Below are 110000 nucleotides of genomic sequence, written 5' to 3'. Positions count from 1 at the left end.
AAGTTTTGGCCTTTTGCACATCCACCAAAAAGATTTAAAAATTCATTAACTTAAGCTACAGGAGAGATATGATTTTGTTTTGTTTCCCCAAGACTATTTGTCACGGTGCCAGATACTGTTCAGGACCAACTGGTCCACAATTGGTTCTTTTTCAGTGTTCTTGTTTTTCAGCATTTTAGTTTCTTGTGATTAAACTGGGCTCCCGACGTCAATAAAGACATTAGCTGTTGAAGTGGACACGCATGTTTCTCAGCAGGAGTGACATCGCTGCTTGAGAGGAGCATTTGAACTGGTTTGAACGTGAACGTTTTTCCCAGATGATGGAACAAAACTAAACTAACATAAACTTTATTACAATCGTCATTGACATTAAGTACGTACATATATGACATTTGACGAATGTATATGAAAAATGGAAACGGATTAGAAAAAAATAAGAAGTAAAAATGTAATTAGTGGTTTCCTGCTGAGCGTCCCGAATTGTCCATTTGTTGCTCAGCACGACACCACTTAGTACGGTTTAGGAGAAACATCACGGTTGGCTTAAAATAACGAGGTACAGTTAGGTTTGGGGAACAAAACCACCCAGTTTGGTTTGGGAAAACACCGACCCATCTACCTCCATCATTTTCTGTCTTTCTCAATATCTAATGTAATGTCCCTAGCTTCGACCATTGCATCGTCACACGGATGGGTTTAATTCCACGAAAAAGACTTTCCATTGCTACTAAAAAAAAGGACAATTTGTGTCCTTGTGCACAAAACTAATAGATTACCAAATGGTCACAAAATGCAGACTGCCGTGAGACCAGGCTGGAAATGAGGACCTTTAATTAAGGCCCACATTTGACAAACTGATGCAGGCAGCATCTGAACTACATCTCAGCTTTCAAGCTTATTCGAAACACCACCATAACATCACAGACAGTAAGTCGAACTTCTCATCTCCCATCCCTGATATCGATGGCCTTCTTCGCTGCAGCAAAACTTGCATGAACTCCACTTTCCAACCTGCCGACCGGCCGAGTGTTCTACATCCACATCATATCCCGACTCACCCGACAGCCGCCTCTCCCTCACGCTCCTCCAGAAGACATCCCAAGCCTTGTTGGTGGAATCTTTCACGTGCTCGCTGAAGGATCTCCTCAGTGGAGTTTTTTTCACCGCCGGGGTCTGAGCCATATTCCGCACGTTCAACAGTCACATAGTCCAGCTGAAAAACCCTGCGCTTCTGGAGAGTTTCTAACCCATGCGGGCAGCTTACTCCGTCATGGCTCACATGCCGAGGCAGTGTTTCAGTTCAGCAAAGTGAGGGAGGAGGAGGAGGAGGAGGCGAGGGGGAGGAAGGGAGGGGGGTGGGGGGGACGGGGGGTGACACTTGATGCAAAAAGTCTGCATGTAATTTGTGAAACACCCGTCCTCTACTTCCCCAAAAACTCCCTCCGCGGAAAGTTGTGTGTGTTTGAGGAAGGGGCGAGTGAGAGAAAACATGTGTGAAGGACTGTTTATGTGGACAAACAGACTATGACGGCGTGTGAGTGTACATCTGGGTGTTCTCAAGGGGAACCACGGCGGAGTGCGAGAAGTGTGGGAAGTTAAAGGATTTGGCCCGGCCAGAAGAGAGGAAATGACATCTAGCCTGGGTTAAAGACATCAGCGAGCGCACTACGGAAAGAGAGACACACTCGCATCACGAACAGCAACTTGAATTCTTTTCTCCTTGTCTCACAGACACACACACACACACACACACACACACACACACACACACACGCAGACGGACTGAAACCACCAAGGCTTGAGGCATGAGACATGAAAGCGAAAACTTTCGAGCAAAACTTTCTCCAGGAGTGTGTTGGGGGGGGGGGGGGGGGACTTACATTCGAGGAACTTGGTCTCAGTTACTGTGTAATGTTAATGGCAGGCATTCAGTGACATGACACAAGACATGTTGACGTTGACTTGCACTGTCTAGAATGACTTGGACTCAAACTCAAGAGAAACTTGAGATGTGCTGTGACAGATTTAAGACTCGACTTGGACTTCAATTCGTCTTAAAACAGGTCCAGAATTTACTTGGACTAGTCTCAAATGACTTAAGACCTGATTCGAGACGTGTCCCAAAAGACTTGCAAACAGCTTTGATAGTTACGATACGGTGATCACAGACTCAAAAGGCCTTTACGCACCGTGAACAGTTTCTTTGTGCGATTCATTTGCAATCAATAGATTTGTTCAAACTGTTGTTTTTGTCATGAGCATCAACCAAATCACGTTGCGCGGACCGGACATATTCAAAAACACGGAGGATCCGTAGTTGCCACCAAAACGACAAACTTTATTACTCCTTTCAACCTTAACAAAGACAGTGCAGACCATATCCACTCTTACTGTTCGTACTTTTCAAAATAAAATACATATTTGAAGGTAAGTATTTCGCATTTTAGTGTCATTTATTAGTTTGTCAAGGCCTTATGTCTTGTAAAGTCTTCGCCCTTTACGTGTGTGAGATGAAGCCGGTTAGCCTTAAGGAACCAAACAGGCATCGACACACACACACACACACACACACACACACACACACACACATCACCATCGACGCTAAAATCTGAACACATTTCCTCTCATGGGAAAAGAGGAAACATAAACAGTTCGGGTCAGGACTGCTGGGAAGTAGGCGGAGAGGGAGAGAGGGGGATAGGGACTCAATGAGTCCGTCAAAAGGGTGATGAGTAAATAAGGGGACCCTTCCCAAACCCTTCTCACTCCCAACTCGTCAAAGTTGCTTGGTCAGTGCCCACCGGCGTCCGATACAGACGCAGTATAAAGAGTGAGGAAGTCCCAGCCTGAGGTTGGACCGGTCAAACAAACACACGACTTTCACTGCTGTTCGTGTTACATGAGGAAGCAGTTTGACTGTGACTTGTACTACAGTAGTTTTGCGATGCAACTTCTGCACGTAACCAAAACCAGTTCTGTAACACACGTCTTTATTTAAACCCAAACCGCTGCCTTTTCCTAGCTCTCACCAAGTAGCCTAAACCTAACCAAGCTAGAGGAGTAACTGGAGCATCATAGTTTGTATATAGGGCCTCCTCCCAGGGTGACCAAAATACACAGCCAAAAAAAAACCAGATATGCTTTATGCAAGTGGGGAGTGCGAGTTGGAAAAGTTCTGTGTTCAGTTGCCGAAACGATCACGTCCTCCGTCACGGCTGAACACTTTTTCATGCAAAAATGTGTTCGTAAAGACGAGTCGGTTCAATTAAAATACATTAACATACACAGCAAAGCTCTCTCTCTCTCTCTCCACACACACACACACACACACACACACACACACACACGCGCGCGCGCCACAAGTCAAAACCAACAGCTGTCAGATCAACAGCGAAGTCAGCACAAACGGCTCATTTTAATTACTAATTTATTTTTCTAATCAATTCCCCTGTTTTGTTTTGATTAAAATGAAATTTATGGAATGCTGCAGCGAGAATATCTTTATTTATTGGTTCATTTGGTTCTTTGAGCGATGGGCGTCATTATGTCGACAGAAAACAGGATTCTTGGCAGCAATATAAACAATGTCATGTTGCTAACTGGCATTACAAAAACAAAGAAAAAACACTCCAGAGATATATGTTTTGTGGGGAAGCGTTGGACTTTACTTCATCAGGCTAACAATCCAGATATTGAGTATATTTGAGACAGATTTCAGGATTCAAAGCACTTTTTTTTTCCTGAAAGTCTCCAGTCCCCTGCCCCTCCTCCACCCACTGGCCTCTCCGCATCATTTAGCTCCTTCACTCAGCTTAATGATAATGAAGCAGCTCTTATCAGTGGAGTTCATCAACATGCACACACAGTAACTCCGCAGTAGAACTTTAAAAAAAAAAAAAAATGGCCCCCCTCCCCTGGTCACCTGAGAGCTCATTTTGGCCAATTTGAATTCTCATCAACAACAAGCATCCTGTTGACTTGACTACCTCTGACATCATGGGGATTCACGTCACGTTGTCGGCCTACAATCCAACAACGGCAGAGGAACTATTCACTTCAACAAGTACATTTAATGTCGGGGAAATGTGAAGGGTCCTCTGTATCGGGTTGATTTAGCAGGATGAGAAGGGTCACATCACTGGATAACGAACAATCATTCACAGTTTGACTAAACGTCATAGAAGAGGCGGTCGAGTGACCAATACTGCCATATACGAGGTTTTTAAAGGAACTGTCCCAAAACGGATTCAAAGATGAATCTAGAAACATAATCATCAATATCATAATCAGTGATAAAAAAATAAGCAAACTCTCCTCGCAACATCCAACAAGTGGTCAAATGCAGTGGTGTTACAATGGGTCGCAGTTCACACTATTATGACGGGTTTTATACGTTTTTTTGTGTGTTATTATGTAGAATACACATAATATGTTGTTATTGCTACTGACTACTACTGAAAAATATATTAATAATAACCATGACTGTTTGCTTTTTCAAGGGAATATATATATATAAAACATGCCAACCTCAAATTTATAGTTATTTTTAAAAGAACCTTGCGCTTGCCACCTTACACATTGATGAAGGGCCTCTCCACAACACCCAGACCAACTAGAGTATACTACAGCGCACGTAGTGCATACATGCGCTGTCTTTAGTGTCTTTATTAATGTCCCCGTTGCAAAGGAGAGCCAGAGGGAAAACACTGTTCAATATCTGAGGGAAAGCCAAAGTGATCTTTGTCTCTTTTTCTCTGTAGCTCAGAGTTGAACTTTGTTTTTTAACTCGCGGCAACAATCGCTGTCGACGCGAAACCTGTGTGCAAAATACTTTAAACCAGTTACAACCTGTTAGAATAGCTGCAAAATGCATCCAACGTGTCAACACAAACATGGTCGGCGTATCGAATAGACAAATGCTGCAAGCCAAGACGTCAGACAAAAGAACAGAAAACGGTCGATGTCACAATGATGGCGCAGAGACCAAATTCGTCACCAAGTCTCTGCGGCTTTGAAACGCTGAACTGCGCTTGAACTTTTGGATATTTTCTGAAGTTTTGTTGGCGCCTAATTTATCCGGAGTAAAACCGTTGGAGAATTTTCACATTCGAAACAATGAGGATTTCCTCGAGCTCCGAAGTCAGACATCAAAGTGCCCAACCTACTCGACACATCCGACTGCATGAACGTCAAAAAAAAAAAAAAAAAAAAAAAAAAAAAAAAAATCTCAGCTCGCTCCGACACCTGCAGGTCTGAAACACTCGAGTCAAAGCAAACTTCTTTTCCCTTTTATTCTCCTGCTTTTGTTTTCCAAAGCATTCAAGCGCTTCAGAACAAAAGCTCCCTATTTGAATATCAGCACAACCCAAAGCTTGATCAATTCACTGTGGTGTCATGCAGAGTTAAAACCATTCAATGTCACCATTACCGCACGCCTTCAATCCCCTCCAAGAGCCTCTCAGACGGCTGTTATTATAATAATACGTGTGGTAGAAAGCTCTTCCTCCCCCCCCCCCCCCGCTCCCCCTCCTCTTCCTCTGCTGGGAGGGGCGATGGGAGACATCTCCCGGCACATTTGTTTACCCTTCAAACAAGACCTAAATTAGTTGCATTCCCAGCGGTTTTTTCCAAAAGCAGGTAATTAAATAGCACTCGGCTTCACGCCGCGCCGCCGTGAACTCTCCTCACCGAGCGTCGGAGGGAAACGCCGAGCGAGCCGAGTGAAAAAGAGGCACAGGGTCTCACTTTGGATTTGCATGCGTCTACCTAACGCACATATCCAGGGTGACTCACCCTGCTCTGAGTAAGCAGGTGGGGAGTTCAGCTCCTTGCTCGGCGACACCTTGACGGGCTGGCGGCTTGCGGGATTCGACTGTTGCGCCCTTTGGTTTCCAAGATGATCTGTCAAACCAAAAAGGGGAAACGACACAAGTCACGTAAATGACGCGGGTTTTGAGGCGTTAAAGCTGACGTCTGTCTCATCTGAAAGAGCAGACATTTTCATTTAAAAAAAAAGGAACACACTGGCTACAAAATTGGCACTAAGCAAGTGATTTCCCTTATTTCAAAAGCAAAATAAGCAAAATGCGGCGCGCTAAGAACTGCTTCTCGAAAGAAAAATCCACTATTCCGAGCATGACCCTATCCTTAAAACCAATTTCCACCGGCACAGATCTTCACCTTGCCTCTGATAAAATCAGAGGTGACGATAACACATTTATGAAATGTAATATTAGCACCGAGAGAAGCAGAGCACAGACACAAACAGACTGTAACACAACAAAGGCCATGTAGAGTGCAACACCTCTGCTAACCAATTTCTTGGATGAAAACCCTTTCTCGCGTTTTTTGTTGTTGTTGTTGTTGTTTTTTTTTTTTTTCCACTCCCACAAACCAAGTACTTGTTGTGTTCCCTGCGGGAAGAAGACGCTGATCACCACAGTTTTACAGTGCATGAAGTATCTTGAGATTAGCACAGCTCAGTAACCTCCGATGTCTAGAGACTCTAGAGAAAAATGATGGACCAGAAACTCGAAGACTCCACCAGCAAGGATAAAAACTAGGCAGTTTGGTGAGATATATATATATATATATACGACTGTGCTGTGTGGATTTTCTTTCTGCTGCACATGTCGCAGCAATAGCACCTGTACATGACGTAACAAAAACCCACGCTGCCAGAAATACACACTCAAGTGTCCAAAGTATCTTGAACCCCCCCCCTCCTCCTGTTGAGCTGCTGCCCGCTGCTCACACACCCACAAATATCTTTGATTGTCAAGAGGACTAAAAGCTTTCTTTAACCCGTCTCCTCTCCTCACCTCTCCTCCAAGTTTTTTTTTTTCCGCCTGCGGACACAGACTGTATTGTTAGTCTGGTCCTCTTCTCCTCTGCTGCCGCTGTTGTTGCTGCCCAGAAGCTTGTCACTCAACTTGATGAGCTGTCTACCTTACAGCAGCATTCAGGCCCCCTTGTTGCAGCAAACGGCATCGGTAAACTCTCCTCGGGCGCTGAAAGAGTGGGCAAAACTCTTCCCGCACAGATCTTCAGCTTCATCTTTTGAACTTTTCTTGTCAGTAACATGCTCAGCTGTCTGCTTTTCCTCCCCTTTGTCCTGGCTGCCATTGTTCTTGACCTGTGACCTCACCGTGGCGGCTTGAAACCCTCGCTCAGTGCTGCCCTCTGTTGGCCAGGAGACACATGAAGGCTTTGCTGGAGACAACTGATGTTACATTACATTACATTATATTACATTACGGTCATTTAGCAGACGCTTTTATCCAAAGCGACTTACAATTCAGAATCTATCTACCGTAGACGCAGCTACGGGAGCAATTTTGGGGTTAAGTGTCTTGCTCAAGGACACATTGACATGAGACTAGTAGAGCAGGAGCCGGGGATCGAACCTCTGACCCTCTGATTGAAAGGTAGCCCTGCTCTCCACTTAGCCACGGTCACCACCACTGTTCGACCAGATTGTAGCATAGCACACTCTACAAGTTTACTTTTGTAAGTAGACCAACTATGCAAGACTTTACTCTAAAAGTTCACGCGTCTCTGATCAAAATGCAAATTGAAGTCTCGTAAACTCTTTCCCGCCTGATCAGTTTCTCTAACATCTCCTCACAGGATGCTCCGTTGACACTCGGCGAGCTCCACACGTACTTGTGTGCGGCTACATGTAAGCCGCACTGATTAAGCGTGACTGCAGCTAAGAATAAACACTCCAGCACTGAGTGGCGTTAAGGAGCCCGGTCACGAGGAGAGGAAGTTGTTCCCGGTCGGGCGTAGTTTGTTCCTGCAAATACGGGCCCGAATCCCCTCATGTCTGGATCACAATTAGAAGGATTTGAGTTTTGAAACTCCTTTCATCTCTCTTCGACCACTTGACTGTGAACTCATCTGTTTTAAGTGTCGACGAGTTCAGGTTGTGTAGTGTGATGGTGGGATTTACATGCTAGGAAAACAGCCGCGCTGCTCTTCAGATATATGAACACAAACCAATGCATTGTTTACTGAAGCTTGAGACAGAAGCTGTGTAACTACCCATGTTTCAGATAGATGGCAGAGGAGTGCATTGTGGGGCTTGGAGTTGTTTGAGATTTTTTTTTTAATAAAACATTTTTGTATACATACACCAGCTCTGAATTTAATTAGCATTTTTAGCTCCTTTAGTCAAAGCAAAATAAAAACTATTTGAATGTGTCAATGCACGTTCACATTTACGGTATTTTTTCGCACTAAGCATATACATTTCTTTTTCATTTTTTTGTTGTAGCAGGAGTGGTTTGAGACTTTTCTATGAATGTTTCGATGCTTTGTTTTGTTTCTATGAATCAGCATGCACACTCTACCAGGACGTGTCCAGTGTGTGCCTCCGGTGTCAAACGCAATGCCTCATACGATGTGACTGTAGCCAGCAGCTCTTCATGGAGGATGGAAGTGATGGTCACATGGCCTGACTTGCCAATCCCGTGAGGAGAAAATGTCTGAACACCTGTAGCGTCTGTAAATTCAGCTCTCTAGCCTCAAGATAACGGCTGGAGATGAAGATGACCCACGGGAGGACGCGCCTCGGTTCGTCTCGGCTCAGCGTTTGATCCCGGCAGCGCTGTCTTCAAATATGAATCTCTTTTCATCACGTGACCTGAAAAGCCAAAGATCAAAGGTACCTGCCGCTGAGCGTGACAGCCGATCGTCACGTCCGTTGATCAGATATCTGAGCGGCGTATAGTCCAGTCTTTCGTACGCATTTACAAAATGTTGACAAAGCTATGACGACCTCAAACGGCCTCGGGTGAATCGAAGACACCGTTGACGTCCGGGTGTGTGCTGCTCTGCTATACGGAGCATTTCACTCAAATTCAACATGTGAGAAATACACAACACTTGTCAGCTGCGATTGCTCGACTGTGAGGATCAAAGCCTGGAGATCTCATCAATCCTATCAGGATTTTTCTGCTGCTGTCAGTACAGTTACGTTTCAATCTGTTAGCGTAGGCTCTCACACAGTAACGCACTGTGTTATTCACAAGACAGGAATGAATGGAGTACAAGTTGTGGAAATAATGTAGGATATGGTAGAATATAAGATAAGAAAATGATCCTTTAAAAGGTCCAGAGTGAAGGATTCGGCGGCATCTTGCAGTGCGGTTGCAGTTTGCGACCAACTGAAACTTCTCCCGTGTGCCAAGAGTGTAGGAGAACTTCAGTGGCTGATGTGAAAACATGAAAACGCTAATCTAGAGCCAGTGTTTGGTTTGTCCGTTCTGGCCTACTGTAGAAACATGGCAGCCGGCACTGTGAAGAGGACCTGCTCCTTCTGTAGAAACCCCCCCCCCCAAAAAAACGCTCATTTCTTAGGTAAATAAAACATGATTCTTATTCTGATGTGATAACACACTAAAGAAAGCATACTTCATATTATAATTTCAAGCCACGCCAGCATAATGGGTCTTCGATTGATGATGATGTCGGACCGTCGGTATCTACTTGATGCCGTCAGCCTGCGGCCTGTGGAGACAGAAAGAAAGGAGAAAGAAACCGTTAGAGAAAGTGGATGCAATACAGGGAAATAACAATAAAGATAAATGCAGTAAATTGTTGGCGCTCATCAGACCCAATGTCCACCGCCACCACCTCCAATTTAGCAAACCGAATCAGCCAAACGACCGCTGATAAAGAGCCGACGACAGCCGACTGCGCGAAACAAATCAAGAAGACGACAGACAGCCGCCCTGTAAGTGTGCCACGGCCGTTAACCATCTGATGCAGACGTCCAAATGAGGCAGTTTTGTGCGAAAATGTAAGTGTACGTGCCTTTGTGTTGACATTGTGTTTGCCGGGGTGCGTCATTAATTAACTAATCCATGGGCTTCTCAGTGAAACACATCTCCCAAATGAGTTCAGAATTAACAGATGCTGGAATTAACTAGTTACATTAGCATACGGTCTGTGCATCTGTCCAATGGGGGAAAAGCATGTGACCCTTTCACCTTTCTGAGCTGCACCACAGACCTGCAGCGTAACATAATTGGGATTGCCCCCCCGCCCTCCTCCCCCCTCCCCCGGTGTCATTTCTCATTTCTCGGGTCCTCGCCCCAAACACTAGCGCACACCCGTGCACACACCCACACATGCACGGACACACACAGCCACTACAAAGAGTTCAGCAGCACGGACAGAGCAGCCGAAGCGCCAAATTTATCAACGCAGTGGCCAAATGGTCTTTTAGTGGGAAGTGAAATTCTGACCCAATTGTTAGAAATTGTGTGTTTCAATGTATAAAAAACATTTTATGTTCGTTTTTCTTGTTCTGTTTATGTCAAATAAAGGTAAAAGGTGTATCTCCAGTGCAGAAGTATTACCCCCATGCTATACATTTGAACACCAAAACTCCTTTTTTCCTTTATTTTATAGATACAGAGAAACCCAGTCCAATTCAGCGAAATGGTGTTTTTTCCCGCCAAATTTGCTATATTGGTTATATTCCTCCAGTGATCACAATCATTTCACAGCCAAGGTAAGAGACACATCCCTGGAAGACTGCCATGTGAAATGAATATTACCGTATTTTTCGGACTATAAGGCGCACTGTGAATTAACGTGTCTATGTTCACACATAAACCGCACCGGATTATAAGGCGCATTAAGCAAAGCAACACAGTCCGGTAAATCAAACTTTATTCAACTCAGTTGTAACAACAAATACCGGTACAGAAAAATACACTCACTTATCGATTCATTCCTCTTCCACAAATCCATCGAATTCTTCATCTTCAGTGTCTGAGTGAAACAGCTGTGTGATTTCGGCATCAAGAATGCTCGAATCCCTCTCGTCATTTTCCGAGTCAGTCTTGTTGCCGTTATCGGTACTTGGCTGTTCAGTGATGATTCCAGCTTTGGTGAAAGCTCGGACGACGATTGCGACCGATGGTTACTTGTTGTGCTTATTGATCGATTTTGACTTTTAGTTTAGACATTACATTCCTGTTACGGGGCCGATCAGGTAGTGACACAGCGTACCGTAATGCTCCGAATATCCATTGAGCGGAGCGGCTTCGTTGCTTACCAAAGTCGTACTTACACATTTCGACAGATTTTTGAGCGCATTGTACCACATAAAATCGATCAATAAGCACAACAAGTGACCGTACATAAGGCGCGCTGGATTATAAGGCGCACTGTCAATTTTTGAGAAAATTTAAGGATTTTAAGTGCGCCTTATAGTCCGAAAAATACGGTACTTCAAAACAAAAAGCACAAACTTAGTTCAAAGAAAACAAGCTTTTGAGAGCGGAAGCGGCGGCGGCGGCGGCGCACTGATGAGAACAAAAGCTGCAGGTAGATTCTCTCAGCGGCACGGCATCGCCAGCGTCTCGTACGGAGCCAAGGTAAAGCTGTCAGACAAAGCTCCCAACGAGACACTTCCTCACCTCACTCCTCCTCTGTAGAGATTGGCTGACGGGCTGACTGACAGCCTTGACACATCGGCACACTGGGGACGGACGGGAAGCGTTTTCTGGATCGATACGAAAAAAATACATCCTCTCGTCACACCGCAGATACGGAACAGGACAGAGGCGGCACTTAACCGCGAAAAGAAACAGAACCGGTAGCGGATGATCAATTTTTGTTTTTATTAGAAATGAATAGAAATCTCACCTTACAGTCTTACCAGATGCTACAAATTAAAATATTTCAAAGGATTATTCACAAACCGAATTGTTGACGAAGCTCTCAATCAGTCTTCAGTGTCCTTTATTGAACTCTTGCCTCCTCTTTCCTTGTAAAAAAAAAACGTATGAATACCAGAGTAACGGAGGTGTTTGAGAGGTCTCCGATGTCCTTAATCGGCACCAAAGCTGCGTTCGCTTCACGTGAAATGGAGCGCAGGAGCGATTCCCATGTTTCGTCTTCAGGTCATCTGAGAAAACTCAACACGGCTGCAGAAGAGTTGGTTGTGTGAGGATAATGTAGCTCAGGAAAATCTGTATTATTGAGCGTTTATTCTCGGACGTTGACATGAACAGCAATTAGACGTCTTAAACTTGTACTTCCCTCGTAACTCCCATATGACATAAAGTATGAATTATTGAGTGAGGGACACTGACTGGCTGACTTTGGGTCTGACTGTTCTCAGGTTCTCCACCTCAGGCAGTGTGTGTGTGTGTGTGTGTGTGTGTGTGTGTGTGTGTGTGTGTGAGGGGGGGGGGGACTAATGCTCTCTGGATCAATACTAAACACATTTTGTCCTCTGAAATCACATCAGGAAGACGTGAAGTGCTGAACAGCAAGGACGTGTAACTTTTGTTTTTTTTTGCCTTTGTCAACAGTCCAGTTCTTTCACACGGTCAAATTTTTTGAATCAGGAATTGAAAAGGTTTCAACTTACTCTACTACGGCAGAAACACTGGCCTGCTTCCACACGGATCCTGGTGATGTTCTGGTTTTTGATAAGGCTGGAGATTTGCGCTACATTTGCACGACTTCCGTCACACAACTATTCATCAATGTCAAATGCCTCGTAAAAAGCGTATGTTCAAATGACTGAAATGCATACTTTGTATGACATTGTACGACTTTGTATTGACTGTAAAGCAAGTGCAGCCGCGTCTACATTATATTACTTCCTCTTTTAAAAAGTGTGAACGGAGAAGGCAAAAGGTGATAAGTTTGCTGCTGCATCAGTGGCCATCCATGAATCAGGAAACCTTGTGAGCGTGACTCTATTGATTTTGTTTCCTCCTGTCGGCTCAACGTTACCAAGATTATCTTGCTATCATCTTGGGTCCAAACTGAACTTCAAAATCGAACTCCAAAGTAAACACATTTCTTGGCTAAAAGTTTTTAATGTATCCCTATGATCGAGTCAATCTTATTTGTATAGAACTAAATCAATTTGCCCCACAATGGGTGCATTACAAAGCAATCCTCTATCCTTGGTACAGTCGAGGGAAAGTAAATAAATAAAAGACAGTGAAACAAAAGAAAAATAAAGATTAGCATATTTAAAATCACTTTAAAATGATTTTCAACTGACACAATCGTGCCAAATCTTGGAATTTCACTTGCGTTTTAAAGAATATCTCTCATTTTAAAATCATTAAAATGTGTGTTTGTGGGTGTTTTTGTCACATCTATATGCAACAATTTCCTTTTTGTTGTTGTTGTTTTGCAGCCATTCCAAGCATTTGCTTGAGCACAAAAAGGCCCATTTTTCTCTCGTTTCATCTTTTCATCGGATTGTCTTCTTCCATCTTATTTTCCTTTTGTCTCTTTTATTATCGCTCAACTTCTCTTTTGTTTCTCCTCCAATTCTCTCAGCTCCTCGTCCTCTCTTCCATTATTTCGTACGCGGCTTCTCTCCCCCCCCCCCCCCCCCCCCCCCCCCTCCCCCCCTCCGCACACCTTTCAAGGATGATCCACAAGAAAAGACGTGTTTGCAGCGGCGGCGATTCCGACAGTTGCCTGGTTTTAACAGGAGACTCAACACAACTTTACTTTGAAATCCATCACGTCTCTTCCTGTGAGCTCAGCAGTGGGATGGGCATCGCGGGGTTGAAGGCTGTGGGGGTGGGCCGGAGGGGGCTTCTTGGTGCCTTGGTCTGGGAATAACGTCTTCATGTCTACCTTAATACCTCTGGCAACCGGGATCCACGTCAGACAGACTTCAACTCAACTAAGCCCTCCAACTCTTCCCTCTAACTGCTGAGATTATGTCTGACAATGGAGGCGGGGGGGTAGAATGGCATGTTCCTATGCTTCAACTCACACACACACACACACACACACACACACACACACACACACACACACACACACACACCTCCACCTCTTTCCTCAGTTTAGGAAAAAGCTGAGCCACGCAGCTTTGGGATCTACGGGATCACGATGGATTGATCACAGCCTGCCGACGCGTGACGGAAAAATCCAACATGCAACGTTCAGGGACGAAATCATGTGAGACAAGAAGCAACTCGTGCTTTTCTTCTTCTTCTTCTTCTTCTTCTCCTTCTCGTCTTTTACCCAACAAAGTCCTCATGTGTACGCCTGGTGTCAGAGGTAGAGAAGAGCACAAAGCCGCTTCCCTAAGCTTTTCTATAGAAAGCACCACTGTCTCCCAGGCAGTGGATAAAACAGGTGGTCCAACACCCATAACTATACAGCACGCCAGAAAGATATCTAGTATTGCCCAATACATATGTATGTGAAATACAGTACGACAAAAAATACCAGGATGTCCTACCACATCCGCTCGCATTTTGCAGTATAAAAGCCAGCATGCTGACTGGCTATTCTGACCCACAATCCTCTGCGCTGCTGATATATGAGCAAGCGGATGAAAGCTCAAGACGCCATGTTGTGACGAATGCAACAGTACGTACATTGTAAGGGCAGCTGCAGTATGTGCTAACCTAACTAGCAGCCCGTGGCGAGTCACGTGAATAACCTCTGACAAAATGTGAACGTTTACTTTTCTTTTTTTCGCACAGGACACCAACAAACGTCTCCTGTTTATTTCACCCATCCACCTCTACGTCAGGTGGTCCGAGCGTCTAAAACGGACACGGGAGGGTTTACAGTGGAGCTAATTGAAAGCGCGTCGGCATCAGTCGCTGAGAAGCACTGACAAAGCGTTTTTTTTTTCCGTTGGTTTTTTTTTTCATTTGACGAGTTGGGAGTGAGACCTTGTCGCTGAAACAGGTGGCATTTGAGAGGAAGGTCGGCTCAATACCTTTAGACCTCGTAGGTCGAGGAAAGCGGGAACAGTGAGTGACCACTGATGGCGACTGCAGAAGCTCAATGGTGTCATCGGTAACATCACAGAGGCGGCAGAAAAGACATCAAGACGGCCGCGGATCCAGAGGGCCGGCCCCTCGTGGACCTGTTGAAATCGGCCTGTATTCCCAACTACTCTTTCATAATGACTGATCCAGAATGTTGCTCCCTCCTTCTTGAGATTCTCACAGCATTGTCCAGAGTGAACCTTACCTCCCATGTGTTTGTGTCTCATTCCCTCTGGCACTCTCTTCTTCTTCTTCTTCAACAGTTCCTACCTGTCGCAGGCCTAGTGAGAAGAATGCGGCGATGGCTTTTTCACGCGGTGAGGTTATTCAGGCCAAGTTGTGTGGGCTGAAAAAAAAAACCCACTTTGTGGACACAAGGCCGCCTGTGGCGCAGCAGCAGGCTGCCCCTTTGCTGTGCCTGAAGGTACAGTAAGCTACAGGGAGGGAAGCAGCTCAAATCCACAGCGGGGGGGGGGGGCTGCTGCTGAATGCCATAAATGGACCCTTTGTGTGATTTGGCGTTTATGTGGGCAAAAAAAAAAAATATAAAAATGAGAAGCTGAATGTAGCCAATGGGTACAAAGTGTTTCAAAGCTTTTCGGCTTTGAGTGCTCAGAAATCTTTCTGGTCACATCTGATGTTTATAGAGACAGAGGGGGAAAATGAATCCAGCTCTCTCCTAAGAAAGTGGAATTTCAATCCATCGATTGTGACAAATGTGGCAAATCTACAGCGTCTCATTTTTTTTTTTTTTTTTTTTTTTTTTTTAGAGGATTTGCTGCCCTTGTTTGTAGTTTAGACTGACACCCAGGTGTCACTGTGAGCAAGTTTGACGTTGATATTGTTTCAGGCAAAAGAACGACGATTCTCCCACGAAGCTAATCAGAAATGGAAATTGTTGCGGTGACAAATTTGGTGCTAATGCTCCGCTATTTTCAGATTTTATTTTCTGCATGTCACTTCTTCATGAAAAGCTTATGTCGAAACTCAAAGACAACATAATACATGTTGGTGTTGATTACAGGTACGATAGTGATGATGCACAGTCAAGAAAACTAGAATCGTTTTTACACTAAATGGAACCAACATTTGCAAAAACCAGACACGAGCTTTTCTAATATCTCACATTGAAGCAAACACTATGGTGCGATATTTGCATGTTTATACACCAACAGCAACAACCTGTCTGTTTACTCCATGTTTAACACCTCAAAGTAGTCCTCAAGCCATTGTTGCTTAGCAGGAAGGTCTGTGCTCCCTCATCAATGCTAATCTGTTGGTTGAAAGAAAGTCCCAGTAAAATGAATATTATCAGCTGATGAACACTTTACTTCAAGGTTCTGACCCGGCAGCACACAACAAGAGACAAAAGGAAAATAAACATGAAAAGTTTCACCCATTATTGAAATGAACTTGCAACAGAAATTTCCCCTCTGGGCACTTTCTCTGCTCCCGCAACCATGCAAGTGTAGGTTGGTAATAATAGAGTTAATGTCTTGAACTTGAAAGTGAAACGCCTGCTTAGAGAGCAGCGCTTCTAATAATCTGCTTACAGCATCGCTCGAGCGTTTCCAGGACGACCTCAGGACAGGAGACGGAGCGCGTGCATTAGCGCGAGGAGAGCCGGAGACCGACTCCGGGCCTCAGAGTCTTCGGCGGTTGGATTTTCTAAGCTGAGGGTCAGGACCCCCAGAATGGGCTCTCAGCACAGACACCAGTGGGTCTTCTCATGAAAAATGCAATGAGCTCCGATCCCACGGTTTCAGGATTTCGAAAGTTTCGGGAGCTAATTACCGGCTCACAAAAAAAAAAAAGTTCAGGGATGGTCCGGTGGTCTGTGTGGGGTTTCCACAGGTGCTTAGCTAATGGTAGAGTGGTTTCATTTCACTGTTATTTCATCAGTTAAAACAAAGAGTGAAAGAAAGTGTTATGGTCCCAAGTGCTGACATTAGACGTATTTCTGAAATTAACCAAGACAGATGCTCTCCACCAGTTTAAGTGTCTTCTACGCATTTAAATGACTAGCTAGCAAACTGCAATTGCATTTACAGTGTATAATGTAGTATATCAAATTGTACCTCAGACAGGATTAAATTGTAAGCTCACGGTTGTTTTCAGTCTGCACACTATCGCGCGTTATGTAACCGGATCATGATTTCTTCAGGTAGGTATCCACTGACCCGTTTTATCTCTGCGTGACTCATGTCTTGGCACCAAAACGGTCGCTGAAGCGCTCCTGCTCCAATCCCTCTCATTTGCCACATTCCTCCGAGGTGACGCCTCCTGCTGTTGTGTAACATCCATCGCCCCGCGGAGAGGCCAGCGCACTGCTGGGTCCTGACAGGTGCCTCTCTGGACGGCCATTCGCCTCCGCTGGTAAACATTAATCCCACGTTCTGCTCGTAAAAAAAAAAAAAAAAAAATAGCTTCTCCGTATGGAAGCCATTACACATGGTGGGACCTGGAAAGAGAGAAGCAGTGTCTGGAAGGGGAGAAAGAGTGAAAAGCAATAAGCGAAGACAGGAAACAAGAGGGACACCGTGTGGACTTTAAACATGTTTAAAAGGTTCGGAGTTGGCTCCTTTGTGAAGCGCAGTTATGGTCAATTGGATTTACAGCACTAATGGCATCCGATAGTGACCCAATTTCACTTTGCATTATGCTCAGTGTGTTTCAAACACAAAGCAATTACCGTATTTTTCGGACTATAAGGCGCACTGTGAATTAACGTGTCTATGTTCACACATAAACCGCACCGGATTCTAAGGCGCATTAAGCAAAGCAACACAGTCCGGTAAATCAAACTTTATTCAACTCAGTTGTAACAACAAATACCGGTACAGAAAAATACACTCACTTATCGATTCATTCCTCTTCCACAAATCCATCGAATTCTTCATCTTCAGTGTCTGAGTGAAACAGCTGTGCGATTTCGGCATCAAGAATGCCCGAATCCCTCTCGTCATTTTCCGAGTCAGTCTTGTTGCCGTTATCGGTACTTGGCTGTTCAGTGATGATTCCAGCTTTGGTGAAAGCTCGGACGACGATTGCGACCGATGGTTACTTGTTGTGCTTATTGATCGATTTTGACTTTTAGTTTAGACATTACATTCCTGTTACGGGGCCGATCAGGTAGTGACACAGCGTACCGTAATGCTCCAAATATCCATTGAGCGGAGCGGCTTCGTTGCTTACCAAAGTCGTACTTACACATTTCGACAGATTTTTGAGCGCATTGTACCACATAAAATCGATCAATAAGCACAACAAGTAACCATACATAAGGCGTGCTGGATTATAAGGCGCACTGTCAATTTTTGAGAAAATTTAAGGATTTTAAGTGCGCCTTATAGTCCGAAAAATACGGTATTTAAACATCTACAACGAAGATGAGGATCTAAATACAAGGTGTCTCATGTGTGTAGAATGCTAGCTAGGTGACTGAACATGTCCTCACCTGATCAGATTATCCGTTAAAGTGGTTAAATTACTGCAAAATAGCGTTATTTTTTTTTTTTGAACTTTACACTTAATCAAAGATGCCCTTCCCAGTTTTTCACCACTAGTAGCTTTAAGGAGCTCTAGTCACCGTTCTCTCTCGCGCTAACACGTTTATCACGTTTCCAGCATGCATACTACTCACGTAGTTACCACACATGATATCAACAAACATAGCAGTGACTATAACAATGTATCTTAAACTTTAAGTTCATTCAGATCAATTCTATCAAAGAACTATGTCGGCAAAAATCCTGCCGGTGTGGAACTTTTATATATTCCAAGCTCAGGGCGCTTGGAGCACTCCTCCTAAAATGCGACCAGATGTATGAAACCATGAAGCAGCACACAGAGACATTACATTCATTTGAATCAAAACAAAAATAAAATCACTAATGGCAAATGATTGCTCCCTCTGATTGCCATCAATCCAAAACAGTGACAGGGATACAAACCCACCAAACTTCAAAGGAGGAAAAAAAAAAAAAAAAAAAGGAATAGACAATGCTTCATTGACTCACAGTCCACAGCGCTATTTTCAGAGAGCTCATCATTGCTGTGTGCAACTGTGCTCCTCTCGCCTTAAGGCATGCTGAGCATCTGAATGTTTTCTGAGCCACAAGGTCAGACAGGCAGTAGCGGCTCTAAGACAGCTCACACACACACACACACACACACACACACACACACACACACACACACACACACACACACAACGGGGATGAGAGAGTGTTAAATAATTCAAGAGTAGACAAAACCCAGGACCTGGTAACTTTTCAAAGTGCAAGAGAGAACGTTGCTCTGTCAGCAGAGTTCCCCCGGGGGTCCACACCGACCGACGCGAAACCTCTTCACATTCCGGCCATTCAGGCTGAGTTTCCTGAGGGAGAAGACAGACAACACACAGAGAGAAACGCCCGCTGAAAAGACAGAGACAGACGCACCGTGGGGGAAGAGAGGTTGTTTTTTTTTTTACTCCAACCGGTAGAGTTTAGCATCTACAGCTAATTGATCCGATATTTCCACGGTTCAAATTTAGACAGAATCTGATAACTGCAAAAAAATATTTTGGTCCCGCTCTTTGCAAAAATCAGTAATATCATATGGTGACGTTGAAGACTGACGCATCTGAATTTCACTTGTATTCATTTAACCACATCTAAGAAAACTTGCAGAAGAAAATATATTTCTTTTTTTCTTTATTTGCAGAAGAAAATATACTGCCACTCGTATATATGTACTCATGCATAGTCAGTCCATGTAGTTTTTTTTAGTAAATTAACTCTTCTGTTAGAAGTACATTCTGCCACTGTAGAGCAGGTTACACTGAGTCATTTTAGCCTTAAAAAGCCCAAAATAGACTCTGCGTCCCTCGACGCTATATATATATATATATATATATATATGCTGTACCAGTGGTTAGTCTGCATAAAAGAATGCATTTCTGGGTCAGACACCGAATTGCGAACTAGTTCTGGCAGGACACTCTGTCTGCAACACAATCACGCTCCATTATGAACGGTTCCCAGAGCCTCGCTTCCCGTCAGGTATTCCAGCGTATCTCGCGGCATGCGCATTTAAAATGCTGATGCTGTACATCGGCTCTTTAAATTGAAACTGCACTGCGCTTATTGCTCTGCAAAGGTTTAACAATAAGCTCGGTGCTGCCAGTTGTCCAGAAAGACTTTTTCTTTTCCGGAGAAGAGTAGCAGAGGTTCTCCCTTCTTCAGAGCTGAAGAGCAGACGGTGAATGTATCCCATATAATCCAGCTTTGAATACTCTCTACTTGACGACCACTTCAAGAGCACTTTTGTGAAGAACCGCTGTATAGTTTTGCCACTTTTCCTCAGCTTCTGTCCTCTACTTGCTTTCCATTATGTTCTCACTTGCGGTTGTGGGTGGAGAAAAGCACCAGTGAGAACATTGAGAAAGCAAAAGAACAAGGTTTGACGTGTTTAACTGTGCAGTTACTTTTTAAACATCCTCCATTTTTTGGACACTGCATCTCTTCCCCTTGAATAGCCATTACAATCACTCCGTGAGTGAATCCTCTGATTGCAGCGAATCCCTTGAATGCCGTCTTAAATATCGATGTGGCACTTGGGCCAAAGTTGTCCTCAGAAACAATATCACGCGAAGTTTTAGAAGTCATAAACCTGGCTAGTGTGTTTTGGAGCACAGCGGCAGAACCGTGGAGGTGTAAATTGTTGCCCTTCATGCTACAACACAGCTTTTTTTTTTTTTTTACTGCAGCATTTGATTGAAACCAGATTGATGCCAGAGGTCGACGCCGGGCACCTACGGCGCAGTAGGAGCCCAGCGACCCAATAAACATCGCTCCAGCATTGTCTGTTTTCTCAGCACCTCCACTTACAGGTTCTTCATTAGCTGTTGGCAGTCTGAGCCTCGCATGCACCGCTTCTTTTCTATTTACATGCCACTTTCAATGAATAGTAATGAGCATTGTTGCTGTTGCTCTGTTTGCTGATGACCTTCTCACTCTCTCCTGGCAGAGATATTATTCTGTCTTGCAGAAATGAGTTGCGTTGGTACACACAGGCCATCAGCAGTTTTAATGCATGCTTAATAGGCCGTCTTGTGTTTGACATCCACTGCTGACTTCCGTCACCCCCGTTACAACATGAATGCGATGGCGGCATATACATTATACATAAGGAGATAAGGGCAGTGTGCACAGATTGTACACGGAGGGAATCTCAATGTGACCTTGTTCATATGCTTGTCAATAACAGCATATGGCCTACATATCTGCACGCTGAGAGAGTAAACAACTCTCCATGTCCACCTGGGAGTTGGACCTTGCGGATTATTCGGGACACTTTTGCTCCATTTCGACCTACGAGGTTCGGGAACTAAAAGTGGCCCTCTGCGCATCCCTGGTTGAGCTTCCACCACATCTGAACGGTGGATATTAGGCAACTTAGTTTGAGAAAAGATTGTGAGAAAGTCCTTGTTTTGGTTTGTTTGAGATTTACGGTTAGTTTGCAGTTTTCTGTTCCGTGTGATATTGTAATGTTCAGAAATTTCTCAAACAGAGGGGAAGAAGGCCATAGAGGAGAAGAAGGCCACTGAGGAGAAGAAGCAGCAGCCCCCCCCCCCCCTTTGCTCTCTTTGTTCCATCAGCAAGCAGGGCAGGAGTCAGCAGGTCCAGGTCAAAATCAAAAGTATTTAATATTGTTAACAGAAGCCAAAACAATCACAAACCAAATTACACTATCGATAGTAAAATATTCACACCACAGGACAGATTGATGTATCTGCCCCGTGGTACGAAGGAAGTCTGATTCTCTCAGGGGACAAACAGCTCCTTTGTCCCCCCCAGAGTCACATTCCTCAGCCTATCGATCAGCTCCACGATTGGCTGAAGTCCAATGGGCTCCTCCTTGGATCCTGACCCATTGTCCTGGGCAGACACCTCAGTGAACTACCCTCTTCCCCCGCAGATTTACACCGTCTGACATTCCTCAAACCCCCTCTTACAGACACTCAATATACATTCAATGACCACACTCCTTGGTTTAACACTTCCTAAGTAAACACACTGTGACACATAATATCCAGCACTAGGAATGCTTTAAAACTTAAAATTCCTCACAGTATTCAAAGCAGTGTTCGAAAGGACGATGAAAACCAACTTAAACCTGGAGCAGGAGCTTCTGCCTTGCAGAACTTCTACAACAAAATGTAGGGATTTGAAAAAAAAAAAGTTAAGCAGGATTCGTAGCTTAGCTTCACGCTGCACACTGCACAGAAACAGCGGTGAGACCTACATACCCGACTGCAGGAGCGCCATTGGGAAGTTCGGGGAAGACTCCCAAACGGCTAATCCATTCCAGGCCGTCCATGCAGGACAATTTGTGACATCAGTAAGTACCGTGGCGGTCCAGCCTTGCACAGAGTGCAGTCAGTCCCAGTGCGTACTTGCTACACTGCGTTTCGGCCAGAAAGTACCCCCCCCCCGTGTCACACACTTTGTAGCCTAGAGGCCACACCTCATACAGTTGTTTGGCCCCCAAAACCCTGCACCCCAAGAAAAAGTCAAGTCACAGGAACAAAACCCGAAACGAATAAATTTTTGACTGGGAAAAAGTAGCCATCATTTAAGGTGCTGGTAAAGCTCAAATCACAATTTTTTTTTAGTCTACAAAGAAGTGTTTGCTGATGATAAGAAATACATGCATGGATTGGCGTCTGCAGGTGTGGACACATCTGTCTGTGCAGACGCCTGATGTAGACTCAATAAAACTGCATGATTTAGCGAGGGGCCTTATAAACAGAAATTTAACAGTTTTGTTAGTCTGTATTTACCACCAAGTAAAATTGTGGTTACGTCATTGCAGCAGGTTAAAATACAGACCCTCAAACACAACAGACAACATGCGACAGACACCACACACACACACACACACACACACACGAGTCAAATACGACGGCTGATCATCTGAAAGCTGATCACTTAGGACGGACCAATTATTTTTAGCCGTAAAACTGAAGAAAGGTACTGAAGCACAAAATGATGCCAACACTTCTGTGGGACAGGCCATCAAATTGATTAAAAGGAAAGTCACTTGCAATCCAGTTAATGTGACAAAAAGCACAGTTGCTGCCAGAGGTAAAAAAAAAAAAAAAGCTCCCGATAACAAGCACGGAACGACGTGTCGCTGTTGTTACCGTATTATATCTCACTGTAAGAGATCACTTAATGTCATCCCTACTTTGATAGAATTTTTACTTTCAGAAGTGACAGCAAACAACCGGGAGATTTCTTTTTTTTCTTCTTTTCTTTTCAACCCACAGCTCAAAAATGACTGCACCCCCTACCGTTGTGTGTGTGTGTGTGTGTGTGTGTGTGTTGGATACAATTTTGTTCTGCTGCTGCCGCGCAGCCACAATTATGACTTTAATCACGTGGTTTGGTTTTTAACGGGGCCTTCCTGCAGTCATGTCAAGGTTGTATAAAACCTCCAAAAAGTGTCCAAGGTGAACAGGGGGAAACTCTGTTAGCAAACTGAAAGCTACAAAAACCAATCATTTGTATCAGATACCTTCTTTATCACTTTGTGTTTTGTCTTTTTGTCTTCTCTGTTGAGAAGTTAACAGACTTTTGTGGGTTTTGAGGCACTGATGGTCTTTCAATGTCCTTCATAAATGCTTTGTAAGTCATGTATAGTCCTCACTTTATATGAGGTCACACAAAATACTTAATAAATGACTAGTAACTACCTGAATTAATCATGAATTGCACTATTAATACCCATTTATAAAGCGCATATTAACATAGTCCCTAACATTAGTGCATATCTAAATCATTATATATATATAATGCATGAATAATGTACATCTACATAAGTTCTTAATCATTTACTAACACTTTATAAAGGATGTTATTAATCATCTACAACTCCTTAATAATTGATTTGTAATATATATATAATACTTAATTTACAAATGGGGAATCCATCATTTATAAAGTATCAAAACACAATCATGAAACACATAATAGACGAGCTTATTAGTCAAGAATAAAACATTTATAACTGTTGTTATGAATTGTGTACTAATGAGCGTTAATGTAGGAACAATGCTTTATAAACGATGAATTAAGTGTTTACTCATGCTGAACTAATGCTTCATAGTGTGTAGTTGTTATAAAGTGTTACCGAAGCCTTTTCCAAACTGCGATGCTGAGTGACTGAGTGGTTTTTCCGCTTCTTTACCCAGAAAGAGCTTCAAGAGTTGTTTCAGCGGGACGTTCGTTGAATTCACCTTGAAACGTAGTACAGGTAACAAACGCTGTTAGAGGCACGAGTTGACGCAGGACATTTGTCCACATCGATTTCACTGTGATTGTGTGAACTGTCGAAGGCTTTAAAATGTACTGCTATGGTTACAACCTGGCCAAACGATGTGGGGAGCATTTCACCTCTACTACTGGGTCCATACAATCGAAATATACAGTCATCAGCTAAAATAAAATAAAAATAAAATAACAAAAAAATAAAATAAAAAAATAAATATATATATATATATATATATATATATATATATATATATATATATATCTTTGCAACACCAAACAGAGACGTCTAACATAAACAATTGAACCTCTTCACATTCTTTTGATCGAGTCATTTTTTTTTTTTGATCTTTTCAAAATAAAATGCTTTCCATATCTTACACATTGCACCTTTAAGGCCTCCTCTGATGTGACTTGACTGGTACTGCACACGGCCCAACGGTGGGCGGAGAGGCGCATACAGGTGGGAGTTTCATCCATATGAAGCGGTGAGTTTTTTTGGGGGGGGCGGAAATGGGGTCAGATTTTGAGCTACTGTCTTAGTAGCACATCTGTTTCTGGCACAAAGTCACTCTGTAGTCTTATTATTTATTTTACCAAAATGAGCGAACGTAACGCTTCGGCTAAAAGTGCAGAGAGGGGAAAAAAACGTTTATACAATTGTTTTAATGAAACGCCTACCAGGATGTGCTTTTTAATAAATCAATATCAAAAATGAGAGTTTAACGTGATTGTAGCAGCAGCTGTAAACCAGTTTGTATCGATCTAAAAGTCAATGAGTGACTCTTACAGCATCTGTTATCCACAGCTGTTGAGTACTGTATCAAAAAACCCTTCTCCTTAGCTTTATTACATGTGAAGGCAGCAGGACAGATCTCAGCTCAGCTTCCTTTAACACTGAAGTTTTATCTATAATTCTAACAGTAAAGCACTTTGTAAATATGTTTAGAAAGGAGCTGCATGAATACAGTCGTTATGGTTTTTTTTATGTGTGTGTTTGCATCACCGTGTTTATGTGCATGTCGGAGTCATTAATGACAGGGGTTTTTTTTTGTTTTTTTTTTAAGTGTTCCGCCGCATGTGGACACGATCTGGGCAGAGACATTTTAATGGCTGACATGCCTTGTTTAGCGTTCTATTTGGACACCCGCAGGGGCTGATCCGGCAGAGGCTGTCACTTGTTTGACAAAACGTCGCGCGCTAATTGCAACCTGACAAACACAAAAACAAAAGCCAGAGACAGACACGCACGAAAAGGTTCAAACCGCATATTTCATCAGCTGCTCGAAACACACACACACAAAAAAAAAACACGTCGGGGCGGTCGAGGAAGGAGCATCCCGAACAGATAGCTTGTGTGTTGTTTTTTTTTTTACAGCGGCGGTGGATGGCCACAAACCAAAACTGAATCAATGAACAATAACTAAGTACGCCACCAGTACGGTTCACTGTGTGCCCTAAAGTGCCGCAGGTTAAACATTATTAGGTTGAACAAATAGCTGCTGGATTGAACTAAAGCCTTTAGTTCTTTGGAAGTGCAGCGCATTAACGCGTGAACCGTAAACAGCCGGCGCTCATTTCCCTCCAGCAAAAACTGCTGTGAAAAAATATAAGAGCAACAACTTAAAAGCCATAACCAGACCCCGAGTTCACCTGAGTTGCAAGGAGTGCTCCTCTGGGCGAATGCAGAGCGAGCTCATCGCAGTCCACCGAAGTCTCGTAAAGTCTCAAATAAAAGCTGGAATTCAAATAAAAACAGGAAGACGGGGAGGAAAAAAAACCCCCCATCATTAAAACTATATTAATGCCATCACAACCTACAACATAATCATACCATTATGAAATGCTTGTTTTTCTATAAATGACTATTTTTTTTTTTTTTTACTCACTGTGTTCTTGGCCGAAGCCAAAACTCCCCGAAGAGATTTCACAATAAAAGCATGTTAATGTGAAACAGATGAAGGAAACTCTCTTTTCTCAGCATAACGCAGCAAACAGATAATTCATGTTGGTGCGAGGAAGAGAAGAAAAGATTAGAGATAGTGTGACAGCTTAGAGAGGCAGATGAACATCAAAATCGAGTTCAACTTTAAAGGATTAAAACTATACGCAAGCCACCGTGTTCCGAACAGACGCATTGCAAACACTCAGACTTACAAAAGTCAAATTTGCATTTGAGAACATAAAACAGCAAATGAAACCATCTTCTAGTTCCAGCACTAGGCATTAGGCATGATGGGAGATGTGGGCCATCCCTATCGCTACAATGCTTCATTGAAACAGACCATGCTACCGCTGGTTAGCAGAGGAGAGAGGCAACATTTGTACGTTTTCAGGTTTGCGGAGAAAACCACATTTTGTCCGAACAAATGAGCACGGATGAGCGGCGTTTTTCCTGACGGGTGTTTTGGAGGGTTTTCAAGTGCTTGAGCGTTTCCGTACTTTGGGTTTGCTGTGGAGAGCGGGGCGCCGTGTTGTTCCAGCTCAGCTGTGCCCAGATCACTGAGGCTTTGGAAAGTCTGGGGTGTCAGTCCTCTTCCAAACTAAACAGAGAGCCGTTTCTCACAAGCCAGGCAACTAACAACGGGAAATGGACACAAAACACGAGGGTTTATGAGATGCGTGTTTACATTCGATCACCAGCACTTTTGGAAAAGAGACGAGTCCATTAAAGATCAGGTTACCGCCAACGTCTAATAAACAAACTGCTTGTGAAAGGACTTTTGTTTACGTCACCCCGGCTCTCTGTTTGCTTGTGCTCGTGTGAATCCAAACAGAGCAAATCCGGCAAAATAGACTTTTTCCCAATCTCAGTTCTGAATTAAATAAACTGCGCTCGTATTTGTACTGTAGCTGTGAGCCGGAAAATCCTCAGAAGCATTTGTTGAGAAACATGCACGAGTCAATGTATCAAACTTCTTTTCTTCGCCGGGTGAAACTCAAACACGTTATCGCCGCGTGGAGGTCCTCGGAAAGATCATGCTTTGTGGATTTTTAGGGACCGAAAGCAAACATCTGAGATTCACTGTTGGCGATTGAAGTTCACCGATACATTTCTGCAATCAGGCTAAAACATCTGGATACGAGGTCACATCATCCACATGTTAGTTTACGTGCGTTGAAGCGTCGACCTTTAAAGTCACAAAGTCACCGCTGCTTCAAAGTGCCTCTTCCTCACACTTTATTCCTTCGAACGGTTTCAAAATCCCATGCATCCCGGACACTGGAGGAAAAAGATCAATGCAGCTTAATAACCGATGGAAACACTGCTGCAGGAAATAGGAAATTGCTCTTCCTCTCGTGTCCTTGGCCGCCGGCCGTTCTTCGCTTATTTAAGACAATGAGATTTCTCAATTAGGCCGTCCAGAGCTGATTATTAATCTTGCGGCATGATGTGAGTCAGCAGCGGCTTATTAGGACGAGTTTCACCTCTTCTCTTCCTACTTCACTTCAACTTTTGTTCCTTCCTCCCTCTTTTTTTTAACCTTTGTGTTAAAACACAAGAGCGTTGAGGTCAAGTATTAACTCCGGAATCGCCTTTACGACAGTCTGTTTAGTTGACTGCTTTAAAATATTCATGAGTGAATTGATAAAACTAAAAAATAAGTAAGACATGCTCATTATTACTTTTTTTTTTTTTTTTTTTGCATGGAGTCTTGTTGGAGGGAAAAAAAAAAACAACAAAAACTACAAACAAGATCCTTCAGAAACTAAATAAATAAATAGAAAAAAAAAGAAAAGAAACAGCAACAGCAACAAATCATGATGATAAAAACTGCACCGCGTTGGACAATGGGACATAAATATTTTGGGAAAAGCCATAAAGCAGCAAGAAGATACAGTAAAAAGTGACAAGAGAAATAAAAATGATTTTTTTTTCTCAGTGGTTGTTTGTGCTCGTTTTCCCTCAGCGCTGAACACTCTTGTTTATTAGATTTATTGTCGTTACGTGTGGGACGGGACGAGCTGTAAAAGGATTATTTCGCTGTAATGAAATCACATCACAGGTTTTGGTGACTTATCCGCCCACCTCTGATTGCAGAAAAAACCCCCGCAGAGGTTCAATGTGGAGGATCCATTTTTGAAAGGTGGTTGATATGCTCTGGAGCAGCGTTGAACATCCTGTACCTGCCTGTTGATCAGAAACATCTCGAGTTAAAACTGAATGTTTTAAGCTTTCATTTTAAATAAAAAGACCAAAGATTTCAGCCCACAGCCAGAGGATGCTTTACTGCTTCCAGGAAGAAAAAAAAAAAAGCCCAAAAACCTCAAACTCTTAAGTACAATGCCCCATGTGTTATATATGATACAGCATACAAATGTAAATATATACATTTTCCATACGCAATATAAATCGACACAGCTTTACTTCCACATTGCACATCGTCAGCCCTGCACCTCTTGTGACCTAATACTCAAAAACCAAAGAAAAACTGGAAAGTTTCCGATATTTAGAGGGTCAAACCCGGATATACCGCATTCAATCTCAACAGCAACAGACGATGACAAACTCTCTTTCCAAAAGCCTGACTAAAATCATAAATTCACAGTGAAAAAAAAAAAATTTGTTGAAAAAGCGGGCGACACCGAGAAGAGAAATGTATTTCTTGATCACCTAAATCTTCAGTATCAGACGTCCGGAGCCTCACGCCAGCACTTGAACGCACCAGCTCCTACCGCGCCGACGAGAAGGAGGAAAAAACTTTTATTACACTTGAATGACCCCCCCCCCCCCCCCCCCCCCCCCCCCCCCCCTCAGTTGTTAAAGTCATCGTTACTCTCCGCTCACTAAACAAGCAGCGAGGCCACTGCTCCCCCCCCCCCCTCTCCTTCACATTGATACCGAGACAGGACATAAAACATGTGGGTTTTTTTCGGGTCCCGGGAAGAATTCTCACGGCAGCAGCGGTATATGAGCTGATGTAGTCGAGTTTGCTGGTGTCGCTGATTAATAATTACATGCATGAGTTGCTTTTCCCTGGATTCTATCATTACCGAATACATGAAAGAGCATCCTGTTCTCAGTGTGTGTGTGTGTGTGTGTGTGTGTGTGTGTGTGCAGAAATCTAAATGTCTGTACATTACTTCTAGTGTTCTTCACAAAATCCCCTGTGCGCCGCGGTTCAATTCAGCGCGCGCGCGAGAGAGAGGGAGAAAAAGACGGAAGATCCGTGCTATCGGTCTTTGAGCGAGTGTTTTAATTACGGCTGCTAATTGAGCTGTTAAGCCAACCTCTGTCTTGATTACACATTGTCTAACTGCTCTCTGGGCTCCTGCAGCTCTGCTTTCGGCTGCAGCAGCTCTCACGCTGCATGTGTGTGTGTGTGTGTGTGTGTGTGTGTGTGTCAGCATGTGTTTTAAAAACTCATTAGATTCTGATTGGTCCGGTCTGCCCCAAAGTGACCGAAAACCATCTGCTTTTCAATTTTTTTTTTTTTTGGAGACAGCGGATTTTTCTGCAGCCTTTGTGCATCACTGTGAATGAAATGCTTGAAGCGCACCTACAGACGTGCTGGATACATTTAGACACGACTCGACTATCACGGTACATCCTTTTTTTTCCACGGTAAAACTCTTCCTACGATAGGAGACAGTGGATATTTGTGGCAGGGGTGCGTTCAGGGGTGCGTTCAGGGGTGCGTTCAAAATAGAATTCAGTCATTTGGTACCTTTTCCTTCTTCGGTGGGCAGATCCATGGTTTAATCGGCAACGTGCTACCGGGGCTTTGGTCACACAAAGGCTGTTAAACTACATTGAGTTCTGCGGCTGTTTTCACTGCGTGGGTCATGTTGTCATCGTCGAAATCCAAAAAGTTCCTCCACTAAAGCGAATCTGAGCCCCCAGTGGCATTACAAAGCTAACTGTGTAGGTATAGTTCCTCAGCCCAAGTAATGCATCTCATTCCTTTTATTAATGATTATGATGATTTATGCTGATATTAAGTTACAGAGGGCCCTTTTTTGGAGTCTCCATATTAACTTCTTGGGTGTTCGCCAAAATAAAACCTTGGAAAAGAAACAAACAGTGAAGAACGGTCAATGTTAGTGATGATGGATAACAGGATGCTTACAGCCTTGTGTCCATTGCTGCATAGTGTTTCTGAACTATATATTTATATATATATATATCAAAAAATGAAAATACCAGAACTTTTCAAACTTGTGCACAACAAAGGAGGCGCTCGTTATTGTCCACTAGCCGTGGATTTAAGATGCCACTTCAACAGTAAAGTAAAAACTGGAGCAAATGTGAAGTTCCTCTTCAGTTTTATTTTAACTTCACGGTAATAAAAGAAGCGTAGAGAAAAGTGAAGGACACCAATTCACTGCTTTCACCAAAAAGGAGCTGCTAGCAGACCGAAATTCAAATGTTAAATGAAAAATAAAACTGTAATCGTACGTGTCCCGTTCGAGAGTTTAATCTGCCGCCGTAAAGCGCATTGCCTGCTGGGAGAGAATGATATTGGTGTGTCTGTTTGTAATTATTGTAAACGGCAAGGACGAAAATAAATGCAGCCGGTCGAAAGTCCGTGGAGGCTGGAGTGGGATCGCCCAGAAAGGTGGAATACAATTATGTTTGGTTGTGTTTTTAAAAAAAAAAAAAAAAAAAAAAAAAAAAAAAGCTTGCAACTCACAGTGTCATTGTGATTTTTTTTTTTCATCGTGTGTTCTACTGGGACAAACAAAACAATTCACCTCCCAAAGCAAATCCATCGTCCTCCAAAACGCTCTCAGAGTCACAGAGACGGCGCTCTCTGACAGATTCTGATTAACGTACAGTTTCAATTCCACGTCATTTCTGACATAACAGATCACACAAATCTCTACAGGTTCTGTTCTATTAACAATTCATGCGCTCACTCATTCACTACTTCCTCTCCACACTCCCCCGATCCCTCACCCACCACTCCCTCCATCCCACCCTCCTGCCCCTGCCTCGCTCATTGTCCACTTGTCTGACTCATTTGACTGCCTTCATACCCTGCACCCACTCACTTCCCCTCCGCTGACCCCTTCCTCCTTTCCTCACCACCTCCCTCCCTCCCTCCCTCCCTCACTCATCCCCTAACTCACCCCATACTCCTCCACTCATTCCCTACCCTTCCTCTTTCTCCTCTCCGGTCCATCATCCAGCCATTAATTCAATCATCCATCCATCCATCCTTCATCCGTCTGATTTCAGTAGCAGATTGTCTCCTTATTCCCTTCCCCCCCCCCCCCTCCCTCAGTCTCCGTCCAAGGATTCTTCCCTCGGAGACAAACGTGGCCGTCTGTATCGGAGGCCCCTCCGGAGCTTCACGACGCCGGCTGATAAACACTCGAGCGGCTCGTCCTCGTCTGTCAGTCCGAGCGCTCGACTCGGGCAAAAACAACTTTTCTAAATTCGACGTAATCTCCCTCTAATATTCTGCTTCAATCTCCGCGGTGTCAGGAGGCGACACTGCGAAACAAATTATGGCGTGAAGTGTGTTTTCTTTTCTGTTATTTATTTTTTTTCCACCACCCCGGAGCAAACTAATGCGTTTGTGTGTGTGTGTGTGTGTGTGTGTGTGTGTGTGTGAACTCAATTAATGCTGGGTGGATAGTTCAGCTGTCAGTTTGAGGCGCTGACAACACACTCTGGTGTTCACACACACACACACACACACACACACACACACACACACAAACACACACTTTCAGACACACATATTATACAGGAAAGCTGGTCTCCGAGACTCAAAGGCCCAGCACACTCTCACAGCTGCATTCAGTTATCCTGGTTAATTAGACCTCTGGAGTTACACCGTGTGCTGTGACATGCTTAAGCTCCAACCGTTCATACTTACAACTCTGCCAATGCTCTTCCCTGTTCTGCCTGATAACGCCTCAGATAAAGCGGTCGGACTGAAGAAGCGCCTCTGAATCCGTCTGTTGCACAGAGCCGTACAGATCTTGACTTTTCCCGGGACCTAAACACTGAAACGTCTCTGCTAATCGTTCAGGTTGTGCCGTTGTTAATTCAATGTTTGAAGTGTGTCCACAGATATACCGGACTTCAGTTCGATAGCGTCGGCATGTATGCTAACTAGCATGTTGCCAAGACTTTCTTGGTGAAACTAAAAAAGTACCAAACGATGCGTCCTAACGGGTTTAATACATACGAGTACCGTACTGGCGCTATAGTCTCAGAACCCATTGGTTATCAGTCTGACAACGATTTAGCCTCTGGGGCCAACAGCCAATATTTCTGGGGGGGTTCTGGTGTCGGCCGGCAGATAATCCGGGTCGAGACTTCCTGTTCCGCGCATCGGTCATTGTTAAGAGTCCGATTATCAGCATGAGACGCGAGAAACGGAGCCGCGGTTGAGAGACAACCTCTACGAGAGGATTCATTGAGCCGCTCTCAGTGTGTTTGGCTGGAGAGGAAACGGGTCATGGCGATCACGTCCGTCCGGGTCAAATTGATCACGGGTGCTTTTATCTGTGCGCCTTAATTGAGGGGAAAATGACTTTGAATTTTTTTGATTTCATGATGATTTCATTGTGCATTCAGCACCAGCCTCAGGTAGCCAGCCTGGAAGCCTCGAGGCAAAGTATCAAGAGAGAACATTTTAAAATCAGCACATTTTAAAAGGCTTTTCCATCTGTTCTCATGTAAGCGAACTACTCGATTACTAGAAACGCATTCTTTAAACAGCATTTATATAGGGATGCCTCTGTTCCAAGCGTTTTGATTCATGCAAGCTTTCTGATCACTGATCATTCGAGGTTTCCACTGGAAGGGAAAAACAAATTTGTCGTCAGATGATAGCCGATGGGTTCTGAGATTACATTTAGGTCACTGTGTTTGGCCTCTTCCGCCCTCCACACCGGCTGTTTGCCCGCATGCAACCAAAGCCTGCTCACACGTGATTGGTCGATAGAACTCAGACTACAAGCAGAAACCAGAACGCTTGAGACACAACGTCCCGTTGCCCACAGATTTTGCATCACGCAGATATGTTTACAGAGATTAGGAGCTTCAAAACACAATCAAAAACCCGTTATGACACGCAAAATATCCACCTGTTCAAATATTGTCCAAAATGACCAAATTTCTATTCCTTGATTAAACTTCTTTCTGTGAACAATGCTGGTTTATGTGTTGATAATATGCCATTAAAGATGGTGACACTGTGTGCTCATACAACCAGTAATATGGTAATTTGGATTTTAATATTAGTTCCCTCCTGCTTTTGCAAAAGGCAGCAGGGAACTCGGTCTGCGCTGCTGAACTTAAGCACGACACACTGACCCCCGTCCAGCTCCGTATAGAAGAACCGGCGCTTTGAACCAACACACAGTACATCCCATACCAATAAAACAAGATGGAGACGTCATATCAATAGCTCGGTCGGCCCTTCTGGAGGAAAAGAAACGAAGTGGAATTCAGATGAGACGGGCGTTCATTACAGGGATGTCTAACAAACAACATTAAACCAGCTTCGTGTCTCCTGTTTGTGGAGTTTTTGTGTTTCTACCTTTGTCTTGATTTAAAAGAATCAGCTGACAGCTCCAGCGAGCAATCAACCTAAGTAAGAATGACTCTTCCGTGAATGGTTTTGTGAAAAAAAAAAAAGAAAAAGAAGGAATCCTGACATTTTGAGCGACACTTAGTTGTTTGTCTTCATCTTTTAGTTTATTCCCATATTTAGCGGAGCAACAAAACATCTGGAATGAATCGCGGCGTTTTTTTTCCGAAATTTCTCTCTTAAATCAAAGCTGTCGGCATTAATGAAGTCTCCATCAAGTGAATAAAAAGTAAAGCGATCCATTTGAATTGTTCCTGAGCCGACTGTTCACATAGTTTGAAAGCTTTTTGCTTCGACCTTGTAGCGAACTGATGATGAATGTCCCACTTTGCCGACGCTTCGCCGGCTGACAGTCTAACGGCGCGGTGGATGGGGTGTGTGTTTTTTTTTTTTTAAAAAGCACGTTAATTAAATGGTTTTTTTTTTCCATCCACAACTCTCAAAAACTGATACAGCTGAGTGTCGGCAAAGCTTAAGCACGCCGGTGGTGAATACGATCGACAAGCTTCGCTTTTTGTCTTTGTCCATCACAGGTAGTGGAAACATCCGGGTCGTCGTCCATCGGAAACGTTTATGCTCTCCTGCGCATCATGAACAAGGCTGCTCTGTCTCTGTTGGGTCGTGTGGTAAATGAGGCCTAAACTTGGAACTTCTGGCCCACGCCAGCCACATTAAATGTGCTCCTCCTACAGCCAGCGTTGGCTGCTACAAGCTCCATAAAATACTTAAACAATAGAGGTTATCATTTCGCTTGAGCAAAACTGCACCGCACTGATTTCTTATGAAGCTACATGAGTCACGGAAACCAATCAAGCGGACGGAATGTATCAATGCTAGTGCATCGAAAATGACTCTATATGAACAAATTACTCAGGCCGGTGTTATCCGGCATTCGCGGCTGTACCTAAGTAATGCGCTGTAATTTGTAAATATGCCACAATAGCCACGTAATCTTGAACGAGGAAGTGTAAAGACCGCAAAAAGCCACTCAGGTTGGGCAAGTTGGGTCCAAGAAACGGCGATCTTTCAGCCGGGAGGCCGCTGTTCGTTCTGCGTAAGAAACAAGAAGTCAATGTTGATTTAAACATTCAAACGACGATGGTTAGGTTTGGCAAAAAAAACAAGTAATTTTGTGTATAAAATCTAACTGAGTCGTTTCCCGTGAAGACGCAAGTTTATTTTGAAAAGCCCGTGTGAATGGAACAAGCGGAAATTGACAAGTGTTGCTGGCTTTCGTAAGAAAACGCACGAAAAATGAAAAAATTAAGTTTTTGTAAGATATCAAATGAACCGTTGTGCAAGGATACGTTAAATTACTATAACTGAGTTCGGGTCACGCCATCATGCCTGAATAAGCCTATAGAGGGCGCTCCAATACACACAAATCTTGATGGTTGATGGAAAATGATATATTACACTATAAACTGACAAACACATATAGAATATGCATAGTGATCTAGGGTTGGGCGATATTGAAATCCCCCTACTGAAGATATTACTTTAAGAAAAACAATATGCAAAATTATAATACAACAAAAAGCTGGAGAAAGAGACACGCGTAGATACAAGGGACTGGAGACGCTGAGGCGTGAGCACGCATTGTAGTGAGTGATTTTTAATTGTGTTCTGAGCCCTAGTTGACCAGTGACTCATTTATTTGGTTTATTTATTTAATACTGCATAACCACCCACAATCCTACACAACGTCTGGATTCAACCGGCAAGCACACACACACACACACACACACACACACGATGATGAATTGTTATATTTGTTCCTGTAGCAAAAGGTTCAATGTATTTTGTCTTTTCATTGATACATTTGTTATGAAGCAAAGAGACATTTTATGAGGGAGTGAATAATCTGATTTCACATTGTTTCCCGGAGACATATTTTAATGCCGGCACACAGTGTTGATATGAGTCGCATGTTAATGTCAGTTGATATTAAAAGGCTCCTTTGTCTCTCTCTCTCTCTCTCTCTCTCTCTCTCTCTGTTTACATCCCAACAAGGCAGGAAGCCTCAGTGGATATCATCAGTCTTACGACTCCCGGAGGTCTCACATTCTCACCCTCACACTCTCACCCACTCCTTTTCTCTCCCTTTATATCTTTTGTTTCTCTTTACAGCTCAACAGAGCAGCACGGCTTCCTGAATATCAGCCCATAATTAAAAAAGTTTACAGTCCTCATTCACTCTGGGTTCTCCCCCCCTGAAGAACGGTCATGGTTACATTTCTAAAGGGTGGTTTTATGGTGACAGAGTCGTATTTCTAAACATTTTAATATTGTTGTTTTCAAGGGAAAGTGAAAGCAGGTTGATGTGTATTTCAGGAGGGGAAAAAAAAAACCCAGCTAAATAAATCGTAAAACTTTTTTTTACATTCAGATATTACTCTGCTTTTGTATAAAACAATGCAACGATAGAAATCTGAGAGAACTGAAATACAAGAAAATGAATCTGTCATGGTCTCTTCTCAAGTCATTTGCTTCCAAAAATATTAAAGGATAAGGTGATAAATATTATAAATATTATAATAATAATATTATATATTGACTCAATCCCACACACCATCCTGCTGCCTCAAATACTCACCATAGGGCACCAAACGTGGATTAATCCGCCGCTGAAAATAGTCCCCAACAAAATGTGCTATTTTCGCCCGTTTGAGTAAAAGTTTGCAAAAAAACCCCCGACAGTGTAGAAAATTATGAAGTCACTTATATTTGTGAGCCGCTTTAAAGATTACGTCTTGGGAGCGAAATATAGAACGCAACCGTCCTTTAGTCCTTGTTTTATCATTTTGTAATGCTTTGAAGAAAGAAAACCGTTTCAGTGAATCAGGAAGGAGGAAAAGTTAGTTTTTCAAACAGTTAAAAACAAACACATTTCTGTTGCTAATTAGCCCTGCACAGTTCTACGGATCCTTTCTCCCAAAATATCGGTTTAAAGGGCGTAAGATGACCATTAAAATGCTTTTAACGGCTTGCGCAGCCCAATCCACTGTCTTGTTGCTTAACAACTGCAGGGCAAATTCCAAAAGTGCAGCTTTCTCTCTCTCTCCGGCGTACGGGAAGACTTGCTCCCGTACGCCTGGCTTTCAATCACCGAACAGCTAATTGGTCCACAGCTTGAGCTGCACACCTCCTGCTGTTTAGAGCCCCTTTTTTTTTTTATCAAAAGCTCTTCATCACGTCAACAAACAAAGTTTAGAGAGTCGGGGGCCCGAATGCGTCTCCGTCTGTGCCTCTAACGGAAGGTGTTAACATTTGACGTTTTATTTGACACGGGTGATTGAGCATATGGTACATTTTAAATACAAACACCAGTAGCTACATTACATTACATTACATTACAGTCATTTAGCAGACGCTTTTATCCAAAGCGACTTACAATAAGTGCATCAACATTGGTAATCAAAAGAATTACTAGTCACCAGAAGTCATTTCCTTTTCCAAACAAGCATCTAAGAGCATGAAGCAGAGCATAACTCAGAGCCAAAGTGCAGAAACAAGAAAAACAGTTAGTGCTATAAGTAATACGAATACAATAAGTGCAACAAGCTAGTATGAATACAATAAGTGCTAAGTGGAAGGCTCAGGGTAGCACTTCCTGAAGAGGTGGGTCTTCAGCCTGATGAAAGATGGGCAGTGACTCCGCTGTCCTGACGTCAGTGGGGAGTTCATTCCACCACTGTGGGGCCAGGACAGAAAACAGCCGTGACCGGGTCGATCGGCCGCCGGGACCTCTGAGCGATGGGGCGACCGATCGCCCCGAGGCAGCAGAGCCAAGTGGTCGGGCGGGGGTGTGAGGCTTGACCATGGCCTGGAGATAGGAAGGAGCTGTTCCTTTCACTGCCCTGTATTCTAGCACCAGAGTCTTAAACTGGATGCGAGCTCTTACAGGGAGCCAGTGTAGAGAACGGAGAAAGGAAGTTGTGTGGGAGAACTCGGGGCGATTGAACACCAGGCGAGCTGCGGCTTTCTGGACAAAGCTCCAGAGGTCTGATGGCCGACGCCGGGGCTCCGGCGAGTAGAGAGTTGCAGTAGTCCAGGCGGGAGATGACAAGAGCCTGGATGAGAACCTGCGCCGTCTCGTCAGTCAGGAAGGGACGAAGCTAAAAGAGTCGGAAATGGGGAGAATTCTAAGTAATTAAGTGTGTGGGTTTACTGAACTGTTCCAGGATCAGTAGACGTTGACCTTTCTGAACCAACGTATGCAAGCACTCTAATCAGAAATGCATGGAGATCCAGGACAAAGACGCCCTTCACAGTCCATAAAGGGGCTATGAATGAAACATTAGATTCAACAATGCCCTTTTAATAGACATTCACCCTCCTCACATTGTCTCGCTATTTAGTCACGCATGAACGGCACTCCTTGTTCCCTCGTGACAATACCACTACAGTGTATCCACTGTAGATGATTCATGCGATTCCTCCCACTGTATTCTGGGTGAGAAGAAAAAAAACAACCAAAAAAAACCAACAGGTTTTTGATCAGATCCAGCAGGTACACCTATAGCCTGAAGCAGAAGAAAGAAAATGTCGGCACCTCAGGGCGCGCAGAGGGAGGAGATACTGACATCACACAAAGCCGTGTGTCAGCACAAAGTGAAATCACTGACCGCAATGGTTTAAAAAAAGAAAAAAAGAAACCAAAAAAGGGGAGAAGACTGGCCAGTTGTGGTCTGTTCCGTGAGGCCTGCCGCCAGTTTCAGCATGGAAGAAGTGTGAGACGAGCAGTTTTCTTGCGGCAGAGTGGGAACGCCGCTGGGGCTGAGGTGGGAGCAGACTTCAATGACAATAAAAAAGGTTTGAGGAAGTATTTCATTCACAACTTTTAGAACCAGTCGGGATGGGTAAGGGCCTCATGTTAGCTAGCTGCTAGCTCCTGCTGTTCACTGCAACAGTGCTAACCGCGCTATTCGTTGCCTTGCTTACTTTTAGTCTCCTTAGCCAGAACCCTGTGTGGGTTTATCACGGGCGTGTGGCGCCTTCAGCTCGTGTTTTAGCCTTATGTGCCACCTTACACTCTGAAATACAGTTAAAAACTGTTTTTGTAGTTGGAGGAGAACGGCATATTTCAAAGGCCGCCGGTAGAAGAGAGAGAAACTTGGGGAAGCCGGTCTGTCATGGCTGCCACAACGAGAAACAACAGAGACAGCAGATAGGTGGGAGGGCCACAGCAGGGCTGGGCAATATGTATCGACGTCGTACCGATGCGTCGTAATATGAGTCTAGATATCGTCTTGGATTTTTAATAACGTAATTTGGCACAAGTGTCGTCTTTTCCTGGTTTTAAAGGCGGCATTACAGTAAAGTGATGTTGTTTATTAAAATAACGAAGCATTTGAAATGGAAGGGACTAACAGTTCACTGTCCAATTCATATTTACCCTTTCAGTTGAAAGAAACAAAAACACAAATTAGACTTCTTAATATAACCTTCACAATAATAAACAAAATGACCTCCCATTAAACTTAGTGAATCACTTAACATACTTATACCAATGTGCATCTTTAATTCTTTTATTTTGATTTATTGTACGCTTGAATCCAGCACACTCCTTCACTTTATCCACTCACAAAAGCAACGTTAGCAGAAGCTTCCAATATAGTAAACGTTAATTAGCAACAGTTGGACTATAGCGGAGCAGTTAGCATTTATACTCCCACTAGCTCAGGCTAATTAACCGAGAATAATTAGAAAGAAATGTGCGTTGGTGTCTTGACCTACTGCTAATACTATTCCTCCATCTACCTCTCTCTCTTTTTATCCTTCACTCGGAGAGTCTTCCTGCCGTTTCTTTCTCTCTCTCTCTCCCATGTTTTATTCCTTTCTTTATTCCCTCTTCCTGACCTACAATAACCAATCAATCAAAATAGCTGAAACTAAAGACACAGTTATGTATTTTTTGTTTTAATTAGTTTACCCCACTGTTGGCCTTCAGCATTGTTTATAACTGTTTATTTCCTGTATCTACATCCTTCCTTGCCTGAGCAAAACTTATCTTAATCTCTCAGTGAACCACTTTTTGCTTTTTTTTTTTTTATTAAACCAAATTACTTTCAGTTTAATTGCCTGACTGAATTATTTTCATCCAATTCATGTCCTGCGTTCTTTGCGGATTTTTGTGGATTGGAAAATGAAGGTGGCGGTTGTTGTAACTGAAGTCTCAGTGAGCTTCTCCGCCGAGGTGAAAATAAGGCTTTGCTTGTGTTAATCCCTATATCTTTATGATATGTGACTATGTGTTACTATAGTTATCTCTGAGATCCAGTGAACGTAAGATTATCCAGGTTTGCTGTGTGTGTTTGAGGGGTTTCAGTGAAACACGTTGTCACTGTGTCAGGTGGAAGTACTCGTTTTAAAATAAGTTTATTGATACAGTTTAGATTGCAACTCATAAATACAAACTGTATACAGAAAGTATAATAAATGTAAGAGCATTCACTGACATAATTCATTGCATTATCACAATGTGTTCTATATCCCTTTGTTTGCATAGAATGTGTGAGGATCCCCTTTGCGTTCATCACGGTACACACACACAAAAAAAAAAAAAAAGAAAGAAAGAAAAAAAACAATCCTGTAAATTACGAAAATGACAAATAAAATGCTCAATCTCATAAATCTCAGATTCACAGAATTGGAGCTTTTTTGGAACACTTTTTGAAGGGCCAAGAGTACAAAAAACACATGGCACGTTCTGAAGGCGCCCCCCCCCCCCCCGCCCCCAAAAAAAATAAAAACAAAAAAGGAGAAGTTACCACACCTCATCAAGCAACACTGCAAACTGGTTAGCATTTGTTTTAGCCGCCGTGGAGTACAGAATGTCCACGTTTGACCTTTTAATTTAACAAAAAAAAAAAAAGCCCGGCCACCTGGTACCTCTGGCAGGTGAAAACACTTCCATTCAAAAGTTCTTCATAAACACCATTGATCCAGTACCTACTAGGCACAGTTCAAGAAACAGCTCGAAACACAAAATCTACTTTAAAGGTTTTACACTCACTGCAGGTGAAACAGAAGTCAAACACACGGCACTCAACGTCTTGTGATACGTCTCGGTAACGAGCGCAGGCAAAAAGCAAATTGATGAACAAAACAAGCAAATGACAACCAGAGAAGAACGTTTCCATCCACCGGATGAAAAGCTGAAAACCACAACACTTCATTATTGTTATTTTGCTGACCTAATCAGACTTTTAGAGAAGAATCAGATCCCAGGAGAGCAGCAGCTTTCCTGTAACACCTGAAGCCAAAAATGCGCAAGCCAAATTCTTTGTAACATACAAAGACTACATGAAAATCAAGGGAAAGCTGTTCCTTTTTTTCCGGCGCTGGGAATGTTAAACAGCTGACTTGTAATGCTGTCAGACACTAGTGAAATATTAAAACCAGACTCAAAGACACGCAGGTGATTTGAATATTTAACCGGATGAAATCACTTCTCTGTGGGAACTTGCTCAACAAATAAACCGGCCTCACTGATCCAACAACGGGCCACACTCTTCAAACGTTTTCCATATTCATAGTTCAAGTAAAGCTGCGATGCATTCCACAGAATTCATTCCTCTTCATGCAGGCTTTTAGGCAACATTCTTAAAAAAAAAAAAGAAAAAAAAAGAAAAGCTCAGCTGAGGCATGAGACACAGAGAAGCACCGGTCAATCATTCACTCCCGTCTCTTATCGGCTTCTTACTCCAATAATCCAAGAGTAAAGTCATCTCTAAGAGAGCGGCTCTTTTGTATGAAGAATCAGAAGAAGCATCTTATTTTTTTTTTTTTTTTTTTTTACAAAATCACGTGAAATCTTTTGCCATTCTGTCAAAAAAGACGCTCGACTTTGAAACGTCCTCGGTTAGCCGTCAGCGTCGCTGAAACGACAAAGAAAGAGCTGCTGAGTGAAAAAAAAAAAAAAAAAAAAAACCAACCCGGGTCAAAACCCTGATAACAGAGTTAAGTTGGCATATCGAATGCGTGATTGATAGGGAAGCCGCTAATCCTGCTAACTTTCATCTTTTGATAGTTATTGTTAGATAAAGAAACGGCAGGCAGAGAGCATTTCAATGCGTCTTGTTGCCAGTCTTGCTCTGATGCAGATCAGCGGTTCTGAAATATCTGCAAATTGGGCAAGAACTTTAATGCCACGCTAAAATGAATACTTTCCTTTTTTTTGCAGTGAATCTGAAGCTTGAGGTTAGCTAATGAGCCAAAACCCGCTGAAAAGCCCACACTCCGGGCCTCCAGCTGCTCTGAAAACACACAGATCAAACGCTCCCTCTGGAGTCTGGCCTCGCCGTCGTAGGGTGAAGAGAGCGAGGAGCGCGGCTCAATCCGCGGCGGCACCGGATCACTCGGCGCCGACAGCACGGCCCACAAGAAGGGAGGCGCGACCCAGACTGAACTCCGCGAGGGCCGAGCGCGAGGGTCGGGTGAAAACTAGCAAATTAAAATACGCCCGAAAAGGAAGCTGGAGTTCACGCTGAGTTGCTCGACAGCAGCTTTAAACGGATGTTTTAAGGGATTGAATATTCGACTTTAAGTAACAGCGCGGTTTCTGAAGCGATTGTTGGCTTCTCGAGGACAATAGTGTCTTTGAATTAAGGCGTGGACTTAAGTAACCGTCTGCTTTTCTCCTTTAAAAAAAAAAACCCCACTAAGAGACAGTTCAGACTATTTTCTCTGCATGGAATAAAAAAAGCTTCATTAACACCTGACAAAAAAAAAGCTCCACTGCGTGTTTGGCTCTTATTCACACGTCAGCTGTTTTTTTTTTTTTTTTTTTTTTTTTTACGCTCAAGAGACAAAAGAAAGGCATCAGAACTCTCTGGAAACCAATTTCACACATATGATTACCCACGTGCCATCAGAACGATATAGCTCCGTGAAGATGATGAAGACATCAGCCAAATGTGGAAACTTGGTGATTCGGGAAACGGCAGGAGGATGAAACACACCGGAGGGCTGTTTCATGACATTTCGGGGAGATTGAATGCTGCATCACTCTTGTCCCGTGTCCCGGTTTCTGTATGGATCATCAATGATACGATCAGGGGACATCGTGAGACGCATGTATATGGAAAGAAGTAGCATATTTGAAAATTGTCGCACTACCGAAAATGATTTTTTTTTTTTTTTAATTGAAAAATTTCAAAATCAAACTTGTGTGGCTTTGTGAAGCTTGGTTGTCTTGACACGACATGACCATCATTAGTGCAATGTAGCTACGGCCTTACAAATAGAAGACGTACGCAACTAGATACGATGAAGTTGAACGTGTGTTACCTCGTAGTTCCGTGGTATCTCCGCTGTCCCCTATCCACCCAGTACACTGTTAAGTTGGAGCAGAAATGTTTGCACTGCGGATGAAAAAAGGAATTCAGTCCAGTCTCGCTCAGCCTGAGGAAGCAGGTGACTTCCTGTTTCGTAAAGGATTAGACGCCGTCAAGTCACATTTTTTTCTCAGGTGGCCTGAAACCAGCATCTAAAAAAAAAAGTCTGAAAACTTCAAAATTTGTTTTTACTTCAATGCCGGATGACATCTTGTTCTGTGTGTCAGCATTACAGTGTTCAGAGCAGCAGCTAAAGAAAAGACAACGAATACATAAAGGAAGCATAATATTCATGAGAATTAGCATGTCGGAAACATCAACACAACCTTACCGGTGCATCCAGTCAAGCTAACGTGTTAAGCTAATTAAACAGAAGCGATAAGCTATTTGTGACAATATGTGTTTTAACGTGTCAACGGCCCCCTTCGGCACAATTGTCAAAGCTTCAAGAAAGCTGCAGTTGTTGGATGCTTACAACGCGGCCATTGTATCGTCACGTTTGATTTAATTATATAGTTAGAAGAAAGAAAGAGAGAGAGAGAGAGAGAGAGAGAGAGAGAGAGAGAGAGAGAGAGAGAGAGAGAGGTCCCCAGCGATAAAAGGTTTCTTTGTTCAGTCGGTAGAATCTCGTCTTTCTTGTCAGGGAGGATCCAATGACTACTGCAGTCAATTTGAACAACGCCTTTTATTTTGGCATCTTTTAAAACTACTCCATGAACGGCAGTTTCAGACTGAAGTGAGTGAAGAAAAATTTAAATTTTGCAGGATGGATGTTAGGAAGCAAGTACAGAGCACCCAGCGTGAACACACAGGGCTGAATCACAGACTGTAATCTGGGCGATATTATTCATCGATAAGCATTATAATCCACGGGGTCATGTCTGATCGTGAGTCATCACTCCAAAATGTGTGCATTGTGCACTAAGAAACATGTTTAGTCTGATTGATGATCGTGTTTATGATCTGATGATTGTGTGTTTTTTAGTAAATTGATAGTTTCTGTATTAATCCCATTGTTGTGGTTAACCCTGTGCATCATTTCCTTCTCGGCTTCTCTTTACTTTTGGTTTCTTGTGTTTGCTTCTCTGAGAATCATTTAACACGTTCTGTGGAGCATAAGAACAAAACGAAAGCTCACTCGTAGTAGCACAAATTTTTACACACACACACACACACACACACACACACACACACACACACACACACACCTGGAGAGAATGCAAAGACCTTGGGCCAAACGGGACAACAACAACAACAACAACAAAAAGAGAGCAAGTTTGTGTTTGTGTGAAACATCTGAGCTCAGCAGGAGAGACAAGTACAGGAAGGAGAAGGCGTACAAACAAAAACCAGCTCGTTCTCCACAGGCGAACATTGTATACATTGCTGTACATGCTAACTCAATGAATCCGTTAACGTTATTTTTCTGCCATTTTACTATAAAACACATAGTGGTGTACATTATAAAAAAAAAAAAGGCTTTCCTTTTTGAAAAAAGAGCAGAATTTGTCCTTCGTCAGCGCTTATTTGTTTGACGCGCGCCGACTCGGTTATGTATACATTATTTACAAATACAACCGTACAAAAATGTGTATTTCTCTCGTGTACATGTATTAAAAAAAACCAACAAATACAACAGATAGGTTCCATTTTGTCGTGAAATATTTCTGAAAGTACTTTAATACGCAGCGACAGAGAAGCTGAGAGACAGCGAGAAGGTGGGTTCACCTGACTCTTAAAGAGGACGTGACACTTTAAACAACATAAGATATGAATGAATGCAGTGCGCTACTATGATCGTGTTCAGGAGTTATCGCAAGGCACTGGGTCAACAGGTCTAGTTTCTCGTGGGTGTTGTCACCAAAGATCTTTACGTCTTTACGCACCGAATAATTGTATTATAACGCAACCCAGTCGCCAGGAAACAATCTGGCATCGTACGTTTCTGCAAACCACCGAGACTGTTGAATGTCATCGTTTCTGAACAAAAAAAATATATTTCATAGTTACGACCGTTATCAGTCTCGTATCGTGCTTGCAGAAATGTTGACTTTTTGGTTTCCAATGGGACATGAACAAGGTTCTCCTGGGTGAAAGTCCTGTGTTTGTTGAGCAGGAGTTAAAACTGACCTTCCCATTCAAATCAACGTAGCAAGATGGTCAGAGCGGCAGCCATTGTATGTGTACAGTTGCTTTTACGGACATTGTAGCTCGCTAATCTCCATATAAACTAACAGATTTACGGCAAACGCCGTTTTCAATTAATACCTAAAACGAGCAGTGGCGGAGTAATGTCACGAAGCGTGGAGAGCCAGACTACCTAGCTAACTAGCCAGCCGTCCAGAGCCGCATCTGCAAGATTTCTTTAAGTACTAGTCAAATGACCAAAGAAAACAGTGAAGTGTTCTTACTCCTGTTCTATTTGTATTGTTTCATGTTTTACTGACATGTTCCATATAAACTGTACAACTGTGCAGAAATGTTCATTAGAAATCTTTCCACATTGGCAGTCGCTAATTCAACCCCACTGCCGGACAAGAACATTGATGTTGTCTGCAAAATATCCAATGACAGACATTTTTTTTTTTACCTCTACTTCCAATTGTTGCTTGATAGATCATCTGCCTATGACAACTACACTATAGTTGTACTGTTAATGATACTTATAATAGGGTTTGAATAGAGCTAGGAAGCAGCGCTGCAGTGCTTTGGGATTGCATATAAATACGAAACAAGATCGAAGTGGTCTTGCCAAAGTGGTCTCCACCTAAAACACAGGAGAAGAGTTCAAACAACAACATGCTTTCATCATCTGAACCTGTTCAGATGAAAAACAAGTGTGCAAAGACATAAAGATCTTCACACGTTGGAGAAAACAGATGTTTTCGGCCAAGTAGCCTGCATTAAGCGGTGGAAATCGGACCCATCAGTGCTGTTATCTGTCCACAGGATCATAAGTTTGCCACTGAAATCATTAACAGAAATACATACGCGTGTTCACACAGAATATATGATGATTAAAAAGCAAAGCAAGAAGAGCGTCGTCCCAAACCGGGGAAGCTAAAGGGGTAAATAGGAAAACGACTCATCCTTTTTTTTGCAGAGTCAGGTGCCGTTAGCAGGGGTCGCTGCAGTCAGATGTGGCTAAAGGTCTTTGCATTCACACAAAAGGGAGAGATCGGTGATTGGGATGAAACGATGAACTGAAATCAGAGATTATGTTACTCGTTGATGCCAAAGAAAGTCTGTGTGATGTGCTTCTTCTTGCCACAAGTGCATGGACATAAGGCACAGGCACAGTTCCCCTCTTTCAACAGAGTGGCTCACAATAGTTTGTTTGTCCTTTTTTTTTTTTTTTTTTGTAAAAACGTCGCAGTGCAAGAAACAAGTAGGGTGACCACCGACGAGGTTAAAGCAGCGTACGTTGAACATTTATGACATAGGTTTTGCGCATTAACAGAAGTCTGACAGTCATTGTGTGAAATCAAAAAAACAGCTTTCTATTCAGATTATTAAAATCCAAAGATTACATCAAATAAAAAAACAACAAAAAAAAACAAAACTGACCAGTGGTTTAGTAGTTTGTGTGGCAGAACTTGTGCCAATGTTCACATCATATCCCAAGAAGTGTAAGAGCTTGGCGACACCTCTCCGCCACAACATGTTCAAATGTCAAAATCCAAGTTAGCAAAATAGTTGTTGTTAACACTGACTAAACTAATAATTCCCGCAAAGAACTGCCGCTAGCACTGGAAAGCTTATTTGAGTGGCAGTTGGGTGAGACGTGATATGATGTGAACAGTCATAGTTTATCATAATACACTTTAAACAGATCGTAACAAAGACCAAATGGGCTGAATATTCTGTGGGCTAATTTACCGATAAACAACTTCACCGTAATGTTGATTTAGACCTCAACAAAGAAAGACTTCCTGTCTGCCTTCTGAACTGGAATCAACTTTGTTCTGCTTTCAAGCATCATTTTTTTCTTTTTTTTTTTCACAAAATCCAAAATGGGGGGGGGGTCCATGTATTGTCACATTGGCACACTCACAGAACTTAATGCTTATACACACACATATATACGGCACATACGCTTCTGGATCTGGTATGTGTTCAGGCTGAAATGGCAGTTCATAAGAGGGTCTACCTTCCAAAAAAAAGTCCAGTGGATGTATTAAGAGAGCTGGAAACGGTGTCACCCCAGAGGCCATTGTACAATTTCAATCCATGAAGGTGTTGGTAAAACTTCCACAGAGCCTAGAATAGTGATTTTAACACCAGTGACACAATCCCAAAGTAAAGTCTAGAGGCCGAGTTAGCCGGTGGACTGGAAACCTTTTTTTTGTTTTTTTTGCTTGAGTGCCGGCCGAGCAAATTAATGGGTGCCATTTTGGTATCTAGTTCTTATAATACATCCATGACACGTCTTCATGTTCATTACACCATCTTATATTCTGAATAGTTGTGATTAAGGGCTTATAGCCTACATATGGGGCTTTAAAATGCCTAATGAACAACGGGAAAAGCATAAACCCTTCAGTTATCTCAGCTGGGGTAAGCATCAGAGAAGAACAAAAAAAAAAAAAAAAGAGAAGACGAGGGAAAAGGAGAAGAGGAATGAAGGGGAGGGGGAGTGGGCGGGGCCTGTTGCCATGGGTGATCACCCTAGTGATTCTCGTACTGATAATGCGCTTGAGGGAGAAAGGGAACAGATCAGTTTCTCTTCTCGTAAATCTCTGGAGATTTTCTTCTCAGTTTCTACCAGGAGGCTCCTACGAGCAAAGAGTGTCAATGTGTGTGTGTGTGTGTGTGTGTGTGTGTGTGTGTGTGTGTGTGTGTGTGTGTGTATGTACACCACGTACACCACATGTATACTGTGTGAATGCATGTCTGTAAGCTAGTGTGTGCATCTGCCGGATGTGTGTACGCTATTAATAAATAGCAGTGTCATGTATGACTGTATATATATAACCATTACTGTCCTTTTATTAAACAGCCAGTCAGTGTTCTATGTATATTCCAAATATGACCTCAGTTGTATAAAAAAGTTGTGAAAACCTGCAATGATTTTCTTTTTCTTCTTTTTTCTTTTTCTTTTATTCATGTAATTCAGTTTAAAAGCCTAATAACTCCTGCAGTGCTGTATGTATAAAGAGCTTAGAGAGACGTGTATGACACACATTGGAGAGTTTTAGTGTCCCATGATGCTCTAGATACTGTTTTTAAAGGTTTTTCCACTCTGAAACGTAGAAAATTAAGGGAGAAAATATCTTTTAGCATTGAAATATTGGCACAAAAGACCAGCTGTCAGGAGCTTGAATCCAAAATTTCTGGTACTGGCCTGTTAAAACATATCGGTTTAGCCTAAACATCAGTCTGATAGTGTAATTGTAATCCATGTGTATACATTAGTGTGTCTCAGGCAGTCTTTGTATCTAGTGTTTGCTGTTTATTGATCCTGGAGGCAGGCAATATGTGTACTTCTGTCTGTTTTTGCCCGTTTTTTCTTTCAGGATATCGGTGTATTTATTTATATTTGTATGTATCAGTCCTAAAGGCAGACATTGTTGCTGATCTGGCAGGTGGATCCGGTGCCGGCCTGGGACAGGAAAAGCCTCCCGTTGGGACAAACGCAAACCTCGTAGACAGTCTGCCTGTTCCCAGAGGACGAGGAGCTGGTGGAGGCCTTCCCCTCAGGCAGCCGCATCAGGCGAATCCTCCGAGCATCCAGAGAGATCTGGTGTAGAGGGAGAGAAAACTGGTGAAATTGGAAACGGGGGGGAAACACAATACGCAGATCTCCTGTCGGACAAATAGGAGGAAAAGGGAGAAATAGGCAGTTTGAGGTTGTTTAAGGGTATTAAATGTCATTCAAAGTCAATGAGAAGCAAAAGCATGTGAAAGGCTATATATGCAAATTGTCTGAGGGTCCTGAGAAGTGGCAGTCATTAAGATTTCAGTCCTGGGTGATTTGTCAACACCCTACTTACTGGTGGTAACAGCAACTGTGGTTTAAAAATTCAGGTCCCAGAATCAGATCATCAGATCTTTGGCTGTAATGTCTTGGATAACCAACTGGTGGTTAGTTGGGAACTGCTGGACAGAACTGGTAAACCAAAAAGAGTAGGGAGGATGAACTGGGAATGTATGACTGAGGCCCCCGTCTTCGAGGTCTTCAACTACCACCTCCATAATTTTTCGTGCAACCGAGGGGAGGGTTGGGACATGGAATCCGAGTGCAGCTACGTTCAAAACCTTCATTGTGGTTGCGGCTGCTAGGAGTTGTGGTCAGAAGGTTGTTGGAGCCTGTCATGGCGGCAAGCAGGCCGTCAAGCTGAAGAGAGTGTCTGGTTAGAGGACCTCAGAATTGCATCTCTGCTCTTTGCAGATGATGTGGTTCTGTTGGCTCCATTAGGCAATGACCAAGCACTATGAGTGAGAAGCAGTTGGGATGAGAGTCAATACCTCCAAGAGCTCCGTATGAACCCAGTTCTGCAGTGAAAAATACTTAGATCTTCCTCAAGTCACCTTGCAGCAACCAAGATTCATCAACTTTAAAATCGTTTCTCCGGTAACACATCTTTAAGTAGAGTTATAGCGGATTCAGAAAGTCTGATATATTAGGCTAAAGTTTGGACTCCTAAGTTGAATTATTGTGACTTTGGACATGTTACCCACTTGCCGTTTAAAGGACACGTCTAAGTTAAGTAGTTTCTTGTTGGTTTGATGGTGAATTAAGGTGTTTGGACTGAGGCCAGCCGCACAGGAATGTTCCGTCGATGGTCACGATGTGTAACTTCTGGCAGAAAACCAGCTACATCTCAACACGTCTTTAATCTCCCGAAAATCACCTCACCTCGATAAACATCTGCATCTGCATATGCTGCCCCTAACCTGTTCAGATCACAACCCCACATAATGTACAGCATGTTTGAGTCAGGATTCATGCAGACTAGGTCAATCATTTGCTTTCTTTATCGGCTAAAAACCTCCTCTTTTTTTCCCCATTCATCTTTACCTCGGCTCACCTCCGCTGAATCACGTGTCACGTGAAGCAAATCTCTTCACCCGCTCTGCATAGCTTAGCTTTTGTTTTTCATGTCAGATCTTCTATCTCACAGGGTTGGACTTGCGCAAATCGTGTCTGTGGCTCTTAACATCTACAACATTTTTGTTTGCATAGAATGTTAAGTGGTCACGATATTGAACTCAATAGCTGAATCTATCCATTTTCTCTGACATCAGATTTGATGTATTAGAGACGTATCAATCCATACTTACAGCGTATTCCAGCTCTTTTACACATTCATCGCACAGCGACAGAATAGCTGAGTGAGTTCAGTGAATGATGGAGGTTGTGTGCTGAATATGAAGCACACGAGTGTGAACTCGCAAGTGGCAGAGTAGCATACATGAGAAAAGTCACCCAGAATGCATCTGCTTGGCATCATCTCGATGGACTAACGTACAGGATAGGGAAGCGGGACTGTCACCAATAAAAATCATCAGTTTAAATCCCTGAAGCAGGAGACAAGATGTGGGTAAAGGGTAAAAGTAAGTCTTTTAAAGCCTGGAAACGTCGAAATGTATTGCACAAACTAATTTTCACTCTGGGATTCATGTAAGGACACTTCAAACACTAGAAATCAGCTGTGCATTGTCAGATACGTCCCGAGCAAATTACACATAAATTGTCGAAATATTTTGTTGACATAGACAAGGGTACAAACTGAGCATAACATAACTGTCTGCTGACTCCCGGGTCATTCATCTTGTCTCCCGAGGAATTAAAAAAGAGAGCAAAATACCAGAAATATTCATTCTGCAGCACCGCAACAAACACACATCCGCGCACACACACGCGCACACACGCAGCTACTCATCCACTCATTTTACTCCCTTCAACCCCACCATTGATTGGAACAAACTGCCTTTCTCCCACTGCACAGACACGAACCACTGCTGCATGAATCCCATCTATCTGCCCTCTCCTCCCTTCCTCCCTACAGGCCTCCTGGGGCTCATACAGAACTGGTATCTCACTGGCCGAGGAGAGGAGGAGCTCTCCAACCATAAAAAAAAAAAAAAAAAGGTAAAGGAGCCATTACCAGGCGCCTCTGGGAGGCATCGCCATCAAATGACCTGGAACACTTTTAAAGCAGAGTCTCAGCTGACTACCTCAGACAGCTGCTGTTGAACAGATCTTTCACCACGAGGGGCGGGACCGTGTGAGACACTGGGTGCAAGTGTGTGTGTGTGTGTGTATGTGTGACTAGATGATTTCATGTATGTGTGAAGCTGAGAGCGTGCTTGTTTGTAGTGAAGGACAAAAGTACTTCTGTATGAGGCAAGTAGAGGTTTTTACAGATTTTCACTGATAAAAACGCGATAGTTTAAAGACGTCTGTGTTGCAAAAGTAGAACGTTAGCGGAGCAGCGGCTGCAGTCCTCCATCACTGTCGACACAGGATGCGTTCAGCCACAGCGCTGAGCGTTGGTCAGTGTTGGTAAAGCGAACGTAGTCACCGTGACGTCACCCACTGGTTCGTGGGCTACCCGTTTTGAAGCCGTCTTGATTCTTTTTGCAAACAGAAGTGGCTCGAGAAAGTGAAGCTCTGCACAACCGGACGCTGTATTTTTAGAATCCAAAATGTTACAATCAACTTTCATGAAATATAAGAACACGAGAAATCCCAGACCGGACAACGCCGTGGTAGCAACCTGTCAATCACAAGGTAGCCCCGGCCTAAAGCATACTCTGCTTCATGGTCTAATTGACTCTAAATGGGCCTATATAGTTTACAAAATCATGCTGCATTGAAGGAGACTTCTTGCATTGGCTTCACTTTTCAGAACCAGGGGTTGCCTCCTGGGCTGAAATGCCTCCAGTGTAGACGAGCCTTACAGAGTCCACACAGAATTTTGGAGGGAGGAAAACAATTACCTTGAATCACAGCTGGGTGTTTTTAGGTGTGCCACAGTACATCGCTGCTTTGCACGGTGTGGGAGAAACATGTTGTCACCTCTGGTTAGACTGGGTGAAGTTTACCCCTTTTAGAGAACATGCATGTGTAATTGATTGTCCGTTATGTGACGCTGAGTGGCTTCAGGTGTGTGTGAGTGTCTATTTCTGGATCCGCTTGCGTGGTTTGTTGGTGTCTAATGACCAAAAGCCTTGGCAATTGCTGAGAGAGAGAGAGAGAGAGAGAGAGAGAGAGAGAGAGAGAGAGAGAGAGAGAGAGAGAGACAGAGAGACAGACAGAGAGAGAGAGAGAGAGAGAGACAGAGAGAGAGAGAGAGACACAGAGAGAGAGACAGAGAGAGAGAGAGAGAGAGAGAGAGGGGGAGACAGAGAGATAGAGAGAGAGACAGAGAGAGACAGACAGAGAGAGAGAGAGACAGAGAGAGAGAGACAGAGAGAGAGACAGAGAGAGAGAGAGAGAGAGACAGACAGAGAGTGAGAGAGACAGAGAGAGACAGACAGCGATAGAGAGAGAGAGAGAGAGAGAGAGAGAGAGAGAGAGAGAGACAGACAGAGAGACAGAGAGAGAGAGAGAGAGGCTGTGTGTGTGTGTGTGTGTGTGTGTGTGTGTGTGTGTGAGTGTGACAGAGGTTTGACAAATGGACATTTGCAAAACTAATGGAGTGTGAGAACGTGATTCTAACTATATGAATTGACCATCATGAGTTCCACAGCCTCACTTTCGACCACACACCCGTGACAACTGCAGGGACATGAGGTGTGGGCGTGGCTACTTTGGTTAATTTTAATTGGAGCAAACTGAATCCAAGGGCGTCTTGCAGAAACAGTCTCTCTCTCTCCTCGTCCATCTCATATCAGAGCTCGTCTCAACGTATGGAAATGTTTTTGTGGGAAACTTTTAAACACTTTCTTCTCCCTAATCCTCCTTCGCTGATTTGAACAGATCTGACATGACATGACTGGTGCAACCTAAGGTGGGAAATCCTTTTATCAGCACAGCCGGCTGTGATGAATGTGAGGACTGATGTGTGTAACGAATCAGGGGATGGCTGGAGGAATTTAGGAGCAGGGAGGAAAGGATGAAAGAAGCAGCATGAGGATGAGAAGTGCATTAGCTAAAAGGGGGAACCAAAATGATGGTAAATAGGCAAAGTTGAAGACAGAAAATAGGACAAAGGAAGTAAGAAGGGGACAAGACATGTCAGGAAGCTGGAAAAGAGGATTGATGGAAAAGAGAAAGTAAGCATGTGAAAGAATTGGTGATTGAAAGGAGGATGGGCGGAGAAAAGAACGAGAAAAACAATCAACTTCTGTTCTCGATTTTCCTGCTTCTCAGTGAGGCTCTTTCAGATTCTGGTGGACGGCCAGAATGTGGGGAAACTGCCACCAGCCAATAAGCTAAATGATGGTCCATTTTGGCTGAGGGAGCTAACAATTGTTTGGATCGCTGTTTGCTAAAAATACGTTTGGACAGCAGAAATATTGAATCGAGATACAGGCCCATTAGCCAATATGGCCGGAGGACAAGAGAAGTTAAGAAATTAATTTCTCAACTTGTCAGTACACAGAGCGGAAGGTTTGGTCGAAGTAAGGGGACTGCAGTTAACGGCAAATTTCCCGGACAAATCTAGGTGTTGTTACCTTCACAGCTTTTGTCATCCAACAAACAACTTAATGAAAGGTTATGAAAGGTTAATTTGCGCTACTGATTGACTCACCTCTCCGTCTTTGGACTCCAGTCGCAGCTCGTTCCTGCAGATAGCCTGGATGTCTCCTGCCTCAGCCAGGATCTGGATGCCTTTAGGAGCCTCCATCACTAGGGAGCGAGTGGGAGACTCGAGTCTGGGAAGAGTCAGAGGAAGAACAGCGGCGTTACCGATAATGTTTCCACCAAAACGTTTGAGTAGGACAGCTATCTTTCAAGCTTTCGGTCAAGCTTTCTTTTGTTATGATCGTCAGTAGAAAATTGGAATTGTTCCATTTTGTTCCATATGATTTGTGTGAAACGGCTTTATTGAACAAGGTCCTGTAAACTAGAGTCACGGTTCTGAAGCAGTCTGTTTATGAGGCTGTTTAAGCCGTCATTCTGACACTGTGCAGGACGTAGCAACAACAAAAAAAAAACAACACTTTGGGGATCATGGAGGGGAAACAAAAATGGCCCCCGGTCTCAACGTTTGAAACTTAAATTCGTCCTCGCAAAGATACACGTGCAAGAACACCCTTCGAGGACCACCACCATGAATGGAGTAGAAATTGAGTGGATCTGACACTATGGCCCACCTGCACGCTGTGCCGGCTTAGACATTTCTCTGCGAGGATTAAAAAGCAGCCCACTCCTCTTCACATCTTGACAAAACCACTCAGAGCCACGAGCCGATCTTTACGGGAAGCAGCAAAGGTGTCAAAACGCTTCAGTAGACTCAGACCTGCAGAGGAGGTCTCTGTAGACTTCCTGTCTTCCTGTCACCACGGCAATTGTGGAAAAAAATACGTGATGTTTTCTCCGTAGGGAAAGTTTTCATTGATATCGCACACACACACACACACACACACACACACACACACACACTGTATTATTCAGCTGGGGGATTGTGAGCTTTAGTTCTGAGTGAGGAGCTGCTTTTAAAGGTTCTGTTTATATGCACATATACAGTATATGAGTCAATCATCTTCGCCAGAGTTCTGGGTCCACCTAAGAATTTAGATGTGTACAGTGTGTGTCATGTGTTTATTCTGTTGATTGGTTGTCAACATGAAGACACAAGAGCCTCCTATGTAACAATATCATAAGAGTCATTCCATTTTCAGCTTTTGTTTTTTTGAGAAATGAAGATGTCTTTCTGTGATTTTGGCACGGCGGATGGCTGAGATACTACGATACCCGCGAGCCTCAGCCGCCAAAGCTTTGGAGAAGAATCCAGTCAGAGGGGAGGGACTACCAAGACCCGCTGGGCCCGGGAGGCAAGCGACTCAGCCAAGGCAGCTCACGTATTTAATCCCGGTTGTTGCAGCTACTGGGAATACGTGTTAATGTGCAAGGCCAAAGCAAAATGGAACATGTTGTTGCGCTAAATTAACCAAAGTTTAGTAAAATGAAGTTTTATCAAATATCATGAATGCTAATTCTGTCCAATCTTTTACAAATGTAGATTAAAGGTAGCTTAAGCAGCGGAGAAAACAGACCAACAACGGTAAGCTTTTTTAACATTTTGATATGCTATTTCATCATTAAATTCCCTTCGGAGAATTTTTTAGGCTGGAATTCAACTGCATCATTTTAAATATTCACATCAAATTGTGGTGAAATGATGGTGAGAGGAAAACCCGCTGCAGGCGCTAGCTAGCTCGCTGTCCAGTCTTGCTGCAGTGATTCGCATTGACAATCCAGTAGCTGCAACAACTGGGAACAAACGCACTTGAGCTGCATGAGCTGAGTCGCTCCTCACGGGCCTGTCCAGTTCGTAGTGCTGGTTAGCATCGTGGCTAAGGCTAATGCTAAGGCTAGCCTTTAGCAAATGCCTGGAAGGACTGGAAGGGTACAGCCAGTTAAGAGGCAGAGTAGGACTTCCCGCAAGGCAAACTGGGTAAGCGCGGCGCCCAGTGAGCCGTGATAGTCTCTCCCCAGTCAGGTGCGACAGTAGTATAGCAAATCTCAAAGTACTATGTTGTTGCTAATACGAAACAGAAACCGCACAATAGCTGCTGCAGTCCTGTAAAAACAACAGGACTGCTGCTACATTTGAATGGGACTTTTTACGCGTCTGTGCCCACGACCTCAGACTGTAAACATGTATTCACAAATCTTTATTCTAGTACTTTACTTTGTGTGTCGCTATAAAACAGCACTTGTATTGCACAAGATGCTTAACGCTAAAAAATACGAACCACAATTTTGTTTTACAATACGAATCTCTTAACTTGCACATGGCAACAATAACAAATACAGCTGTTTGCAGGTCTCTTGAATGCTCCAAATGTCACAGAACAGGAAAAAATAGAAACAGGCTTAGTATAACAAAGTTGCATCAGCGAAAGTAACAGAGCAAGAGAAAGTAGAACTATCTTATTTCTAATGTAATCCCCTGTAGTCAGCTGGTGTCATTCTCTGAATATGCTCCTGGCAGGTGAACAAAGTCACCTATAAGCAGTGACCTGAATTCCCCAGAGCATGAGGAGAAGAGCTGCTGTAACGTAGCTGGTTGCACTGTTACTGATAGTAACTGTTGAAACAGGGCAGCAGCTAACTTTACTTCAGTTTCAGCAAAGTAAAATAACACAATATGTCAAGAACCTCCGTTTGAGTTCAAACTCCGGTTATCTGGCAGGAGAAAATGTCAGGGTGGAGGAGGAACATTTTTTTCACCCCGATGAAGCACTTTGGATGGGATCTTTATTGTCTTGTTGGCTTATTGGCTCTTAGTGTTGGGCATTGATACTGTTAAAAGTAACTTGTTACATTACGACGTTACAGCCATTGAAAAGTAACTCGTTAGGTAGATTTGTGTCTTTATTACGCAAACAAAAAAATATGTTTTGAAAGCAAATTTCTCGCACTGTAATCAAAAATCAAGTTTGTAAGTGAAAATATATAAACTGAGAATAAATTATTTGTTAGTTTTGCTTATGAAACTATAATTTTTGGTTGCAAAACAAAAACCTTTGCTTTCAAAACCAAAAGCTACGCTTTCAAAACCAAAACCAAAACCAAAACGTAAAGCTACGGGTTGAGTTTGGACGTAGTGGGCGGGGCATACGCTGCTGAATGAGCCAGGAGTTTCTATTGGTGGGTTGGACTTACGTCACATGCACGCAGAAAGTGAAGCTTCATGTCAACAACACCTCATGTCGTTCTTTAAAAAAAGAGACTCTACGACACTAACAACATGAAAACAAAGTGAAGTGCTACCAGAGCAATATAATGTCAACTTACCTCCATGCCGCTCATCACAGTAACCTCTACAGTGGAAGTAGATGCCGGGATCCAAGTCGAACCCACCAATAGAAACTCCTGGCTCATTCAGCAGCGTATGCCCCGCCCACTACGTCCAAACTCAACTCGTAGCTTTACGTTTTGGTTTTGGTTTTGAAACCGTAGCTTTTCGTTTTGAAAGCAAAGGTTTTTGTTTTGCAACCAAAAATTATAGTTTCATAAGCAAAACTAACAAATAATTTATTCTCAGTTTATATATTTTCACTTACAAACTTTGTAAGTGAAAATAAGAGAAATTTGCTTTCAAAACATATTTTTTTGTTTGCGTAATAAAGACACAAATCTACCTTCATATGTAGCCTACTGTTCATTTTTAAAATATTGACTCTACTGTCCTTTTCCCTTTTGTATTGCCCCCCCCAGTATTTTATCTAAAAGTATATTTGTAAAAAAGGGCTGCGAAATTGTAGAATGAAAATTGTCTGTTTATTTCAAATTCACCATAAGGCCAGCAGAGCCTAACCGTACAACTTGTCAACACAAACACTTTAGCTGTGACCGACAGCTGCTCGACGGGGAGTTGAAGCAGAGTCCAGACCTTTAATAAGAGAGGCGGTCCGTCTGGAACCCTGAGAAAACAACATGCCCACCGCAGGGAATTTGATCGACGTAAAGGTATACCGTAACGTACAATGTGCTTTGAAGTAACACAGATCATTACAGCAGTTATCTGTGGTGCCTCTTCCAAATAGTTCCTTCCAAAGGCTCAGTTTATTGAGGTGTTTCAGGAACTATATTCAGTTCACTCTCACGGATGCTCCGCTCGAAGTTACGACGACGGGAAGACATGGCGACCGAAAGCCGACAAAACGTGACAAAACCTCCGCTGATTAGGAGGGTGAGCAAGTTTCCAAATTAAAACTTTAATCTCCTTTGCATTACCCTTTGCTCTCTGCACCACAGAGGGTTAAGCCTGAACACACATTAATTACAGTGTGCGAAACACGGCGATTAATCAAACGCACATCATCTAGCGCCTCATCGTCGTCGCTTGATTTTCAGTTGTTCAGTTGAAAGACCGAATTTAAAAAAAAAAAAAAAAAAAAAAAAAAACGAGCGCTCGATTAAATTGGATTAATTAGCAGTTTTCCGTCTTCTCTCCTCCAAACACATCGGGCCGATCACTCACCCGGCCAGCTTGTTTTATTTTAGGTTCCTCTGTCTGTGCCTGCGTCAACAGTGCTGACACAACCCATTAGTATTCTCGTTAACCGATGCCACCGGAGGGCGAATAAAAAACAAATTAGAGCCCGGCGCAATTTAAAACTGTTGCATCTGGACATTCAGTGAACATGGTTGAGACTTTAATCCTACGCTTTGCAAGACAAAGAGGGCAAAAAAAAAAATAATAATAATAATTCGTCCCACGGAGGTCGTGGTGAGAATGATGAAAGGTTTCAGAAAAGCTCAGGGATACGTAGAGCTCTGGCGTTCCGAGTGGAAACACGGAGTTTGGCGGTGGGCGTCTTCAAAAACATCCGACGAGCCATTTTTTTTTTTTTTTTTTTTTTTTTTTTTGTGGACGCTGCCTTTTACCCCCCCCCCCCCCCCCCCCCCCCTGTTCATCCTCATCAAGCTCGGTGGCAGTCGGAGGCCGTGAAAGCCTCACAGGTCATCTTTTGGATGTACTTGGAGAAGGAGTGATCTATAATTACAAGCAACTTCTGTGGCTCTAGGTTGAGCTACCTGGGTCCTCACCCCTACAAAAGAAATACTGTAAGAGGAGGAAGAGAGAGGAAGTTTCTACGGAATTGAAAAGAGGTATTCAGTGTTTGTGGATGAGAAGGCCTCCCTCCTCTCTCATCCTCCCTCTTTCTCCCTGGTTGCTCCGCGGGGGGGGGGGGGTGGGGGGGGTTCAGGCCACGGAATACTTCTGTCCCATATGACTTTTCATTTCCTCTACACAGTCCCCGCGAATAATTTTACCATTTCCTTCACTTTTTTTCTGTCTCGTTATATATATATATATATATATATATATATATATAATATAAACAGTTTTTCATATTTCATAATAAAAATCGAGATTTAACTATGAAAACTGGAAGCTATTAGCGTACAAAACAACGTCAAGAATGCCATGTGCATTATTAACAAACCGGAAAGGTGTTTCTGTCTCCTGCTTATTCTGCTGCTTTACATTTGTCTTTGCTTTCTGTTTTTTTTTTGTTTTTTTTAATCTTATTTCCCTGTTCTCACCTTTTTACTTTTATGGATGCCACGAACTAATCTCCCCGCAGCGATCGATAAAGCTTCACCTTTGTTCTCCCTCTTGTTCTCTGTTTCACTTTCGTACGTTCTCCTCTTACCCTTTTCTCTGTATTTTTTTTCCTGGCGGCATTTCATATCTGCAACCGGGGTCAAAGGTTAACATCGTGTAGCACCAGAACTCATTGGAGGCTTTTGACGACAGAAAATGTAAACTTGCGCTTGTCTGGGACCCGCGGGGCAGCTTTTCGCACTCTCCGTCTCCTTTGTCCTTGGCGACGACGCCTTTCTCCACATTTTCCCGTCGCCGCTTCCTGTGCGGGCTGCGAGCACAGCGGTCGCAACGGTTTGCCGTTGTCAACACATAAGCGACGGTGAGATGAAATGGGCCGCCGTCGCCGCCACGCGGCAAATCATAGGTTAAATGGCAATCTCGGGCCGACGCCGGCGCAGCTGATTGCTTCGCGAGCAGCCGGACACTCTGCCGGGGGAAACGCGCCGTCCGCTGAATTACTGAGATCAGTGCAAGCTGGAGGTGTGGAGGACGACGATGGGAGAGGGGAGGGGGAAAAAAAAGAAAGAAAGGTGTGACATTAGGCGGGACAGAAAGGGAAGGGGAAAATCAGGAGAGGAAGAGCAGTGTCATGGATATGGGCCCTTAGTTTGCTAACCTATTCTAACGCTAATGCGCTAAGGTGCTAATGGTGAAAGCTAGCAGCGGACGAGCTCTCTTTTGCAGTAATGTAATACGCTGCCCATTATTTCTAATGGGAATATGTTTTTTTGGCCCAGATTCCTGTTCTTTGGTGTCTCTGTATTCTTTTTTTTTTTTTTTTTTTTTTTTTTTTTGGTTAACTGCTTATAACGGCGCCGTGCAGTTTAATGCTGCGATAAATCAAACAGCAAGGTCAAACAAGAGAGACTATGAGTGAAGTTTAGGATCAGAGATTAATATGGGAGACGCAAAGTGAGCACAATAAAACAAAAAAAAAAAAAAAAAAAGGACGCGAGAGCGCGTGAGGAGAATGAAAGAAGAACGAGAGGAGAATGAAAGAAGAACGAGAGAAGACGAAGGGCAGAGGGATGAGAGGAGAAGAAAGAGGACCAGCGGATCAGGCTTGGGAAGGAGGGCTGAGGGAAAGACGGAGGATCAAGGTAATTGAGGCAAGAAGAAGAAGAAGAGGAGGGTGGAGGGTTAAGTGAGGGCAAAGTGAGGATGAGGAGGGACCGCGAGAGAGGAGCAGGCATTGATATGGAGAGGGGAGATTGGAGAGGCGAGGAAGACAAGGAGAGGGAGAGGATACAGAGGAGAAAGAGCTTCAGGCAACGTTCACCGAGTCTCTGATCTCTCTGACGCGGACCACTGAGGTTTGGTTCGCAGGGCGACGGCTTCTTCCTCTCTCACGATCACTGTGTTGTTGAGGTGCGATAGAGACAGGTGTTGCTGCCGAGGACAGTAAACGTAGGAGACTGTTTAAGGTCAAGCGTGTTCCACTGATAGACTTGAGGTGGTAATAGGACAAGATCAAGGCTGCAGTCGAAACAGTCTTTTTCTGCTTACGACGTTCCCTGACTGAGTGGGAGGGCCCAGAAGCCATCAGAAAAGTGGCGGCGAGAGGCGTGAGCGCCGGAAAATTGACGCGATCCACGCGAAGGCTCCACAAGTGGGTCGTGGCGCTTGGCTGTGCACTTCAGAATTTTTGTGAACTGGGCTCAACGCGGTCACAGCTTTTCAGACGCGACCGTCAAATGCTCTTTATGATGTATTTAATACTTTGAATTCAGGGCTTGTATAAAGGCAATAAAGTAGTCCATGGATATGAAATATGAGTTTACAGTTAATTACAACTGTTTTTTTTGTCTTTGTATTGGGATATTTTACATGTACCATATAAAATTTGCCTACTTTGCATTTTTTTGCCTATTATTTTAAATTAAAAATGATGCACCGTGTAAACCGACATTAGTCCCCCAACCTTTCAGTTCTCTTTTTTTCCACAGAAATTACTGATTTACTTCCGTCATATAACTATACCTGAGCTGTCTATACTGTTGTTTGCTGCACTCCATAAACATGATGCGAACATACGGGATAATATTGAACTCTGTGCTCAGTTTCAATCTCGGCACAGTAATATGGCATGGAGCGAAGATTGCAGGGCACTAAAAACTGTCCAATACGGGAAGAGCCAAGGGACAAACATCGCCAGATTGACTTTAGGTTGAGTCGCTCAAAGTTTTCATGATGTGAAAACTTTTAGTTTCTCAGCTCCTGCTCCTGCTCATTTCACCTGAAGAAGAAGGAAAAAAAAGAAAAAGAAAAAAAAGAAGACCCTCACAATTCTTCTCGCAGCTGTTTCCACCGCTTCCATTTTTGTTCCCTCGCAGTCCCACGTTCACTGTCCTTCTTATTGCTCCATTCTTTATTCCTTTTTATCTGCGCTCTGAATTGGCCGGGACATAAATCAAGGTGAACTATCAAATTCCCCCGACGCTGCCATTTCACTCTCACAAAGGTGTTTGTCAGACGCAAGGACACATCCTGTTGACAAGGCATTACCTCCCAGATGGATATGACGGCTCCCTGTCAATGTGTGTGTTTGTGAGTGTGTGTGTCGGGGTGGGGGGGGGGTGGGGGGGGGGGGGGGGGTTAACGCGATATCCCGAAATGGGGTTTGAATCCTCGATTACTACCTGCCAAAAAGGGGTTGGGAGAGATTACAGTAAGATTGGATTTTAGCCACGCACCGACGAGCTCGCTCCACTTTTCTGATATAATTGGATAGTTTGGGCCATATTTCATTCTCAATTGACTGCTTGTCACCAAAAGATGCATAAACACTGGGGAGGAGGAAAAAAAAAATGGAAGAAAAAAAAAAACAAAAAAACAACAACAACAACCCACATTGCCCTAGACTGTGACTGTCAAATTAGACGGACGATCACATGACGAGGGGCTTCGGAGCAGCGCTCAGAAATGATCCTGACGGGAACTCTTAGTTGTTGTTTTTTTTCTCACCGTCTTTATTATTCGAAATGATGATTTTTTTGAAAGGAAGTCAGCAGTGATTGATGAATCACGGTTCATCTCGCCGCACACGCCACTGAAATACCGTTATTAGATATTTGTCATCAAAGTCCTTCTCTGTCCAAACCCTAATTCTCGTCACGCTGCGTCTCTTCTCTGTCAAAATAAAGCTCAATTTTTCTCATTCCTCGTCTTTCTTCTTTTTTTGTCTCCGTACCGCTCGTCTATCTAGGTCTGCATCTGACAAAAAAAAAAAACAAAAAAAAATGAGTCCTCTATTCTATTTTTGCTCTCTCCTGTTTTGCCCGTCTCCTATACTTTGTCCTTTCAAGCTCTTTCATTCTCGCTCACGTCCCTTTTTCTTCCCCCTCACTTCCTCCCGTTCTTTAATCTTCACACTTTGTACTTCAGTCATCTCTTTCTTTCCTTTCTCTCTTTCTAGAATTTCTTATTTTCACCTCACAGACACTTTCCATCTCCGCCTCTCTCTTTTACTTCAGATCAAAATAATGTTACAGTGTTGCAAAGACGATTTAGGGTTCTGCTTGAAATTTGAATGGAGATGGTATTAGCAGGGTGCTCTGTATGACTGCTGTAGTGTATCTGTTGAGGCACCGAATCCACATTATTTAGCTGTATATACAAATATGCTTTGAGGGAAATACAATGCAAAGATTCCTTATAAAAAAATCGGTGAATTAAGAAGAACATTTTAGTTGAACAGAAGTGCAAAATGTTCATCGCAAATGTTTTTTTTGAGGATATACATTCAAGAAGGAAAACCTTAATAATGAAGCTATTATTAACCATATTGAAGGAAACCTATTGGTGCGTTCAATAGGTTCATGAAATAATTCATAAATAGTAATCAAACACCAGGTCTTGGTCTGAGAACAACCTCTTCCTTTACTGTCAGTGTAAGAACGACCGGCTACGTTAGGCACTGGAACACATGCGGCTAAAGCACAGCTAAACTCACGGGTTGAGTGACGTCAAATAACGGTTTCATCCAGTGAAAAACAAAAAAAAAAAACTCATCCGCGGCAAATTTCATGACAAACTGGCTGCTGGATTAAGGGTCTTGGTTAGACTTTGGGCATTTGGCTCAGTGATGGCTGTGGGTCAAAGGTCAGGGCTTCACCTAAATGAACAAAATCTTTTAGACGCAAGAATGGCCAACAGGTGTTTTGATGGTTGTCGTTACATTTACTCCGTTACGGCAGCCATTTTTTAAATAAATTGTACTTCCAAGAGTATTTGTTCAAACTAACTTGAGTACATTTGTAATTCTACTGACTGAAACCACCAAACATTGAGCAATAGGCAATTTTGACACACACACACACACACACACACACACACACACACACACACACACACACACACACACACACACACACTGAACCTCTCCATGTTGTTTTTGTTCAAAGAGAATTTTTCGATTGTCTGGTTCTGGTTACGGCACTGTTACGTCAATTTCCATGCACTTCACTTTTGTTGTCGCCTGTTGAGAACCCGCTTGAGCGTAATAAAGTGAAATGTGATGAAGTTACTTCTTGAGTAGTCTTAGTTCTCTTACATACTTATGTTGAATACACTGAGTGTAAGTCGCTTTGGATAGAAGCGTCTGCTAAATGACTGCAATGTAATGTAATGTCTTCTTTTCTTCTTTCTCCTTTACTGTCACACAGCACTGTGGCTTTGTTCTTCTTCTTTCTCTCTCTCTCTCCCCCTCCCTTTCTCTCTCTCCCTCTCTCTCTCTCTCCCCCTCTCCCTCTCTTCTTCTCTCTCCCCCTCCCTCTCCCCCCCCTCTCTCTCTCTCTCTCTCTCTCTCTCTCTCCCTCTCTTCTTCCCTCTCTTCTCTCTCTCTCTCCCTCTCTTCTTCCCTCTCTTCTCTCTCCCTCTCTTCCTCTCTCTCTCCCTCTCTCTCTCCCTCTCTCTCTCTCTCTCTCTCTCTCTCTGTCTCTCTCTCTCTCTCTCCCTCCCTCCCTCTCCCCCTCTCTTTCTCTCTCCCTCCCTCTCTCCCTCCCTCTCCCCCCACTGTCTACGATGTCTCTCTCTCTCTGCTCTGATTGACTGTCATCACATCTGACAGCGCAGCCAGGAGAAAGATGATAAACAAGACGTTTACATCAAGGAGACATCCTTGGCTGTCCACGCGGAACAACACACACACACACACACACACACACACACACACACACACACACACACGGACAGGATACTAGCACGACAGAGGAGAGCGAGGGAGGATGCAGCCACACACACACACACACACACACACACACACACACACACTCTGTCAGAGTTAAATTTGACTGAAGCCCGTCATGGGGCAGAAAACCGGTGACACCTGACAGGGTCCACCCAAAACCTCGTGATTATCAAACTCTCAGGCTGGACAGGTGGCTGTGACTTGGTCCCTCATGGCAAATCTGTGGTCAGCATGGCTTTTTTTTTTTTTTTTTAAAGCTTATTCAAGAGCGTGGTCTTCCAATTGTAGAGCATGACAGATGATTTCGCGTTCAGATTTCGTAGCGCTTTCCCTGGAAACCCTGTCCTCGCTCTGATATAAGACTAAGTAAAGAATGGAATGAATCAGTGGCTCTCCGGAGAGTGAACTCCGGTTGAATTCTTTGCTTGAAGATTAAACTGATTCCGATTCCAGTGCTTTCTTCAAACATCAGCGGCTCATTTCCACTCATTCCCTGCCAGATTGTCAACGTTGCTTCATGCTTCGTATCTGTACCCGCCTGTCTACACCCTTTTCCGGCCCCATTCTGGTTACTTTCAGTGAGCTCCGATATTTTCACCTGGTCAATTAATCATTGAACCGCATTTGAATCCTCCTCCCGCTGCTGCCTGAACTTGTGAATCAGCAGTTCGTTTCAGCTCCTGTCTCTGTTGTGGTTCCAACTCACTGCTCTCATTATTGTGACTTCCAGCCGAAGCATGTTCTCCATTTCTAGTCCCAAAAACTCAGATAAACAGACTGTCCACCACCTGCCCGGCTCCAAATGGCCCGACGTACGTATAGTTACTACCCGGTGAACATAGAGAGAGGAGCATTTAGCTGCTGAAGAGACAGATGTTTTCCTCAGGAGTTGGTGAAAACGAAATACTGAACTTATATTAATCTGGTGGCCAGAAGCACAACGCCAGTTTGCTGACACAGGTGAGATCCAGTGACCTTTTCATTTCTGTGACGGCACATAAAAGAGCCCATTCATCAGGAATTCAGAACGAGTATACAACTGTATTTAAGGTTAATGCAGATGAAGGAAATGCAACCAAACATTATGCATCCTCATCTGGCTCAGAGTCCGATGCTCTCCTGGTTCTAACGCTTGTTTCCCTCTGTTTTATAAAGTATTTCTCGAAAAAAAATAAATGTGAAATAATTACAGCTTTTGTTGTAGCTGATGGATGAAGCATGCAGTTTGGTTTTTGTAATTGATGAAACTGGATTCACGGATTATTGAGCAATAATTTGGTAAACAAAAAAAAAAACACAAAAAAAAGCTGTCCTTCCAAGAAAAACAGCACATTTTCAGCAAATGCCCAACAATAACATAATGTTTGTGTTCAATGGCAAAGCCCACAGCGGCCATCCGAATCATGACTGTAGAGGAGGAAGCTGGGTGACACTATGAGAGACCCACAAAGACTGCATAGAGATGGACGGCTCAGCAAAATGTCAATCTCTCACACCGCCTCTGATGAATGTCAACTTTGCTTTGTTTTCACCATAAAAAACAAAAACAAAACTATAATTCCGCAACTTTAAAGGCTCTATATATTCAGGATGGGGGAAGATTTCAATTGCCGGCTGAACGGCTCTCAACATGTCGACTGGCGAGCCGGCGGCCCATAGCTTACTGTGCCCAACAGCGCTAACGGTGCAAACAACTGCAACCGAACCAGTGTTTACCTGAGGGCCCATTAGGGCTGCCGTGATCACAAGACGGTCTCCAGCTTCTATTTACTCCTCTCTCTCTCTCTCTCTCTCTCTCTCTCTCTCTCTCTCTCTCTCTCTCTCTCTCTCTCTCTCTCTCTCTCCTTAAACACATTTGGTCCACTTCCCTTTGACACAGGATATATTGCTCTGAGTTGTGTTGATGTCAATGAACATTTGATGGTGATTTGGAAGTGAAGAGGGACTGATAAAGGGACGTGGGACGGGGACGGGGACGGGGACAGGGGGGAGGCATCTGTTGCCAAAGATGGACCCATTGATTTGAAGGTAACCTGCATGTAACACAGTACTGATTCTGGCTCCTGCTGACAGACAGTACTTGACAGCAGAGCTAATTGCCCATGAAAAAGTGCTCCTTCCACCTCTTTATGGATTTCTACATGTAAATCCTGCCTCTTTACTGCCCCCCCCCCCCCTAAAGTCAATAGAAAGGTGGGAAGATTTTGATACACTTGAGTAAGTTGCGGAAGTATTGTGACCTCAAGTATAATTTGCACGGTTTCATAAAATGCATAAATGTCGATGCTGAAATGAGCTTCGAAGATTCTAAATCCTTTGACGCTACGTTCTTGTGACACGTTATAGACTTTTCTATAATGCGAGAAGGGCTAATAAACGCATTTGATGAATCAAACTGGATCTTAAAGCCATTCGTAGAGCATTGATGACTCATCAATTAGCCATACATCATGAATTCAAAGGCTGGCAGAAGCATTGCCTTTCTGTGATTGGTCCTGGAATATTAGTCGGCACTGTTAATGAAGAATCATTTGTGACCACATACATTCCTCAGCACAAACACACAATCCTGAAGCGTCACTTTCCTTCTATTTGACAGCATAAAAACCTCATAAGCCTCTTCAATGAAGAAGACACACAACGCATCCTTATGAAATATCCCACAATACCCATTTATGCAAACAACGCATATTTAAACTTGAGAAACGACACAGAGTTAGGTATAAGAAATGTATACTATATGTATACACAAATCCTATACATGTGTAACCACTACATGCATATTATTTTTATCATAATACACACATACATGAGTTTCATTATTGTGTAGCGCATTCATGTGTTGATTATTTTCCTGATTCATTGACTTCGATCTGATCAACAGTCCAGACCCAGCAATTTTCACTCGATATTATATTTCATTAATTGTATTATATTAAGATTTAGATAACAGTTCAGACCAGACAATATGTCCGTTTTCTTGACAAATGACTTGTGCGATTAGCTGATTATGAATTTGATGACAGTCTTTTTTTGTAGACTAGTAGCTTCAGCTCTACTTAGATCACACATAAATACTGTACCGTAGAAAACACAGTTTTGCTTCAGCGAGTGAATACTTTCTGTGGAGGTACGTTTGTGTTTTTTGCGTGAATGCTGCAGTAGTAGCAGTATCCTGGTCACGCTACTTGCGTATTACCTTGACCTACCATACGTAATTCATTATAGAAGAAAAAAAAAAAGGGACTCCGACTCACCTCAGCTCTTTGAACGGCTCGGCCCTGACGTGTGGCGTCTCCACCGATTTGCTGAACACGGCTCCTTCGGCCCCTGAAATCACAGAACACGACGTCAGACGGGAGGTCCGCTCCGCCGTCGATAGAACCCACAAACCCCTCCTGTCTGATCAATGGACATAATCTCTGAGACTCCGCCGATCCATACGGCTCTCCAGTGAGCGCGCACGGCCCCCCCCCCCCCCCCGCCCCACTGATAACACTTTGTATGTACTTTTAAACTAAAAAAAATGTATTTCAATCATGAGGGGAAAAAAAAGTAAGTAATAGACTTAAAGCTGCTCAGAGCTTCACTAACCAGGGGCGTGAATATATAGTGCAGGCAATAGGGTAGCACTAGGACCCTTGGGGAGGGGTTGGCGTAGAGAGCGGGTCCTCGAACAACATGTTGGGAAGTAATCAGACACTTGTAAGTACGTCTGTTCGCTTCCTCAGAAATATGGCCTGTGTTCGCAGAATAACTCACAGAACTCGCTTTTTGCCATTTGCCATATATTCCCTCGAAAAGGCAAACCCATCTGCTTCATCATTTTCATTTTTTTGGGGGTAAAATAGTCAGTAGCAATCTTTATTTCTTTTTTTTCTTAGGTATTTTTGTCATGTACAGATATGCAATGATAATGTTATCAATTGTCAAGTTTCTAGGTGATCATGTGACGGGACGATATGATGTGTGTGTGTGTGTGTGTGTATGCATCGTATCTTAGCAACTAGCATGCAGGGCCCGTCATATAAGAGTGCACTGGGGCCCGTTGCCACTATAGTTCAGAACAACGCGATCTCAGAAATATGCTCCCTTTCACTGTGACAGGCCCGTCATTTTTGCTGTTCAGAAGACTGGACTTCAGTCTCTTATTCATGACCTCCCGTGAGGTTAATCTCCATAGCTGTTCACAATAAGCGGCAACAGGACAATGTTCTGTGATAGCAACTTTGATAGTCCAGGTGTATATCGAATCGTATTTCTGTTTGAAATGCCCGTCCCAAATACGTAGCAGAATTATAATGTAGATGCAGAAATCCAAGAACTACAAAAGCAGCCATGATACAGATTACAGAACTGCAGCATGCAATGAAGAGCTACAAAGCTATTAGCACAACGAGAGCAGCACTGGCAGCACGTCCATGCAGCCATTTGCATTTAGTTTCAGCAAATTGTAGAAGCGAGGACTACGGTGTGGTTCGCTTCATGTTGGACGCTAAACACCCTCTTCGCTAATATCCAATAATTACAACTACGTATGCTAGTATTAGCACATTAGCACGTGAGGATGCTAATATAAGCAATCGGCTGAACGAAATGCAACGTGAATTACTTCGCCCACCGGTTGTAAATATCATAGCAAAGAGGTGACTTTACTCCATGCTGTGTAAAAAGCAGTGTGGCCATAAGACATTTAGTCTCGTTAGAAATACATTCACTTTTCCAAACCCAAGTTCGAGTCAAAAGTACAGAGACGTGTTCCGGGTTACTTCACCCCGAAGTACGACTGACATTCCGTCGCTTGTTTGTGACGAAGTGCAAGCTAACAGCATTTAAAAAAACAAAAACAGGAGAAGCAGTCGGCTGGCCCTCAGCCCGAGGCTCTCGCCGTCTCGGCTTGAGTAAACCGGAGCAGTCAGGTACATCAAATCAACAAAGCATCAGGTGCAGATCAATGGCCATGACTAAATGCGTTTGAAAAAACCGTTGGAGGCACTGCAGGGAAGCCGCACATTTCTCACTCCGCGACACACACACACACACACACACACACACACCGAAGCTAAATGGAGGAAAAGCTCCAACTGTGCCGACGGGGAAATATTTGTTGATGTATCGCCCCGATCCTGAGCGATGAAATGCGCGCGTACAGGCGATGCCGACCCACCGCCTCGCTCGACACGTCACACCTTTGACGTCACGTGACCGTCGATCCGCCCCGTGTTCAACGGGGGGGGGGGAAACAGAATGATTTTCCAGTAACAGTGGAGTTGTTGAGTCTCCCATGTTGTCAAAGGACCCCCCCCAAAAAAATAAATCCATATTTAATGATTGAATAGTGCAGAACTAGAGTGTTTTATGGACAGTCAGCATTAACAGCTCTACATTTAAAGTGCTCCAGCTTGTAAACGTGTCCATTGAGTTCAAAATGAGAATAACATGCTGATCCTCAGGGACATGAGAATGGGTGTCACAAACTTTTATAACTTTTTTGAAAACATTAGTTTAGACCCCCCCCCCCCCCCCCCTCTATTCCACCTGTGCGCGCACACACACACACACACACACACACACACACTATGAAAGCTGTTGTACTGATGCCTTTCATAATAAATAATAAGTGGTTCTTTTTATGCCTCGAAATTTAGTCATCGAACCAATTTCTGTATTTTTGTATTATCTTCAAATATGTGATCTGGGGCCACTTCCTCTGTATGAAATAAAAAAAAACTGTTATATATTATTATAGCCAGATAAAGTATCAAAGCACCAGTTAAAATGCACCAGAATACAGGAAATGACATCTACTCTGTTTGCGGTTTCCACTTGTTATATTGTCCCACCGATCTTTCCAACGCCCATGAATGTGAGAGTAGAAACAACATGCTTTACTCAGCTGGTTAATATCTAAACTTAACACACTACAGTATTCGTCTTTTATTTTATTTTGAAAGCATTTCCGACACAAGTGAACAAGTGCATTCAAAGATCCTTCACCGGGCCAACACTGTGATGAAAGGGAATCCTGGAGCTTATAACGACATCGAAGAGTCACCTTTGGAAACGTAGGTCACAGATGCATTTCAGTGATTCAAAAAAGCTCTTGTGGTCTAGATACGGCCACCTAAGTAATATAAGAGAAGTAATAATTGCCAAAACATTGGAAAAAAGACGTCACAACAATGAACAACTGCCTCTTGTTGAAGTCACTCACCAGGACAGATTTAGGTGCGGCGGGACGACTTTGATAAGTTTGTGCATTTTTCAGTGAAACAGGCGTTTAATGTTTCGATGTTTCCCTGATGTTTCGCTGGGATATTTACAACACTCTGGGTTCCTCCGGGGAGCTCTTCATAACGCAGCTCAACCTGTCAACGGAGTCAGGGAAATGAAATATCGATATGCAAAGTGGGGCTTCAGCTGTGGGATGGATACATTTCCTCTTAATGACAACTACAGGTGGAGTCACTTCTGCTCCCTCTCTCTCTCTTTAACTGTATTGAGCTCTTGTCGTTTGTATTATCTGTAAAGATTAACACGTAAAACATACACGCTATGGCGTTGCATATCTGGTAATCACCCAGTTATTTCACCAGCCATATATTTCACAAAGTAAGTATTTTTTTGCAGTGAGCAAATAAGTGCTGTGCAGTTGTGCTTCCTCTGTTTTCTTTTTGAGAAGAGAAACAAAACTGAGGGCTTACTAAAGAAATACAAAAAAAAAAAAGAAAAAAGAAAAAAGAAAAAGCTTTATTCCTTGTAGCTTATGAAAGCCCCGGTGACATTTAAATACCTGTTCAGTCAGTTAGAGCCAGAGTACAAAGAGGAGGATGTAAAGTGAAGTGGAAGCCTCGGTGCGTGTCACTGCCTCTCTCCTGCAGTAAAGTGAGTGAAGATAAAACAGAAGCCTCGCATTAGAAATCGCAGCTCTCAGTCGGAATAAAAAGAACAAAAAAAAAAAGCTCTTTGCTTTGCGTCTGGCTGTCACTCTGCCTTAAATCGCTAGTTTAAAAGATAAAACCAATGTCATTTTATTCATGCCGCCCTTTTTATCGCCCATACAGGAAGTTCTAACGCAGCGATAGTCAGCAGACATTCTTTTAGTGTTTTTTTAAATTTTTTTTATTTTTCATGATAACTTTAATTCTCCTCTACGCAGAAACACAAGAGTTATAATATTTTAGTTATTCGGTGACAAATGATTCTTTTTTTTTTTTTTAAATCAGTTGCTATCTGTAGTTTGGGACGCAATAATAGTACCCATGAATCTCAGCAACTATTTCTGGAGAGATTATACCACACAGATCTAAAAATGCTCTGTGACGCAATCAGAAATAAAAAAAAAACAATAAATCAGCACTATGTTGCTGAATTGGACTGAAATTGATCATACATCCATTAGGGAAGTAATTCAATTAGCTGGAATTAGTTTAACAAAGCCTCTAACTTCATTCTGCTATTATTGTAGATTTTCCACGAAATCAAATCCAGTTCTTCCCTCCTCACCTCCTAATCTGTGTAGCAACACTTCTCACTACATTTTCTGTCAAATATACTTCCACTGCGCTGTTCAGTTTTTTTTTTTTGGATTTTGGCTTGATCGACTCTCCAGCAAATGTGCCGCCACATACCTGCAGACTGTCTTTGCGGTCAGTGTCGTATATGTTGCACGTCGTGCAGAATATTGTGTTTTTACAAGTGGCGGGGGGAAATTTGTGGACCTTGCTGACAAATTTATGTCGCACATTTAAAGTATCTTGGTCACAATTCCGTAATAAAAACTAACGTGAGTTCATTGAATCAATATTTGTATATTAGGTTTATAGAAAATATTATTGGCCAATAGATTGTTACCAGATTTTTTTTAATTCTCAAAACGCAATATCAGTATTGGTCAGTTGTGTTTTAAACATTGATGAAGAGTTTGAAGACTTTTTTTTTTTTTTTTGGAGACTTTTTTTATATTTAAAACATACTTTTCAATAGTACACTGCAAATATACTATCAAAGAATTGTACTTTCTGCAAATATATAAAAAAAAGTATACAAAAGTTACGCTTTCACCTATTTTCAAAAGTTCTACTTTTAACACACTTTGAACTAATTGTGTTTAAGTTGTTCCAATTTAGCACAAAAAACATACTAAATACACTTCAAATTGTCCATAACTACTATTTAATCACAACTATTAATATATTAAGTACAAAACAAGTTGTTCCAAAATAGCACTCTTTAAGTATACTGATGATTAGTAGGGCTTCAAGTATACTCGAGTAGGCTAAGATTAAATATACTTAGCATATTTATTTTTCACCTGGGAAGCCATTTAATCAATAACTGTCACCGATTATTGATATTGTGCCACTGCAGATGCTTATATTTTTGTCTTTATTTGTTTTCAGCAGCGTGAGACGACTCCACCTCTGTGAATAAAACTTGATCTATCTGATTTTCTGATCACAGCCTCCGCATGAATACTGAGCAGACAGCAGCAATACGTCACGCCGCCGACATGTTCATGGACCGGTAGGGGGTTCGGGTGAGGAAATAAATGATGCCGTAAAAGATGAATGTGTCTATGTGAGCAGCTGTGTGTCCGTGTGCATCTGTGTATATGTGAATGTGTGTGTGTGTGTGTGTGTGTGTGTGTGTTTATGAGGCAGTAGTCAGACCAGGGGTGGATATCATCTGTTGTGGCCTGAAGTATCTCAGAGGTGATGAAATAGTGAGATACAGAAGGCACAGAGGAAACTCCCCTCCAGGAATAATTTCAATGATTGGTGGTGGTGGTGGTCCTGGTCCTGGTCCTGGTCCATGCACGAGCAACGATAACCAAACCCTCCCCCCCCCCCCCCCCCCCCCGAAATCCTGCATTCATCTTGATGCATTTCAGTGCGTGACGCCGCACTGCTTTGCTCACATCTTCTCTGCCTACAACAACAGTAGCATGACTGGTGGCAGCCTAAGAGATAATAGTGCACAGATCTTGCATTAGTTTAAAAAAAAAAAAAAAAAAAAAAAAAAAAAAAAAAAAAGAGCCGAGGCGAGACAAAATCCACAAACTTCTATTTATATATTCTGGGTTTCAAAAACAGCGTTATCTCGTTGAACCATGCAGCGTAGCGTTAGTTCAGGCAGAGCGCCGACGCCGTCACATTTGCATCAGCCGCTTCGTTCGCCTTTACTATTACTCAGCTGTTTTGGTTACCAGCTGACCGATAACGTCCAATTGTGCGGGGCGGCCTTCGTAAAAAAAAGAAAAAACGTACCCCGTCATCAGAACCCGACGCTTGGCACTATTACAACCCTCCTCACGTGACCGCAGCGTTCGTGTTGTCGATTAGGATTTAGATCTTTTTTAAAGCGCTCCCTCAAAAAAAGGCAGAGCTTTTTTTTTTTTTTCTGGCAAATTGAACTTTACGGCCTTTTGCTGTAAATGAGCTGTCATTTTCAAACGTTACACACGTTATAATTGGAGCACAGAGTTTGGTTTATTAGGAGTGGGGCCTGCGTGGCCTGGTTTCTGGTTGGACTACGTATTCCGTCAGCTTAAACACGGCAACCATCAACTGAAAAGAAGCTGAAAAGGAGCGTCTGCAAAGCCGTTCCTAGATCCCTCTCAAACGACAATCTCCTGCTTGGAGCGAAAACTTACTCGGCTGCTGGTGATAAAAGTAGGAAGTGAAATCTGTGAGCACAGGTTTGGCTTGACACGATGCTATTAGCAGACAATGCCTGCATTTAATGCATGCCGCAGGCACACCGAAACAAACTTAAGGCAGATCTTACGTGAATAATGGTTAAGAAGGCCGTCTCCATCATCGGCTGCAAACCTGGACAGTCTGGAACAGGTGGTGGAGAGGAGGACACTGAAGAAACTATTATCCATATTGGATAACCAGGACCACCCTCTCCACCACCTACTGCAGGGACAGCGGAGCACTTTCTCCAACAGACTGATCCAGCTCCGCTGTCATAAGGACAGGTACAGGAGAACATTCCTGCCAACTGCTATAAGACTGTATAACAAATCACCTCGGGACAAATCTTTCACTGTTGGTTAAACCTTTGCACTACTGTTTATTTAGTTGATTTAATATTATTCTGTTATTCAATTTCATTGTGTATATAGTGTGCATTTTTTTTTTTTATATATAACATCTTTACTCTATTATAATTGTATATATTGTGTATTGTGACATGTGTATTTTTCTTTTTCTTTATATATAATATTAAGATTTTTATATTAAGATTTTTATACCTGTACTCTATTGCTGCTTGTAACAAAATAATTTCCCCTCGTGGGATCAATAAAGTTAGTATCTATCTATCTATCTATCTATCTATCTATCTATCTATCTATCTATCTATCTATCTATCTATCTATCTATCCATCCATCCATCCATCCATCCATCCATCCATCCATCTATAATATCTTTGTAAAGGCACCGACTGTATATGTATATATTTTTTTTTAATGCACGGACATGTTAAAAAAAGACAGGAAGCACTAATGGGGAAAAAAAACCCACAACCTGCCGGATGTAATTAACCGCCAGTGACATGACTCAAAGTTAAATCCTATTTAATTCACAGATGTAAATGAAGACATGTTTCGGCATGATCACAGTCACGCGGGACCTGAAGCATTTTGGTCAAAGTCGACAGCGGAATGAATCTGCGATTCTGATTGGTTGTCTTCCTTGGAAAAATTGTGGTCCGACTGGACGTCTGACAGCCTGGAAGCCACTGAGAAAATTAAAATCCCACCCTCCAGCTGCTGGTTAAAGCCGATTTGTGATGTTCTGCGTGTTCTGTAGCGATTTCGTGATACGTGTTGCACTCCACTATCATGGAGTACCCTCCGCCTCACCCACCTCTACTGTAAACTGATAATTGCCTACACTTCCCAAGATGGACCCGAGAGAACAAGGTGGTCGTCTGTAACCGTGGACACCAAAAGTAAGCGATTCTTCTGTACAACTTTTATCCAAAATCTCAGGGGAGTATAAAAGCCATTAGAATCCATCCTCTGGGGACCATGAATGGTAATCCATCCAATGGTTATCCAGATGTTTCAGTCTAGACAGAGGTGTCGGATAGAAAACTGACATCACCATCCCACACTAAAATGAACCCCACGGAGCTACGATGGTGTTAACAGTCATCAGAGCAAACTCCTGGAGGAGAATCATCCTCACGACCCGCCGTTTAATATTCATCACATTTAATATTTTCCTCTCTTTCGCCCCGTATTATCTCTCTCTTTCTCATTCCATCATTTGCCCGCTCTGATTTTCTCTGCTCCAGAGTATATATAATAATCTTCCCTTTTTGGAATTGCAGTCAGACTGGAGGTGTAGCCAGCAGCTCTTTCTAATAAATAGCCAGCACCCCCCCCGCTGAGATGCTTTTGCCCTTTCTCCTTTGAATTGTATAAGCAAATCAGGAGCTTTCATTAAGGCGGGGGGGGGGGGGGGGGGGGGGGGGGGCAACTCTCCACCTCAACAGTAAGTTTAGGCTGTCAAATAGAATATACAGCCGGCGGATTAGAGAAAGTAAAGAGAGCGAAGTAAGAGAGATCAAAGTCGGTGCTGAATTTAGAAGGAAAGGGGAGCAAAACTTAGAAAGGGGGAGAGATGTGAGAAACGGAGGGAGAATAGCAGGAAGAACATGTGAGAGAGCAGGCCAGAGAAAAAAAAAAAAAAAAAAAAGGAGGAGGAGAGAGAGAGAGAGAGAAGCTAACTACGGCACCAGCCTGGTGACTAATGGATCTCTCTTTCTCAACTCGAGGACGACTCGTCACACGTACCGCATGCAGCAGGCCGAGTAGGAGAGACGAGACGAGCCACGGACCAAGTTCTCCCAACACTGCAGGTGAATATCAATCACTGGGTCACATCACTCCCTCAACTTCTGCCATTTTTCTTCTTTCCCCCCCCCCCCCCCCCTCGCGCCTAAATATGCTGACAGAGCGCCGAGAGTGAGAGGCGAGCCCCGACAGTGATCGGCGATGCGGCGAGAGCCACTCTAACAATGTGCGGCGTGGCAATCGGGCGACGGAGGATTGCATCACAGCCGTCCACGGCCGTCAGCTGCGGCATCCATCCCAGCGTGCACCGGGCGACGACGAGCTGTCGTTCCCGCGCGGCGATACGACAGCGTGCCGGTGGGGGGGGGGGGGGGCGCGGCTCTCGTCTGGTCATCGTTAGCCGGGGACGCTGTGACGAAAAAGGCCACATTATCCGGACTCCAGGTCTACAGCCTGACCCCAGATCTGTGCGGGACTCTCCTCACCCAGGGCCTCACATTTAAGTGTCTCTTGCTCAGAGTCTGCCACTTATTCATATTTTCGGCAAGCTGTAGTTTATAGCTCAGTTTGTTTTTTTTGCAATTTTGTACTTTGCTGATCGAGTACGCTTGCCTCTATTGGATGTTTCCCATAGAATCGATTCTTGACACACTGAAGTGAATGAATACGGCAATGTCTAACGTATGAAATCAATACGGATATTAATGATTTCTCTTTACTGCGGAAATTTTTGTTCTGAGGAGGTAGAACTACGTCTGACTGTTTGTACCAAGTCAGCCAAAAGTTTTCATTATCTCCATTCTGTTCATCTCTCTCGCTCCACACACACACACACACACACACACACACACACACACACACACACACACACACACACACACACACACGTCCAAACCATCACCGCCATAGTTGAGAGATATGAGCCGGGGCAGCGGTAATCATTCAGGGACAAAGGTGATTAAATTGACTGCCACCTCCACTCGGTCAACCCCCCCCCTCCCCCCCCCGGTCGTCATGAACACAAGAAGGAGAGAAGAAAAGGTGTAGGAGCTCAATCAAACGATGTTCTTTTACACGGCAGTGAACATGTGTCCAGATTTAGATTTCCCCTCCCACACGTGTCACAGAGCCAACACCTTTTCAAATCAAAGCTTCCAATCAAAAAAAGTTCCCTGAGGTTACTTTGCTGTTACTTTGCTGAGGAAAAAAAAAAAAAAAAAACATGTAGCCAATTTGTATTGTACACCCCAGTACAAAGCTACGATAGGGCAATGCCATTCATACCAATGCACTAGTGACTCCTGAAATGGCAATCAGTCAGTCAGTCGGTTCACCACTTTGGTCCGTACGGAAAAAAAAAAATCGAATTACCTGGTGGATGGATTCTAATTGAGTCTGGTACGGACATTCACGGTGCCCACAGGGGACATTGAGGTAACTTTGGTAATCCTCTGACTTTTCATTTAGAAGCATCATTGGGTTGAAATTTCAAATTTTTCCAATACCTGAGAAAACCAATGACCTTCTCATTGTCCTCGGCTGTAATTTGTATTTAGAGCTATTTGATGTCAGCGCGCTAAACGCAGATGGCGGACATAATAAACGTTATACCTGCGATAGAAGCAGGGCTTTAATACTGCTCCTGTAAAGCAAGTTATAGCCTGCTGATTTGAGCATTGAGCTCGTTTCCTTCAAAGACTACAGTCTTGTTTGACTTACCATGACAGACTGTGGTGCAATAGAAGCAGCTCATTTGTGTTTTACTCGCCATTTTCTCTTCACTTTCTATCTATCACAAGAAAAAGAATCCCGAGGACACATCGTTGTCTCCTTGGAGCACCAAAGAACACGTTTGGATGCAGCAGTTTATTTTGAAAATCCCACATTTAAGTGAAGTTTTATTTTGAAAATCCCACATTTAAGTGAAGTTTTATCTTTTAAATGCAAACACAAAAATTGGAAAAAAAAAATGAAAATAAACCCTACATTATAATCCTACTGAAGTCACATGAGATCACACTGCAGTGTAAAAACAGTAAGTGACGTCATGTGTCGCATTACTCTCAGGCGCGAGTGGCAGTAAAACGGACATCGTCTCATCCCCTCGCAGGACAAACACACATAAAGACAAACCGCAGTCCGTCTTTCGATGGGGAAAGTGTGGCGCCGGCATGCGGCTGCAGTCACAGCAGCGCTGACGGGAAAAGACGTCACCGAGCACACGGTGGGTTAACGCGCTTCAATCTCCAACACAGATTGTAAAAGAGAAGTTCAGAGCCTGGACCTTGACGTCCGCCGCGGCTGTCTGTCTCTGTGCGTTTGAAGCCTGCAGCCGGCGGGGCGGCAGTAATGAAGTCCTGAGCCTCTAATGGGAAAGAATGATGGTGAGCAGGGACGTTTGATATTCCTCTGCAAATAGGCCTGCCGGGGACGTCGACTTGAAGAGTGTTCGGGCCGAGCTGATTAGCAAGGCAGCGAGAGTGTGTGTGTGTGTGTGTGTGTGTGTATTTTTAAGCTCATTTCAGGTCATTTATTTGCACATTGTGCATCTTGAAAATAACATATACATGAAGTAGTTTCGGAACGCTCGCAGCAAAACAAATTCGATAAGTCTGATGAGTCCGTTTCAACGCGGCTGCAGCCGATATAAATGTCCACTTTCATCCGTCTTGCTCGACTACAAAAGACACTTTAACAGGAGCAGAGTGAAGACGAGTTACATATTCAATAAAAAAAGAAGAATGAAAAGTAGAATCTCTGAAGCTGTCGCTCACGGATTACAGGGCTGTGCATTAGCAATAATGGATATACGATACGGTATCATGATACAGGGGTTACAATTCAATATTACTGCGATACCGTAAGCAAGCCGATTTCATATTTTCAGGGTCCCCTTAAGAAGGGGAATCTCTATGCAAGCAGCGTTTGTTGTGGAAGAACTTGACTAGCCTGAAAAGAACACTGACCTCAACACCATCCAACACCTTGTTTTTTGGGATGAACCGGGGACAGCGATTGTGAGCAAGACCCGATCACCCCAACAGTGAGCGTTGGACCTCGCTAGTGCTCTTTTCGGCTGTATGGGAGCAACTCCCCCCGCAGCCAGGTTCAAACATGTGGCAGAACAACTGTAACCTGAAACAGTGGTTGTTACAGCTGCAGATCGATGTCCTTGGTTTTGGAATTACATGTTCAACAAGCACATGTTTGGGTTTCAACATGCTTTTGTCCACGTACTTTGGACCATATGGTGTCATGTTTAATGAGCAAAAAAAAAAAACCCCGTCAAAAGTTGTTTATGTCTGTTTGTTATTATTGGAATAAATATCTGATATTCACTCGACATCTATAACGTGTTTTTTTTTTTTTCCCCCATTCTGGAGAGACTGAATAGGTTGACAAGCAGCCGATCAGTCGCATCACACGCCGTACCGTAATGTGGGAATAGTGTCTTTTATTGTTTTTTCCGGTTAAATATTCTGGCAGCGATGTCTAAACCAAGTTGAGCAGCGGCGTGCGTCGACATCTATTTAAGGCCGCATGTGGAAGCCAGGCTCACGCATGAGTAAACTATTTCAGAATTACTTTTAGACTTCAAAAATAAACCCAAAGCAGGAACACCATATAATCAGGGACTGATACAATGGACGAAAAAAAAAAAAACTGATTTAAAATCGATGTTTATTCATCAAAAAGTCCATCAAAAGGTATACGATTGGCGAACTGTCGTAGCGAACCGGTGCTCCGTGCACAGGAGACGAAGGGAGGCGGCAGTTTGACATTGAAACAGCAGAAATCGTGGAAGCAGTGTCATTTGTCACCTCGTATTTTAATTTAAGTATTACACTTTAATGTTACGGCTCATTAACTATGACTGGTATATACTTCACATCAGTGCGAAGGCATTTTCCAAAGCAAACTAAGTTGATGATTGATATCCTACCTTCCACTCATTTAGCTACAGTGTTAAAAATCAACTCACACGTTTTAGTACTTAATCCATCCGAAGTGACACTTTAGACACCGTTATTTTTCAAATCCCGCCTATATATACGTTCACATCTCCGCACACCTGACCAATCGCTGCAGAAAGTGCTCCGTTTTGGAAAGTAAAACATTTTAAAAAACGCAGCTCAACACGTCAACACGTTTCCAATCCCACTGCTTCGAATCCAGAGGCGTGGTCGGTGACACGAAGTTTGAAAATACGACTCATTACATTACGTTACATTACAGTCATTTAGCAGACGCTTTTATCCAAAGCGACTTACAATAAGTGCATCAACATTGGTAATCAAAAGAACTACTAGTCACCAGAAGTCATAAGTACATTTTCCTTTTCCAAACAAGCATCTAAGAGCATGAAGCAGAGCATAACTCAGAGCCAAAGTACAGAAACAAAGAAAAACAGTTAGTACTATAAGTAATACGAATACAATAAGTGCAACAAGCTAGTATGAATACAATAAGCGCTAAGTGGAAGGCTCGGGGTAGCACTTCCTGAAGAGGTGGGTCTTCAGCCTGATGAAAGATGGGCAGCGACTCCGCTGTCCTGACGTCAGTGGGGAGTTCATTCCACCACTGTGGGGCCAGGACAGAAAACAGCCGTGACCGGGTCGATCGGCCGCCGGGACCTCTGAGCGACGGGTCGACCGATCGCCCCGAGGCAGCAGAGCCAAGTGGTCGGGCGGGGGTGTAAGGCTTGACCATGGCCTGGAGATAGGAAGGAGCTGTTCCTTTCACTGCCCTGTATTCTAGCACCAGAGTCTTAAACTGGATGCGAGCTCTTACAGGGAGCCAGTGTAGAGAACGGAGAAAGGAAGTTGTGTGGGAGAACTCGGGGCGATTGAACACCAGGCGAGCTGCGGCTTTCTGGACAAAGCTCCAGAGGTCTGATGGCCGACGCCGGGGCTCCGGCGAGTAGAGAGTTGCAGTAGTCCAGGCGGGAGATGACAAGAGCCTGGACGCCCTTCCAGCATTAGTTCTGGACGTGTCAGACGTCTTACATCCATACAGCGTCTTCCCAAAGTAAACTTTCAACGTAGGTTTACTCATTTTAGGTTTACCTGGTTAGGTTTAAACTAAGTCTGTTTGTTCTGTAACTTGCGGCGTTCGTTAATTAAGTAAGTTACCGGACAAAAGTACGAGTTTTTAGTTAGTTTCACGCAAGACACGGACAGTGGTCTCCTGGGTTAACGTCTGGGTCTAACCCAACCGTCCACATACACCTCTCCTACACTGACTTTCTTTGCTCTTCATGCTATGACAGTCGCTTTGCCTGTCTAACACTAACGTGGATGGGTTTACATTGGAGTCAGTTGGAAGCCTGCTGCGCCCCCCTACAGTTGCTAAAGGGTGCAGAACAGAAGAGTCCCAGTCTCTCACCAACGGGTGCCCCAGTCCGACCCACCTGACAGGGGGTTTAAGACGCTGTCAGAACCAACAAGAACTTCATGTACTAAGGCCCGCAGGGTTCTTCACCGGAGGAAAAGATGGATTTCCGATCTGGCACGATGAAGACATGCGGTTAAATGTAAATGTTAGTGTATAAAATTGATTCTGGGTTTCATCAAGACGTAAGACACGGGAAACTACGACTGACACAATGATCTTTTTTTTTTTTTTTTTTTTTTTTTTTATGTGCGACTTTCCACACCTTGCAGGTCACGCATCGGACAGACTACTTTATTTGTGGCAATGTTCTCAAAAGCCGTTAATGGTTACAGAGGGAACCATTACCAGCGCTTCCTTTCATGTGCCTCTTAACTGCGGCGTAATCAGTCCTCATCTGCTGCTCAGTCGATGAGGAGCCGGCAGACTCGGATCGATGCGGCCCACCTGCGTTCACGCGCCGCTCGCTCTCCTTCCTCTCGCCGCCCTCCTCGCTCTCTGTTTGCCTCGTAAACATGTACAAACAGACGGCATGAGGGATCGATAAAAACCCATCCTGGAGGTTTTATTTTCGACTTCCTCCAAAATATTACGCCTCCTCCTTTCAAATTATTTCATCAGTGCGTTTCCCAAATTTGACCTCGGTGGTAATCTTACTTTCTTCCTCTATATTTCGTCTTTCCCTTTTTGTTTCCTTCCCAACTTCCTTCCTTTTCTCCTACCTAATATTTATAACCTAGTCTCATTTCCTTCCACTCTTTCCTTTATCCTCCCTCCCCAAAGAGCCTTCTTCCCTCCATTGCCTTTCCTAGTTTTCTCCTCACCTCCCTCATTTTCTTCCTCTAATGCTCTATCTCACCTTTTTAATCCTTCCATTCTTCCATACCTCCTTTCATTAATTTGACCCCTCACTGTTTTCTTTTTTTTTTTCCTTTCTGGTTCTCTTCATCTCTACCTTTGTTCTTCCTTTTATGGTTCCTTCCTTACTTCTTTCACTCTCCAATACCATTTTCACCTATTTCCTCACCCTCACTCTTCATCTCTCTCTCTCTCTCTCTCTCTCTCTCTCTCTCTCTCTCTCTCTCTCTCTCTCGTATTCTTCTTCCCTTGTTTACCCTTTATTTTCTTTCCTACTTGCCTCCTTCCTCGACTCTCCTCTCCTGTCTTCATTTAGCTTCCCTCTGTCTCCCTCCCTTCATTTTCACGCTCTCTCCATTCCTTACCACTTAATTTTCTTTTCTTTTTCTGCCTTTTTACTATTTCCACGATTTGGTCTTTTACTGGACCGTTCCTTTTCCCTCATTTACTTCCGGCTTCTGTTCTCATTTCACTCATCCCTCTTACCCATCCTCTGTCCTCATTTCATTCCTTTCCTCTCACTCAGCGTTTCTTCCTTCATTCCCTGCCTCCCTCCATTATTTTTAACGCCCCATTCCTTTACTCCAGTTCCTGCTTCTGCATCTCTCTCTCTCTCTTTCTCTCTCTCTCTCTCTCTCTCTCTCTGCCCTCCATGCTCCCTTTCTTCTTCTGTACATCTTCCCTTTGGTCCTCCTTTCCTCCCTCACCTCCCCTCCTGTCCTCGTTTCTCTGTTCCTTTCCTCTGCCTCATTTCTTTTCCCTTTCAGATTCCTTCCCTCTCTCTCGTCCCTCCCTCAGTGTTTTTGTCGTCCGCGGCTGAGATCAATCAGAAACTTATGAAGCATGCAGCAGGATAAATCCGTTGTGTTTGGAGGCCTCATGAAGATTCACTTAATGGTATTTCATGTAGGCGAGCGAGTGCTACTGATAAGGAACAGCAGCATCGGAGAGCGAGAGTGAAAGAGAAGAAAACTGGGGTGAGGAAGAGGAGGAGGAGAGGAAAACAGGGGCAGAGAGAGAGAAATGTGTCGGATAAAGAAAAGCGCCCCGGGTGAGGAGAGTAAATAAAACAAAAGTAAAATTGGAGAAGAAAGATTAACAGTCTTTATAAACCCAATAAGATAGCATTCACACTGGAATTCCAGGCCATCTGCTACGCCGAGACATTATTTTGTTTACCCAGACCAGAGCCAGTGGTGGTGGGTAAACTATGGGTATTATGGAGAAAATAATGTATTATGAAAGAATTGCAGCCAGGGGGGGGGGGGAACCAGTTTTTTTGCAGTGGTATTTGTACCCTAACCCGTTCTCACTCCTATCTCGTCAAATACCAAATTAACCCACCCGTGTCTTTATCAGACGCTCAGAGCAACCGTCGCAGTACGAAGCGCTGGACGGTGGACGGCTCAGACGACCACAGGACTTTCACTGAGGAGACCGCTGTTCCTGTCCGCTGAGAAACCATTGTTAGTCCGAGCGTGTTGCGTAGCAGCATATATGTAGAGGCCAATGTGACTGTGTACGAATACAGAGAGTGAAATACTGCTACTGCTGCTCGGATTACACCCGTTAGATCAAGTAATTTATTGCTCACAAGGTCATGGAGCATAAATTGATGTGGGAGTTCATAAAAAAAAAAAAAAAAGCCTTTAAAATTAAAAAACGAGGGAAGGGCATGCTGCTGCTGCTGCTGCTGATGATGGTATCACCACGTTTGGTTTCTCCACTGATTTATGCAGCTACCGTCCCCCGAAAGACACCGTAGTTAATCCGTTGGCGTCTGACCGGGTGAGAGTGAAAAGCGAAATCTCATTTGATCGGAAAACAAAAAGCTTTAGAAAGAAAACTTTATTAATATATAAGAACTAATGTAAGTCCTTGTATTAACTATCAAACAATGGTTTAAATTGTGATGTCGGAAACTTGACAAAGCCGCAATCGCGACCTGTGACCTGTTTCTTCATTCTAATCATCAACATCATTATATTAAATTTAAAAAAAGTATTAATTTACCAACACGCAATACCGCAGTGAATTCAGCAATGATGAACTGCATTCCTACGATCACATAAGACATACGTATTTACACAAGTACAACAAAAAAAAAAACATGGTTTAAAACAAATTTAATTACAACTTTATGAACAGAATCTATTTAAATTATTACGATTATTGCGCCGACACACTACAGATGAAACACACACACACACACACACACAGTAACCAGTATCATATTCATGCTATATAGTTATATCAAACTGCTGTTTCATGCTTGTTTCATGCTCGTTTCAGCTCAGAGAGAGTTCCGCACAGAGAAGCTCCGTTTCTCTCCAGACGGTCGGTCAGGTGACGCGGCAGCCGAGCTTGCTGGAGGAGATGACGGCGGCGGGGTTAGAACCACTGTGGAAGCACTGCTGTATGCTTTCTATTAGGTCTACAACCCAACCAGCCATCTGTTCCAAAAACCTTCCCCTGGGAGACCACAACTACAGCAGCCACCTTAAACGGCCCTTCACCAGCGCTGTCAGCCCTCCCTCCAAACACACACACACACACACACACACAGAAACAAAACACTCTGATTTACATTAATAAGATTGTGTGTGCGTATTTACAATGTGTCATTATGTTGAGCTGTAATAATAAGCATGTTCAACGCCACAAACTGGGGGGGAAAAAAAAATATGTTGCAAGCATAACCTGTACCGCTACAACCGACGAGAAACTACAAAATGTGCAAAAAGTCAAGCGACTTTTAGCTTCGGTGAGTTCCTCCTTCTTATTACACTCGGATGCTTACTTTCCTTCCATTAATGCTATCTTTTTTTTTTTTTTTTTTTTCCCCCACCATCAGACATTTTGTGGAACAGCGGGAGAATAAGAACAATCGTAGCAATTTCCGTACCTAAAACATCTCCCCTTCATTTAATTCCACGACTGCTATTAGCTTCCAGCCAGATAAAGAGAGTAAACGCCGTCGCCTCATCCTCTGGATTAAAGAACCTCCCGCGAGTCGCTGCTGAAACGTTTTTTGCTCCGGGTGGCCCAACGCTGGGAAATTGGTGCCATCCGTCCTGGCTGTGGTTTGCGTCTCCACTCATTTACCAACAAAATGACATAAATCTGTAACCGAAGGAAGACGCAGGAGCCGCTGACAGTACGCAGCTTCAGGTCATGTTGCTCACACAGCAGTTCCCTCACTTAAGTCTCTGTATAATTTTAGTTTGTATATATATATATATTGCCCAATATCACAGACAACAAATTTGCCCGATGTTGCTTTAAAATCTGTACAATATACGAAACCCTCTCTCTCTCTCTCTCCTTAGACCTCTCCCATCCTTCATTTTCCTTTCCTTTCCTCACCTCTTCCCCTATCTCCTACCTTCTCAAAAAGCTCTCCTGAATGTCAAATCTTCCGTCTCCCTCCCACCTTTCTCTCTCCATTTGTTTCCACCTCACCTTTTCTTTCCTTTCCTTTCTGTCTTCGTAGTTATTTCTTCCTAATAACTGCGGTGATTAAACCCAGGGAGGTCGAGAAAGAGGAGGAGGATGAAGGTGCGGGTTGGACTTGGAAGCTGATGAGGGTCAGGGGCTGGACGGGGGGGGGCCCACAGGCTTTAGTCTCACAACGGGACAGTGAGATTGCAAAATTCATCACGAGATGCATTCCGCTCTCCTCCGTCTCATTACGGCAGGTCAAAGAGAGCCGGAGGAGGATCTGGGCTGAACGGAGCAAAACGAGCCACTGGACACATTTAACAAGTAGGGGGGGGGGGGGGGGGGGGGGGGGGGGGGGGGGGGGGAGCCTGCAGCGCTAACGGACGATTAAAATCCTCAAATGACAAGAACTCAGCTTCAGTCAAACGTGGCGTCATTCCAAACGAGGAGGGTGTGTTTTGAACAACGGGAGATGCGACATATTGACTGACGATTCCTTTTAAAAGCCTCTTATTCTTTCGTTTAGTTCGCTTATTGAGGCCGTAACTCCAGCAACGCAGCGCGCGCCGTATTGCATATTGCGCAACCTTGTTGTAAGACCAACACATTAGGCTGGCGGCCTTCATCGGGGTAATCTAGTGCAATTCTCTGACCCTGGTCTCGTTTGAAGTCCTCTAGCCATGATGATAAGGCTTTTTTTTTTTTTTTTTTTAGCATTGCACGTTAATGAAGCCCTGTGCCTTGACTTTTCAGGAAATGAACTACCCTTTATTGTTGCCTGATGATTGCCTTTGCCTATTTCGTCATGATATGGCCTCCTGTGTGGTAGGAGTCATTTTGAGGTGTTTCTGTTTGAAGGTAAAACGTATTCTTCATTTCACAGCTCTTGCTTTTGTAATGACTGTGTTGTTCCTGGGGTTCGGTTTCACCCTTGAATCTCTGCATTTTTTTTGTGTATAAAGGACGGAATCCAGGACTCGATCGGACTCCAACGCTCAACTCGTCCACGAAATTCTCCATTTTCCGATGTTAAAGTCAGGGGTTTTATTTACGTCCGTCAGGTGTTTATTTTCCTTTTTTTAAATGCTAATTCATGAATACATTCATTCGTCAATGAATAAAGAACAGCGTCGTGTATCTTGATGCTGCTTATTGAACGCAGTGAAACAAAACCAATGCACGTTTTTGAGCACTTGCCCTGTGTCCAGGCTGAATTTGCTTTTTGTTAAATCCTCGCTGCGTATTCCTCCAATTCAATCAGTGCCTGTTGAAATGATAATGAGAGAGCCATATGGCAGACACAAATGAGGGCAAATGACAAGCAGCGGATTAGTTACACAACAACAACGACAACAAAAAGAAGGATCCATCCTGACAATTAGAACGCGACGTGGAGGTGGGACGACTGGTGTTTGTCTTGTTTCGTGTTCGCCTTCCTGCGTGCGCATTAATCGGCGTCTCCGCAGCTCTTCAAGTCAACAAGAGAGACGCGCGGCGGTGACAATGAGAGCTTCTCAACCTCGGGGTCGGGATCCAATTTTGTAGTCACTCGATACGGTTTGATCTTCCAACCATTTGCAACCATCTGTTTCACGCACAAAAAAAAAACAACTGGAATCGTCGACTCGTGGTCGTATGCCTCCGTAAACCAGTTGGAGTTTACGTCCACGTCTTTTCACAATGTCATCATTTAATTTGTGTAAAATTGTCATAATTAGCACGTCAATTCCAAGGAAAATATTTTGAGGAAATATTGACCTTTGACCACCAAATTTGAATCAGCTCAGTTCAGTCCATTGTGCCAAAATTCCATTCATGTTTCTGTACTAACTCGTTCATATTTTGCTCGATTTATTCACGACAGAATAACAGAAATATCTCATGATCTATGTCAGTCAACAACATCACAGTCTTACACATGTACAACACAGGCGACTCCAGAGGAACCATATCGTAGTGGACCTGTTATCCCCCCCTTTCTTCCTCTTTACCATATGGACAGGCCATAGATGACAGCGAAAGTCACCTTAAAATAAGCTCAGCCATCAGTGTTGAGAGAATGGCATCATGGCTGTCGGTTATGCTTCCATGCTAGATGTTACGACTGCATTAGCGCTAACTGCACTCTCTTTCTCTCGCGCACAGATGGCCCATTACGTGTTGGGAGGGGGGGGCATGAAGACAGAGAGGACATTACACTCCTCAACGTTCGACTAGGACGCCGACTGCCTGTCACTGACATAGAAGTGCTTTTTGGAAAAACAAAACAATGCCAGCCGGGGATCTCAGCAAACAAACTTCGCCAGGGGAAGAAAAAAAGAAAAGCGTCTCGTTTGTCAGGGTCGATGCCAGCTGAGGGGGGGGGGGGGGGGGGGGGAGAGAGAGCGCCTTCCCTCCCCGTCATGCTTACAATCTAATCTGGCTTCATGACCGCTGGCGACCGGATTTACGTCGGCCATGAAACAAGGCTGCGGGAGATGTCCTCGAACCCTGAAGCCAGCCAGGTGTGAGGGACACAAACACACACACACACACACACACACGTACAGAACCTGTGACTAAACGTCCATTGGGGGGGGGGGGGGGGGGGGGGGGGTTGTTCTAAAGACAAGTGAAGCTACCATGCTCCGGTAGCGGTAATCAAGGGATGTGCTTTCAACGCGCAAGCATACATCTCCAAAACTCCCATGGGTTTAACAAGTGTCTCCTCAGTTCGCCACTCATTTTAATGGTCTGCTTGAAAGCCAATGCAGTAGAGATGAACAGTTGTAACACACACAGACACACACACACACACACACACACACACACACACACACACACACACACACACACACACAAACACAGATCAGTAGTTGCTGCAGTGACTGGGGTTTAATGGATTCTTCATCATCTCCTTAACGTGGTCAGCTGACAGGAATCCAATGGGCGCACGCACACGAGCGCATTTCCCATTCACACCAGATAAAAACCGTGAAATGTAGGCTGCCTCCGTCTCGCCTTGAATAAATCCTCCGCCGCGACGTCCCCCTACGCAGTAACTCTGAGGTGTCTTTTATGGTCTTATTACGGCTTAACGGTGTCCACTCTGAGGCAAGGAGGGCTGGAAATAAAAGTCGGAGACTGAAGCCTTCGGGGCGGATATATGGCCGAGCCTGGGAGAGGTTTGATGGAACATAAAGATGAAGATCACCCAGGTAGTTTCATGTGAGGGTAGATATTTTTTTCCCCCCTCTGGTGCAGAGTTGTTAGCCGAGGCTTACCACAGAGCAATATGTTTCATTTTGTGTTGCGCTAAAACTCTAACAAGCCTTCAAAATAGCTAAGACACCTTGTTCTCAGTCACTGCTCAGTCTTTCTGTAATATGAACATTACAATATATATACTCTATATATATATATATATAGAGGGATGGATATTGGTGTCACTTAGATCAGACTTGACACAAGAAAGGATTTTATTGCTTAAAGTTCTAAAGTTCTAAAAATATGTCGGTGAAGTTTGAAACTTCATAAGTCAGAAGAGACCGTTCGTAGTATTCTGTTTCTGCTCATTGATGTCAGCTCTTCCTGTTTTTTTAAAATATATTATTTCACGCATCGACAACGAGTTTTGACGTACGGGCATTAGCTGATTCGGTAGCATTGCGTCTATGAGCGCAGAAATCAACCTGATAATCAGATTTTGTTTCCCTTCACTCTGACGTCGTGTTCGGAGGGCAGCTGTCAGTGAGAACCGGCCGGTCGGATCAGAGAACTGGGCGGCGACTCGGAGGGTCGAGAAACCGGGCTGGCATTTTCACAACCCGACCCGCCTGATGGTTTGTAACACTGAACCGTCTCAGAAGCCTTCATTGGAGAAACTGTTTCGGAAGAAAAAAAATAAATACTTGGCAGGTGATTGGATGAACCATCTGTCAATTAACTCTAGCCAAAGCTCGTCTGGAGAAGAGCAAAAAGCCTTCTTGCGCCATTGCAAGAATCCTGCAAAACGTTTTTTTTTTCCAAGTTTTTCGGACTGTTTCTATAAAACGTGTCCTCGGATGATCCTGTGCAACAAACCATGCGGTGGCTCATGTTACGAGATGGGAGCAGCGAGGAGGGATTGCTCCTGGGACGCTCAACGCCGAGCGCAAAAAATAGCACTTATCTCAGGGGGCTCGATTTAACTTCCTGGGTTCCAAATTGTTCTGCGATCTTTGTGGCCCGTTATCACCCTCTGCTTTTGTCCCATCTTCCCTGTCTGTCTTCACTGAAAAAAATAGTCCAGCACATAAAAAGAGCAATAAAAGTCCACACAGTCAAGTCTGAGAGAGAGAGAGAAAAAAAAAAAGACGCTCTCCCAAGGGCAAATATTTCAACAGAGGCCTCGTAACGTCCGAGGCACAACCCTGGCGGCAAAAGGCCGATGCAAGGTTGGCTTTTCCGGCTGCTGAGGGTCCGCAGGGCACAAGGCAGGGACGGAATAATACCAGCTTCCTTCTGAGCAGCCCGGAAGGAAAACATCAAAAAACATAAGCAGAGACTCCCTTATTACAAAACAGCCGAGAAAGAGCGGGTCAGACCTCCCGGAGCAAGAACGCAGAGGGCGGCTGATCCACGAGCAACTTTTTTCGGGTCTTTTTTTCAGTCTTTTTTTCAGGCCGTTCTACCTGAGCCTTGAAGGAAAAGAAAGCTGAGGTCAAAGTTGCTGTTAAAACAATCCCGGAACTCAACTGTAAGAGGAGCCGGGCAAGAGAGAGAGCTTTGTTTGTCAGGTGATGCTTTTTTTTTTTTTTTTTTATAAACTTTCCAATTAATTTCCTGAAGTTTTCCTGCCCGTATCCCAAATTTTTGTATTTTTTTTTTGTCTCCCAGGGAGTTCTTGTTAGATTGAGCTTTTGCTGCAGGTCATGACCACAATGATTGCACCAATTCAGGTTCTGGGCTCCATCATGGATGTTCAGATCCAGTGAGTCTTACAATTTAATGAGGTGAGCTAAACAGTTATTTTCCACTCACAGTTCACAAATTTGACCCCAGAGCTTATTAATTTGGCCTTTTCTTACCAGGTAAAGAGGAGGAAGTGAAGTACAGAATGAACAAGGGGGCTCAAATCTGGAATTTCCTTTTCATGTGTGAGAAAGCACAGTGAGAAGACAAATAAATTGCCTACGAACTGTGAAACACCGTATTAACGGGTTGACCAGATTCGGCTTCTTTAGCAGAACTTTATATTCGAGCGGTTGCTTTTGCTGCAGGGGGAAGATTGGCTCAGAGCATCTTTTGTCCAAAACTGCAAACACTGGATTATCATAATTACTTGCTCTCCAGAGACTATCAGGTCAGGTCAAAAGTCACTTCACTGTGAAATCAATCAATAATATTTGCATACCTTGCAGGAAAGAGATCTGAATACTGGATAAAGCTACGTTCAAATTTCTTGTTTTTTGTTTGTTAAAAGTCAAAAGGTTTCTACACAGGGAATTTTGGATATGTTTTTTTTATCACTCCAAAAGTCAGCAGTCAACAGACATTTTTTTTACATGTTTTTCAGAATTAAATTGTCAGCTATAAAAAAGTATCAATATTTAAAAAATTACATATATTTTGCAAGATAACATTAAGTACAAGTACAAACCGTGTCTCCTTTTCCGCCAGTCTGAAAGGAGACACGGTTCAGAAGCGAAACAGACAATGTTTTCTTTTGCCTGTGGGGTTTAAATCAAACGCACCCTTTGGCTGTGATGCCGCCACAGCGCCGAGGTACTGATGGTGAAGTTATCCCACGGTAAACACACACACACACACTTTTGAGTCTGTGACCTTTCGATGGAACAAACAAATCGCATGTTCTGCCAGCGTTAACAAAGTGATCTATGCAACATTCTCTGCATGTCTTCTGCAGCTGGTTGAAAAACAGAAACAAAGTCAGCTGAATTTTTTTGCAGTCAAAGTTCAGCCAAAAATATCAAAAAGGAGACTCAGGCGAATCCGGCAGAGTTCAACCAGAGGTTCTCTGCACTTTGGAAGCCGTTTATATAATCATCCCGCTTAAACATATATATTTTTTTTTGCCTTTAACTGAAACACGCATTACCCTCTCTCTCTCAAGTTCAACATTCAATGTTTGCACTCTCTTTTCCAGTTTGCCGCGTTGCATTATACAAAGAGGCTGTTAAAAGAGTTACGGGTTTGGCGCCGTCTCATCCATCTGCCACCTGAAACTCTGATCCCGCTTTCAGCAGATCATCCTCAGCACGGTCTCGGAAGGACCAGGAGTGGGAGATGCAGATGTTGCCTCAGTCCCACGTGTCACTGCATGTTAGCTGAACTGCTGATGTGATTTTTGTCAAGGACTTTGGAAGGTGGGGGGGCTCAGTCTTTAAAGGACTGTCTGCAGAAACACAAGTTGAAATATAAAAGGTTTGGTTTTCCGTTCGTACGATATTGATTTGGTTGTGCCACTACTCAAAATCAGAAGCATGGGTTGAACTCCAAAACCACCGGGTCCTACATCTCCCATGATGCAACTCCCTGCCTGATAAACAGCTAGAAAAAATGACGCCACACATCGTTTCCTAACCACTATTTCTGAGCTTAACGGGAAACATCACCAATACAATTAGGAAAAGACGACTACAGCGCGAAGATATGTTTGTTTTTTTCTAGCAACTTTATTGAAAAAACAAAAAATTAGTACAGTGACAAACTCAATGCTGTACAATTGAGGCACAGATTCCGTTCTGAAGAAGGATGTTTTCAATTTATATATATAAAGTAGAATTAAACATCGACGTAGCTTAGCGTAGCCGTGGTGCCTAGCTTAAAATGTTGCTGCCGCAAGGAATTGTGGGACGGCACTATCTCCTTTACTCAGACTTAGCAAAGCTCTTCCAGAGCCACAGATGACGTCATACAAGAGTTTTCACAGACTGTAAAACCGTCAACGCTTCTTTTAAACATTTTACGCGACTCCACATGAACTCTGACTTCTGTTATGGGTTCGGTATGACGACAGTTTGGCTTGCAGTTGATTCTGTAAACTATGAGCTGGTGGTCGGTTGGGTCCATAGGTGTGTACTGTATGTGCGGTTTATTGATACAGGTGTAACGACATGCCACAGACGTAGAATACTGTCTTCTACTGTTTATTTGATGACGTGGTTTAGCGTGGGCGTACCTTTTAAAATAGAGATCTAGAAGTTCATTTCAAGCAGAGGAGCAATAAAAAGGAAGAAAATGTATTTTCTATTAATGTAATCCATCTTTAACTTAATATATATATTTCCCCTTCCACTACACCTCCATCAGCTGCTTAGTGAAGAACTGTCGTGGATCGTGTTTCATGTCTAGCTGTCCTGCTCATTGTGCATTCCTCGAACTACGAAAGCTTTAGAAATGAAGCCCGTTAAACTTCACAAAACATTTGAAACATCGTCGACGAGTTAAAAGCACGACGCTTTGATGTTTTTTTTCCCCCCTCTCACGGTAGTTTTCTCGAAGGATTTTTGATCTCCTGATGTGTAACATCACGACGCTAAATATGTTTTGGGGGATGTAAATGTGGCCATTGATCACGATTTTCACCAAAGAGCCGTCCGACTCTCATCTTAAGACTGCCAGACGAGACGAAGTCACTGCAGCGCAAACGCTACGCATTTGTTTTTCCCTTTCTTTTCACAAAGCTTTTCTCTAATCATCCAGCCATCCCCCTTGATTTTGGCTGCACAGAATATGAAAGAGGCCGAGGGATCATAATGTAGGAGTGGTAATTACTCAGTGAGTGCATCAAAGCAGCCCGGCTTGCTGATAACACACGTCTCGTACGGTGGAACACATCAGTAGGTAACGTCATTATGTTGTGGGGCTCTTGTTTTTTTTTGAAGTCGTCATTGCGAGGCAGGGTGTTTTTTGCTCTTGCATGTATGTGGGAATGAATGAAAGAAAGAAAGAAAGAAAGAAAGAAAGAAAGAAAGAAAAAAAAGCTGAAATGTGAGCGTGAAAACATTCCTGAAACACACGAAACAATAAGAAGCTTTCCAAAACGGAAGACGATTTACATTCCGGTGTATTCTTCTGATCCGCGACCACACTTACCTTCAACACCCGGATTCATTTCAAACTCGGGCCAATTAGTTTCTCACCTAAAGGTTTGCAATTACACTCGACGCTTCAAGCTTGTCAGACGGCTGGAAAAGTCCCTGTCGGGGGGGCGAGTCAACCGTGTCTTCGAATTACATTCATATACAAGTCATTTACAGCGGCTAATAGGTTTGGGAGGAAACATTAAGGTCATATAGAACTTCTGCTCCGTTTGCATAAAGCGCGTCTATAGAACTATAGAATTGCGGTTTGGGCAACTCGAAGCCCTTGGGTAGGAAAACATTGTTTCCATGGGTTATGAAAGCATGAATGCATGTAACCATTGAAGCGCCAGTCACTGACAACGCTCCAAAACTGGATGTAGAGCATCGTGGTGTTGGATTTTAGTTCTAGTTTTGACTTTTTAATTTAATTTAGCTTTAAGTTTTTGTTAGCGTCTGCAATTTTTCAGTTTAGTTTGAGTATTTTAATAACTCTGGATCCCACGCAGACCGGCAAGCAACCAGGTTAGTCCTTCCTGCCGCTGGTTCTGTCCAAAGCAGAGGGTGTTAACAGGACTCTGATCCTGAGCACCAAGGTGACTCCGGTATCTCTCCCTCTGGACTCTCAGCCTTGCGAACATTTAAACACCTCTGGCCTTGTCCGGTCTTCGCTATAAGCTGGATTCTGTATTTACCCGTCCAGTCGGCTGCTCTGCAGTTCCCCCCCCCCCGAGCTCTGAGGGGGGGAAAACAGCATGAACGCATCGCATGGGTGAGCAGTGCTTATTTTTTTTTTTTGGAACTGGAGTTTGATTCGAGGCCTGGTCTGAGCCGGTGCAGCTAACGGGAAATATGTAGGAGGAAATATCCGCTGACCCGGTGACTCACAAACATCTGCTGCTCTACCAGCTGCTGCCCTTCAGGTTTTGATTTTACGGAAAAAAGATTCCCTTATATATTTTTTTTAATTGCTGGTTCAAGAGAAATAGGTTGAAAAAGGAATTATTTGTATGTTTTTTTTGTAAAGATTTACTGCAGTCTACATTCACCTGTCATGTTGACCTTTTGGACACATACATAAAACATTACATTAAAAGAGATGTGGTCTTGTATTCTCCATCAGAATGACATGCTGTGCATTATAGAGAACATGATGTAAGGAGTTACAATTTACAAAAAAATAGGATTAAACGATTACATTTGTAACTGAACTACAACATTTTGCTATTATTTGCACTAGAAATACGGGTGACCGTGGATAAGTGGAGAGCAGGGCTGTCTTTCAATCAGAGGTTCGATCCCCGGCTCTACTAGTCTCATGTCAATGTGTCCTTGAGCAAGACACTTAATCCCCAAAAATGTCTCCCGTAGCTGTGCCTACTGTGTGTAGATAGACACTGAATTGTAAGTCGCTTTGGATAAAAGCGTCTGCTAAATGACTGTAATGTAATGTAACTCATGACTAACGTTTGACATTATAGAAAGATCAATTCATGGAACCATTTTTTTGGAAACAAGGAGAAGTCGTTGCTTTCCGCTCTTTAAAGAATCAAGAGTTTTTTTTTTTACCCTATATGAGCAATGCTATTTAAGGAAAAAAAAGAGACTTAAACTCAATCTGACGATTGTGTAATTATCTGTGTAACATCCTCCCATGTAACAAACTGATCTGCTGCCAAAGCGGGGATAAAACAAACCATAAAAAAAAAAAGTACTTTCACTATGGTTTGACCCAGCCAATCACACGAATCCCCCTGTTTGCGTTCTCATTTACTGTTGGTCTGCTGGGAGCCCGTCGGCGTGTCTGACTGGACTGTAAATAGCCGGAGAAGAGCCATAACGAAGCCAATGATAGCAGTGACATGGAATTCCAATGACCTCGGTCGGAGCCAGTTAAAAGTTATATGCGGGGTTATAATTATGGGTTTTATCGGCGTGGAAGGACGGACTTGGTAACGACACGTGGCGGGCTTTATAAGCCTCGACCGTCCCTTCATACGTCAACAGACAGCAGCTCGTCCCTATAGTCTTATCTGCACACTTACAGCTGCTACTTTACTCCTGTGTGATAGAGGGACGGGATCACACGCACAGATAAGTGCCTCCTGCAGATGTATACACGCAGCGCGCATTTAAACATGCGTCTCAATCAATCGGTTACAAAGTATCTTGTGCGACTGTAAAAGCAATGCGCCACGCAGCAATGCAACAAAACACAATCCTGTAGAGAACTAACAATGTCTGTGGAATCGAACACTGAAACGTGTGACACTAAATGCTAGATTCTTCAATTATTTGGATTATACTTGTTTGTCAGAATCATTGTTGTTCGGACAAGATTAAAACCGGACAAATTCAAGACGTTTAATATAAAAAAAAAATATTGTTTTGGGAGCGGCAGTGAGACTCCGGTACATCGTACCGGCAGCGATATTAAAAAATCTTCAAGTGAAGACCTGCAGCGGCCATTTAGACATGAGACAATTCTCATCAAGTTCAGACACAAAGACACATTATAAAGCAATAGTCAGAGACACGGAGGCACACGCTCAAAAGGTGCGTCGGGAACTCAGAGGGACGTCTCTTTCTGCCGAGGCAGCGGTCGCCAATGTGTTTGATTAGCGGCGCAGCCATGAGCGGCCTCATCAAAGGGCTGTGGAGATAAATGGAGTAATTGGCAAATCATTGGCACCCCCCCCCCCCCCCCTCTGTGTTTCTGCTCCGACTCTCCCCCCTCCACCTGTTCTCAATGGCTTTTTACCGTCACAACGACTGACTGGAGGGCTGCGAAAGACCGAATTCAACGGTGACGCCGTTTGGTTCATCCCGTATTCTTCTCGTTCTGTCTCTGCCCCGATTTGTACGATTGGTTCTTGGATTATATTAATTAAAAAAAAAAGGAGAAAGCCAAATCAGCAGTCGGTTTAAAATTCAGTGGAGACCACTGGCTAAAAAAAAAAAAAAAAAAAAAAAAAGATGTAGATAAAGGGAAAATCGGCGTAGCAGCGGCTGAGACCAAGTCGCCGTAAATTAAGGTTTTTTTTCTAAACCTAACTTAGTGGTTTCGACGCCTGAACCTAACTTCCTGTGAGGACACTCTGCATGTAACGCGAGGAGACTCTCTGTTCCTGCCACGCCCACAGCTGGTGCTTAGAGGTCTACCTAGATTGAAGCTCAGGGCCGCTGACCAAGCGTCAGTATTTGACTCGTTGGGACTGAGAGCTTATTGAACGAGTAGAAGCCGATCAGAGGTAGAGCAGGGCGGGTCTCTGCGGATTGTGGGTGGGGACTTTTAAAAAAAAAAAAAAAAAAAAAAAAAAGGTAAGAGGGCACTTCAATTATATAAAGAAAAATTTACTGCATGCCACCATTGGCACGTGTTGCCTACCACTAATCTAATGTGGAGAAAGAAAAAAAAACCCAGAGTGTTCATGCAGGTCTTTAAAGTTTTCTTCTGCTTCTCTTTGTGTGCTAAAACCCAACTGAAGTCCAAGAAATCGTCTAAAAACACTTTTTTTTTTCGTGCTCTTCCAGTAGTTTCATGTTGGAAATCAAAAAGAGGCGCCTGTGTGATCATCGCACAGCAGCGATTCACAGCAGTGGGTTTGGTAAACACAAGCTCGTTGTGTGTGTGCTGACGTCAGGATGCTGTGGATGCTAAAGCTCGACGCTTAAAAAAAGACAGTGACGGGTGAATAGTGCAATGGATTTGACTTTGAAATAGACACTGCGTCAAAAACAACTCCCTTCTGTTAAAAAGACAACAATACCTGTCCTTACTCGTCCCCCGCCCGTCCTCCATCTGTGTCTCCCCCTGTTAAGAGGAGCACTTTGCTGAGGTGGGTGATGGTATTGAACTCTGACTCAGTGAGGCTAGAGAGGATGTAAATGAATGTAGATGAGGATGAAGAGTAATTGCTCACACAGAGGGCTCTCAGAGGTGTGTGTAAGAGAGAGAGAGAGAGAGAGAGAGAGAGAGAGAGAGAGAGAGAGAGACCCCATGGGAGCTCTTAAGAGGAAATGTGCGGCCCAGTCAAGAGGGAGACACTTCAAATATCTGTTTATCTATTAATGAGATTGAATGGATGGAATGATGAACGGGTGGGCGGATGGATGAGTGACGGTGAATGATGGCAGATGGAAGCATAATGGTGAATGATGCTAGAGAGGAAACGAGAGCGAGAGAGAGAGAGAGAGAGAGAGAGAGAGAGAGAGAGAGAGAGAGAGAGAGAGGAAATACTTTTTTTTTTTTTTTTTTTTTTTAAGTGGGAGGGAAGAAAGGAAGAAATTAAAGAAATCAAGAGCGGGGATGAAGGGAAAAGATGAAAAAGATGATGAATCAAAGACATCACAACTAAACATGTGTGTGTGTGTGTGTGTGTGTGTGTGTGTGTGTGTGTGTGTGTCAATTGGCTGGGGCTCGACGCCCAGCAGGCTCTCTAATTTTTATATCGTAATTATGCTCACTGCGTTATTTACAGTAAGTTATTTAAATGATCTCCTAATTATCCCACCGTATGAGTGAGTGTAAAAAAAAAAGAAGAAATATAAGGAATAAGCGGTGATTAAATCTGTCCTTGCGCAGCGCGGTCGGCTGCTTCCTTTAAACCTAATTAATACAGAGAGTTTTAAATGTGGGAAAACATGTCTTTAATGCTAAGTGTTATGTCTGCATCAAATGGAGACATATAGAAATAGTGGAGACATATAGAAATATATCAGGTTCATATTTTCCCTGATATCATTATCAACTTCTTATTCTTTTCAGTGTAACTTTCTGCTGCAAACACATTTATTTACACTCGTTCGAACCGGCAGCAGATATTCACATGGTGAATTTATTTAGCTGCTGTAAATGTCTCGACCGCGAACCCCCGTCTCTCCCTTGGGTGTCCCCCTGCGTCTCCTCTCGTGTCTTCCACCTCCCTGGTTTTTCCATCAAAAATGAAATTGGAGCAACGGCAACATCTTTTCCTCGATGGCTGCCACCCTAAAAACATTTCCGCCATCGTGACATCATGGCATTCTGATGTAAGTTTAAAGCATTTCCAAAGCACAGTGTTAACCTCTTCAAACCTCACTGACGACCGCGTTGCTTTTTGTTGTAATCATTTTTTTTTTAATATCCTACATGAGGAGGAAGTTATGCTTGACTTACTTGACATCTGAAAGTATACAGAGACACCAGATATGCCAGGGCTGAATTTTTTGGGGGAAAACCAACAATCCTACACACCCGGCTGCATAATTAATGGCGGTGTATTTGTAGCCAACAAGCCACACACACACACACACACACACACACACACACAAACAAATACAAGTAGGATGCTCAAAAATGTGGACGTAATGCATTCAAGTTATCTTCCTAAATGAATTCAGCGCTTGTTATGTCTACCAATTACCAAAAAAAAACAAAAAAAAAACGTGCACATCCGTTTTTTTTTGTGATCACCTAGCAACAGCGCTGTAACATTGTAAACCACATGAATGCCGAGCGTGTCCGGTACTCGCGTCCGGGTTCATGAACCGGTCTTGTCACACGGACCACAGGGAAGGGAACTTCCTGCAGGGCCTGACTGTTCCCCATCAGCCTTTAGGGTGATCTTCTGTGGCGCGGCTTTCATCGTGTGCGGATGCTTGTGCTTGCCTTCACGTTTTCATAGTGAACTAATCATAGTGCCTCCAATATTAAGCCTCTCTCACAGGAAATCAGCAGTCGCAGTGGGAGCGGCTTCGTGTCGCTTGCCTCCTGTCTGAGGGACTACATGTGCAAATATGAGCTAATTTGGCTAATGGCTACATGTCAGCTTCTCCTTCCTGAGGCGTTATGGAAATATGAGCTTTCCACCATCATCGGTCAATTTGACACTGCGTATCAGCTCAGCTAAAGAAGTGTGTGTGTGTGTGTGTGTGTGTGTGTGTGTAGCATGTAGGCTACGTTGGCAATTTGAGTAGGTTAAGTGACAGTTTCAATAAGAGTCATGCTTAAATTATACTTCCATGTGTCAAGAAAATGCACCTTTCATATCCTTGAAAGCGTTTCACACTTTTCAGCAGCAGCTTAAACCTCTTGAAGTCACCGTCAACCCAACCACAACCGAACAAGAACCAAAGTCGCAGCAACAAATACCTCCGGACAAACGAATACGGTCGGTAACGCAAATTAAAAAAAAACAAAAAAACGTCAGCACTCAGCGCTTTAACTCCACTCTTTGGATCATGAGCATCGGTCAGGTTCCGTACACGTCGGCCGGCCACTCACCCATCACCCGGAGCCTCTCGGCGCCCACCACCACCTCCTGCTCGTCGGCGGAGAAGAGGAGCTTCCCGGAGGTGGATTTGACTTCAAACGTCTTGCCTCGTGCTTTAAATCCGTTGGATCCTGAAAACCGAAACAGACAGAAAGAGAGGAGACATCAAAGAGGAGCGACCGGAGCCGGAGCTGATTTCTTACTGAATTAACTCAGTATTCGAACGTTTAAAATGCACCCAGGTGGAAGACATTTAAGGTGTCCTGCAGGACTTGCTGACTTAAGCAAAACAGTACCAACCCCCAATCGTACTGTTGATGAATTTTGGTTCATGAGACCGCTGAATGCTAAACATTTTCAAATAAAATTCATTACATCCTATCAGAGATTTCGTGTGAAATTGTCTTAATTGGCATAGCAATTATTGGGTTCTGGCCAAAAACATGTCTTGTGAGGTCAGTGGAGGACAGTGACTTTTGAACTACCAAACTATAATCAGTTCATCAGTAATTTCCAAGTGGATGTTTGACGCCAGATGTAATGAAATTCCCCTCCGGACGTTCCTGGGAAATACGCGTTCACGTAAAATGGGACGTCCATCGAGTCAGAGTGGCTTCTGAACACCGTAAATCCTCGTGTCCAGGGGGACGATTGCGCCAAAGTTAAATCCACTTCTTCAAGGCCTTCTTGAGATATCAAGTTCACGAGGATTGGAAGAACGTTTGATCAAGGTATAGCATGAAGAAGCAAACAATGTGTTGCGACGTGACCTTTCACGAGAAAAAAAATACTCCGAGCTCGTTTTAGTTCCAAGCTGCCAAAAACTGTAATTGGTGTCACGACAAACAAGAAATGCAGACAAACTCCACTCCAAGTCAAATTGCTTTGTCTCATGCGGTGGCAGAAAACACTCGGCGCTGGGGGGGGGGGGGGGGGGGGGGGGGGGGGGGTTGACTGATTGACACGCGGGCAATTGATTCTGTCACTCTCCATCTGGGAATAGAAGTTCCTCCGCGTACACGAAAGAAGACCGCTCATTCATCCAAGAGGAACATCCGAGCAGGCTTCTTCGTCCTCCTCCTCCTCCTCCTCCTCTTCGGGACCCCAGGGGGGCAAATTTCAGCACACTTTTTTTTTTTTTTTTTTTTGTAAATGGGAGAGACACTTCCTGTGCATGTTTACACAAAGTGATTTCCATTCACAGAAGACTGCCAACTCTATTAGAGAGTGACAGGCAGAGAATGGTGTGGGGGGGGGGGGGATGTAAAGAAGAAGCACAAGAGTTATGGTTGGTGCAACTGAGGCCTCTGCTGGCACCGTTAAGTGGATCAGAGGAACTATTTATCTACATCTCTATCTGTAAAAAAAATGAGGCAGACGCTCCCATGGCTCCGGACCCGACAGTCTGTCTGGACTCGCGCATCTGTTGCAGCTGATGTCGTCACAGGGTTTTTTTTTTTTTGGAAAAATGAAAACATGCTTTACATCAAAAAGAAAACATGAATAAAGTACATGAAAAGCTTGACTCCGTCTCACCTGTTACAAGTTGTGTGAGCAGCTGGTTGTTGCTGTTGACAATATTGACCGATATGTTTCTGGACGACTGCAGGAACAGCGGGCGGCCCTGCGGGGGGGGAAAAAAAAAAAAAAAAGTGTATTTATTTAGTTTGTGGTGCAATGGTTATTAATTGATTCATGTTTATTTTTTAGGGAAAAGTATAAGAAAAAAGCCTGTTGAAGACAAAAGACCAGATACAGACTTGTTACTTATTTATATATTTTATGGGTTCATACTTTTGTTTGTGCAAGATGTTACTGTTGAAGACCCTCAGCCCCGTTTCCATTCACATATTTTGAGCATTAGAAAAGTTTTAACTTGTCTTTGTACCTGGACGCCTCCCTAGGGAGGTGTTCCAGGCACGACCGGCTGGGAGGAGACCCCCGAGGGAGGCCCGGGACCAGGTGGAGGGACTATATCTCCAAACTGGTCCTGGGAGCGCCTTGGGATCCCCCCCAGTCAGAGCTGAGCTGATGTGGCACCAGGAAAGGGAAGTTTGGGGTCCACCTGCTGGAGCTGTTGCCCCCACGACCCGATCCCGGATAAGAGGTCGAAGATGAGATGAGAGATGAGAGAAGTTGTCTTTGTAATTGACTAAGTATGATCAAATTTTGTCGTTTCCTTTTAGCTTTTCTGACGCGATACTTCAAAAAGAAGACCATAACGATGAGCGATCGTGTCGACCAGGCAGAAGTTAGCATTGAGCCGGACCGAGCTGCTACCGCGGCCGTAGAGACTTTTTTTTTTAGCCTCGGTCGTCTTTTATGGTTGTATTCCAGCTGTTGCATCTTGTGTTCTCCTGTCAACAGCTTCGGGCGGATCACATGTGGGGATTGGGGGCGTACGAGCTGAGCTAGCTAGTAGTACAAGAGCACATAAACACGAATACGCATGCATACGAAACGTACAGCTTCACGCCGTAACTGTCCCGAGCGCTGAGACTCCAGCCTCCTGCTCGGTTTTTGATAACTTCCACTTCCCAGAGCGCCCGGCACCGATCTGTAATGCCGATCACGTCGGACACTCTGCTCTTTCTATGCCCGACTAATCTTCTCGCCTCAGTCAACTTCTTAATTAGAGATAACGGCCTGACCATTGTGCTGCGCTCGCAGCCGAGGAGGGGATGTATGCCTTGTGTGTATAATACTGATAACATTGTGGCTCTCGCCCAAAGTTATTGAAGTTCTCACAGTAAATACAACCAAATGTATGGTATTGCACGCAAGGAGTTATGACAATAACAATGTGTTGTGACCTGAATGTAGAGCTAACCAGTTTTGAAAAAAAATAGAGCATAGTCCACTCTTTGCTCTATTTTAAGGTAGAGCTGTGTGTGTGTGACTAAAAAAGACTTTTGCCCTTTTTAACATCAAGATGATGCTGCGGCACAGTTATTCTTATTCTGGTTTACTTCTAAAAAATGACCCAAGTACGCTTGTCGTCAAAAATCATATAGTTAAGGAGAAACAATCCCTGTGCGGCTTTAAAAAGTACAGTGTGTTCTGGAAACTCTCAATCACAGTTCCCGAATATTCCAAATTGCGGACGATTCCCATCTCTAATCTAATGGTGGTTAAATGTTGCCGTCAGACAAGCTCTTTGGTTCTACCTACATTTATTTCAGAACACGCTTTGTCTCACACAGGGCCCAGACTGTGGAAGTGCTTTTGCTAAAAGCCTCCTGAATGGCATCCAAGTAAAACTTCCTTCAAACTAGAGTGAGGCAGTCTACTGACAAACTGTGCTTTAGGGCCAGGAATCCAAAAAAAAAAAGAAAAGAAAAAGGAATGCGACTACACAGGGGCTGAAGCGTTGCCAAAACACACAAGACAGAATACAACTGACAAGAACTGACCATGTGCTCAGACACACTGAAGCTCTGTAAGAAGTCAGTGCAAACACTTTTGGAGAAACAAACTGTTTTGACTTTATATTTATATATAAAAAAAAAAATAGGACTTGTGTCTCAATGCACTTTGTAATACGAGCGGTCTTACAGGTTTCATTGCATGTCTCACTGTACGAGATGGGTCTAAGGAAATCTTGGTCCGCAATCTGTGACAGACTGCATGAGATCTATTTTTCGAGGCATGGCAGATTATGAGATGAATTCCTGGCGAACTTGTACGACGTTTACATTGCTGCACTAAAAATAAGAATAGAGGAATAAATAATGACAAGCTGTGGCCAAAGGGGTTTTTTTTGTATACTTTGGTCGATGGACCAGAACCATCTTTTTTTGGATTCACAATGAAAGAGCTCATTCGTTAGCTCTCATTACCTGCAGCTGTGCTGACATCAATACCAGACAAAAGATGGAGAACACTGAAAAACATGTCTAATCGGTCAACAATGCGATCGCTCAGTCTTTTCATGTATTTTCCTCAGTTCATACACACAAAAAAAACTTGCAAAGTTGCTCGATATCTTGCTTATTTCAGCTTGGCCTCCTTTAAATTGAATTGCCATATGGGAGTGCGGGGAACAATATATTCAAAATGTAACTTTTGTTGTTTTAGGAATTACACATACAGCAGGTCTACTGCAACATAAGCACTCAATTCATGTTTCTGTCAATCTATAAATCAAGTATTTATTCCCATTTTAGCTCTGTTTTGGTCTCAACTAACACCAACTAAAGTGTCTCTTTTTCACAATGTTCACCATCTAGTTTTGTTAAAATAGAAATAAGAGCAACTTAAGGTTGCGGGTTTGATCCGGGGGGTGACCAAGGCTAAGTGGAGAGCAGGGCCGCCTTTCATTCAGAGGGTTGGCGGTTCAATCCTGCTCCGCTAGTCTCATGTCAAAGTGTCCATGAGCAAGACACTTGTCCCCAAAATTGCTCCCGTAGCTGCGTCTACGGTGATACTGAATTGTAAGTCGCCTTGGATAAAAGTCTGCTAAATGACTGTAATGTAATGTAATTATATCCAACATTAACTAATCTACGATACTAGTTTGTCATGGTCACTTTCTGAATCGTGTAAGTAAAATGTTTTCTGTCACATTCAGGAAACAATGTCCAAACTCTGAACTGAACAAAGTTAACGATAGGAGGGCTAAAAGACAAGAGACATGGAGAAAGGACTAAATAGAAAAGAGACTGCAATCATATTAACAGAGGAACAACTGCAATGCACAGCAGGGGTCTTCCTGGGTTTCATTTTTTTTTTTTTTTAAATCTCTCTTCCTATCCTCTCCTGCAGTCACCAATTGCTTTTTTTTTTGCCATCACCTCCTCGCATTACTATTCCTCTCACTCCCTCTGCTTAAGCTACAGTACCAGTCATCCATCCCTTTATCTGCTCTTCTCCCCTGTTAACTTCTCTCTCATCTCTACTTATATTATGGTTATTTAGTGTTTTGTAGCAAAAAAAACCCCCCCGCTGATTTACAACACCTGTGTGCAAGGGTTTTACCTTGCGCGGCAGCTGGATTCTCGCAATGCTACAAGATCAAGCGAGAATTATGGGACCACAAATCACATGAAAATCCACCTCGTCAGAAGTCCGGTGATGCGTTTGTGTCTCTGGCAAGTTAGCGACCGGACCGATCGGCGTCAGGTCCGCTTGAGACGACTAAACAAACACGGCTGCTCCTGAAGAGGTTAGCTTAGCCGCTGCATTAGCATCAGTTACACCAGAACTAGCATGGCTAGCTTAGTTACACCAGAACTGCACTAGAAATCTGCAGTCGTTCATTGCTGCTTCTTGTACTGTTTGGTGAAGCCGGGACTTCATTTCAATATTAATGTTTTACCAGGGCCATGATATCACACTGCGAGCATGTTGTGCTTGTATGACACCAATATACCACTACTGGAATGATTTCTTCAATTAACCCAGATAGGACATGCTGTTTATTCCCAAAGGTGCGAGCTAAGCATCGTTAGCATGGCTAGCTTAGTTACACCAGAACTGCACTAGAAATCTGCAGTCGTTCATTGCTGCTTCTTGTACTGTTTGGTGAGGCCGGGACTTCATTTCAATATTAATGTTTTACCCGGGCCGCGATATCGCACAGCGAGCATGTTGTGCTTGTGTGAGTCAGTGTTGAACTTGGCGGCTTCCTGCGCGTCGCTGCCCGTCAAAATACGCCCGCTGGCTTCCCACATCTCTACGTTCTAATTCAGTCCTCGTCCATCTGTCACCCTGTTTCCGTCTCCATTGCTACCTCTTCTTCTTCTTCCCCCTCTCCATTCCCCATCTTCGTCTCCGTATTTACTCGGCTCTCGTTTTTTTTTCCTACCTCGCCGCATCGTGCCCCATCGCTCAACCTCCCCTCTCAGCTCGCGTAAAGGGTCCGAGACAGCGGCGATAAAGCCCGCTGCTCTCTCGCATTATCAAGCCATCCGTCCGCTACCTGCACACGGCTGTTATTACCGCCGGAATATAAAGAGACGCGGGGAGAGAGAGTGCGTATCACTTTATCGGGCCCATCTCTCCATTTCTCTGACATCTCTAGGCCCAGATACTCCTCTTGTAGTTGCAATGAGGACAGCGGGAAGCACATCAGAATGTTAATTTTGTAAACAGAACATACCAGGGGACCGCAGACAGACTTTGCATTTGGATCTGCTAAACGCTAAAGATTTCCTGCAAGAAAACGGATGCTGAAGCTGTGGCTCTGTGCGGAGGCACAGTTGTTTCATGTGTTTCTTTCCCCACGAAGACCACCTGGTCTGAAACAGGGGCACTAACGGAGCCATATGGTGCTCATCATGACGTCGTGTCTTAGTTTATTGTCTTATGACAATACATGACACGGGATCACGTGACACGACGAGTCTTGTTATGACACAGAATGGCTCGTCTTCTCTTATTATGGCGTGAAAATGACTCTCAAAATGTCTATTTTATGCATGGCGTTACCGTATCAACGGTCTAGTTAAGTCATGAGAGGACTCGTCATGTCCTCGATCACCTCGTCCTGTCGCCTCTTTTTTTTTTTTTTTTACAGCTTGACGCCACACCCAGCTGAACCACGGCAGGTCACATCTCGTCATGTGTCTTTCTTGATTCGTCCAGAGGTGACGTGACACAAAAAGCTATGATATGACATTTATTGGCATGGGATGGCCTGACTTTAAATAGCATGTCTTGCTACACTGTGTCTCGTCTTATAATACCATTTCTTGACCTGACGCGATGTGACATGGCGTGACACGTTGTGTCTCGTAAATGCGACTGGATTGGCTTGAGTCCTTGCTAAAATCTTCTCCTTCACAAAACCATAATTGATAGCAGAACAATTCCGTGCTATGATCTCTGCAACAGACTGCTTTTGAAACCATCTCCAGCTAAAGGTCTTCCAAAGACCCTGCCTTTGCTCCCGATTTACTGCCACTGAACCTCACTGTCTTATTGTCACAATATTTTGGTGGTGGCCATAAGAACAGGGTCGCAGGCACAAGAAGCTAAAATTACTCTTCTTGGCAGAGTCTCTCAGCTTGGCCTTTCGGGGGCAAAAGGATATCAGGGACAAGCTTTAATCTACAACCTTACTTTTGCCGACTCCCTTTGGAGGTTTTCTGACACAATAACCGGCCAGGCAGCAAACTCCACTTCTGAAAAGTGAAGCCGATGCGGAAGTGCCTTCGACTTGCATTCTTTCTAATGACCATCAGGGGGCGACTCCTCTGGTTGCAAAGAGAAGTCCGATTGTATTGAAATCTATGACAAAATGACTCTACTTTTATTTATTACCTCAGTAAACATTGTGAACACTAGTTTATGGTCTCAAACGCTAGTAGATGTAGTATTTAATGTAAGTACAGTCTTTTTTTTTTTTTTTTTTTTTCCGGTCTGGGAGTTGTCTATGTTTTATGTCCTAACCCTTACACAGTGTGTGTTCAGTTCATTAAAGTTAACTGTAACACTTTGTCTTAATCACCGTTCGGTTGCAATTGGTTCTAAAAAAAAAAAAAAAAAAAAAGATGGCAACGGCCAAAATGAATGAATTTCAGACTTAAAAAACACAGACCACAAACCGGTGGGTGATGTCACTGCGACAACATCGTCTTCTTATTTCCAGTCTAAGCGTCGGACCAACAGAACACACGACAGACGACATATCCTATCTGACCGAAGGGCGTTTCAGGACCCTTTAGAATAAGAGCACATTTGGGCTACTCGGCTTAGTCTGCTGACACCGGTTTTTCACCGGGGTTTCAAAGCCTCTGCAAACGTAATTTAAGCGTTGTTAGAGCAACATTTAGACACTTAATGAAATCAATACAAGTCGTAAATGCAGGCGGTGTGGGACCACTTGTAGTTTGATGCTTCCTGTATCAGTCCCAACAGGATTGTCTCACACGCTTTCTTTTTTTTTTTTTTCTCCCACTGTGTTTGATGTAGGCTCCGGGTCTCAAACTCACACCGTCACACTCGCACTCATTTCCTCACACCATCGCAACTTCTGTCCTCAAACTCTGTGTTGTCATTCGTCCAGCGTTGCTACTTGCATTGAGGTAACAAATGCGCGTTTTGCATTTATTTGGGATATGCTGTATGACACCAATATACCACTACTGGAATGATTGCTTCAGTTATTCCAGATAGGACATGCTGTTTATTCCCAAAGGTGCGAGCTGAGCATCGTTAGCGTGGCTAGCTTAGCGTGTCTAGCTTAGCGTGTCTTCCTGTGAGTGACTTACCGGTTTGGAGTGGATTTCTTTGGCATAGAGGGGTTGGAGGAACTCAGAGTCCCCTTCCAGTTTCAGACCCTTCTCTGTTATTCTCAGGTTGCCCATGCCGTCCTGTGAGGAACAAACACACAGTGACAGTTAGTTCACTCTTCTTGTGCTTTTAGAGCAAAGATACATCAACTGATCATGCATTCCACACCCTTATCTATCTCCAAACATATTTTTGTTAAATCACTGATGTTTCTGTCCACATGCTGATGCAGCAGTCGAAACAAACAACGGGCTGTATTGTATTTCCTTCTGCTGTGGGATCATAAAACTGACGGTTCGGATCGCATTTCGCTGTTTCGAGTCACGGGTCAGATTAGCGAAAAAACAAAAGAGGGATCGAATTGAACTTTTAGAGATGCCCCGATCGAATGAATTTAACCTACGGTTCAACCACACTCAATGCAACCGTCAGTGTTTCCTGAAGTCAGAGCAGCTATTAAAGGATGAGCAGTGCTGACGTGTAACAAAGATGGAAAGTTACGTTAAGTTTTAATTATGTGTTTTTCTCAATTTTGTGTTTTTTTTTTTTACCACCCAACATCAAAGACGAGTCAGTGCAGCACTTGTGGGCAAGCGAAGACACACTTTTCTCTCCGCGTATATTTCCTGCCAGCATGGTGCAGAGCCACGGACATGAGTCGCTGGCTGGGTCTAACACCTGCCATTTTTTTTTCCTTTTTTTTTTCTGACACCTGGATTTTGATTAGAAACACCTGTTATTCCTCTAATTGGCAAGATCGATGTGTGGGGGGTACAAAAAATTGCACTTAATATCACACACAGGCCTGATGTTTAGAGATGCTATCGTGCTACACAATCGCAGATTATCAGGTAGAAACTCTGAACACTGTACACAGCACCGCATTAGACTCATTAAACTGCCTCCCGAGTTGATCAGCCGCACCTAATCTCCTTTAATCTGTTTCGGTGCAGTCAGTGGTTGATACTTGACTTCAGCATTAGCTTTACAAACTGATCTATTGGCAAACGTGGCGAACGCGGCGCATACATAAACAGCGCACGGGCTCAGTATACTTACAATACAAGAGAATACATTTGATTTTTTTTGAACATTTAATTATGTCAATTAAATCCAAATAATATGGATAAACGAGTTTTAGTGAGTTGATACTGAGGAAATCTACAAGGATTTGATGTGTACATAATGATTCAATATGGAAACGCTCATGTCATTCAACTATCATTGAATGGTTAACACTTCTATATTTTGTTATCGTTTGCATTCTTAAAGAGGCATCTCATTTCTCTCTCCGGAAGCCAAGCTCATTGAAACACAGCCATGCTTCTGCATACTGTATTTGGTAAATAAAGTCAAGTATTTTAAGGCGTATTGTTTCAGGAGACTAAAATAACGCAGGAGCAACCAAGACAAGGCAAGAAAAAGCCGTTTGAAAAGCTGCTCCCTGAATGAAAGTAGTATATAAAAGGTAAGGTAATCGTCTTGTATCTATTGCTCTTTCCCCACAAATTA

General features: G+C 43.5%; 1 protein-coding gene across 1 annotated transcript; it reads right to left on the bottom strand.

Moving 5' to 3' along the window:
- Positions 1–43667: 43667 nt before the first annotated feature.
- On the bottom strand, positions 43668–109774 carry sgcd (sarcoglycan, delta (dystrophin-associated glycoprotein)). The gene is made up of 6 exons (XM_068716628.1): positions 108467–109774; positions 101790–101877; positions 100265–100384; positions 67688–67760; positions 53705–53828; positions 43668–48741 (listed from the first exon to the last, which is right to left on the bottom strand). Exons 1-6 carry the CDS (start codon positions 108560–108562, stop codon positions 48556–48558), a joined length of 687 nt encoding a protein of 228 aa, XP_068572729.1. The 5' UTR covers positions 108563–109774; the 3' UTR covers positions 43668–48555.
- Positions 109775–110000: the final 226 nt, after the last annotated feature.

This window comes from Cebidichthys violaceus, unplaced genomic scaffold, assembly GCF_023349555.1.
Source record: "Cebidichthys violaceus isolate CVI_PGR_0920_01 unplaced genomic scaffold, fCebVio1.0.p SCAF_20, whole genome shotgun sequence".
Taxonomy (NCBI): domain Eukaryota; kingdom Metazoa; phylum Chordata; class Actinopteri; order Perciformes; family Stichaeidae; genus Cebidichthys; species Cebidichthys violaceus.
This window is presented reverse-complemented; position numbering and strand designations above follow the sequence as displayed.

Bases quoted from the DNA above. Each gene is read 5' to 3' on its own strand.
- sgcd (XM_068716628.1), bottom strand. From the start codon at position 108,562: ATGGGCAACCTGAGAATAACAGAGAAGGGTCTGAAACTGGAAGGGGAC. The intron at 100,385-101,789 runs GTGAGACGGAGT...TTCGGTTTTCAG, and splicing joins GCTCACACAACTTGTAACAG to GATCCAACGGATTTAAAGCA. The intron at 67,761-100,264 runs GTGAGTGGCCGG...CTGTGATTTCAG, and splicing joins CGAGAGGCTCCGGGTGATGG to GGGCCGAAGGAGCCGTGTTC.